This window comes from Mustelus asterias, chromosome 11, assembly GCF_964213995.1.
Source record: "Mustelus asterias chromosome 11, sMusAst1.hap1.1, whole genome shotgun sequence".
In the NCBI taxonomy this organism is placed as follows: domain Eukaryota; kingdom Metazoa; phylum Chordata; class Chondrichthyes; order Carcharhiniformes; family Triakidae; genus Mustelus; species Mustelus asterias.
In genome coordinates, this window is record NC_135811.1 from 21,756,973 (window position 1) to 21,901,151 (window position 144,179).

Here is a 144,179-nt window from a genome sequence, read left to right on the forward strand (position 1 = left end):
GAACTCCCACCTAATCCCATCTGCCCATAGCCCTGAGTGTTCTGATGTGCCAAGTGCTCATCCAGATACTTTTTAAAGGATGTGAGCAACCCTCCTCCACTACCCTCCCAGGCAGCGCATTCCAGACTGTCAACACCCTCTGGATGTTTTTTCTCACATCCCCCCTTAAAACCCCAGCCCCTCACCTTGAACCATGTCCCCTCATGTCTAACCCTTCAAGTGAGGGGAACAGCTGCTCCTTATCCACTCTGTCCGTGTCTCTCATAATCTTGTACACCTCGATCAGGTCGTCCCTCAGTCTTCTCTGCTCCAAAGTAAACAACCCAAGCCTGTCCAACCTCTCTTCATAACTTAAATGTTCCATCCCAGGTAGCATCCTGCATGAATCTCCTTTGCAGTCCCTCCAGTGCAATCACATCTTTCCGATACTGTGGTGAACAGAACTGTACACAGTACTCTAGCTGTGGCCTCGCCAAAGTTCTGTACAACTCAAACATGACTTCCCTGCTTTTGTAATCTATGCCTTGATTGATAAAGGCAAGTGGCCCATATGCCTTTTTCAGCACCCTCCTAACATGCCCTTCCGCTTTCAGAGATCTTTGGACAAACATGCCAAGGTCCCTGTGGTGAACCATCGTTGGTTCCCACTGGATAGTACTGAGCCAGGGTCTGGCCAGTACTACAAGGATGTACATATGTTGCTGTTGGGGTTAGGGTGGGGTTGTTACACCTTTGTACTGTAGTGTTGTGGTACATCCCAGTCGGGCTCCGCCTCCTGGGAGAGGTATAAAAGTCCCTGCTCGGGCCGGGACCCCTTCAGTCTGGGATAGTGTATATAATTACTGGCTGCTTCATTACAGTAAATAAAAGCCTTTCATTTACCGAGCTCCTCGCCTCGTGTTTGAGAAGCGCATCAGTCCCTTTGTTCCACAGAACTTCCTAGCGTCCTACCATTCATTGAGTACTTCCTTGTCAAATTACTCCTTTCAAAGTGTATCACCTCACACTTTTCAGGGTTAAATTCCATCAGCCATTTATCTGCCCACTTGACCATTCCATCTATATATTCTTGTAGCCCAAGACACTCCGCCTCATTGTTAACCACCCATCCAATCTTTGTATCATCCGCAAACTTACTAATCCTACCCCACATAGGCATCAATGTCATTTATATAAATGATGAATAATAGGGGTCCCAACACAGATCCCTGTGGTACCCCACTGGACACTGGCTTCTTGTCACTAAAGCGGCTTTCTGTCATCACCCTCTGTCTCCTACAACTGAGCCAATTTTGAAACCACTTTATCAAATTATCCTGTGCCCCATGTGAATTTACCTTCTTTACCAGTTTCCCATGTGGGACCTTACCAAAGGCTTTGCTGAAATCCATATAAACTACATCAACGGCACTACCCTCATCTACACACCTGGTCACCTCCTCAAAAAATTCAACCAAATTTGTTAGGCATGACCTCCTTCTGACAAAGCCATGCTGACTATCCCTGATCGAGCTTTGCCTCTCCAAATGGAGATAGATGTTCTCCTTCAGAGGTTTCTCTAATAGTTTCCCTACCACTGACATGAGACTCACAGGTCTGTATTTCCCTGGTTTATCATTACAATCCTTCTTAAATAGCGGAACCACATTAACTGTTCTACAGTCATCTGGGACCTCCCCCATGGCCAGGGAGGGATTGAAAATTTGGGTAATTTCCTTCCCCTCTTCCCCTGACTCCCTCGCTCACTCAACTCTCAGCACTCTTGTTGAATGTTGCACGCCTGTCAGTGATCTCACTGAAAGGCTGGAAGGGCTAAATGGCCTAATCCTGTTCTCATCTTCCTTTGTTGAACTTCATTGTCCAATATATATGTAGCAGTGTCCATCTGAGGATACAGAAAGTTACAGTGACTTGAGTATGGATCAGCTTAGAACACTAACCAAGCGAAACGATCAGTTAACATACTCAAGTATTTTATTTATTTTACTTTTCTGGCAATCTGTGGTATAAGAAATCTAGTGAGTACAATAAAGATTGATTGCAATTGAAGGGACTTGTCTTGTTGAATTAATCCCTTGCTGAAGTATCATACAAGATCTGAGCATTTTGTGATAATGCCTTCTCTGCTACTCTCTCAGTTGGGGAGGTAGAAATAAAGTGACTTTAATAGTGGCTGCATCATTGCATGCACTAGTCTTAAGTGTAATATGCAACAATACGACCATAGAACATAGAATCCCTACAGTGCAGAAGGAGGCCATTCGGCTCATTGAGCCTGCACCAGCAACAATCCCACTCAGGCCCTATCCCCGTAACCCCACACATTTATCCTGCTAATCCCCCTGACACTAAGGGGCAATTTAGCATGGCCAATCAACTTAACCCGCACATCTTTGGAGTGTGGGAGAAAACCAGAGCACCCAGAGGAAACCCACGCAGCAGACACGGGGAGAACGTGCAAATTCCACACAGACAGTGACTCAAGGCCAGAAGGTCCCTGGTGCTGTGGGGCAGCAGTACTAACCACTGTGCCACCGTGATACTAAAACTATCATTTTCATGTTAGCATTACCAATTACAAACATATCTGAAATTTTGATATATCAATGCATCATCTCCAAACATCTATGCAAATTAAAATAATTTAAATCAGGTTAGATCACTACTGAACTATAGAATCCCTACAGTGCAGGAAGAGGCCATTTGGCCCATCGAGCTTCACCGACTCTCCGAAAGAGTATTCCACCCAGGCCCTCCCCTCCGTACTGTTTGAATGCCCGCCTATTGTGTGGCAATTATTCTGTGGTATTATAGTTCCAGAGATATATAAGACAAACTACAATTTAAAATGTGCAATCAGTTTTATTTATTTTCATATTGCCAAGTTACAAGATCATGAAATAATGTTCAAGCATTTGAACAAGGCAAAACAGTTTGCAGAACATCTTCGCCAACACGCCCAGTTCCACAAAACTTAAAGCTGCAAAACAAAATATTAGCTTGACATAAATCAATGATTTTTGCATGTATGAAACATCTATTCAACATTCCTATATTTCAGCAATTTGACTCCATATGTACCACAAAATAATGTAAATCTGCATGCACATATTTTTATGATAGTTTCATACTCATAAGAGTGATTCAATTCTATTGCAAATGATAATTAAATATGTATATTTGTACAATGAGGCATTAATTAAATCACTGAAATAAAAGTTGATTTTTTAAATTTAAACGCCTGATAATTCGAAGAATGTTCAATTCAACAACTATGGAATTTGAAATAAATAAACTCATAACTTATAATGTATATGGAACCTTGTTTCGTGTCACTGCTTCTATGATCCAGCAGACAGAATGATTAAAGCACATTGTCTAAAACCCATTTGTATTAATTCTTTGCCTTTTCCAGCATTTGTTTTACGTTGAATTTCCTATATACTTGTAACACCGGGTGGCACGGTGGCACAGTGGTTAGCACTGCTGCCTCGCAGCACCAGGTTCAATTCCATCCTCGGGTAATTGTTTATGTGGAGTTTGCATGCTCTCTCCATGTATAAATGGGTTTGCTCCGGGTGCTCTGGTTTCCTCCCACACTCCAAAGATTTGTGGGTTATGTTAAATGGCCATGCTAAATTGACCCTTAGTGTTAGGGGGACTAGCAGGGTAAATGCATGGGGTTACGAGGATGGGGCCTGGGTGGGTTTGTTGTCGGTGCAGGCTCGATGGGCTGAATGGCCTCCTTCTGCACTGTAGGGATTCTACGATTTGATGATTTTAACCAAGAATGCTATTGGGTGGGTGGTGATGGGGTGGTGAGTCTGAGGCAAGCATTAAATAGCTCCTCGGGTGGATGGAGCTATTACAAGGGGGCATAACTATAGGGTTCGTGGTGGGAGATACAGGACGGATATCAGAGGTAGGTTCTTTACGCAGAGAGTGGTTGGGGTGTGGAATGGACTGCCTGCAGTGATAGTGGAGTCAGACACTTTAGAAACATTTAAGCGGTTATTGGATAGGCACATGGAGCACACCAGGATGATAGGGAGTGGGATAGCTTGATCTTGGTTTCAGATAAAGCTCGGCACAACATCGTGGGCTGAAGGGCCTGTTCTGTGCTGTACTGTTCTATGTTCTAAAAGGCCATCCCGGTTTGAGGCCCAGATAAGTTTAGCAGCCTGAAACATGCAGAAAACATCAATTTTTGGAGCAGAATTTCAAGAGAGAGAAGGCTATCAGCTATCACCAAAGGAGTGGTTGTCAACGAAAGGGTAAGATGTGGTTTTTGGAACAGTCTTTCATTCAGGAAAGGAGGGGATTTGAGGATAGACAAGGACTTAAGTGTGGGCCCTGTAGGAGATCTTGATTTTCTGTCTGGTGTGACAAGAAACTGTGTAATGAAAAGTAAGTTCATGACGGAGGTCAGCAGTCTTCACACAAAGGCTGATCAATGTCTAGAATGGTCACCTGTGTAAGGTAGTGGAGTCAAACAGTCTGGAAGCGTTCACTGCAATTGTAATGGGGAGGTTCATAGGAGGGATGTTGTTTCCTGTAATCTGTAATCATTTTTTAAAATGTTTAAGAATCTCTTCTTTTTTTTAATTCATTCGTGGGACATGGGCATCGCTGGCTGGCCAGCATTTATTGCCCATCCCTAGTTGCCCTTGACAAGGTGGGTGGTGAGCTGTCTTCTTGAATCACTGCAGTCCATATTCTGTGGGTTGACCCACAATGCTGTTAAGGAGGGAATTCCAGGATTTTGACCCAGCGACTGCCAAGGAACAGCGATATATTTCCAAGTCAGGATGGTGAATGGCTTGGAGGGGAACTTGCAAGTGGTGGTGTTCCCATGTATCTGCTGCCCTTGTCCTTCAAGATGGAAGTGGTTGTGGGTTTGGAAGGTGCTGTCTAAGGATCTTTGGTGAATTGCTGATACGTTGCTCAATCGCTAACATCACTATGCTCCATCAATCTTTTCATCCAAAAACTGGCACTCTGAACAAAGGGCTCATGAAGTGCTGATGAATTTTAAGCTTCTCTCCATTTAGAGAATAGGCTTTAGCAATACTTTTTTTTAGATCTTCTGAGATGGCTCAAAAGCCTTACTTTTAGCTTCAGTAAATGAACATTTAGTTTATTTTCAAGAAAGATATAAATGGAAGTTTGACTTTCATGTCATAGGGAATGGGCAGTGCAGCAGGACTTTACCAACATGTTAAACCAGAATAGCAGAACATAATGGAATTGCCATCTTCTGATATAATGGTCATTGACTTACAGTGGTCATTTGGGAATCTGCCCAAATGTATTACTTTAACCAGGGTTCACACTAGACATAGAAAGGATATTACAGTCAGTAATATTGGTCAATAATTTAATAAATGCGCACTTACGTTTGCTGGTCATATACTCTTAATAGGGTTACAGTTTCTGCTCCAACTTTTGGCCTGAGAAGATTTGGCACAACATTATCCCAGAGAAATTTGACTTTAGTAACCTCTGCTAAATCTTTTTCCACGTCGATCTCAGCCGTGAATGTTTTTCCAGACGCCAACAATGCTCTGCAAAGCAAAATACAGAGGTTAGTACCTAAATCATCTGTGGCATGTTAATATTAACTTATACAGTCTCAAGATATGCAGTGGAGTAAAAAAATAAATGATCAATTCAGAATTTTTATTGCAATCTATTAATTAATAAATATACTTCAACTTCAATTTGAAAACATTAATATGTATATCCATGGGGCAAAAAACGAAGCAGCATCCGTGTTCAGGAAAAAAACTGGGTTCAGTAGTAACATTTCCAAGAAGTTAGGTATCAGCAAAGTGATCCACTGGCGGACAGCCTTGTGGTGGACAGCTGAAATATTAGTGGCTAATTTTTAATGGTTTTTGACAACAATTCAAGATTCAACAGTCCAAAGATGTGCAGGTTACATTGATTGGCTATGCTAAATGATCCCTGAGTGTCAGGAGGGCTAGCAGGGTAAATACCTGGGGTTGCAGGGATAGGGCCTGGGTAGGATTGTTGTCAATGCAGGCTTGATGGGCAGAATTCATAGAATCTTACAGTACAGAAGGAGGCCATTCAGCGCATTGAGTATGCACCGACCACAACCCACCCAGGCCCTACTCCCATAGCCCCATGCATTTACCCTAGCTAGCCCCCCTGACACTAAGGGAATTTAGCATGGCCAATGCACCTGACCTGCACATCTTCAGACTGTGGGAGGAAACCGGAGCACCTGGAGGAAACCCATGCAGACACAGGGATAATGTGCAAACTCCACACAGACAGTGACTCAAGCTGGGAATCGAACCCATGTCCCTGGTGCTGTGAGGCAGCAGTGCTAACCACTGTGCTAGGGATTCTATGATTCTATGAAATCCCACTAAATATATACTGCAGGACTTATTAAATTCAGTGGGGTAAATTTATCTGGCTTCATCAATCTGTTTAAGCTGTTCCTGCACAGTTTCTGTCGAACTGCTGTTGAAAATACAGCAGAGGATTAGAAAAACTACCACAGAAATTCCAGGTAAATAAATTTGGTCACTTGTGAGCTGGAGCCAGAAAACAACCATAACCTTGAGAGCTGTTGGGTTGTGGTAAAATTCAGCTGCTTTACGAACGCCCTTCAGGGAAGGAAACGTCTGCACCAGGCATAACTCACAACTTTGTAGTGGACTTATTGCCCCTCAAGTGGTCCAGCAAGTTGCACAGTTGCAAAATATCATGTAAGGGGGTACACAAACACCTTCTCAGGACATTTAGGAATGCGCAATAAATGTGGCCTTGTCAGTGCAGCTCACATTGCAAGGCAAGATTTTAAAACATCAGTAAATAAAAGATAAAATAGGGATATCAGTTTTAATCAGATTGTGTGACAACTACTCATATCCAAAGGTTTTTTAAAGACTTAGGATAGAATCTTACAGCAGTGGGAAGCTTGGTGGGCAGGGAAGTTAATTTGGCGTGAGGCCAAACATCAATTTCCTGATGGCAGAATTAACTTTAGCAATTAGGTTCTAAGGACTTCAAAGGCGGGTTATAAGTGGATCGAATTTCCCTGCAAACAATGTCGGGAATCCCTTTGCATGTATTAATCAATGCATGTGCATTAAAAGATCCCCACCTGTGGGAAATCAGAATGTTCAGTTTTAAGGCTGTACAGAAGTGGCGCATACCTGGTGAGGTAGAGCTCTTCTATGATTAACAATGAGTTGCCACTCCAGATTGTCCTCTTTGGGGAGCCAGACTATGTTTCAGACCAGATGGTAAGAGTGCAAGTTGCGTGGATTATGACCAAGGAAGGGAGCAAGGGTTAGCAAGAAAAGGTGGAAGGGATGTGTAGACTGTCCAGTTGTCCTTTAAATATGGCACCTGGATCTTTGACCCCTTGAGGTAATGGCAGGGATGGTGATTTCCTGCCTACCTCTGCTGCAAGAATCAACAAGATCCTCATGGATGTATATTCAATGGACTGAACAGTGCAAGAACACGCGTGGTCAGCTGTCCTGCCCCAGCAGAAATCACTCCCACTTCATGGCCTACCATTGAAATTAGATTCCAGAATGGAAGATTCCAGCCTTGGAGCAACTATCTTCTGGTCAGCTGTTATAAACTTACTTTGCAACTTGATGTTGTCGGGTGTTGACATTGGAACCATACAGGGCAATATTGAAGAATCCTCTGATACTCCGTGTACAGGTAATTTTAACAGTAACCCTGTATCGCCAGCCTGTTACAAATGAACAAATTCAGAGTTTTTATTGCAATCTCTTACTTAATAAATGTATTTCAACTGCAATTTGAAATTAAAAAACATTGCAGTTTGCAATGTGTACATTAATACATACGTGCAAAAGACGGAGCAGCACCCGTGTTCAAATAAAAACTGGGTTCAGTGGTAACAGACCCAAGAGGGTAGGTGTTAGCAAAGTGACCCATTGTGGGGCAGCCTTCTGGAGGGCAGCTGAAACAATTCCCCTTCAAAAAGCAAACATATTGTGATGGTCTTCATTGGCAGCAGTTTTATTTTATTAAATATTTATAAGCAACTCATAAGGTGGCAAGAGAGTTTGGTTGAGAATTAACAAAGCAATCTAAAGCCAATAATCCGTCTAACCTTGGCCAATGAGCCAATCCAACAGTTCTATTATCTCAGCGAATGCCATAAATATGGGCCCACAAATCTCAGGGGTGTGTAGGATATAATCAGACATTAAAGTGGTAAAATGTTCCCTTCAAAGCACTACAAAGGGCAAATCGGTGCAAACAGCCAGAGAACAACAATGATTGTTGTAAATTCTTTAAGCCAAAACTTCAGGACGAATAATAAGATTGCGGCTAGATTGTCACTAATTGTCCTATGTTTCACTCGAGCAATAGTAAAGAACTGGCAAGCTATGGTGCATTATTAAACAAAATAAGTTAGTAGAATTCACTTGTATCACTAATAGATGACTGCCAGTAACAGATATTATCCAGCGTTTCATCTATTTGCCAACTCATTGATCTTTGGAAATGTTAGTTAATGTTAAACCTTATGAAAGATTAAGGAAAACATGCCCTGGAATGTTTCACCTGAATGCTAACATACTGCAGCACTTTCATCTCATCATATCTTGCTTGCGAAATATTTTTTAAAAAGTACTTTAGTAGCTTAATATAGGTGTTGAAATGAGGAAGACAACGGCCCTGAAATTCCATAAGACCATTTACATTGGTTTATGGCCCTCAGCTGATACTGTCCAGTGCTTGCTGTGCTGTACTTTGTGGGTTCAGCTCATGTGTGTGTCTTTTTTTTAATGCAAATTCTGTGCAACATGGAAGCATTGAGAAACTAACCTTGCAGCATTTAAAATAACCATACCTTAATATTTATATAGCACATTTAACATACTAAAACACCCAAGGCACTTCACAAGAAAGTTACAAAGCAAAATTGGACAGCAAGTCACACAAGGCCAAATTAGATAGATGGCCAAAAGCTTGAGCAAAGTGGTCAGTTTTAGCAGTGTCTTAGAAGAATAAAGAGAGGGAGAGATTCAGAGTGTGTTAGCGAGGGTATTCTAGAGCTTGTGGGGCCTATAGGCAGTTCCAGGCACGGTCAGCAAGGTAGAGCAATGCACATGAGGCCAAAATTGCAGTTCCCATCCAGAAAGGTTGGGAACCTCATTTGATTTCATTAGAATATCATCAGCGGGCAATCTGGCTGTAACCTCCCCTCACACCCGATAATCTATCCCCGGCATTGTGTTGTTATGCCGGTGGGTTTTATAACAGTTTTTCAAAAACAAGAACCTGGCAACCTCACTTCCGATGGGGAGTTTGGAGGTGAGCATGCAGGTTGCCACTGGCTGCCAGGGTTTCTTCGGGTCAAGAGGGCACCCGGCAAGATGGTAAGAACCAGCGACAGGGATCCTGATTACGGTGTGGTGGTCATAATGGAGGAAGGCTTGCAGGGCTCGTGGAGATTTTATACATGAATGGGTGAGCAGAGATTGATGAAAAGAGTGACTTACCCTGGCTGAGCAGAGGAGGTCATTCATTCTCTTCTTCTGCTGCTCCCCTGTCCTTTTGTACAGGGAGCTGGCACTTACCACCTTTCATGTAGGGTTAGTGACCTTACTGGAACGTCTCCTCCCTGCCTGGGGGTAAAGGATGCGGCATTTCTCCTCCACAGTGTCCAGCATTCTGGTCGGGCTCACTCTGCAAATCTTGGCGCTAACATTCTAGCAGGCATTCTTTGCTTTGCACTTGGGGAGATGTTAAAATGGAGCTCCCTAGTAATGGAAGGACTCAGCTGATGGCGAGACGGGTGAATCAAATTCTGACCACCTCAGAGGTGGCGTGAAAATCGTGCAAATTCTTTTCTCTAAGTGGCTAAAAATACGGTGGGGAAACCCGCCGACTGGCTAGACTCCAGTTTTCCCACCTGAGTTGACAGCCAAAAAAAGGAAGAATTTGCCCTTTTTCTTCGGTCAAAGTTATTAATTCAAATTGGCTGATAATTCAAATTGGCTGATAATTCGATTATGGTCCCAATTTGCTGCATTGTTTACATTATTTAATTCAAAATATAATTCAAATCAGTAGATTATTGAATTTTTTTGGATGATAAGTAAGAGCAGCACAGTGGCACAGTGGTTAGCACTGCTGCCTCACAGCGCCAGGGACCTGGGTTTGATTCCTGGGCTTGGCTCACTGTCTGTGTGGAGTTTGCACATTCTCCCTGTGTCTGTGTGGGTTTCCTCTTGGTGCTCTGGTTTGCTCCCACAGTGTGGAGATGCTGGCGTTGGACTGGGGTAAACACAGTAAGAAGTTTAACAAGACCAGGTTAAAGTTCAACAGGTTTATTTGGTAGCAAAAGCCACACAAGTTTTCGGAGCTCTTAGCCCCTTCTTCAGGTGAGTCCACAGTCCAAAGATGTGTGGGTTAGGTTGATTGGCCATGCTAAATTGCCCCTTAGTGTCAGGGGGACTAGCTAGGGTAAATGCATGGGGTTATGGGGATAGGGCCTGGGTGGGATTGTGGTCGGTGCAGACCCGATGGGCCGAATGGCCTCCTTCTGCACTGTAGGATACTATGCAAAGATCCTCTTTACAAAGGAGTTTGTGGTGTTCTTTGGAACCAGCAACTATATTTAAAGTTTATTAGGATTTCATTATAAGGAAGGACTTGATGTGCAACTCATAGAAATCATAGAAACCCTACAGTGCAGAAGGAAGCCATCGAGTCTGCACCGACCACAATCCCACCCAGGCCCTACCCCCATATCCCTACATATTTACCCACTAATCCCTCTAACCTACACATCTCAGGACACTAAGGGGCAATTTTTAGCATGGCCAATCAACCTAACCCGCACATCTTTGGACTGTGGAAAGAAACCAGAGCACCCGGAGGAAACCCACGCAGACACGAGGAGAATGTGCAAACTCCACACAGACAGTCACTGACTTAGAACAGTTAACTGACTTAGAAACTCAAGTTACTGAACAACTTGAAATGGTGGAAGAGATTGCAAGAAGAAACTTACTGCTTCAAAGTCATCATAGCTCTTACATGGAATACCCATGAATCCAGTTTTGGTTGTGATGCTCGCCGTGTAATATTTATATGATCGTAAGTGGCTGCATGCTGCAAAATTGCGAGTACCTTCAAAAAGAATCAGCAAGTACTTGTACAGTTCATTGCAGTGAATACCAAACCATACTTTAACAAAGCACAAGCTCTCAATATCTAACTGTTAGATAATTACAGATGCTGAGTTGAGTAAAATCATAGAATTCTACGGTGCAGAAGGAGGCCATTCGGCCCATTGAGTCTGCACCGAACACAATCCCACGCAGGCCCTATCCCCTTAACCCCATGCATTTACCCCTAACTGGTCCCCCTGACACTAAGGGGCAATTTAGCATGGCCAATCCACCTAACCTACACATGTGTGGACTATGGGAGGAAACCAGAGCACCCGGAGGAAACCCACGCAGACACGGGCAGAACGTGCAAATTCCGCAAAGGCAGTGACCCAAGCTGGGGATCGAACCCGGGTCCCTGGCACTGTGAGGTAACAGTGCTAACCACTGTGCTACCATGCCGAAAGTGAAATGCTCGTGTTCTGAAGCAGGCATTGAATATAAAAGTTTTTGTACCTTCCCAAATGCCATTAATATCAATTATGGTTGAAACAATATTTTTGTCACATCCAGGCATTAATTCTCCACCATTTGGATAGAAGTCAAGATGTCCAATGGGTTCGAGTAATCCAAAACCTGTTAGGTTAATTCAATTATTAAAAAAACGCAGTAAGAATCAATTGTAGCTTTCTGCAGCTCAATAATCTTTTGTAGAAAGCCTTACCAAGGTGAGGAATCAATGGAGCAGCATTAGTGTGGATAATGTCAACAAACACTGCATCTGAAGTATCTAGTTGAACTTCAATGGGAGTGTTCTTAAAAAAGGGTTTGGCTGGATCGAGACCTATAGTAAATAATAAAGTGAGTGAATGCAAACTTTTCACAGTAAATTTTCATTATACACTATTGTTGTTTCCATATTGAAATATATTGTATGCAAAGTTGATGCGCGTTATCACACACGAGGCTTGAGATGCTCAAGGAAATAAAGGCTTTTATTTACTGTTACAACGAAGCTACTAAGTATAGTACACGATCCCAGACTGAGGGGTCCCAGACAGAGCAGTGACCTTTATACCTCTCCCAGGAGGCGGAGCCTGACTGGGATGTACCATAATAACTATAATACAGGTGTAACAGCCCAACCCTAACCCCAACAGCAACAAGTAGAACAACCCATCCCTAACCCCAACAGCAACATATATACATACTCGTAGTACTGGCCAGACCCTGGCTCAGTTCTATCTAGTGGGAACCAACGATGGTTCACCACATTCACCCCTCCTTTGAAGACAAAGGCCGGCGGGGTACAAAGAAAACCAGAATAATTTGTCATCAGTCTATAAGTTCAGACGGTCAGGGGGACCGCACCGTCGTTGTGACCTCCTCAACACCGGTGATGACACCGGAGTAGGCACTCGCGGTGGCGTTCTCCCCAAGGCGATGTCCAACGGTTCCTCCACAGTCTCACAGGCCGGTTGACCCCGAGGTGATGATAATCCGTTGAGTTCCGACACGCCCTGAAGTGGTGACGATCTCCTGGACTCAGGCAAGCTGTACACGGGAGTAAAAGGGTTAAGTAATGGTCCCGATGCTGCCCGCGCCGTGTCAGGAGGGGAAACAATAGTTGGGGGGTTTCTAACAGGAGGTATGGGAGCGACAGGGGTTTCTACGTCCCCTGCTGGCGCCAGGTCTCGGATCGAGACCGTGTCCTCTCGCCCGTCAGGGTATGCCACATAGGCATACTGAGGGTTGGCGTGGAGGAGATGGATCTGTTCGACCAACGGGTCGGACTTGCGGGCCCTTACATGTCGCCGCAGGAGGACAGGTCCTGAGTATGTCAACCAAGATGGTAATGAGGTCCCAGAGGAAGACTTCCGAGGGAATGAAAACAGCCTCTCATGGGGAGTAGCTTTGGTTGCCGTACACAGGAGTGAGCGTATAGAATGGAGCGCATCAGGGAGCACCTCTTGCCAACGGGAGACTGGAAGGCCTTTTGACTTCAACGCCAGTAAGACAGCCTTCCAGACTGTAGCATTCTCACGTTCCACCTGTCCGTTACCCCTAGGGTTGTAGCTCGTGGTTCTACTAGAGGCAATCCCGTATGAGAGCAGGTATTGCCTCAAGTCATCGCTCATGAACGACGAGCCCCTATCGCTGTGAATGAAGCAGGGGTACCCGAACAGGGTGAAAAGATCACGGAATGCCTTGATAACCGTGGCAGCGGATGTATCAGAGCAGGGAATAACAAAAGGGAATCTCGAGTACTCATCAATGATGTTGAGGAAGTACACATTCCGATCTGTCGAGGGAAGGGGGCCCTTAAAGTCGACACTCAGTCTTTCGAAGGGACGAGTGGCCTTGACTAGTTGTGCCCGGTCAGGTCGGTAAAAGTGCGGTTTGCATTCCGCGCATACCCGACAGCTTCTCGTTATGGACCTGACATCCTCCACCGAGTAGGGCAGATTGTGGGCTTTTACAAAGTGGTAGAGCCGAGTGACCCCAGGATGGCAGAGGTCATTATGGAGAGCCTGCAAACGGTCCTCCTGTATACTGGCGCATGTTCCACACGACAGGGCGTCCGAGGGCTCATTGAGTTTCCCTGGACGATACATGATGTCATAATTATAGGTGGAGAGTTCGATTCTCCACCTCAAGATCTTGTCGTTCTTGATCTTGCCCCGCAGCGTGTTATTGAACATGAACGCCACGGACCGCTGGTCCGTGATCAGGGTGAACCGTTTTCCCGCCAAGTAATGGCGCCAATGCCTGACGGCCTCCACAATGGCCTGGGCCTCCTTTTCCACTGCTGAATGTCGAATTTCGGGGCCTTGGTGGGTGCGGGAAAAAAAGGCGACGGGCCTGCCCGCCTGGTTAAGTGTGGCGGCCAGGGCGAAATCAGATGCATCGCTCTCCACCTGAAAGGGGATGGACTCATTAACAGCGTGCATCGTGGCTTTCGCGATGTCGGCTTTTAGTTTATCAAAGGCCAATCGAGCCTCTGGTGTTAGGGGAAAAGAGGTGGACTTGATGAGGCGGACGGGCTTTGTCCGCGTAATTGGGAACCCACTGTGCATAGTAAGAGAAGAAGCCTAAGCATCTTCTCAGTGTTTTTGCGCTAGTGGGCAGGGGAAGTTCAAGGAGGGGACGCATACGGTCTGGATCAGGGCCAATGATCCTGTTTTCCACCACGTATCCGAGGATGGCTCAACGGCGCGTACGAAATACACACTTCTCCCTGTTGTAGGTCAGATTCAGGCGAGATGCAGTGCGTAGGAACTTAAGGAGATTTGTGTCGTGGTCCTGCTGGTCATGGCCACAGATGGTGACGTTATCCAGGTACGGGAAGGTAGCCCGCAGCCCGTTCTGGTCCACCATTCGGTCCATAGTACGCTGGAAGACCGAGACCCCATTGGTGACACCAAAAGGAACCCTGAGAAAGTGATACAAGCGACCATCCGCCTCAAAAGCCGTGTATTGTCGGTCCTCTGGGCGAATGGGAAGTTGGTGGTAGGCAGACTTGAGGTCTATGGTGGAGAACACCCGGTACTGCGCAATCTGATTGACCATGTCAGAGGGGATACGCATCCAGCTGCGTGTATCGATTAATGGTCTGACTATAGTCAATGACCATCCGGGGTTTGTTCCCACTCTTGACCACCACGACCTGCGCTCTCCATGGACTAGCGCTAGATTGTATGATCCCTTCCTTGAGGAGCCACTGAACTTCAGATCGAATGAAGATCCGATCCTCAGCGCTGTAACGTCTACTCTTAGTCGCGATGGGCTTGCGGTCTGGCACAAGATTCTGGAACAGGGAGGGTGTGGTAATCTTCAGCGTCGAGAGGCTACAGGCAATTTGGGCAATTTGGAAGCTGCAGTTCTCCCACTGAAAGTGGAGGGAGTGGCCCACCGTACTGTAGGGTTACACTCTTCAAGTGGACCATGAAATTTAGTCCGAGGAGTATTGGCGCGCAAAGGTGCGGCAACACCAGGAGCTTGAAGCGCTCGTAAACCGTGCCCTGCACCGTTAAATTTACCACACAACTCCCTAGCACGGTGACAGACCGGGACCTTGATGCCATCGAAATTGTCTGTTTGACAGGTTGGATCTGGAGGCCACACCGCTTCACAGCGTCTGGGTGAATAAAACTCTCAGTGCTCCCGCTGTCAAACAGACAATAAATCAAGTGTTTGTTTACCTGAATGTCCATCATAGACTTGTCGAGTCTGTGAGGCTTGGCCTGGTCCAGGATGATCGACACCACCGTTGGTTCGTGAGCGCCACTGCAGGCAGCTGAGATAGACGAAGATGACCCCTGCTGGTCATTCGCGGTCGGTGCCGACCAACATGGCCGCTCCCATAGGTCGCACGTGGGTGATGGCGCCAAAATCAGCGACCCCTGGTGGTCACGCATCTCCGACTCCGTCGACTGTAATGGCGTCGTCCTGGCCTCGCACGTGGACGAAACCCTTGACGATGCCGACGACGAAGAACCGGGCTCCGGGGAGTCGCAGGCCGCATTGCTGTTCCTGGAAGTAAGTTTGGATCGGCATATCTTCGAATAGTGCCCCTTCTTACCGCAGGCGGAGCACAACACAGCTTTAGCGGGACACCGCTGCCGAGTATGCTTCGCTCCCCCACAGAAGTAACACCGCGGGCCGCCCGGAGCTGCTGCCGTCGTCAGGCCCGAGTGTGGGCGTGCCATCACGCAGCTTTTCGAACCCGAGGGACGAGGAGGGATCAGCGACTGCTCCTGCCACGTTGTCTCCACGTGGTCTTCGGGATACAATACTAGGCTTTTGGAGGCCGTCTCCAACGTATCCGCTAGTTCTATCGACTTAGTGAGATCAAGGTTACCTTGCTCCAACAGTCTGAGTCGGATATAAGATGATCCGATTCCCGCCACAAACGCATCTCGAGCATGGTCGTTCATGTTCTGGTCTGCCGACACTGCTTTGCAGTTACAGCCCCTGGCTAGCTGTAGGAGCTCGTTCGCGTATTCTTCCGTCGTTTCGCCGGGCTGCCGTCGTCGAGTGGCTAAGAGGTATCGAGCATGCATCTCGTTTGGCGGTTTAAAGTAACGCTTCTTAAGAAGCTCGAGGACCCTTGTGTAGTCGGTGGCCGCACGGATCGCGAGATATACGGTGTCGCTTACCCTCGCGTGGAGGACCCAGAGTCTGTCGTCGTCTGTGGAAACCGCTGCGGAGGCTGCAAGGTAGTCCTCAAAACATTTCAACCAGTGGTCGAAGGTGTTAGAGGCGCCCACCGCACGTGGATCCAGTGTAAGACGTTCAGGTTTTAACATCTGCTCCATACTCTCTGCATCATTTTCTTTTTTTTTAACGACGAGAGTTTAATTAACAGTAAATAAAATTGATGCGCGTTACCACACACGAGGCTTGAGATGCTCAAGGAAATAAAGGCTTTTATTTACTGTTACAACGAAGCTACCATGTATAGTACATGATCCCAGACTGAGGGGTCCCAGACAGAGCAGTGACCTTTATACCTCTCCCAGGAGGCGGAGCCCGACTGGGATGTACCATAATAACTATAATACAGGTGTAACAGCCCAACCCTAACCCCAACAGCAACAAGTAGAAGAACCCATCCCTAACCCCAACAGCAACATATATACATACTCGTAGTACTCGCCAGACCCTGGCTCAGTACTATCTAGTGGGAACCAACGATGGTTCACCACAAAAGTGCATTTGCTTTTACATTTGAGTCCAATTGATTACTGTACACATGATGACCTCAACCATTTCCAATGGTTAGCTCAATTTAGCCCCAAATGGCTATATCCGCAGATGCAAACTACTCAGGTGTAGCTGTCAGTGTTTGGGAATATGCAACATTTCCACATTTATGCGCCCCACTACAGATATGTACGCACTCCTATCGTGAGTAATACATCAGCGAGATGCCTTATCTAATCCCTGTGGCAATTGTCTTTACGGCCTTCATCTTTGACGCAGACTGCCAATTAGTGTAAAATTATGTGTAATTTTATGCTGTGTATTACACATCATCGGAACCCAGATTGACATTTTCCAAATCTACTTCGCTCAGAACTCTGACGATTTGGCAGGTACAAGAGACCTTCCTCTCACTGGTGTAGACCGAATCCCAATTCAGAGAGCAGAATGACTACATTCTAATGCAGTGTACCATTGAGTCTTTGGGCTTTTAAAGATGTTTTACATTCTTGCTGTCTTTCGCACACGCAGCCTTGGGTAATTACCTGTCTGTTCGTAGACATACATCAACAAATCGAGTGAGTGTGACAATCTTCAGCGACTGCATGAACAACAGAAGACTCGCTCATGACATGCATGCAATATTTTATTTTGTCATTGTCAGGGAAGCTCCTTGGGGGGGGAATATTTTAGCTCCAGTGAAGGGAACAGGAGATTAAAACACATTTGTAGAAAAACATGTTTCTTTTCAGTTAGTAGTTCTTGAATACTGAAGTGTTTACCTGTGATTCTTCCGATCCCTGGAAGGCGTCTTCCAGTTTCACCTGCAGCGTGACTGCCCAAACTGTGCCCAATAATGTGGGTCTCGGAACGTGAGTAGTTAAAATTTTTCTATTTATAACAAACAAGTAGATTTTAATGTGGCTGAACTCTTCTTCTTAGAAGTGTAATATGCTGTAGCTCTTCAAATAAGTTTGGCTTTACCTCTAACACATCAATAAGATATGCCATCTCTGCACCAACCACCCGGATGTTGTTAGCAGCCTGATCGTATAGGGTTCTTGAACCACGTACCCAATCAACACAAATACAATTCACATCTTCCACTTGAAACATTGCCTTAAAAATAGGTTCACAACAATAAATACAACTTGCATTTATATTTCATTTTCAACACAGTAAAATTTCCCGAGATGCTTTACAGAGAGATTTGTCAGAAGTTTAAAAAAAACATTGATAAGAGGCGTGAACAAAAGCTTGGTAAAAAGGACAGGTTTAATGAGTTCCTTGAAGGAAGAGAGTGGCGTAGACATGGAATACTAAACATGATGGGGTCTGAGTGGCTGAAGATGAGCTGCTGATGGAGCGGTGCGAGGCAGAGTAGGAGGAACAGAGAGCTGGGGGCAGGAGATTGCAAGGCTGAAGGAGGTTACAAGAGATAGGCAAGGACGCCTCCAATTTAAAGGCCTCATCTTTAAGTGATTTAAACACAAGGGTGAGAAGTTAAAATCAGAGGTGTCAGGAATGTAGGTCAATTTAAGTCCGAAAGGTCATAAGCGAAGAAGTCATAGTATGAAACAATAATAGTAGAGTTTTTAAAGAACTGACGTTTACAGAGGGTGAAGGGTGGGGCAGACAAACATTAGAATGGTCAAGATTAAAGATGACAAAAGTACGGATGAGGACTTTAGCAGCAAATGGGCTGGCGATGCTTCTGTGGTCAAAGTGGGCAATCTTTGCGATGGAGAGATTTTTCTGTGCCTCACACAGCAGGAAGTGAAGCTGGATGAGGCCAGACTGATGTGGGAGGCCTGTGATTAAGCCATAGAGGGCATAGGAGATGGGAATGTCAAGGAGTGTCCAAATATGGATTGGAATGTTTAAATGGAGGACAAGATTTAGTGAGGATAAGAAAGCAATGAATTAACAGGAGAGAACAAGGGGAACTGAAATTACCAAGGATAACAATATGCAGTTGGAAGTTAGATGAGAAAGAGACAATGAGGCTGTGAATAGTCTGGTTCAGTCGGAAACAATGGCCATGGGGTCTTGGAATCAGTGTTTGTGGCAGAGCTAAGGATGAAGTATTGGTCTTCTCACCAATAAACTGGAAGAATTTATGATTCATGCCAGAAATAATCACCTGATAACCACCTGACACAACTGCAGCAGTGGAAGGGATGAATGAAATAGTTATGAGGTAGAGCTGGGTGTCTTGTCTATCAATGAATGTCACCAAGTGGAAGCATGAGGAAAAGGAGGGAATCAAGAATCTACCTTTGGAGGATTCTGCAGGTAAAGGTGTCAAGGATGGAAGAGCTACCATTGCTGAAGGTTCTCTCACTACAATCAGTTAGGTAAGAAAGTGGGAGTGGATCCAAATGGCTGCAGTCCTATTGAGCTACACAAAGGGAGAGCCTTTGGAGAAGGATGCTGTAGTTGACCATGCCAGACAGTGCAAGGGAAACTAAGAGGGATGATGCACGATAGTCACAGAAGATGCAATTTGTAACTTTATTCAGGGCCATCTCAGTTATGTTGTTAAGTTGGAATCTTGATTACAACAATTCGAAGGTTGAGCTGTGTGAAAGATGGGCATGGACCTGGAAGATGACAACAATTGCAAGGGCTTTGGAAAGCAAAGGGAGATTGGAAATAATGGGCTGGATTTTGCCGGGCATCAGAGTCCATGTTACCTCACCTCCCCCCTGCAACTGCTCCCCACCCCCCCACCACTTCCTTCTGACTAAAAGGTTGGGGCAGCCCATTCACCTTCCTGATGGCTACCCCACAGCAACTTACCCCTGGAAGCAGTGTTAATTGTTTCAGAGTGAGACTTCCACCCCTTTGTCAGCAGGAGGTCCCGCCTTAGGGAGCTGCCAGCCAATCCGATTGGCCATCAGGTCTGTGGTCCCAAGTGCAGCAGTTGTGATTGGTGGGCACTGCTTGGATTACAGACACATTCCAGGGTCAAATAGTCCAGATAAGTCTGGGGTAAGGGGTCTTGGTTAAGGGCTGAGCGGATGGCGGTTTGGGTTCAAGAGGCGAAGAGGGAAGGTGTAAGAGGGGATGATGATGTGGGATTTGAAAGATAGAAGGGAATGGGACAGTATCACCTGACACGGAGGTCAGAAACCAAAATTAGATGGTAAGCAGTTAAGTGAGAATGGGGTCAGGAAACACAAGTGGATCTCATGGGCAGGAAGAACCTGGGAAGGCTTGAATGGAGAAGAACGAGAGTCAAAACTAGCTTCAACACTGGCAGGGAAAACCTATGGGGGGCTTTGTTTAATGGGCAACAGCAGAAAGTACAGCTGACACAACTGGACTGATCATTTTAATCTTGGTGACAAGAAAAGCCCATGAGTTTCTGAAACTTGTTGTTTGGAGGATGGGGAGGGGAGAGTTGCAGAGAGGGATTTAAGGAGACAGATATTCATGGAGAGCAGAACCAGTTTCATCTTTGCTTTTCATCATAATCTTAGAGACAGGATGGTTTTATCAGAGGACGATGAAGCCTGGTAATGCTTGATGCGGTTCAGTCAAATTCAGTCAAATCTGGTAGCAGAGTTAAACTGGTTTGTACCAGAAACTCTCAAGTCTCTTGAACCTGAAGCAGCAAAATTAGAAGTCCTTTCATGGACAAAGCAAGATGGCTGGGAGCTTGGCTGGGGAAAGGTGCATTAAAGGTGGGGCATTAAATAACTGGGTGGATTGAGATCTACAGAGCTATTGTGGAGAATAAGCCACAGGCTAAGCAGTTTGAAAGTGCAATTATAAGTGATCTGAGACAAGAAGTGGTTGGAAAATAGGAGTGATCTGTGGGTCATCAGTGGCCAAATTCATAGGAGTAAAGAGGCCTCCTGTGGTCTAGTGGTATAGGTCACTGAACAGACAAACATGAAGCAATTCTCTGGGATTTCAGGTTTGAATCCCACCACGGCCAAATTCGAATTATGTGACATTGGGAACGTCACTCAATGAAGCATCAGTCTTTTAATCTGATGGTCAAAAGTTCAAGTCCCTTCTCCGATGTTGCTGTCAGCTCTGCATGTTCAGCTGCCATGAAGCAAGTTGCACTGAGCTATCTTCTTAGCACTTCTCGGCCTTTTGGTTAAGGTCAAGTGTCAGATCAAGTCCAGGATGGGGTACTCCACCTTATCTTGCCAGCTTGGATCTGGTTTGTCTCTCTTGTGGGGACCATGAATTGGATTCAATTGGATTTTGAATTTGGTTTTTGGAGAAAGCAAGGAATGGCCGGTACACTCTGCGCTTTGTCTTGGTAACTTTAAGGATAGAATAAAAGCGAAAAAAAAGAGAGGCCATGGAAACTGGAAAGGTGAGATTCCCAGCATGAGTACGAATATGATTGTTATATAAAGGGAATGATTTAGAGATGATAGGAGAGCAGTACATGATTCTAATAAGTAAAGGAGGAAAAGCCAAAGGGGAGCTGAAATGGAGATTGAAGGACTGGAAATGAATAGTTATTCAGGGCAAAGGCTGAAGAAGGGGAAGGGTGGGGCTGTAAGTGTGGTTGATAACAAGAACTTTAAAGGAGTGAGAAGCAGTTATTTAATGGGGAGATGGTAGCATAGTGGTATTGTCATTGGACTACTAATCCAGAAACCCAGGGTAATGCTCTGGGGACCCGGGTTTGAATCCTACCATGGCAGATGTTGAAATTTGAATTCAATAAAAAAAAATTTGGATTAAAAGTCTAATGATAACCATGAAACCATTGTCGTAAAAACCCATCTGGTTCACTAATGTCCTTTAGGGAAGGAGATCTGTCGTCCTTACCTGATCTGGTCTACATGTGACTCTAGACCCACAGCAATGTGGTCGACTCTTATCTGCCCTCTTAAATAGAGCGCAATTAGGGATGGGCAATAAATGCTGGCCCAGCCAGTGACACCCACATCCCACGAAGAAATAAAAAAGAGTGTTGACCAAGAGAAGATGCCCAAAGGAAGAGAAAGTACTGGGAAAGTAAGGGTTACAATTAAGTATTTGACTAAGAAGTGGATTATATTACATCCTGTGATGATATTATTTTGTATTTTATCTTTGTTCCAGCAAGTACCTTGCACATATCAGAGAGCCACGATTCTTCCCCCTTGTCTACATATCCATGAACTATGAAGCGGGTTTTTTTGGTCAGGTCAAAATTAGAGTTTTGTATTGTTGAAGGAGTCATGGCGGTAATTTCCTGTGGAGAAAGTATATTTGTAATTGTGCTCTCAAACAATATTAAAGCAGTTACATTATCTTGGTAGAAAACCTAACAATACCGCTCTCATAATCTGTATGTATTAATGATGCATGATATTATCACCATGTCCCTGCTCACATTGTTTCATGTTATTATGTATTTAAGTACTATATAATTAGAATAACCTTCACTGCCAGCAGAAAGAACTGTTCCGTATGAGATTCACACGCTACAATACAAGTTTATCCCTTAATATTCCTTCTAGAATTCACTGTCATTTTAACTACTGATTAAATATATTACTTAATATGATTTATTTCTGAATGACAATTTAATTTCCGTTATCATTGCTAGCTTAGTTTTTCTATTAATCCAATTTACATCCAGATACTGAATGGTATCACTCTCGCTTCTGATTCAGATCTTCAAGCATTTAAGGATTTAAACATTCAATATAAGATGATTTGTGAGTGCAGGACTGAGAGGGTGTTGCAGTATCAGAAATACTAGCTCTGATATCTGTTCAGAGGTGGAGGGGGTGGGGTGGGATAAGGGAGGGCTGCTGAGGAAGATTGGGTTTCCTTCAGGTCCTCCCAAGTTTCATGACATGATCTGAGTTATCTCCCTTTCGTGGCTCAATCAAGAAGCTGACTGTCTGTCAGGCACGTTGACCTTTGGACAACCGTCGGGGAAGGGAGAGGAGGGACAGAATGATTAGAGGTCTTGGGGGGAATTACCTTCTGGCTCCACAGTCCTTCCCTCCCTTTAGCCAACAGGTTTCCTGGTACCTGGGAAACATGGTCAGCCAGGGTTAAATTTTAAATGGTGGTGAATCCTGAGGCATGCAACCTCAATAGGGCAGTGCTGTAGTCAGGGGCGTAGCCAGGTTCTAAAGTTAGGGGGAGCGAGCACATAAAAAAGGCGCCACGACGTATACCAAATAATTTTAAATTCATTATACATTTTTATTTTGTATTTAAAATCAAAACATAATAAAAGCACGTTTCTCACTTTGCTCCCGCTGAGCACGCGTGGCAGGGCGTGTGCACTTGTACCCTCCAGAAACTGGCAATCATGGCAATAATGGCAATCATGTCGCTTCCGTAAACTCATTAATTCATTGGCTATGCTCGAGATACAGCTAGCTCAAAATAACCAGTGCTTAAAATGGACAAAGCAATCAAATGTTCATGCAAACAGAGAGATACAAGGTGCCAGATTCTAGTTCAGCTTTGGAGTAGTTAATTCTAATGATACACAGTATTGAATGAATGGTGACTAAAACTATAAATTACGCGCCGAATATTTTCACTAAACCATTCCTGCGATGTCATACTCTTGTTCTTGATCTTTGCTATGTACTTAAATGAGCCGGTTTATTTAAATTAAAGCTGCCAATGTTGAACTCTGTAGTGGTTTAAATTCTTCAAGTGATAATCACCAAATCTATTTACTCATCCAATCTTGGCTGGTGATGTCCGCCGGTGAGGGATGCTCAGACTCGACTGCCCGTTCGTCGCGGTGGCTGCATATTTATGTCCTTCGCGGCCTCTGCAATTATCCTCATGATTGCATGCCCTCTCGGGAGATTGCATGCTTCCCTCGCTGCCTGAAGTCCCCGCATCCGTATCGCATCCTGCGACTGCAGTACACGGATCGAGGACTTCAGATCTCGGGAAGAGATCTGAGGGGCCCGTGAGGAACACCCCGTTGAAAAGGCGCCACTTTTGAAGAATGTGCTCAGGGGGAGCGGTCACTCCCCCTGCTCCCCCTCTAGCTGCACCGCTGGCTGCAGTGGTAATGTCACTGGACACTAATTCAGAGGCTCAGGCAATGCTCTGGGGACATGGGTTCAAATCCTATCACGGCAGCTGCTGGAATTTAAATATCCCACTCTAGTGATTGATCCCATTTAGTTTTTGGATGTGCCTATGACCTAGTTGGTTCCTGCCCTCCCCACCTTGAGACCTCTGGCACAGTGAGATTTATAAATCCTCACACCAACCCAACCCTGCCTCCTGCCATGAGACGTTTGAAAGCTGCCACACTAGCTTTCCCACATCTGTGGGTTGCAGATGCCTCTCCAGACTGAGTGTGCCGTCAGCAGCCCCTTATCATGCTTGAGGCCCCCTGGACCAATATGCATGACTCTGCGGACAACAGTTTGGGCATGACTAAGACTAGACTGCCATGTCCTTCCCTGATTGGGACAAGGAGCGTGTTGGAAAGGTAAGCAACGTAAAGTGAGAAATCTTTCAGGTCACTAGCCTCCCATTCTGGCCCCAAATCACAGGTGCCACTCTGATATAGATTCTTTTCCCACCAGGCGTAGAGTACGTTTCCCCTACTGTCCCAGTCGTGTGTGTGAATCCTACATTCCCCACTGCACCCCTCGTCTTGCAGGCACTTCCCAGGTCTCTGGCCATGTCCCCATTCCTGAGTGCAAGCCTCCCCTTTATCCACAGTGCACATTACCCCTCTATTAAACTCCAATAAATTGGTTGAACATGGCTTCCCTTTCATGGCGGAATCTTCCCGATTGCATCGAGTATTTCTAAGTGCCCAGCTATAACTTCCTTAATAATTGATTCTAACACCTTCCCCGTGACAGACATCAGGCTAACTTGCCTGCAATTTCCTGGGGCACCCCCTGCACTGTGTTATATTTTGTAGTGGTGGTCCACCATTGGCCAGCAGTGGTATCTTCCAGTCCCACCACTGTCAACAGGATTTCCAGTTGTTTGCCCCTCCTCCACCAGGGAATCTACAGCAAGTTTGCTGTTGGCAGGAGCAGAAGATCCCAAAGAACGGGAACAGTTGCAATATCATGCCCCTATTTTCTGCCTCCCTCCCTTCTTGCATAGTGGGTTACCTTTGCTACTTTCGAGTCAGATGGATTCTTTCCGGAATCTAGTGAATTGGAAAATGAACACCAACGCACCTGCTACTTCATTAGCCACATCTCCTTCAGGACTCTAGGATGAAGTCAACTAGGATCCAGAGACTCCTCAACCACAGCCCCATCATGTTTCTCAGTGTCACTTCCCTGTGGTTGTAATTTCGCCAACTTCCTCTCTCCCTTCCACTTCCTGATTTAGAATACCTTTTGTATCTTTTATAGTGAAAACAGAAGCAAAATATTTGTTCCTTTCATTTGCGATTTCATATTATCTACTATTAACTTCTCGTTGTCATTCTCTGGAGGACCAACACTCATTTTACTTACTCTTTTCCTTGTTAAAAACATGGAGAAACTCTTGCTAGCCATTTTTACATTTCTAGCTAGCTTCCTCATATTGTAATTTCTTTCTTCTGACTAATGTTCTTGTCATTCTCTGTCATTTTTAATATTCTGAACAATCATCTGGCCTGCCACTCATCTTTGCACATTTTATACTCTTTCCTTAAGTTTGTTGCTTTCCTCAACTTATTTAGTTAACCATGGATGATGAGTCCTTCCCTTGGAATGTTTCTTTATAGTAGGAATACACTGTTTCTGAGTATTCTGAAATATCCCCTTAAATATCTGCCATTGCTTCTCTATTCGCATATCCTCTAGCCTAGTATCCCAGTTCATTTCAGCTATTTCAGCTTTCATGCCCACATAATTGCCTTTTTTAAAGTTTAAAATGCTAATGTTAAACTCACTCTTCTCCCTTCCAAACTGCATGTAAAATTCAATCATATTGTGGTTGCTGCTACGCAGGGGGATCTTTACTCAGATCATTAATTAATCACGTCATATCACACAACATCAAGTCTAATATAACCTGCTCTCTAGTTGGTTCCAGAACATGCTTCCCACTGCTCGAAGAAACTATTACAAAGGCTTTTTACGGTTTCCTCATCTAGGCTACTACTGCCAACCTGATCTTTCCAGTTTATGTGTAGATTAAGATTGCCCATTATTATTGCCATCCCTTTTATACCTCACACCCAAGATTTCTTCTTGTCTACCTTGTCCTCCATTGTGGTTACTGGTAGGAGGGCCTGAAGACCACTCCCACTGGTGACTTATTTTCCCCACTATTCCTCATCTCCATACAAACTGATTCTACATCCTGACCTTCTGAGCTAAGGGCACCTCTTTATTTTACCCCAATGCCACCCTTGACTAACAGTGCCACCCCTCCACCTTTACTTTGTTTCCTATTGTTATTGAATGTATCCCCTTAATATTCAGGACCCAATCTTTATCATCCTGCAGCCACATCTCCATAATGGCTATCAAATCAAATTTATTTACTTCACTGTATACCATCAATTCATTTCCTATGCTATGAATGTGATGCACTTTCAGATATAGAGTCTTTAGGTTTATTTTTTATTATCTTTGTAACATCTAGTCTTGACTGTTGGTGTATTCTTAGGTTTTTTCTCTCAGTCCCTTTCTGCCAATCTCTGACCCTCATTTTCTATATTACTATTTTGTTCTCCAGCCTGGACCATTCCCCTGATTTGCTACCCAAGCTTGTTTAAAGCCCCCTACTTCCCTGGTGATGCAACTTGCCAGAACACTGATCCCAGAAGAGTTCAGGTGTCGACTGCCCCAACAGTACAGTCCCTACTTTCCCAAATACTGATGCCAGTGCCCCATGAACCAGAACCCACTTCTTCCAGTCATGCGTTCATTTCCCTAATGTTAATTTCCCTATGCCAAAACCAATTTGCCTACGGCTTAGTCCTGCTTCTTAATTTAGTACCTAGTGCTTCATACTAACTATGCAGAAACTCCTCCCTTGCCTATGTAGTTGTCACCAACCTCTACCCTGACAATTGGATCCTCCCACTCCCCCTCTACCTCCTCTCCAGCCCTGAGCAAATGTGCATAAACTACACCATTATTGGTGTACACCAAATACACCATTATTCCTACAAAACTCATCTCCAAACTCCGTGGCCTAGGGCTCGGTTCCTCCCTCTGTGACTGGATGCTAGACTTCCTAACCCATAGACCACAGTCAGTAAGAATAGGCAACAGCACCTCCTCCACAATCATCCTCAACACCGATGCCCCACAAGGCTGTGTCCTCAGCCCCTTATTCTACTCCTTATACACCTATGACTGTGTGGCTAAATTCCCCTCCAACTCAATTTTCAAGTTTGCTGATGACACCACGTGGTAGGTTGGATCTCAAACAAAGACAAGACGGAGTGCAGGAAAGAGATAGAGAATCTGGTGAATTGGTGCGACGACAATAATTTCTCCCTTAATGTCAACAAAATGAAGGAGATAGTCATTGACTTCAGGAAGTGTAGTGGAAGACATGCCCCTGTCTACATCAATGGGGATGAAGTGGAAGTGGTCGAGAGTTTCAAGTTTCTAAGCGTCCAGATCACCAAAAACTTATTCTGGTCTCTCCATGCTGATGCTATAGTTAAGAAAGCCCACCAATGCCTCTACTTTTTCAGGGGGCTAAGGAACTTTGGCACGTCCGCTATGACGCTCACCAACTTTTACAGATGAACCATTGAAAGCATTCTTTCTGGTTGTATCACTGCTTGGTATGGCTCCTGCTCTGCCCAAGACCGCAAAAATCTACAAAGGGTCGTGAACGAAGCTCAGTCCATCTCGCAAACCAACCTCCCATCCATTGACTCTGAGTACACTTCCCGCTGCCTCGGAAAAGCAGCCAGCATAATCAAGGACCCACACAGCCCAGGCATACTCTCTTCCACCTTCTTCCGTCAGGAAAAAAATACAAATGTCTGAGGTCACGTACCAACCAGCTCAAGGACAGCTTCTTCCCTGTTGCCTTCAGGCTTTTGAACGGACCTACCGCATATTAAGTTGATCTTTCTGTATACCCTAGCTACGACTGTAACATTACATTCTGCACTCTCTCCTTTCCTTCTCTAACCACGCTATGCTTTGTCTGTGTAGCATGCAGGAAACAATAATTTTCACTGTATACTAATACATATAACAGTAATAAATCAAATCAAATCAGTGTCCTGAACACTGGCACTGGGCAGACAACACTGCCGTCCAGGTATTTTTTCCCCTTCCTCATGTTGTGCAGTGTCTTCAGTTCAGCTTCTAGATCAATAATCCTGATCAGAATTCCCCTAACTGCTTACACTTTCTGCACACGTGTTTGTCCTGGATCACCTTGGCATTCAAAAGTTCCTACATTTCACATCTGACCTGCCATTGTTATTTATGTTATTTTGTTAATTTAACTTAATTACTTTCTTAATTAACTTAGAGTAATTACTATGTCTGCTACAATTTACTGTGCTTATTAAATGCCAGTACCACCCGTCTGTGGCAGGTGGTGAAGGATCCAACAAGGGTAAACCTACTTGACCTTGCCCTCACTAATCTACTTGTCGCAGATGCATCTGTCCATGACAGTATCAGTAGGAGCGACAAAGTCCTGTCTTCACATTGAAGATGCCCTCCATCGTGTTGTGTGACACTACCTCCTGCTAAATGGAATAGATTTCAAACGGATCTAGCAACTCAAAACTGGGCATCCATAATATACTGTGGGTCATCATCAGCAGCAGAATTGTGTACAACCACAGTCTGTAACCTCATGGCCTGGCATATCCCTTACTCAACCAAACCATCCAGCCAGAGGATCAACCCTGACTCAATGAAGAGTATAGGATGGCATGTCAGGAATAGCACCAGGGAAATATAAAAATCAGATGTCAACGTGGTGATGCTACAACACAAGGCTGTATGTCAATCAATGAGAGCAGCATGCGACAGATAGAGATTCCACAACTCTAAACGTTTGCAATCCTGCCAATTCCAATGATGAATGGTGTTGGATAATTAAACAACTAACTGGAGCAGGAGGCACCACATGTATCCCCAATTATGGGGGAGCCCAGCACATCGGGGGAGGCAGTTGTGTAGTGGTATTGTCATGAGACTAAAATCCAGAGGACCCGGTTTCGAATCCCACCACAGCAGATGGTTAAATTTGAATTCAGTACAAAATCTGGAATTAAAAGTCGACTGATGACCACGAAACTATTGTGGATTGTCGTAAAAACCCATTTGGTACACTAATAACCTTTAGGGAAGGAAATCTGTCATCCTTACCCGGTCTGGCCTATATCTGATTCCAGACCCACAGCAATGTAAGATAATTATGAATGACAAAGGCCATCTAGCCCAGCTCATCTTACTGATCCAGAATGACATATGAGCATCCATTAAAGGAGCAGGAGTATGCTATTCGGCCCCTTGAGCCTGCTCCACTATTTCATCACATAGCCTGCACTATACCTTGGTTTCTATATCTTGGTTTCAGATAAAGCTCGGCACAACATCGTGGGCCGAAGGGCCTGTTCTGTGCTGTACTGTTCTATGTTCTATGTTCATACCTGTGGCTACAACTCAAAAATACTTAATTGGTTGCAAAAGGATGTGGAATATCATTAAAGCTGCTGTATAAATATAGGTTTTAACTTTCTTGCATTCCCCCCTACACGCTGTTTGCAGAGCGACAGCAGCAATGGTGAAATTGGAGGCTCAACGCTGATTCTCCCAGGATAATTAATCATAGAGCAATCAACTAATGTTAGGAAAGTGGCTACTGAGAAATCACAAAATTTACAAAACAATTCAACACTGGAGCTAATACAACCTCCCCATTCTGACTTCACTGGCACCAACCCACTGTATACCACAAAAATGGCAACTGCCCCTTTTAGGCTATTTTTTTTCTCTTTGTTCATTGTTGGGATGTGGGCATTACTGACAAAGCCAGCATTTGTTGCCCATTCCAATTGAGTCATGGTATTAAATTGCTGTTGGTCTGGAGTCACACATAGACCAGATCAGGTAGGAATGGAAGATTTCCTTCCCCAAAAGGCATTGGTAAACCACATTGATTTTCACAACAATCAACAGCAGTTTCATGATTACCATTACTGAGAGTAGCTTTCAATTCCAGATTTATAAATTCCACCAGCTGCCCTAGTAAGATTTTGTTTTATTCATTCATGGGACATGGGCATCACTGGCTGGCCAGTATTTTTTGCCCATCCTCAGCTGTCCTTGTTTAGAGGGCAGTTGAGAGTCAACCACATTGCTCTGGAGTCACATGAAGGCCAGACCGGGTAAGGATGGCAGAATTCCTTCTCTGAAGGACATTAGTGAACCAGATGGGTTTTTCCGACAATCAACAATGATTTTATAGTCATCAGTAGATTCTGAATTCCAGATATTTTTTGTTGAATACAAATTCCACCATCTGCCGTGGCGGGATTTGAACCCAGGTCTCCAGAACATTAGCTGAGTTTATGGATTAATAGTCAAATCGTGATAATACCATTTGGCCATCACCTCCCCTGTTCCCAGTGTGTAGCCTGAGTCTCTGGGTTACTTGATCAATAACAATACAATGACATCACATCTCCCCGAATGACATTATCCCTCGGATTTGTCAATCAGACAAATCTAACAGCAGCTCAGCAAAAATGTAGATTGAGTTGTCGTCCTGAATTTTACAATTGAATTGTTGCTCCTTCCCCCAGAAACTGTTGTACGAATTGTGTTGTACACTGTGAATTTACAGACTATATGGAGTGAACCTTGGCAGGAGTAGAGATTTGTAAGACCTTTCATTAAGCAAGCTCCCAGTGACAAATACTCCCAGACCTTGAAAGAGCAATAAAATGGGCGAAAGTGACTCAACACCCTGTTTTGCATTGCACACAGCTTTTATTTTCTTACATTTATTTTTGATGATTCCCAAGCCTCTGGTACATCAACACAGCACATCATCAGTATTGTGTTGACTTAAGGGCAGAATAAAAATTTAGATTACTACTTATATGTTGCTTAAATTCAAAAGAGACTTTTGAGAAGTCTATACCTTTTCAATTTGTGGTGCTAAACCTTGGAAGTGACCCTCCCAATACCCGAACCCCACCCACCATCCGCTACCAACTCACCCTAACCCCCCAACAAATCCCACACCCCATACTCTCACCCCATGCTGCTGCCCTCACCCCGCCCACCAATTCCCCACCCCCATCACCCACCACTTCACCTCACCCCCTCACCCCACCCAACCTCTCCCACTCCCCCCACACCCACCTTCACCACTCGTCCCACCTGTCGTCCCAGCCCACCACTCCCCTGCATTCAAACATCCCCCACCCTGGCACGTTGGAGTCTTTTCACCTAAATGTACTTTACAATGGCATTTATTTTACAACTGTGAGGTTCTGCTTCGAGTAGTATTTATCATCGAGCACCACAGCGTTTCATGGCTCCCTGCAGTGTTATTTCATTTCAGTGTTTAAGGTTGAATGTTATTCCTTTATTCGTTCCTACTCTCCTCATGCATGATGCTGAGCAATGGAAGTTGGCTCCATTCAGTGACGTTTGAACTATCTGCTAGGTGGGTATAAGTGTGAGCTCTTCCTGAGAAACCCATCCACTTCCCTGTGAGGACCATAGTTTGTCCCTGAACAGTTGTCTAGTGGTGCTTTATGGAGTGCCTTTGCAAAGTCACAGAACACAAACCAATATGTAATTCATGTTGTCACTGTGCACAGCATTGACTTAGGGTTCATGAAAATGATTGGCTTTGGTGGGATGGACAATGTCGAGGAATATAGTGGTATGAAAGTGATGCACTGGCACATCACTAAAGTGTTCAGAGTATGTATGAAGGGAATACGTTATCATTTGACTGCTGTGTCAAACCTGGCTGGGTCACATCGCTCCCAAATGCCAAGGCAACGCAGGATGTAATCTTGGCAAGCTTCTGTAAAATGCAGGGTTATGTGTGTTTGTCAATAATCACGTGATGATTCTGCTGAACCACTCTCTGTGAGGACAATGCTATCATTACTCATAGCTTTGAGTGCATGCTGTCATATAACAGATCATTGCATCCTGATGTCCGATGGCACCTCGGGGCTCAGTATCAAGATGCAGTCTCTGCATTAATCACATGTGGGAGCTTTAATCATACGTGAGAGCTGGTGTTTGGAGAGATGTTGCTGTTTGGATGTAGCTCCTTTGAGATAGTCCAGTGCTCATCATTGACAAATATTTCTCATCTGAGAGCCACTTTGTTAAGTTGCTGTCATACTGGCACAAGAGCATCTGTGTTTGCAATAGCATTCCAGCCTCTTGATGGATATCATGGCCACAGACTTGCAGCTGTCACGGTCAAAAAGACTACACGATGTGCGATTGTTTAAGGATGTGCTCCGATGGCGTGCTAAGCACAATCCACAGTGGCCACATGATCCCGAGGCTAACTTCCAAGGATGACCCCATCATTAGGTTGACGGTGACTTACGCTTCCTCCATGATCACTGTGAGATTGATGACCTTTTGTTACATGTTGAAGTTGACAATTAGGTATTATTGTGTCTGCTGCTTTGAAGCATGAAGAGAACTGAAATCTTAAAAAATTATCCCTATTGGAATCTTGTAACTATGAGGTTGTCACAGGCATGTCTGCCGCTTCATGCCCATGCAATAGCATCTACATAAGGCTCGTCTGAATCTTCGCCCTCTTCAGCATCCCTTCAACATCCTCAATGTCTGAGGAGACATCCAGTTCCTCCATGTCTCCCTGTAGCCACACATTCCAGCAAACAACAATGATGAGGCTCACTCTCTGCAGTAAGTATTGGAGAACCAATTCTCCATATACTTTGGGATGGCATGGTGGCGCAATGGTTAGCACTGCTGCCTCACAGCTCCAGGGACCTGAGTTCGATTCCCGGCTTGGGTCACTATCTGTGTGGAGTTTGCCCATTCTCCCCGTGTCTGCGTGGGTTTGCTCCCGGGGCTCCGGTTTCCTCCCACACTCCAAAGATGTGCAGGTTAGTTGGATTGACCATGCTAAATTGCCCCTTAGGGCCCCGTATGTGTAGGTTGGAGGGATTAGCGGGGTAAATGTGTGGGGTTGTGGGGATAGGGCCTGGGGTGGGATTATTGCCGGTGCAGACTCGATGGGCCAAATGGCCTCCTTCTGCACAGTAAGAAGTTTAACAACACCAGGTTAAAGTCCAACAGGTTTATTTGGTAGCAAAAGCCACACAAGCTTTCGAGGCTCTGAGCCCCTTCTTCAGGTGAGTGGGAATTCTGTTCACAAACAGAACTTATAAGACACAGACTCAATTTACATGAATAATGGTTGGAATGCGAATACTTACAACTAATCCAGTCTTTAAGAAACAAAACAATGGGAGTGGAGAGAGCATCAAGACAGGCTAAAAAGATGTGTATTGTCTCCAGACAAGACAGCCAGTGAAACTCTGCAGGTCCACGCAACTGTGGGAGTTACAAATAGTGTGACATAAATTCTGATTCTAGGATCGCATGATAAAGACTCAGGAGGAAAAAAGCAGAAATATTTATGTGAAATAGTGTGACATAAACCCAATATCCCGGTTGAGGCCGTCCTTGTGTGTGCGGAGCTGGCTATCAGTTTCTGCTCCGCGACTCTGCGCTGTCGTGTGTCGCGAAGGCCGCCTTGGAGAACGCTTACCCGAATATCAGAGGCCGAATGCCCGTGACCGCTGAAGTGCTCCCCAACAGGAAGAGAACAGTCTTGCCTGGTGATTGTCGAGCACGCACGACACACGACAGCGCAGAGTCGCGGAGCAGAAACTGATAGCCAGGTTCCGCACACACAAGGACGGCCTCAACCGGGATATTGGGTTTATGTCACACTATTTCACATAAATATTTCTGCTTTTTTCCTCCTGAGTCTTTATCATGCGATCCTAGAATCAGAATTTATGTCGCACTATTTGTAACTCCCACAGTTGCGTGGACCTGCAGAGTTTCACTGGCTGTCTTGTCTGGAGACAATACACATCTTTTTAGCCTGTCTTGATGCTCTCTCCACTCCCATTGTTTTGTTTCTTAAAGACTGGATTAGTTGTAAGTATTCGCATTCCAACCATTATTCATGTAAATTGAGTCTGTGTCTTATAAGTTCTGTTTGTGAACAGAATTCCCACTCACCTGAAGAAGGGGCTCAGAGCCTCGAAAGCTTGTGTGGCTTTTGCTACCAAATAAACCTGTTGGACTTTAACCTGGTGTTGTTAAACTTCTTACTGTGTTTACCCCAGTCCAACGCCGGCATCTCCACATCCTTCTGCACTGTCAGGATTCTATGATTCTATGAATCCCACCTGACCAGTCCAAGCATCAAAAACACATCTTTAAAAGATCAATTTTAAGGACATTGTGGTTGAGTGTGCAGCATTGTATCTCTTCTCAGATGCACTCAGCCAACAATGAACAGACATCATTAGCCATGTCTTCCGGATAGCCCTTATCACTGAGGTGCCAACCCTCCAAATGCCAAATCCCCACAAGTATCTCGAGCTCCTGGAAGTGACTCAAAACGTAAGCGCATAAACATGCTGAATCTGCTTTCCGTGATCAGAAATCATCTGGGTGTTCAGAGTGAAATCCTTTTCTATTAATGAATCTCAGAGGCTGCAGCTAGCAAACTCTCAAGGCCACAGAATGCAGTCAGTGGAACCTGAATTTGAGGGAAGACTGAGATTCCAACAGATTCCACAGCTCTGGCAGCCTGGCTTGCTTCATCCATGCAGAACTGCATGTAATGATGAGTGCTACTGAAAAGGGCACCTCCCTCATAGAGTCGCGTATCACCGATTGCAAGATTCTGCAAAGGTCCCCAGTGGAGCCCTGGAAAAGTCTGCAGGCAAAAACCTTCAGTGTGGCAGTGACCTTCAGAGCTACTGGGATTGGATGTCTTCCAAGTTAGTGTGACCTGAGATCCTCAAGGAGAATGTCACAAATATGAGTTACCATATCCCTAATCAAATGAAGGCACCTTCAGCGCAGTCTTGATCATCTGAATGTATGAATTGAGTCATCTGTAGACCACTTGTTGTGCCAAATGTTCATGGATTTGACCCCTCTCCATCAGCATCAGGTTCTCCCTGGGGTACCACTGGCTCTTGTTTCTCAAGGTGATGGTCTTCTCTGAGCTTATACTCAATTATATCTGTTCACAGATACAAAGAGGAATGGAAGCATGCAGGCTGCAGGCAATGCTGCCTTCTTGATAGCTTTGATTAGAATGAAGAAAAGGAGAGCCTGTCACCAACTGGCACAGTTCAGGGAAGACTATTATCCTGAGGAAGATCAGAGACAGGTCCTGGCATTGCCTGCAGCCTGCATTCTTCATTCCTCTTTGTATCTGTGAACAGATGTAATTGAGCATTCATTGGTATTTCCTGTGGAATGGTCTCTCTCTATATACAAGGCAGGAATGCAGTCTGCAGCCCTTTACTTTCCCTCAGTCTGCACATCACATATCAAGATTACACTTTGCAAGCTGATATCCCCTTGGAGGACATGTGGCTGAACTCTCCCCTCACAATGAGAGTCTCTCCCTCACAATGAGAGTCTTAGAGTCAAGGGACCCAAGTTCCAGGAACTACAGTCAGCCTTGTGTTGGTTGTCCTCCAGTGGCCTTGATGATAACTATTGATTACCAATCCTTGCACTTTTGTCCTGATTACAAGGCTCCCTTGATTATCATGATCAGAACACTGGAAACATGGGGAATTGTATGGTCCATGCTGTCCCTGCGCAGCAGACATGGCCATTGACTTTTGTCACCCCACATCCATTCTGATGTGGCTCTGTGAGGATCAGATGCCAATTAAGACCATATGCACTGCAGCTCTAAAACCTTAGTGGATTTTCACCTGAATGTGCATTATTGGTAAAGGAGCCAATCTCACCCATTATGCATGAGACCTCGAGTTCAGCATTCAGCTGAGCCATGTTCCCCATGGTTTGCGCAGGACATTTATAGGGTGGCCCTTCAATTGGCCAAGAATCGCTGTGGTAAACATCTTGCCCATGCCCTGGGATGCTTCCCAGACCGATATTTTTCAAGCTTGTTTTTTTAATCTACATCAATGTAAGGTGAGCTCCAAAATTATGCTGCTGACTTTCATATGTGAGACCAGCTTCTATCCCTCCCTATCACTCACAATGTTCCTCCCATCCTCTTCTACACTCACCACCTCCTAATTCTCCTTCATCCTATCACTATGCAGTCTCCCCCTGTAGCCTTGAACCCACGATTATCCATGTGGATATTCCTGTTCTCGCCACTGACCCTGTTAATATTGATGCCCCCATACACTTTGTCGCCGCACCAGTTCACCAGATTCTCTATCTCATTCCTGTACTCTGTCTCATCATTGTTTGAGATCCGACCCACTACGGTGGTGTCGTCAGCAAACTTGAAAATCGAATTGGCGGGGAATTTGGCCACACGGTTATAGTGTATAAGGAGTATAGTAGGGGGCTGAGAACACAGCCTTGTGGGGCACCGGTGTTGAGGATGATCGTGGAGAAGGTGTTGTTGCCTATCCTTACTGGTTCTGGTCTGTGAGTTAGGAAGTTCAGGATTCAGTCGGAGAGGGAGGTGTCGAGGCCCAGGCCACAGAGTTTGGAGATGAATTTTGTGGGAATAATGGTGTTGAAGGCTGAGCTGTAGTCAATAAATAGGAGTCTGACATAGGTGTCCTTGTTATCTAGATGTTCCAGGGTTGAGTGTAGGGCCAGGGAGATGGCACCTGCTGTGGACCTGTTGCGGCGATAGACAAACTGCAGTGGATCCAGGTAGTCCGGGAGAGTGGAATTGATTCGTGCCATGACTAGCCTTTCGAAGCACTTCATAATGATGGATATCAGAGCCACCGGACGATAGTCATTAAGGCACGCTGCTTGGTTTTTCTTAGATACCAGGATGATAGTTGTCTTCTTGAAGCAGGGGAATGCAGCGCTCAGGGTTGAGAGGGTCATGACCAGACACTGCCCAGGTAATACTCTGGCAACACCTTGCAGTACCTGATAACTATCCACTGGCACTACCCAGACAGTGCCCCCTAGCACTACCTGAGCAATGTCTCCTGGCAATGCCGGGATGGAGTCTGGGCAGTGCTGGGAGCAATAGCAGGGTACTGCCCTGGAGGTGTAATAGGGCAGTGCCTGGGCAGGTTCCAGGATGAACTGGTTTGCTCCCTCTGTGCAGGGCCGGCCTTTAATAATCTGATCTTCGGCGAGCAGGACGGGTAAATCTGCCAGCGATACATCAAGGAACCCATGACTTCAAGTTTTTTTCTAAGTGCTGCACTATACGGCAGAGAAATTTGCTGATTTCTGGGAAAATCTTGCCCAGAGTATTTCACTTGCATTTTGTGTTTTGCTTTCAAATTGAATGCATTTGTGACATTTTTTCTTCTCCTTTTCTGTTTTTCTTATTCTGCTTCCCCGGTTTTTCATCCCATCCCAATTATTTCACATTCTTTTGTTCCGTTCATATCTCTGCATTATTTCACTGATGAGTTTTCCTATCATCTAACAATTTTCTATTCAGCTGTTTGAATTAGTTTGCAGGTCAGTTAATCAATGAACTCCCCATATTTGCTGTATTGTTTGATTCTCTCCCCTTCGCCTTTCACCGGCTTGAAGTTTTACTTGCCTGACCCTAGGGTTAGGGTTAGGGTTAGGATTAGGGTCAGTCAGACCCCCCCCCACCCCCCATGCTTTGCAGTGTTAACTCCACAGTGATGCCACCAACCAGCTCCCCGCTCATTAGCTTTCCATCAGGCCTGAAGCCATTAGTGAAGGCTGCAGATGCAGGTAGGTCTACGCTGGGGAGGTGCAGAGAGAAGGAGGGTTGATCAGATCGCTTGCTGATGCTGGAAGGGATTTGGGGAGGATGTTGGGGAAGGGGGAGATCAGGGGCCAGGGGAGGGATCACGGGTACATGGTAAGGGGAATTTGGAGGCTAGAAACAGGGAAATCAGAAGGTGGAAGTTGGGGGATTTGGGCGAGGAGCAAGGGTCGGCTGCGGAAGGAGGAGTGTTTAATCATGGAAGTTCCTCAGGCAACCACACCAGATCCAGGGAATAGATCTAAAAACACTTAATCTCCTGAAATCAAGTCCACAGGTCAGTGAAGCTGCTGAGGAGTTGAGAAACCTGGTCGACAGTAGTTAAAGTTGAATAATATATTGACAAGAGGCTCACATTCTCATTGTTATATTTAATGTTCCAACCCACCTTTGAGGATTTGATGATTGTAAGTGTTTAAAAAATGTAAATTTTAGCTACCTGAAAAGTTGCTGTATTTCGTCTTGTCCAAAGCAACAAACGTGTGTTAATATCCTCTGGGGACCAGGGTAATTTTTTAACTGGTCTTTGTGGTGTCCCACCCCATGGAACATCATCCGTAAAACAGCCTAATCTGCTGTAGCAGATTTGAGAAGCTGTAAAGAGAAGTCTTTTTTTTAAGCAAGTCACACAAAATAAGATTAATATAAAATATATGTTTATCCCCTTATTTAAATCACTCAGTGCCAAACATGATGTCAATGAGTAGAAAGTATAATTGAATAGATAAAGGAAGCCTACCCATTCACCTCGTGCACTACTCAATGTACCACTGCATCACTTATTTACTAATAGCCTCTATGGGATCCTAGATTTACTTAAGGGGGAATCTGCAAAAAGTCATGATTTAACATAGTGCTCTATAAGGTAAGAACTATACGTAGAAATTATCCAATCGCACCAACACTTAACATACTTCAGCCTACTATGGGTAGAATCTTTTCACTTTCGTTTTTAAATGTGGGATGGGACCATTTCTGGCTCCCAACCCTGAAAGCTAATGAGGTTTGCCCATCTGCACAATCTTACCAGTGGTGGACAATTAACAGGCAGGCACTTGGAGCCCTGTTTGATTAACAATGGTGAGTGGGTGATGCAGGCAGAAAGGCCAATGTGAGCACCCAAGGTTCTGGGCAGCCAGCTGCGCCACAGGGAAAGGTGGGTGCTAACACTGAAGGAGGGCGACCACAAGGGCATTTCACGATGGAGATACCCTCCAAAACTTAAAAGCAAACGGTGGCTACAGCTGCCAGGTCATGACTGTGGCGTGGGAACCCCTCTACAGAAAGGTCAGCAGTCAGAGAAATGGCTCTTTGGCACCGGCAGTTCCAGGGATGTCCTGCTGCTGGGGGGACCCTCCAGCACTGACTGGCTTTGGACTCAGCAAGGGCCCATCTGCTATCAGTAAGGGCCTTGGGGTGTCACCAATTTGCTAAGTGGCCACTTGCTTGTTGATCATTAGTTGATCACTCCTAAGCAGATAGCCGGTGCCATTCAAACCCCCTTCGGGCAAGATCACTGGGAAGCGGGAATGGATTGGGATGGAGATGGGAATGTGTCAGGAAGCCGTCCTGAAATGAGACTTTCAGAAATTCTAACTCCACCCCACCCAACTTCCAGGATCAGCTCAGCACAGCTGATTCCACTTTTGATCTACCCAGTCAATGAATATATAAATTTGCCTAACCTGCATCAAGTACAGGTCAAAAAGAAAATATATAAAACTGTTGTGCACACATACTGTTAGAGAGAGAAGCAGAGGAAAGAAAATAATCCAGAATCGCAATACTTTTGGTGTTGCAATAAGTGTTAGTTATGTTGCTACATACAGCTAACAGCAACTTAACTGGGCACAGAAATGCCAAGCTGTATTGTTTTGTTCTTACCTTCCACTGTGTTCCCCAAAGTCAATGCCGCAAATATGAGCCACAGCATCTAAGATGGAATTTATAAGAAATCATTTTAAAAATTGAATGAAGGTAATATATTCAGGAATCATAGTCATGAAATGTGACTTACTTTAGCGAACACCTGGCGTGTGAGCAAGTGGTGACTGTTAGTGTAATGAGTGGACGAAAATATATATATACACATATCCATGTGCTGACGGTGCTATTTTTATTCATGTGAAACAAGCAGATGACAAATTTATTCTTGGAAGAACTTCAAACGATGCCAAGTAGTTTTATGAGCGTAAGGCTTCCGTGATCTTACCAGACTATTGCAAACAGATATTTTGAAATTAAAACCATGTTTTGCTTATTTGCATAATCCTTATCAATGAATTAATAAAGTGATTTACATGGGTGCAACACTATAAGGCACTTTTAATTCTGTCAGATGCTGTTTTAAATGTCATAAACATTTAGAAAGTTCAATAACACATGAAGCGGAATGCTTTATTACAGAGTGATATCCATTTTAATTTCAGAAAAACATTGCTTCATAGTCCAAAGTTGTATGGCCTCACCCTTGTCCTCCAGGGCACTACGGTGGCACAGTGGTTAGCATTGCTGCCTCACAGCGACAGTGACCAAGGTTCAATTCCTGGCTTGGTCACTGTCTGCATGGAGTCTGCATGTTCTCCCCATGTCTGCGTGGGTTTCCTCCGGGTGCTCCAGTTTCCTCTCACAGTCTGAAAGACATGCTGGTTAGATGCATTGGCCATGCTAAATTCTCCCTCAGTGTACCCGAACAGGCACCAGAGTGTGGCAACTAGGGGATTTTCACTGCAATGTTAATGTAAGCCTACGAGTGACACTAATAAATAAACTTCAAACAATATTAACATTTTAACATTAACTATATTGACCTGAAAATGGAGTTGAAGCCCATGATCGTATTGGATGGTGGGCTGGAGAAGGCTTGAAGGGCTGTGTAGTCTACTCCTGCTCCTATTTCTTGTGTTCTTCTTTTCTTCATTGATGCCATTGAGCACTGAAATATAATTATCTAAATGTAACAATGACAATAATTTACATTAACGTGGGAACTTTCATGTTAAAAAAAGTCTGAATGTACTTCACTGTTTGGCACGAGGGAAATGGGCATTGAGTCAGGAAGGGAGAGATTAGGAAGGTTGATTGAAGTTTTGGTTGATGAAATTGGGTCTACCACTAATGATAGTTGAAGTGAGGGATAAACTGGAGTCAGAAGAACAGAGTATTCAGAAGGGGAGAGAACATTTGAGTACTGAAGCAAGATTAGGCCATTTTGACCAGCGAGTCTGTTCTGCCATTCTATGGGTCCGTTGCTGTTCTGTGTACTAATTCCAGATACCTGCCTTTGCCATATATCCTGTATTATCTTTGGTTTACAAAAGTCTTTAGAACTCCATATTTCTGGTAATAACAAGAAGGAAAACAAATTAACATTCGTCAGTTGTGGTAATCATTTGAAATGGGGATTCACATTAAATGGTAACGGTGAGATCCCATATATTACCCAACAAAAGGATGAAGCAACACAGTGTCAGTGACAAGGAAAAGCACTAAGCAATTACAGTTAGAAAATTATCCTACTCTATTACATTTTTCTTTCGCAATTTTGCCTTTTGATTTATAGAACCATAAATCAAATTATTTTTATAAATGTATGTAAAATTTCAATATGCACTTCTATGAAAAATAATGCACAGCTTCACTGAATATAATTCAGGACAAAAGTCTGAGGAACTGACATAAAAAAGAAACTGCAACGTTCAAGTGTTTAAAGAGGCTAAAGGAATGAAAAGGCAGACAGAACGGTTGATTTCAGTAAGTCTGGAGGTTTTCTATTTAAAATTAATCCAAGAAGAGGCTAACTGAGTTAGGAAATAACACGGTGGTCGGGATTCTCTGATCTCATTTGCCCCACTACCAATGAGAACAGAGAATTTGGTGCTCAGCCAAAACTCCATTCACAGCAGCGGGACTGGAGAATCCCAGCCGCAGGTGAGGTCGGAGAAATCCGGCCCAAATGTTATATTAGGCAAACAAATGAAACTCTGAAAATAAAACAGGAATATGGAGAAAGTTTGCAAGCTACCCAATGGAAGTCTGAAAGCCTTAGATACACATTGTAATTCTGGGAAATCTAATACCTGCTGAACAATTGTAATGCGTTGCACAGCTTATCTTTAGCATGTGGATTCACCCTAGGTGAAGAACCCTCTAATGGCACTACAGTGGTTGAACAATTGGAACTCTAAGCCAACTAAAGTACGGAGACTGGAAGATATTACATTGAACGCCATATTAATGGGTTGGCGAAGAGCCAGAACCAGCTAAAATAACCAAATTTCAGTTAAAATTGCCTGTTAAAGTCTGCAATGTTAGAGAAATTCAAAATGAGTACTGCTAAATATTGGCGATTTAACCTTGCCTTTTCTGAAGTTTTAAATCTATAATAACAATGCACCAATGTTTCTTAAGAACTGTACCAACATTATACGACAGCAAAATGATGATACAGAACTGTCTATTGCTACCTGGCGTAACCATGGTGGGAGGTAGTACATAGCATCTCTGGGTATGACAGGAATCTTCATATCTGCTGGTAGCACAGCTATTCCTGATGATTGTCTTTACCGTAATGGTTGACTTGTCCTAACCCTGAAAGAAGTTAAGACATGAGAAAATATGATAAAAAGTATTCATTCTGATGGGAAAGTAAGTTTGCAAGGCTGTAGAAATGGTTTCCTTTAGCCACAAAATCTGGAACTTAAGAGTATCAAAAATATTTTTACATCACTTCTGTTTCTAAGGAAGACCGAACAATAATGGAATCAGATTTTTTTACATTGCATGATTATAGAGAACAAAGAACAAAGAAAATTACAGCACAGGAACAGGCCCTTCAGCCCTCCAAGCCTGCACCGACCATGCTGCCCAACTGAACTAAAACCCCCTACCCTTCCGGGGACCATATCCATCTTTTCCCATCTATTCATGTATTTGTCCAGACGCCCCTTAAAACTCACTATCGTATCTGCTTCATAGAGCTTGTGTTTTCTCCTTGAAGATATTGATAACATCAGAGAAGGAAACTGTTGCAATATAATAGGCAGCATGTTTCCCGAGAGCATGCATTGATAATTGTTTACAATGAAGCTATGGCAATGTGTTAGAAACACATTGATAATAAGTAACAGCATGGTATGAAAAGGCATGGGTCTCTCCTGTCTGGCAATCTGTTTGAACAACTGGATGGTCCTAAAGTATTAAATAATAGTGTTTCCAGCAGCAAAAGGATAATAAAGAAAATGATATAAAAAGAGATGCCATGTTTTATTTAGTTACAAAGAGACTGCTTGAGATCTGGTGGCATGAAAATGCTTGCTGAATCTATCTTCCCAACTGTGTCATTGTGCCACTGTGGGGCGGCACGGTGGCACAGTGGTTAGCACTGCTGCCTCACAGTGCCAGGGAACCGAGTTCAATTCCGGCCTCGGGTCACCGTCTGTGTGGAGTTTGCACGTTCTCCCCGTGTCTGTGTGAGTTTCCTTCAGGTGCTCCGGTTCTCTCCCACAGTCCAAAGAAATGCAGGTTAGGTTGATTGGCCATGGTAAATTGACCCTAGTGTCAGGGGATTTGCAGGGTAAATATGTGGGGTTACAGGAATATGGCCTGGATGGGATTGTGGTTGGTGCAGACTCACTGGGCCGAACTGTCTCCTTCTGCACTGTAGGGATTTTATGACCCCTCATTAAATTTCTTGCGGATAAGAATCAGACTTATAGCTAATGTGCACCAATCTTTATGGGTGTTTATTATGTTTAAGATTAATGCTGTGTCAATCGTAAGTGAAGTGGATTATCAGACATGTTACTATCTGTAGCATTATGAATATGCTTAATAGGTAAAGGACTTATCCAAAAGAAGCTAACACTAAGAGCAATGATTCTGGGCAATGACAGGTAAGCATCGGGGAGATGATGGCCCAGTGGTATTATTGCTAGACTATTAATCCTGAAACTCAACTAATGTTCTGGGGACCTGAGTTCGAATCCTGCCATGGCAGATGGTGGAATTTAAATTCAATTTTAAAAATCTGGAATTAAGAATCTATTGATGACCAATTGTCAACTGTCAGAAAAACCCATCTGGTTCACGAATGTCCTTTAGGGAAGGAAATCTGCTATCCTTACCTGGTCTGGCCTACATGTGACTCCAGACTCACAGCAATGTGGTTGATTCTCAACTGCCCTTCAAAGGCAACTAGGGATAATAAATGCTGGCTCACCACCGATGCACGTGCGCCATGAATAAATTTTTTAAAAAGATTTCTAGTTGTAAGGAGAAATGTGCCTATAATGACATTTGTGGTCATTAGCCCGGGTAAGTTAGGTGTCTTCGCACTAATTCCATGAAATGCAAGAATCCTAGTCCATGAACCTTCCTGTTGGATCAGAGGAGGGAGAGCTTCACTCTGAGTCTAACTATATCCATCCTGAGAATATTTATTATAGAATCATAGAAACCCTACAATGTAGAAAGAGGCCATTCAGCCCATCGAGTCTACATCGACCACAATCCCACCCAGGCCCTACCCCCACATATTTACCCGCTAATCCCTCTAAACTACCCATCTCAAGACACTAAGGGGCAATTTTAGCACGGCCAATCAACCTAACCCGCACATCTTTGGACTGTGGGAGGAAACCAGAGCACCCGGAGGAAACCCACGCAGACACGAGGAGAATGTGCAAACTCCACACAGACAGTGACCCAAGCCAGCAATCGAACCCATGTCCTTGGAGCTGCGAAGCAGCAATGCTAATCACTGTGCTACCGTGCTGCCCTACATTGACTTTGAATGCTTGACAAGAAAAATGATGCAATCCATTCTTTGATTTGATTTGTTATTGTCACATGTATTAACATACAGTGAAAGGTATTGTTTCTTGTGTGCAATACAGACAAAGCATACTGTTCATAACAAAGGAAATGAGAGAGTGCCGAATGTAGTGTTACAGTCATAGCTCGGGTGTAGAGAAAGATCAACTTAATGCAAGGTAAGCCCATTCAAAAGTCTGACAGCAGCAGGGAAGAAGCTGTCCTTGAGTTGGTTGGTACGTGGCCTCAGACTTTTGTATCTTTTTCCCGACGGAAGAAGGTGGAAGAGAGAATGTCCAGGGCGCGTGGGGTTCTTAATTATGCTGGCTGCCTTGCTGAGCCAGCGGGAAGTTTGGACAGAGTCAATGGATGGGAGGCTGGTTTGCGTGATGGATTGGGCTACTTTTGTAGTTCCTTGCGGTCTTGGGCAGAACATGAGCCATACCAAGCTGTGATATAACCAGAAAGAATGCTTTCTATGGTGCATCCGTAAAAGTTGGTGAAAGTCATAGCTGACATGCCAAATTTCCTTAGTCTTCTGAGAAAGTAGAGACATTGGTGGGCTTTCTTAACTATAGTGTTGGCATGGGGAGACCAGGACAGGTTGTTGGTGATCTGGACACCTAAAAACTTGAAACTCTCGACCCTTTCTATTTCGTCCCCATTGATGTAAGCAGGGGCATGTTCTCCTTTACGCTTCCTGAAGTCGATGACAATCTCCTTAGTCTTGTTGACATTGAGGGAGAGATTATTGTTGCCATACCAGTTTACCAGATTCTCTATCTCATTCCTGTACTCTGTCTTCGACACCAATAGACATCATTTTGATGAGCATAGAAAGTCAATAAAAGATATGCAACGTTAAACAAAACTTTACTACAAGAGAATCTGATGCTGGTTTTGGAATGGTGGCCCAAAATGTTAAGTTATGCTTCAAGTAGTGCTGGAACTCCAGTATATTTACAATACTGTTTGCTTTTATGATTATTTCTATTTGTTCTTTAAGAAGATGAGCTGCCAAAGATCTATTTTGAGATTATGTTTAACTGCAGGGTTGTATCATTTGTTTTCTTTCGATAATTTGAACGGTGTATACCATCTGCAATGCTAATAAAATCTCCCATGTTATTCTTAAAATAAAACAGGATCAAAAAATTTAATCAGAATAAAGAGAATTAAATGTCATTGAACTAGAATAATTTTAAAAATATTTGATCTGAAGGGCTGTTGTATATTGCAGCTCAAGTCTTCATTGCTGACTAAGTTTTGTATTTAAGATGAATTTACATTTGTAGTGGTTTCACATCATTAAAGTTGGGTATATACCTGGATTATGTGCTCAGGTATCTAGAGTGGGTCTTCAGGCAAGTATTGACTCCAAAGCAAGGCAAAACAAGACTCCCGGATGAAGAGTTTTCACTCCTATCTGAAGCTAGATCAGACTCTACATTTACAGTACAATGCTTTCGCATTGATATGAAGGAAAGTCACTTTGTAGCAACACTAAAAGATTATATTTATATACAGGTTTTCTCAACCAAGATGTCCCAAAGGGCTTTCTAACCAATTAAATGCAGGAAACACAACAGTCAAATTGCACTCAGTAAGGTCCCACTAACAGCAATGTGATAATGATTGGATCATCTGTTTTAGCGATGTTGGTTGAGGGATAAATAAGGTAAGATAACCCTCCCCTTCTTCAAAATACCACCAGAAATTTCACATGCACCTGAAAGTGTAGGGAGGGCTTTAGCTTAATGTCTCATCTGAAAGACTGGGAATCTGTGAGTACAGCACTCCATGCATTGGATTGCCAACCTGGATTATGTGCTCAGGTATCTAGAGTGGGTCTTCAGGCAAGTATTCTACCTTGAGCCACAGCTGACGCTTTCCTACCCAACTTGGGTGCTGTGCTAACATGGATAAGTCAAACCAAAGAAGTATTTGAACTATTAGTCTCATGCCAATATTGTTTTGTGGGCACTACTTCCTTAGGTACCAAAAGATGATCTTAGTGAGTGAAGTGTCTGGGTTTGGCTCAAAAGAAAATCAGTTAAGAGGTCATTTAACTGATTCAGTCTGTAAGGGCCAAAAATGCATTTAACTAAGAACGTATGAAATAGGAGCAGGAGTAGGCCATTCAGTGTTTCAAGCCACTTTCACTATTCAATGAGACTATGGCTGATCCATTCAGCAGCATTATCCTGCACTGTTCCTTTCAGTCTATCAGTGTCATTCTTGCACATACTCAACAACTGAGCCTCCACAGTGCTCACAGGAAGGGAATTCCAAAGAGTCACCACTCTTTTTAATGAAGAAATTCCTCCTCATCTCAGTCCTAAATGGCATGAGATATGTCCCTTGATGCTAGACCCCCAACTCAAGGGAAACATCAGCCCCGATTCTCCCATTGTGACCCGCAACTTTGCTGTCGGGTCGGGGTGGGAGATGCACGTCTCCAGCTTTGAACAGGGATTTGCGGATGCGCTGGGAACGCATGCATATCTCCCAGAGCTGGTGAACAGTCACCGGTCAGACCACGCTGGAAATGATAGGAAGGCAGGTAAGTAATTTAAATCATTTTTTAATATGTTTTAAATATGTATATTCATTAATCGGGACCATTCAGGGGCGGGGTGGTGGTGCCCCCTGGGCATGGGCACCCTGGCAGTGTCAGCCTGTGCCCCCTGGCACTGCCCAAGGGACAAAGTGTCCCTGCCCAGGGGGCATCTTGGCATTGCCCATCGGGCAGTGCCAAGAGGGCGGGGCCTATTGTGGGTGGAGCCTAGGGGCGATCGGTGGGGATGGGGGGTCCAACTGCCACTCTGCAGACAGGATCGGACTAGGAAGGAGGGCAGCGATTGGGGCGGGCTGGGGGGGGGCATGGTCTGCCAGGGGGAGCTGCCTCTGCGAGGGTCTGACTAAGGGGCTGGGCTATGCATCGGGGCGCGGGAGGTCAGGGCTGGCCCGGGAATTGCTGTTGGGGTCCGCGATCGGGCCGTGGGGGAGGGGGGAACCGGAGGAGCTGCAGGGACAGCACTGCGGGGGTCCCAGGCTGGCCAGCAATGGAGCTGGCCAGGAAACGGGGAGACTGACAGATCGGGACCCTGCGCATGCACAGAGTTCCAGAACTGTCAAACTCTGGTGCAAATAGGCCCCGCCCCCCGGGTTTTTAATGAGATTCACGACTGGGACCTCTTCTATGCACAGAATGCAGAGATTCAGGTGAGAAGCTGAACTGAGAAAACAGCCGGGATTTAGAACAGTTTTCCTGCCAATTCAGCACTTTTGAGAGAATCGCCCCCATTCTTCCTGCATCCATGCTGTCAAACCTTCTACGAATGTTTTATGTTTGAATGAGATTATCTCTCATTCTTCTAAATGTCAGAGAATAAAGGACCAGTCTATTTAATCTTTCGTCATAGGACAATCCTTCCATCTCAGGAATTAATTTAGTGACCCTTCATTGCAAGTATATCTTTCCATATTTACCCTACATCAATTTGCATGTGGCTCAGGAATGATCCAGAGATTATTACCTTTGAGGTTCTGCTTTTAAATTTAGTGCCTAGCTTCTAATATCCCAAATACTGACACTGAATAGGCAACTCAGACATCTGGACTCATGCTCTTGACTGCAGAGAATAGTATCTATCCCCCTGATTATACTCTCTCCTATCATTACCACAATCCGCTTCTCTCTTTCCACTTGAATGGCATCCTTCACCATGGTGCCATAGTCAGTCCACTCACCCACCTTGCACTCCTTCTCCTCAAACACACATGTAGCAAGCACTTTGTACCTGTTGGACAAAGTCAGGGGCTACATGCTGGTTCCCTTTATCTGCCTGATACACAGTCACATCCTCCTGTTCCTGACCACTGACCAACTGTATGATTCTGCCTATCCCATGGGGAGTGACCACCTCCTGGAATAAAGTGTCTACAGAACTCTCCACCTCCCTGATGTCCTGCATTATCTACAACTCAGACTCTAGCTCAGCAACTCAGAGCCAAAGTTCTCTAAGCTGCAGACACTTACTGCCGATATGGTTGTTTGGGATTGTAGTGCATTTCACAGATTTCCACATACTGCGGTCACAGCACCATCAGTCCTGTCAATTCTGTCCAAACTTATTTATTGAATATGAATGAGTTAATAATTTACACAGGAAGAATGGGAAGTCACACTGACCTAACTTAGAGACAAAAAGGAAACTTATCAACCGCTGGAAGTTGAAAGAAAGTAGAAAATGGAACACCTCTTTCCCTCTCTGTTCCTAATTCCCACCTGAACCAAATTCTCAACTCTTCACTCAAGGGGAGGTGATGGCTGAGTGGTATTATCACTGGACTATTAATTCAGAAACTCAGGTAATGTTCTGGGGACCGGGTTCGAATCCCACCATGGCAGATGATAGAATTTGAATTAAATAAAACTATCTGGAATTAAGAGTCTACTGATGACCTTGAGACCATTGTCGATTGTTGGAAAAACCCATCTCATTCATTAATGTCCTTTAGGGTAGGAAATCTGCAGTCCTTACCTGGTCTGGCCTCCGTGTGACTCCAGAGCCACAGCAATGTGGTTGACTCTCAACTGCCCTTAGGCAACTAGGGATGGGCAATAAGTGTTGTAAGAAGTCTCACAACACCAGGTTAAAGTCCAACAGGTTTATTTGTTAGCAAAATCCACTAGCTTTCGGAGCGCTGCCCCTTCGTCAGGTAAGTGGGAGTTCTGTTCACAAACAGGGCATATAAAGACACAAACTCAATTTACAAAATAATGGTTGGAATGCGAGTCTTTACAGGTAATCAAGTCTTAAAGGTACAGACAATGTGAGTGGAGAGAGCGTTAAGCACAGGTTAAAGAGATGTGTATTGTCTCCAGACAGGACAGTTAGTGAGATTTTGCAAGCCCAGGTAAGTCGTGGGGGTTACAGATAGTGTGACATGAATCCAAGATCCCGGTTGAGGCCATCCTCATGTGTGCGGAGCTTGGCTATCAGTCTCTGCTCAGCGACTCTGCGTTTTTGTGTGTCGTGAAGGCCACCTTGGAGAACGCTTACCCGAAGATCAGAGGCCAAATTCCTGTGACCACTGAAGTGTTCCCCAACAGGAAGAGAACACTCTTGCCTGGTGATTGTTGAGCGATGTTCATTCATCCATTGTCGTAGCGTCTGCATGGTTCCCCCATTGTACCATGCCTCGGGACATCCTTTCCTACAGCGTATCAGGTAAACAATGTTGGCCGAGTTGCAAGAGTATGCACTGTGTACCTGGTGGATGGTGTTCTCATGTGAGATGATGGCATCCGTGTCGATGATCTGGCATGTCTTGCAGAGGTTGCTGTGGCAGGGTTGTGTGATGTCGTGGTCACTGTTCTCCTGAAGGCTGGGTAGTTTGCTGCGGACAATGGTCTGTTTGAGGTTGTGCGGTTGTTTGAAGGCAAGAAGTGGGGGTCTGGGGATGGCCTTGGCGAGATGATCGTCTTCATCGATGACATGTTGAATGTTCCGGAGAAGATGTTGTAGCTTCTCCGCTCCGGGGAAGTACTGGACGACGAAGGGTACTCTTTCCGCCGTGTCCCGTGTTTGTCTTCTGAGGAAGTCAGTGCGGCTTTTCACTGTGGCACGTCAGAACTGTCGATCGATGAGTCGAGCACCATATCCTGTTCTTATGAGGGCATCTTTCAGCATCTGGAGGTGTCTGTTGCGATCCTCCTCACCTGAGCAGATCCTGTGTATACGGAGGGCTTGTCTGTAGGGGATGGCTTCTTGAACGTGTTTAGGGTGGAAGCTGGAGAAGTGGAGCATCGTGAGGTTATCCGTGGGCTTGCGGTACAGTGAAGTGCTGAGGTGACCGTCCTTGATGGAGATGCGTGTGTCCAAGAATGCAACCGATTCCGGAGAGTAGTCCATGGTGAGTCTGATGGTGGAATGGAACTTGTTGATGTCATCATATAGTTGTTTCAGTGATTGTTTGCCATGAGTCCAAAGGAAGAAAATGTCATCAATGTATCTAGTGTATAGCATCGGTTGAAGGTCCTGTGCGGTGAAGAGATCTTGTTCGAACCTGTGCATGAAGATGTTGGCATTTTGAGGTGCGAATTTGGTCCCCATGGCTGTTCCGTGTGTCTGGATGAAGAACTGGTTGTTGAAGGTGAAGACATTGTGGTCCAGGATGAAGCAGATGAGTTGTAAAATTGCATCTGGAAACTGGCATTTGTCGGCGTCGAGTACTAAGGCAGTTGCAGCAATGCCATCATCGTGGGGGATGCTGGTGTAGAGTGCCGAGACATCCATTGTGACGAGGAGTGCTTCTGGTTCAACTGCTCCATGTGTGCTGAGTTTCTGTAGGAAGTCCGTAGTGTCGCGACAAAAGCTGGGGGTTCTTTGTACAATGGGTTTCAGGATGCCCTCGATGTAGCCGGAGGGGTTCTCGCACAGGGTCCCATTGCCCGATACGATGGGACAGCCGAGTGTGTTTGCCTTGTGTATCTTCGGGAGGCAGTAGAGATCTCCAATGCGGGGAGTACGTGGGATGAGAGCACGGAGGGTGCTCTGAAGGTCCGGATCAAAAGTCTTGATCAGTCTGTCGAGTTGGCAGGTGTGTTCTTTGATCGGATCTGCGGGTAACTGTCTGTAGTGTTCCTCATTGTTCAGTTGTCGGTACACTTCTTTACAGTAATCTGTTCTGTTCAGTATGATGATGGGTCCTCCTTTGTCTGCTGGTTTGATGACAATGTTGCGGTTGGTCTTGAGAGCGCGGATGGCGTTGCATTGTGCTTGGGTGATGTTCAGGGCTGTCTTGTGAGTGCGGCTGATGAATCTGGTGTTGACGCACCTCCTGACGGCTTGGGCATACATGTCAAGTCAAGGGCAGCAGCCTTCCGGAGGAGTCCAATTCGACTCTTTCCTCTTCGGTTGCACTGTGGATCTCTCTGTTGGCTGTTCTGGTTCATTGGCTGTCTCATTGTGTTCGCTGTTGGCCTCTTGGGGTTTGTGGAAGAACTCCCGCAGCCTCATTCGCCTGATGAATTCCTCTGCTGATGGGGTCCATTTTGGTGGTGGGGCAGAAATTGAGCCCTCGGCTGAGAACTTCAATTTCATCTGGTTGAAGTGTGTAGTCCGACAAGTTGACAATGGACTTCCCTGCAGTGGTACTGTATTCTACTGTGGTACCGGGGGAGGCTTGATTGCTGCTGGTGGTGATGCCGAGTTTCTCAAGTTTCCTGTTCAATAAATGCTGGCCAGCCAGCAACACCCATGTCTTATGAATGAATTTTTAAAAAATCTACGTCTTACTTGGCATTCTCTGGGTCCATGCAGCCCTTTCTGCATGCAGGTTTGAAGCTTCTCCGTAGATGAAAAGAGGCTCTGATAGCTCACTAGCTGGCTCAATTTCCTAGGCCCTGATTTTCTGGGCTCATTCACTGTGGGTGCAAATCCTGTTAAGGCTGCTAACTCCCGTGAGAAGGCCATGATGGGATTTGTGGCGGCGAGACCTTAGTTTGAGATTTTTCCCAACCCCGTCGGTGACATAATCATCTAATTACTATCAACTTGAAGATATTACAATATTCTCAAATGGCATGGCAACAGGAATCAATGCTGGTTTCCAAGAACGGAAACCAGTTGTGATGGCCATGCTAGGGGCTCGGAGATGAGTATAGCCCCTAGGCGGTGAGGGACACAGATCTTGGCACTGCCAGGCTGGCATGGGCAGGACCATGAGGGGGAGTGGTGCAGGGGACAGGCACTGATGCCCCGATGCCAGCAATGATGAGAGGGTGTGTCGAGTAATCCGGTTCCTGGGCGGGGAAGGGGGGGTGGGGGGGGGGGTGGTGGCGCTGTTGACCAAAACACTGGAGGAAGATTGACCCTCTGTGATCGAGGGTTGGGAGCATTTCCCTTATCTGTAGGGGGTCTCAATATCTGTGTGGCGTGGAGGGGGCCTTTAACTTTACTTTGAGATCGGGGCACCTTTTCAAAACAGTGCCCCAATCTCTGTGGAGCCGGCATTGCCTGTGTGTTAAGGCCCTGCCCTTCAAGAATGATGGCGCAAAACACGTCCCCCAGCTTTTTTTTCACAAAGTGTCAGAATATCTGGAGTGAAAACCTGGCTGTGATTCTGGGGAGAAACATGTTGGCTTTCAATGAGAATCTGACACTTCGGCCACGATGCATCCAAATTGGGACTAAGTGCCAACACCAGCAGGAAAACTGGAGGGTTCCCCACTGGCGTTATCAGCGTCTGTCAGGTAGGATTCTCCCATTCGATACATGCTAATTTATGCATTGTTGACAATCCGCCGCCCAGCCCTGCCGTTCCGAGACAGGGCTGTCATTTTTGAAGGGCAAACCAAACTCCACGATTGTTTATCGAACCCCCAAAAAATGAAATGGTGCCCTCCACTGACCAGGGGAGCACCACCAACCCCTCATCAAAAGGGGGGCATCCTCCGCCTCACTCCCACAAATAACAGGTAACCCCCCCCACCCCAAAACACAGCATTGAGGTGTTAGGGTGACAGGACCCAAACCCTCAGACTCCCCTTCCCCCTCAGACCCTCCTCAGACTCCCTTCCCCCCTCAGACCTCAGACCCCACACCCCACTCCCCTCTTCCAGGCCACAGTGAAGGCTTTGATTGGCCAATCTCAAAAAAGGCTTCACTGACAGCCTCAGCTGTGAATGTATCTGAAATGGTTTTATTGATCCTAACCTCAAGCTAAGCCTGATTGACAGTCTGTGGTTCCTGCTTTGTAAAAAAGGAAATGAGACCTGTTTGGGAGTCTGAGGGGAAAGGGGAGTGTGTGTGAGGGTCTGTGAGGGGGCGGGGGGGGGGGGGGGGAAAGGGGGCTAAGTGCGGGTCTGAGGGGAAAGGGGAGTGCGTGGAGGGGGGTCTGAGAGGAAAGGGGAGTGCGTGGGGGGGGGGTCTGAGGGGAAAGGGGAGTGCGTGGGGGGGTCTGAGGAGGAAGGGGAGTCTGAGTGGGGGTGTGAGGGGAAAGGGAGTCTGAGTGAGGGTGTGAGGGGAAAGGGAGTCTGAGTGGGGGTCTAAGGGGAAAGGGAGTCAGAGTGGGGGTCTAAGGGGAAAGGGAATCTGAGTGGGGGTCTGAGGGGGATGGGAATCTGAGTGAGGGTCTAAGGGGGATGGGAATCTGAGTGGGGGTCTGAGGCAAAAGGGAGTCTGAGTGGGGGGTCTAAGGGGGATGGGAGTCTGAGTGGGGGGTCTAAGGGGGATGGGAGTCTGAGTGGGGGGTCTAAGGGGGATGGGAGTCTGAGTGGGGGGTCTAAGGTGAAAGGGAGTCTGAGTGGGGTCTAAGGGGAGAGGAGGGCTTAATGAGGGGTCACGTTTTGCCTGCTTGGTGTGGAGGGCTGAGAATACCCCTCTTTATTGAAGGGTTGGTTGGTTGGTCCCTGGATATTTGGGATCCAACGTGCCAGATCTACGACTGTGAAGACATGTAGTGGAACCCGCCCAGTGCTGATTCAGCTGGAGGGGAGGTTGTATAGCGGGAGGCCATTGAATCTGTCTCCAAGCCCACTAACCACACGCTAAAGAGAATATTTATCAGGTTCCCGCCCTTTCAGGACCAGCGTAATTCACAATCAGAGGTAGCAGGCCCGGAGAATACCCCCTTTGCCATTTTTTAGGAAAATTCTGCCTACGTTGAGGGCAAGTACTTTCAGCTGATTGATGGACAACTGCCACTTCAAGCAACTCTATGTTTAATTGGCTATTCGACTAACAATGTTTGAAAGAAAGAATCTAATTCTTCTTCGAAATTTAAAGTTAAGAAAAGCTTACCAGAACAAAGAACAAAAAAAACAAAGAAATTCTCACCTGAACCAAATTTCCAACTCCTCGCTCAATCTACATCTCACTCAGGCATAGTCTGGTGTCTACCTGCCCTTTTCTGCATTAAATGGTTTATCGGATGTTTCTTTGAGCTTCTCCCAATTTGCCACCATAATTTTGACAGATTGTGGTAGAGATCCTTTTATGCCAGCTCATGTGTTTCCTGCTGCACTTCTTCCAAAGGTTCTGAAGGTGAAATGGGAGACGACATTCATCTGCAAAGTTGATTTTCAATTCACCATGTATCAAGTTTCAGCAGTTAAATTTCAGTTTAAGAATAGCAGCCAGATCCATGAAAGATGTTAGATGGAAAGAAAGATTAGGCTTGTAAATAAAAAGAAACAAGAATTAAGGAAAAGTAAATATTAAAGAATTAGAATATGTAAACTTAAGAATAACTTCTCCATTCCTTCACATCATTTACTCAGAAGTAATTAGGTGAGGCATTGATAGATACAAACAATGGCATTATTTAGGGGAGGCAATGGCCTTGTGGTATTATCGCTAGATTATTGATCCAGACACTTAGCTAATGTTCTGGAGACACTGATTCAAATCCCACCATGGCAGATGGTGGAATTTGAAATCAATAAAAAATATCTGAAATTAAGAATCTACTGATGACCATGAAACCATTGTCGATTGTCAGAAAAACCCATCTGGTTCACTAATGTCCTTTAGGGAAGGAAATCTGCCATCCTTACCTGGTCTAGCCTACATGTGGTTCCAGATCCACAGCAATGGGGTAACTCTCAACTGCCCTTGGGCAACTAGGGATGGGCAATAAATGATGGCCAGCCAGCGATGCCCATGTCCCAGGAATTAATTTAAAAAAAACAAGGTAAATGGCAACTCGTGAAGATCTGATATTCCAGCTATGTGATGATTACAGGGCTAGTAGCAAGTTTACAATGATCTGTGAGAGTTTAAAATATAGTTTAAAATCAAGATAAAGCACTGGCAAAGCCCCTGGAAAAATACAAAACTATAACAAATGATGGTGCTCAATTGAATATATGAACTGATTCATAAATCCCAGCAGTAAAATCAATCAGGCTGGTAACTGCAATCAAATGATAAATGGCAACAATGCAACAAATGTTTTAACAACATGTCAAAATGCTCAACCAACTGAAAACTTAACCTGGTTACAATCAGCAAGCTAATGAAAAAGTACGCTTGGTTGACAGGCTTATATGGGTGTGAAACATTGGGGTCAACTGTGAAGCAACCACTTCCATCAGAGTGAAAGGCAGATTGTTTGAGTACACCGCCAGCCAGATTGAATCAATTTGGCAGCCCAAACTATATTCATGGTGGGACCTGACAGAAATTCCATCGTTGACTTGCTCAGATGTTTAGTACAGCTCATTGAAGGGGAGAATGGAAAACCTGATTGTTCTTCCACAGTGCTCAGCCAGTCCAGATAAATTTAAGAGCTGAGGGGAAAACCAATGGGTAGAGCTTGTCTATCACATGATCTGCCCATTGGCACTTCAAAATTTCACAAGGGTCCTAATTATAACGCCTTTACCATCTCAGAAGACGAGGGAAATTTGGCATGTCAGCTACAACTCTCACTAACTTTTACAGATACACCATAGAAAGCATTCTTTCTGGTTGAATCACAGCTTGGTATGGCTCCTGCTCTACCCAAGACTGCAAGAAACTACAAAAGGTCGTGAATGTATCCCAATCCATCACGCAAACCAGCCTCCCATCCATTGACTCTGTCTACACTTCCCGCTGCCTCGGCAAAGCAGCCAGCATAATTAAGGACCCCATGCACCCTGGACACTCTCTCTTCCACCTTTTTCCATCGGGAAAAAGATACAAAAGTCTGAGGTCACGTACCAACCGACTCAAGAACAGCTTCTTCCCTCCTGGTGTGAGATTTTTGAATGGACTTACCTTGCATTAAGTTGATCTTTCTCTACACCCTAGCTATGACTGTAACACTATATTCTGCACTCTCTCGTTTCCTTCCCTATGAACGGTATGCTTTCTCTGCATGGTGCGCAAGAAACAATACTTTTCACTGTATGTTAATACATGTGACAATAATAAATCAAATCAAATTAAATACATCATCGTACTCTGGTTTGCAGGAGCTAATGATGCTGCTTCGAGAGTCTGGCAAGAACATAAAACCACATTTTTCACAGCCCCATAGTGCTGAGAACTACATCAGATGCACAGTTGGCTGCAGAATAGAATTTCCAATGAAACATCAATTTTAAAAGTGTGTTTATTTATGCTGATAATTTTTTTACTGGACATTTAATATGAAGGCAAAGGGTGATTTGGGGAGAACTGCTCCTTTAAAAAAAAGAACTAAAAGGGCTTGTGCAAAGTCAGGTGGTGTAGCTTAGATTGGAAGATCACCTATTAATGAAAGCAAGATGGATGGAGTTAGGGCAGAAGCTAAATAAATAATCCCAGGTCTATATGAAATATGCAGAAATGATGATCTGCGTGTCAAAATAACTCTAACCTCAGCGATGAACAGTGACATTTATGTAGGTACAATAATGTAGGTACAATTCTAACCTCATTGTGGGCAAGGACCACAAAGACAATGGTTGTGAGTGCAACAATGGGCTTTTATGCATCTGGCGCTTTCTAGGCTGTTCATGGGATATTACAACACCAGTTTAAAGTAGCACTCACCTGATGAAGGAGCGGCGCTCCGAAAGCTCGCGCTACCACATAAACCTGTTGGATTTTAACCTGGTGTTGTAAGACTACTTACTGTGCCTACCCCAGTCCAATGCCGGCAACTCCACATCATGGGATATTAGCAACATTTCTCAGTTTGCAATTACTGTCACATAAGGAAGATAACTGAAGATCTCTATTTGAAGAGAGATGGCTTTGTTGCATTCCCTCTTATCAATGATAAAGATGCAGAACAAACACGGGAGTTTGCGAGGGTTGCAGTCTTTCTCATCACAAGGATGCCATTGACTGCACACATGTTGCTTTGTCTGTTTTACATGTCAACTTTGCCATGCATTGGAACTGAAAAGGATTCCATTCTCTCAAAGTCTAAATGGTAGTGCCAACAGGCAGATCAATGTCCCAGTGTCCTGGTAGTAGTCATGCTGCATTAATTCTGTGGCATTCTTTTGTTCTATCTGCACTTCAGGCACCACAGCAAGCCAAAGGCTGACTACTGGATGACAAATTTATCCACAGACTTCTGTTTGTAACCTACATACGTATGTAAAGCATACGTACAGTGAGCATCATGCTGCTACAAGACATGTGATCCAGGAGACCACTGATGTGCTGAAGCAACAACTCCTCTGCCTGGTCTACTTGAGCAGTCCTGCATTACTCAACTGAATAGCTCTCAAAATCTTTAGTGGTATCCCGCATAACCTTGTCATCATGGGAGACCAGTCTTAATCGCCATCTATTAGGTGAGAACTTGAGGAGCAGGAGCAAGAGAAGAAGGAGGATGTGAATGTAGACGAGGAGGAAGAGTGGAGAGGTGGCAACCTAGCTAGCTCCTTTCCTCCCAGTCTGTATATGCGGAAGTAATTCAGGTGTGATACCAGTAACCTCATCCCCAATTTCCTGCTCAAAAACAATTCCATCTTCCTTACCTTCCCCCGTAACTGACCATCACATTATCCAAAATGCAAAATACTGTGAAAACTGGAAATCTGAAATAAAAACAGAAAATACTGGATAAACCCAAGCAGGTCTGGCAACATCTGTGGAGAGAGAAGCAGAGTTAATGTTTTGAGTCCATATGACTCTTCTTCAGAGTTGAAGAGGGGCAGAAATGTAATGGATTATATATTTGCAGGGGGATGGAGAAAGTGGAGCAGAATAGAAGGTCAGGGATAGGTCGGAGCTCAGGAGAGATTGACAAAGATCTCATGGACATAAGACAAAAGGGAGCCATTGACGGTAACGTTAAAGACTAAAGAAGATGCTGATAGTGGCATAAAGGTAAGATTGCAGAATGTGTGAATAAAACGAAGCAAAACTAAAGAACAAGTGACAGATGGTCCTATGGGGGAGGGGCTTCATTGGGACATACAAAAAAAAGGGTCAAAATGGAGGAGATAGTTTACAGTCTAAAGTTGTTAAGTTCAATGTTCAGTCCAGAAGGCTGAAATGTGTCTAATTGAAAATGAGTTGTTCTAGTTTACGTTGGATTTCACTGGAACATTGTAGCAGGCCAAGGACAGACATGGAGGCATGAGATCAAGATGATGAGTTCAAATGGCAAGCAACAGGAAGGTTGGGGGTCATGCTTGCTGACAGAGTGAAGGTTTCTGCAAAATGGTTACTCAGTCTACTTTTAGTCTCCTCAATGTCGACAAAACCACAGTGGGAGCAGCGAATACAGTAGACCAAATTAAAGTGAAATGCTCCTTCACCTGAAAGGAGTGTTAAGAGCTTTGAACAGTGAGGAGGTAAAAGGGGCAGGTGTTACACATTCTGTGATTGCATGGGAAGGTGCTGTGGGAAGGGGATGAAGGGTTGGGATGATGGAGGAATGGACCAGGGTGCCACAGAGACATGATTCTTTTGACCAACAAATAAAAACCAACAAAAACTAAACATTCCAAATCAAATTTATCAATGAAATAACAACAATTTACATCTATATAGTCCTTTAATATTTTTAATAATTGGGGAAAATTAAGATTAAAAAAAAGCAAAGTCAAGCTGGGGAGTTGATTAGAGGCAGATGGGGAAAAAATGATGAGATGCAAGTTAACTATCAGTGGGAAATAAGTATTTTACTTATGTGACCTGAAAGAACAGTGGGGCTATAGGAATGGTAACTTCAAAGTGGAGAGATAAGGAAATTGTGACATAACTGCCAAAAGCTGACTCCACAGGGTGATAAAATCAAAGGGGAAGAAACGTATAAATGCAGGACACTAAGAAGAAAAGGGGAAAGAGACAGCTAATACCAGAATTGCAGCAAGTTGCAGCTATAGTCTCCTGAGAGAAGTCGCCATTTTGCGCCTTTACTGAACCAGAGGACTACTTCTCAGACGTAATCACCTTAACCTGGCTGTGGTAATTATTGCGCTGGATTCAGTTCATAGAATCACTGAATATTGGATGTCGTTTGGGGAAAGGGGTATGTCAGAATTTAGGTAAACTTAGAGAGCTTTGGGAACTAAGGGACAGTTTAATGTATAATTATGTGTGCATAACCATCAGTATTCTTAAGTGACGTTGAGCATTATAGTCCTCCTGTTGTGTGTGTTTTTGTTTTTCTATTAAGCTAATACATATTTTTTATGAATTGTTCACACAACAACTGGTCTGTTTCGTCACTGGGTTGTACATCATTCTTCACACAATACCAAAAAAATACATACACCACTATGAACCGGTGTTCCAGGTTACCCTCCTGGATTTTGGGATATCCTCACATTTAACATCAGTGTCGTTTGTAACAATGTGGTGAAAAGTCCCAACGCTCTTAACAAGAAGTTGATAAATGGAAAACATTTTTGACATCTTTGTCAATGAATCATAGAAAGAAAATCAGGAAAGGCAACCAAAAGTTTGATAAAAGAGCGAGTCTTTTAGGGCCATTTTAAAAGAGGAAAGAAGACAGAAACATATAGGGATGTTTAGAAAAGGAAATCAGAACTTAGAGCCAACTCAACTGAAACCAAGATTGCCCCCAGTGGTGGGGCAGTGGGTTAAAATCAGGAATGTTGTAAGAGGCCAGAATTGGAGGAGTGCAGGTATCTAACAGGCTTATGTTGGTTGAAAGATTGGGGCCTAGCCAGGCAAGCACTGGAATAATCAAGTTGAGAGATAACAAAGGTTTGGATGAGGTTTCAGTCGCAATGAGCTGAGGAAAGGTCAGAGTCCAGTGGTGATATGGAAGTGGAACTATGCAGTCATGGTGCTGGATGCATGTGCTTGAAAACTCACATTGCAGCCATGCATAATGTGAAGATTGGGAATGGCCTTACTCAGCTTATGACAGTTCCATGGATGGAAACCATGGACAGAGACAGACGTTTGTGCTTGGGGACATAAAAAATGGCTTCAGCCTTCTAGATATTTAGTTGACGGAAATTTCTGCTAATCAATATTAAATGTCGGATAAGCATTGCGACAAATCAGAGAGTTGAGGGATCCAAAGGGGTGCGAGTGAGATAGAACTCTGTATTGTTGGTATACAATGTGGAACCTGATGTTGTATTTTCTGATGATATAGTCGAGAGAAGCATATTGGCATGTTTCTTAACCTCCTGTTAGTTCCTGCTGCCATTGGTTGTGTACCAGCTTCTGCAAGGGAGAAGAAAATGAGTCAGAATGTTGTGCAATTGGCTGAATAGCTGGCACTGTGCGCAAACTGTGAAGTATAGGTGTGAGGCTTTTAGCAGTGCTAAGCGTGTGAAGGTGAAGTGAAGCATATGTAAGCTTAGCCAGGTAATAGGTGAAAAATTATCCCATTCGAAACCCAATTGCCTTTTTAAGTTGTTTTGCTTTGCCAGTTGTATTAATGAAGCTGTTTCCTGGAATCCTAGAATCCGAGAATCCCTACAGTGCAGAAGGAGGCAGTTCGGCCCATCGAGTCTGCATCGACCACAATCCCACCCAGGCCCTATTCCCGTAACCCCACATATTTACTCTGCTAATCCCCTGACACTAGGGTCAATTTAGCATGGCCAATCCACCTAACCCGCACAGCTTTGGACTGTGGGAGCACCCGGAGGAAACATGCATTCCTCAAAAGTAAAGCTGCCTTTTCGCTATTGTGGGTGATGGCAGCTGTTAGCCTCCTCCCCAAGGCTGCTCAAAAGTGAATGTGCGTATAAAATTGTCTTTCTTGGATGGTCTGAATTAGGGACAAAGGTTTAGTTTCACTGCTGATGGGGTATTTACCAACTACTCACAACTTAAACTAGCGATGGAACTGAACAGGTTTGGGACATTCAAGACATATCGGCCCTGGTAATAACTGGGAGGCGTGTAGAGAACAGGGGTGGGTAGCCTTGGTGCTGGGGGAAATAGAATCTGTGGCTTGTAAATCCAGAAGTACAGGTTTTCTTGAAGTTCTGATGAATTTGATAGCATAGAACATAGAGCAGTACAGCACAGGAACAGGCCCTTCAGCCCACGAGGTTGTGCCAAACATGATGCCAAATTAAACTAATCCCTTCTGCCTGCCCTTGGTCCATATCCCTCTATTCCTTGCATATTCACATGCTTATCTAAAAGTCCCTTAAACACCCCTATCATTTCTGCTGCATTACCGCCCCAGGCAGCGCAGTCCAAACACCTACCACTAGGTGGACTTGCGGATAGCGAAGAGCATTGTCGGGCAATACAGCAGGATATAGATAGGCTGGAAAATTGGGCGGAGAGGTGGCAGATGGAGTTTAATCCGGATAAATGCGAAGTGATGCATTTTGGAAGAAATAATGTAGGGAGGAGTTATACAATAAATGGCAGAGACATCAGGAGTATAGAAACACAGAGGGACCTCGGTGTGCAAGTCCACAAATCCTTGAAGGTGGCAACACAGGTGGAGAAGGTGGTGAAGAAGGCATATGGTATGCTTGCCTTTATAGGACGGGGTATAGAGTATAAAAGCTGGAGTCTGATGATGCAGCTGTATAGAACGCTGGTTAGGCCACATTTGGAGTACTGCATCCAGTTCTGGTCGCCGCACTACCAGAAGGACGTGGAGGCATTAGAGAGAGTGCAGAGAAGGTTTACCAGGATGTTGCCTGGTATGGAGGGTCTTAGCTATGAGGAGAGATTGGGTAAACTGGGGTTGTTCTCCCTGGAAAGACGGAGAATGAGGGGAGATCTAATTGAGGTGTACAAGATTATGAAGGGTATAGATAGGGTGAACGGTGGGAAGCTTTTTCCCAGATCAGAAGTGACGTTCACGAGGGGTCATGGGCTCAAGGTGAGTGGGGCGAAGTATAACTCAGATATTAGAGGGATGTTTTTTACACAGAGGGTGGTGGGGGCCTGGAATGCGCTGCCAAGTAGGGTGGTGGAGGCAGGCACGCTGACATCGTTTAAGACTTACCTGGATAGTCACATGAGCAGCCTGGGAATGGAGGGATACAAACGATTGGTCTCGTTGGACCAAGGAGCGGCACAGGCTTGGAGGGCCGAAGGGCCTGTTTCCTGTGCTGTACTGTTCTTTGTTCTTAAGCAGGATCAAGCTTATTATATTTTTCAGCAGGTTTAACATCTGCAACCAGATAGCTGCTGGACAAGAAAACAGTTGGGGAGCAAAACAGAGGTAAGACTGACATGAGAGTCAGACATAGAGGCCACCTGAAGGATTGACTGGTCAAAGAGTCCAGACACCAGTCAGTGAGGGTGGGGGTTAGCTGATCAAGGGGGTCCAATCACATGGTGGAAAGCATGGTGTGATTTTGCTTCTCCAAGCTTAAAACAGTGTTGTTAGGTCACTTATCTGAGAATTTGGCCCTTTCATCTGCTAGGTTTCTGGAGGTCCAGCAAACCCAAAATGGTGCCGTGAATACTAAAAGTGAAGAATTGTTGCAAAAAGACATGTTGTCAAAACTTTTCATCTTGGAGTCATCAGTGAACGACAAGAAGCTTCGACAGCATGTCTCCGTTTTCAGCAATATGGGACGGCACGGTGGCACAGTGGTTAGCACTGCTGCCTCACAGTGCCAGAGACCCGGGTTCAATTCCCGGCTTGGGTCACTGTCTGTGCGGAGTTTGCACATTCTCCCCATGTCTGCGTGGGTTTCCTCTGGGTGCTCCGGTTTCTTCCCACAGTCTGAAAGATGTGCAGGTTAGGTGAATTGGCCATGCTAAATTCTCCCTCAGTGTACCCAAACAGGCGCCGAAGGGTGGCGATTAGGGGATTTTCTCAGTAACTTCATTGCGGAGTGAATGTCAGCCTACTTGCGACGAATAAATAAACGTCACTTTTTACTCAGGTGTTGTACTAGCAAACAACCACCACATTTTAATTAAACTGGAAGCAGGCAGACTCCTTCAAATATTTTAATGACCAATCCTGAGACACAACTTGTCACTCAATCCCTATCTGCCTCTGTTAAAATCAGAAGTGTGCGGCTTCAGATCAGGTTGCTCATTTTTGAATTTTTAACCCCCACATGCGCTGCACAGTATAGCTGTAGTGTTGGCTAACAAGTATGTTTCAAATCAATGGGATGAAAACCAGGTGAATTCTGTCATGGCGTCCTACCACTCAGACAGGAGGTAGAAAATGTACCCATATAACTGTATCTTCAATGCAAACCATCATTTCCATATTAGTGCAGCCATAGATTGGAGTTACGCTGCTCTTTCCCTGAGTGAACCTGGAAGAAATCCTGAGTGAACCTCGAAGCAATTTTACAGAGGGGTGGGCAGGGCCTCAGATTGGAAGTCTGCCCTTACCCCATCTAAGGCCACTTAAGGGCATTTTCCTATCCAGCCTCCATTTTTAGGTTGGCAGCTTCCAGAAGTAATGACAACATTTAAAATCCTTGCTCCTGGGTGGGAAGATGGGAGGCACCCCCATCAGAAGCCCCCTTGTTTGGGGGCACTCTCCCATCAAGAACCGGGCAGCTCCAGACCCTCGACCTACACATCGATATCCCAATCACCCCCCTCACAATTCCCCCAGATGTCCCTAACCTTCTCCTCCCTAAGACCCCTGACATTTTTCCTGCCTTCTCGTCCCGACACTTAGTCCCAGTCATGTTGCTGCAGTTCCTCTCCCGGTCGCTGTGCCTGGATGGGCCGGAGAGCTGACAGCTAATCTAAATGGCTGGCAGCTCGACAAGGTGAAAGCCCCACCTGTTGCCAGTCAAGCGCGTCAGGCATAAAATGTCAGTGGGAATGTCGGAGTTGGCGGAATTGTGTTCCCCGCAGACTCTCCCGGTGACAGGGGTCAAGAGACTATGGATCCTGCAGTGAGTAATTCACTTCCTGACTCACCAAAGCCTGACAACTATCTACAAGGAAGAAGTCAGGAGTGTGATGGAATACTCTTCACTTGCCTGGATGAGCACAGCTCCAATAACATTCAAGAAGCTCAACACCATCCAGGATCAATCAACGCCCCTTCCACAAAATTGGCACGTTCCTCCACCAATGAACAGTGGCATCAGTGTGCACCATCTACAAGGTGCACTGCAGCAACTCATCAACGTTCCTTAGGCAGCACCTTCCAAATCCACGGCCACTCCATCTAGATGGACAAGGGCAGCAGATACATGGGAGCACAACCACCTGGAAATTTCCCTCCAAGTCACTCACCATCCTGACTTGGAAATATATCACTGTTCCTTCACTGTCGCTGCATCAAAATCCTGGAATTCCCTCCCTAACAGCACTGTGGGTGTACCTACACCTCAGGAATTGTAGCATTTCAAGAAGGCAGCTCACCACCACCTTCTCAAGGGCAACTAGGGATGGGCAATAAATGTTGGCCTAGTCCGTGATGCCACATCCCTTAAATGATTTTTTTTAAATCCCAAAAGTTCAGGCCCAGGAGGTTTATAACAGGTGGTTGTTCTGATATCATCTGTTCAACAAAATTATAGCCTCATAAAGGGTCGAACACTCAATTGTTTTAAGGAGTTGTGCTACCACTTTCACAGCAAATCCAAAACAACTTCATGATGATCTTTATATATCTTGCTGACAGCGAAACACACTTTGTACACTCAGAGTAGTGACGAGTTTATACAGTGCTTGTTTCAGCTTCTCCAAGGCGACAGTTACTGGGATGTGACTTTCACCAAACATTTTAGGCATTAAAGAGGTGGCCAAGATTGGGTGTGAAGCTGATGCCAAGTTGTCCTGCATTTAGCACAAGACATCATCTTGATAAGAGTTTAACGTTTATTAGTTTCACGAGTAGGCTTACATTAACATTGCAATTAAGTTACTGTGAAAATCCCCTAGTCGCCACACTCCGGCGCATGTTCAGTACACTGAGGGAGAATTTAGCATGGCCAATGCATCTAACCAGCATGTCTTTCAGACTGTGGGAGGAAACCGGAGCACCCGGAGGAAACCCATGCAGACACAGGTAGAACGTGCAGGCTCCGCACAGACAGCGACCCAAGCTGGGAATCAAACCCGGGTCTCTGGCGCTGTGAGGTAGCAGTGCTAACCACTGTGCCACCATGCTCCCCTAGACGGCAGTGCTGGGAATGACCAGCCAAAGGCTTATGAAGCGGCTGATTGCCACTGTAAATGCCCGCTGGTGTTCATTAAAGAGACTGTGTGGCAGTTTGGGGGACAGTTACTTCAACTAACTTCTACAAATAGCAACAAGCTGTTTGTGAACAAACATGGCATTGATGCCCATTTCCAGCACAACTGAAAGGATACTCGTCACTTTAAAAAGGAGGCTCACCATTTTCGGGCCATTGGTGCGGGAGCTGTGTGCCAACCAGAGCAACCCACACCTTGTGGAAGTGGATACAAGAGCCCCCATGGATCTAATCAGTACTTTGAGTGCTGTACCTAAACTAATCTGTTGAGAAAGGCAAGTTGAAATTATGATCATCAGAAATTAGTTGTACGCTACAATCAGGCATTTCGTGACTGTTCCATCCTTTGCCCATAATAAGCCGCAGCCAGTTTTAGTACTCATTCAGCAGGTCGCCACTGCTAAACACCCCCATTTAAATGTTTAAAATAAAATATCTTCCCCCGCCCCCACCCCCAGGACCTCTGGTGTATTTTTTTTGCATTTGGAAACTAACGGAAACTCAAAGCGGAAACGAAGCATATCCGCCACAACCGAATTGAAGACTGGCCCCAAAGGGACAATATACAGAGATGGGAGACGCGGTGAAAGAAGGGCTGCTCTACATGCAACAGCAGAAGTTCAGGAAGGTATTTAATTCCACTCACAACGTGTTTCTTGCGCTAGGTGCATCCCGCAGAGACAAACTTGATCCACCTCGACCTGACCTCACATGCCAGGATAACTTATAACCGTAGATATATCTCCTAACAAAAGGGACATTTCTAGCAATGCACATTGATATTAGAGATATTTATTGTATTTTTATTTGTACTTTGACTTGTTTGTTTATTACTGACGATATGCACTGTAAATATTTACACGGTTCTGCAACAACAGCGATGCCCAGTAAGCGAGACAATACATCTATCTGTGTGCTACATAACTGAAAAAACAGCGTGATTTGTGAGGGAGATGAACTACACCTTTATATTTTGCGTAAAAGCCTTGCGAATCAGTGACTCATATAGACAAGGTTCGTGCTCCATCTCAGTGTTTGACCAGCACATTAAACAAAAGTTGGTCAGCTCTTCTGGACGAAGTTACTGCACAGAATCAAAGAATCCCTACAGTGCTGAAGGGGGCCATTCGGCCCATCGAGTCTGCACCGACCCACCTTTTTTTTCATCTTACCCAGGCCCTATCCCAAGTATAATTACTCAGGTACAATTTTACAAGTGGATCCCACTCATTTCTTTACTGAATGCCAGTGTGTTTGTGAATGGTTCACAGCACTGTCAACGTTGTGTACATATTTTCATTGAGATTTGTACTTCATGACTTTAGCATTCTCAAGCAAACGGTGTAAGTTAATTGTATATGTGCATCCTGGTTCTATATTCTATACTAGCGTTCAAATTTTTCCTCCCACAGAAATGGAAGAGAGTGTGGCTTATTCTCTACTCCCAGACCATTCAGTCTGTTGCTCGACTTGAGTACTTTGAGTTCAAAGAGGGTTCCACTTTATCAGAGAAGCACGGTACAAGAAAGATGGACAGAAAGTTAATTCGAATGAGTGACTGTGTCAGAATATCTGAGATTGTTGCAGAAAACTGCTCCAACGATTCAAGCGCTTTTACAGTGGAGACAACCAGAAAACTGTACACGTTTTTAACAGAGAAAACCGACTGCGATGATTGGGTACAGAAACTCACTGAAACTGCTTTTCAGGTAAGTACTGTGTATGAAATATGTAACAATGTGCATGTCATATAATCATGATATAAATGTGGTGCACATTAAAAAAAGTTTATCTATTAGTCACAAGCAGGCTTACGTTAACACTGCAATGAAGTTACTGTGAAATTCCCCAAGTTGCCACATTCCAGCGCCCGTTTGGGTACACTGAGGGACAATTTAGCATGATGTGGAGGTGCCAGTCATTTTCTGCTTTTGATTAGGATTTAGACTCACCTGAGGAAAGAGCAGTGCTCCAAAAACTCATGATTCCAAATAAACCTGTTGGACTTTAACCTCGTGTTGTGAGACTTCTTACTGTGCCCACAATTTAGCATGGCCAATGCACCTAACCATCACGTCTTTCAGACTGTGGGAGGAAACCAGAGCACCCGGAGGAAGCCCACGCAGACACGGGGAGAACGTGCAGACTCCACACAGACAGTGACCCAAGCTGGGAATCAAACCCAGGTCCCTGGTGCTGTGAGGCAGCAGTGCTAACCACCATGCCACCCCGATTTAGCTGTGATGAAGGGACATCCTGACTCGAAACGTTGGCTCTGTTTTCTTTCCACAGATGCTGTCAGAGCCTCTGAGATTTTTCAGCATTTTCTACTTTTGATTCGGATTTAGAATGTCTAAATTCACTTCTTCATACAGCATATAAATACGTCTCAGGCTGTCTAGGGGGGAAAAGCATTCTAGTCTTGGACTCACTGAACCAGATGCAAACTCATCATTGGGCCTCCAAGGATTAAGAATTCATTCCACCCATAAAGCTACGTGAGTGAATGTTACGGAACTGACTATCCACATTTCAGTCATTTATTTCCCATCCACTGGCTCACTGGAGATAAAATATCGATTTGTTTAAGAAAATGTTCAGGTTATCATTTACAACTAGATTGTTATGGATCTGCCAATCTATCTGTTTACTGCACCATTAGATTTAAGTGTAAATTTTCAGCTTAAAATTTATGTCCAATAAAGAATGGATGACGGGCACTACAGGCCATAGGACAGGAATAAGTAGATGTGCTGAAATCTAGGTGAAAGATCAAGTTCTATGATGCAGGACTTCAGGCTTCACCGGGAAATCAAGATATGTCCAAAAACAGTGGTTGTTGCAATTTGAAATCGATTGCAGCTATCTCAGTTAACCTCAAAATGCATCCTCCCCATGAGGAAAGACAATCCACTCCAGAACAAACATGCACATAGCACTTGGTGGACATGGGCCAACTGTAAAATGGAATTAATGGATTCTGCTTGAAGCTCAGAAATATACAGGCAGTCAGAACTACTTAGTTACATAGTCTACCAGATATCCCTCACTTGGCTGTGTGCTGCGAAAGACTCAGATAGCCAGAACTATGAGATCTTTCTGATTCAAGATGGGGAATTTTAATTGGGATTGGGATTTGGTTGGGCAAGGAATGCCAAATGGATCAAACTTTGGGAATGATTTTTGGGCAATTTTAATTTCCTGCTATAATTACCTACATGTTGCCAGTGCCCAAAAAGCGTTGCTAGCTGGTGGAAGGAAAGGGCGTGTAGTTCAGAGTGAAGATTTCATTCAAAGCCCACATACATCAAAGAAGGGTCCTGCAAGCCATATCCTGTTTAGATTACAAGAAGAAGTTTAACAACACCAGGTTAAAGTCCAACAGGTTTATTTGGTAGCAAAAGCCACACAAGCTTTCGAGGCTCTGAGCCCCTTCTTCAGGTGAGTGGGAATTCTGTTCACAAACAGAACTTATAAGACACAGACTCAATTTACATGAATAATGGTTGGAATGCGAATACTTACAACTAATCCAGTCTTTAAGAAACAAAACAATGGGAGTGGAGAGAGCATCAAGACAGGCTAAAAAGATGTGTATTGTCTCCAGACAAGACAGCCAGTGAAACTCTGCAGGTCCACGCAACTGTGGGAGTTACAAATAGTGTGACATAAATTCTGATTCTAGGATCGCATGATAAAGACTCAGGAGGAAAAAAGCAGAAATATTTATGTGAAATAGTGTGACATAAACCCAATATCCCGGTTGAGGCCGTCCTTGTGTGTGCGGAACCTGGCTATCAGTTTCTGCTCCGCGACTCTGCGCTGTCGTGTGTCGCGAAGGCCGCCTTGGAGAACGCTTACCCGAATATCAGAGGCCGAATGCCCGTGACCGCTGAAGTGCTCCCCAACAGGAAGAGAACAGTCTTGCCTGGTGATTGTCGAGCGGTGTTCATTCATCCGTTGTCGCAGCGTCTGCATAGTTTCCCCAATGTACCATGCCTCGGGACATCCTTTCTGTTCTCTTCCTGTTGGGGAGCACTTCAGCGGTCACGGGCATTCGGCCTCTGATATTCGGGTAAGCGTTCTCCAAGGCGGCCTTCGCGACACACGACAGCGCAGAGTCGCGGAGCAGAAACTGATAGCCAGGTTCCGCACACACAAGGACGGCCTCAACCGGGATATTGGGTTTATGTCACACTATTTCACATAAATATTTCTGCTTTTTTCCTCCTGAGTCTTTATCATGCGATCCTAGAATCAGAATTTATGTCACACTATTTGTAACTCCCACAGTTGCGTGGACCTGCAGAGTTTCACTGGCTGTCTTGTCTGGAGACAATACACATCTTTTTAGCCTGTCTTGATGCTCTCTCCACTCCCATTGTTTTGTTTCTTAAAGACTGGATTAGTTGTAAGTATTCGCATTCCAACCATTATTCATGTAAATTGAGTCTGTGTCTTATAAGTTCTGTTTGTGAACAGAATTCCCACTCACCTGAAGAAGGGGCTCAGAGCCTCGAAAGCTTGTGTGGCTTTTGCTACCAAATAAACCTGTTGGACTTTAACCTGGTGTTGTTAAACTTCTTACTGTGTTTACCCCAGTCCAACGCCGGCATCTCCACATCTAGATTACAAGAAGCATGCGATCACATTAGAGGGTATAAAGGAAATTTACCAGGATATCGCTAGAAATGGATAATTTTAACTCTGAAAAAAGATTGGATTGGATAGGATTGTTTACTTTGGAGCAGAGGAGGCTGAGGAGAGACTTCATTGAGATGTATAAAATTTTGAGGGGCTTAGATGGAGAGTGTAGGAAGAACCTATTTCTGTGAGCAGTAAGGTCAATAACCAGAGAGCATAGATTTAAGTACAGGATTAGAGAGGAATTTATTTTACATAATGCTGTTTGTCATTTTCATAAATGACCTGGATGAGGAAGTGGAGGGATGGGTTGGTAAGTTTGCCGATGACACGAAGGTTGGTGGGGTTGTGGATAGTCTGGAGGGATGTCAGAAGTTACAGAGGGACATAGATAGGATGCAAGACTGGGTGGAGAAGTGGCAGATGGACTTCAACCCAGATAAATGTGTAGTGGTCCATTTTGGCAGGTCAAATGGGATGAAGGAGTACAATATAAAGGGAAAAACTCTTAGTACTGTAGAGGATCAGAAGGACCTTGGGGTCTGGATCCATAGGACTCTAAAATCGGCCCCGCAGGTGGAGGAGGTGGTTAAGAAGGAGTATGGTGTGCTGGCCTTTATCAATCGAGGGATTGAGTTTAGGAGTCCGGGGATAATGATGCAGCTATATAAGACCCTCGTCAGACCCCACTTGGAGTACTGTGCTCAGTTCTGGTCGCCTCATTACAGGAAGGATGTGGAAAAGATTGAAAGGGTGCAGAGGCGATTTACAAGGATGTTGCCTGGATTGAGTGGCATGCCTTATGAGGATAGGCTGAGGGAGCTTGGTCTTTTCTCCTCGGAGAGACGTAGGATGAGAGGAGACCTAATAGAGGTATATAAGATGTTGAGAGGCATAGATCGGATGGACTCTCAGAGGCTTTTTCCCAGGGTGGAAATGGCTGCTACGAGAGGACACAGGTTTAAGGTGCTGGGGTGTAGGTACGGGGGAAATGTTAGGGGGAAGTTTTTCACACAGAGGGTGGTGGATGAGTGGAATCGGCTGCTGTCAGTGGTGGTGGAGGCAAACTCAATAGGGTATTTTAAGAGACTCCTGGATGAGTACATGGGACTTAATAGGATGGAGTGTTATAGGTAGGCCTAAAAGGTAGGGATATGTTTGGCACAACTTGTGGGGCCGAAGGGCCTGTTTTGTACTGTAGTTTTCTATGTTTCTATGTTTCTACCTAGAAGCTGGTGGGGATCTGGAATTCACTTCCTCAAAGGCTGGTGATGGTTGAAATCCTCATTTTGGTGCCATAACCTACAGACCAAAAGCTTGAGTATGGAATTAAGTGGAGAACTCTTTATCAGCTTATATGGCCACACGAAGCTGAATGATCTTCTAGGCTGTTTTAATGTTTCTTATATATGATTCCAGACCCACAGCAATATGGGTGACCTTTTCCCCCCTGAAAAGACTCAGCAAGCTACTCAGTTGTATAGAGATGGTCAGTGATGCCCACGTCCTGTGATTTAATAAAAAGAGCAATTTGTTTAAATTTCCACAGATCACCATGATTTTGTAAGCTGTACAAAACAAAGCCCCTTATTTTAAATCAGATCACCAGCACAGTTGCAATCATTGCCTGTGTTCAAAGCAATAAACTAAAGCCAAAGGCCACCTTATTGGGATCTCCGGTATGGCTGTCCACATACCATATGTATATACATATATATATATAAATATTAAATATATATAGTTGCAATTGCATTCAACTGGAGATTCCATTCTTTTGCGCAGTCTTCCTGATATATCTTCAGCATGTAGTCACACACTGAGTTAGGTTTGAAGTCAATCTGTTCACACAATTCTCTGCGCTATTATAGATACTTTGATGTACTGAGGGAAATAGCTTAATTCAATGAGTTAAGTAAATAGTTGCTGGGACTATTTATATTGTATAAAAATAAAACCATTTTTATGGCTTGCAAATTCTTAGGCAATTATAATAAAAATAAAGTATTGTCTGCACAGTCACTATATTATTTTTAAACTATATTAAGAAATGCCTAATTAAAATTAGGGAAACCTTATCATGGAATCATAGAATCCCTACAGTGCAGAAGGAGGCCATTTGCCCCATCGAGTCTGCACCAAACACAATCCCACCCAGGCCCTATTCCCACAATCCTTCATAGTTACCCTGCTAATCGCCCTGACACTAGGATTAATTTAACATGGCCAATCAACCGAACACACACATTTTTGGAATGTGGGAGGAAACTGCAGCACCCGGAGGAAACGTACGCAGACACGGGGAGAATGTGCAAACTCCACACAGACAGTGACCCAAGCCGGGAATCGAGCCCTGCCACTGTGAAGCAGCAGTGCTAACCACTGTGCCAACCTTTCAGACACATTTACATTATAATTTTCATATAGTGGACTCAAGTACATGGATAAAACATAATATATTTCCATTTGAAACCTTTTGCAGAAAAATTGCAATGGAAGTAAAAATCATGCTTGAGCAACTTTCAACTAATTTCCCTATGATTTAAAATAATAAAAATGTTATTTTTCTCAGGTAGACTCTTGCAGCGAGTGTTAGATATCTCAGAAGCAATAATAGGATACAATAAATATTTCAATATTTAAAATTGACTGTATATTACTTTCCTATTTCTGAGGCCAACTTTGACAATCATGCATTCTGTTTAGTTTTACTTATGAAAATGTCTCAGGTACACATCTGACACTAATGTCATATGAAATATAAATCAAATAGCAACAGAAGTGAATGCGACATCAGACTTGTTGCGGCACAGAAGGAGACCATTTGGTCCAACATGTCTGCACTGGCTCTTCAAACGAGCATTTAGGCATAGTGCCATTCAATACCCCTGCACATTGTTTCTATACAAGTACTCTCTAATGCCCGCTTGGATGGCTTGATTGAACCTGCCTCCACCACACGTACAGGCATTGCATTCCAAACACAAACCACCCATGTGAAAAAGATTTTTGTCACATCACATTTGCAAATGAGTCATGTGATCTGCAACATACGTGCCATTAGTTTAGTGCCTGACCCGCTTCGGCATATTCTTACTTTTCCTTTGCCGTGACTATTACTCCACACTGAGCTATCTGTAATTCATTCTTGCTGGTAACTATCAAGTTCTGGATTCTACTTCCATGCTGCTCAGAATCACTGCTTTGCTACTGTCTGCTTGCTTCCTGTAGCTGCTGATTCTATATTGCTTTGTTCCACTCATTCTTCTGAACACTTCTAACATCATTTTACTCGACTAAGTTGGACCTACTCATTATGCTGATGCAGCTACTTCCAATCTTGTGCGTGCCTTAACTCCTTGCAGATGTTCCTTGAGGTAGGTTCCTAATTTGTGGTGGGGTAGTGGTATTGTCACTGGACTGGTAATCCATTCTGGGAACCTGGGTTCGAATCCCACCAAGACAGATGGTGGTATTTGAATTCAGTAAAAATCTGGAATTAATAATCTTAATTATGACCATGAAACCATCGTCAATTGTTATAAGGAAAACCTACCTAGTTCACTAATGCCCTTTTGGGAACAAAATCTCCTGTCCTCACTTGGTCTGGCCCAGAATCTCAGCAATGTGGTTGACTCTTAAAAGCCACTGAATTGTATCAAACCACTACAAATGTAGTAAAAAGGACAGAAGCTGGATGGTTGTAATGTTAGAGTGGTTGGGCTTGCCGGGCCATGAGTTACAGGTTGTAGTTGAGTACAATTCTGCTGTGGCTGATAGCTCACAGTACCTGATCGATGCCCAGTATTGAGTTACTTGATCTGTTCAAAGTCTATCCCATTTACCATGGTGGGAATGCCAAACAACACAATGGAGCATATCCCCAATGTGAAGATGGGACTTCGTGTCCACAAGGATGGTGTGATGGTCACTGCTACTGATGTTGTCTTGGACAGATGCATCTGCAGTAAGTAGGTTGGTGATGGTTCTCTCAGTCTAGCAGCTATGACATTTAGGACTCAGCATCAACCCAGGCACCAAAAATGACAATTGCAAACACAGCCCTGTCAACAATGCATCCTCCTTACTAAAATCTGGGGCTCGTACCAAAATTGGGAGAACTATCTCACAGACTGTCAAGCAACAGCCTGATGAGGTTATACTCATGAAACCATACCTCACAGTTAATGTCCCGGGCACCACTATCACCATCCCCAAGTATATCCTTTCCTACTGGCAGGACAGACCCAGCAGAGCTGGCCATACAGTGTACATAGTTGGAGGGAGTTGCCCTGGGAGTCCTCAACAGCGAATCTGGGCCCCATAAAGTCTCATGTAAAAAAACATGGTCAAGGAAACTGGGTATTGGGTACTGTCCCCCCTCAGCAGATGAATCAGTGCTCTTCCATGTTGAATTCCACAAGGAAGAAGTACCAAGAGTGGTAAGGGCACAGAATGTACTCTGGGTGGGGCACTTCAACATCCGTGACTCGGTAGCACCACCGCAGACCGAGTCCTAAAGGACATAACTGCTAGACTGGGTCTGCAGCAAGTGATGAGAGAACCAACAAGAGGGGAAAACATACTTGACCTCGTGCTCACTAACCTGCCTGCCGCAGATGCATCTGTCTATGACCATATCAGTAAGACTGACTACCGCACTGTCCTTGTGGAAACAAAGTCCCATCTTTTTGCCCATCTAAGGGCAAAAAGAGGTCACGAGATGTTCTTGGCAGGCAGGATTAAGGAGAATCCTAAGGCATTCTATTCATACGTTAGGAACAAAAGAGTTGTCAGGGAGAAAATCGGACCTCTCAGGGACAAAGGAGGGGAATTATGCTTAGAACCCAAGGGAATAGGGGAGATCCTAAATGAATACTTTGCATCGGTATTCACGAAGGAGAGGGGCATGTTAACCTGGAGTGTCTCGGAGGGAGGTGTTGACCCGTTAGAGAAAATCTCCATTACAAGAGAGGAAGTGTTAGGTTTTTTAGGGAACATTAAAACTGACAAAGCCCCAGGGCCTGATGGCATCTATCCTCGACTGCTCAGGGAGACGAGAGATGAAATTGCTGGGCCTCTGACGGAAATCTTTGTCGCTTCTTTGGACACGGGTGAGGTCCCTGAGGATTGGAGGATAGCGAATGTGGTCCCGTTGTTTAAGAAGGGTAGCAGGGATAACCCAGGAAATTATAGGCCGGTGAGCTTGACGTCCGTGGTAGGGAAGTTGTTGGAGAGGATTCTTAGAGACAGGATGTATGTGCATTTAGAACGGAACAATCTCATTAGTGACAGACAGCATGGTTTTGTAAGAGGGAGGTCGTGCCTTACAAATTTGGTGGAGTTTTTTGAGGAAGTGACAAAAACGGTTGATGAAGGAAGGGCCGTGGATGTCGTCTATATGGATTTCAGTAAGGCATTTGACAAAGTCCCACATGGCAGGTTGGTTAAGAAGGTTAAGGCTCATGGGATACAAGGAGAAGTGGCTAGATGGGTGGAGAACTGGCTTGGCCATAGGAGACAGAGGGTAGTGGTCGAAGGGTCTTTTTCCGGCTGGAGGTCTGTGACCAGTGGTGTTCCGCAGGGCTCTGTACTGGGACCTCTGCTATTTGTGACATATATAAATGATTTGGAAGAAGGTGTAACTGGTGTAATCAGCAAGTTTGCGGATGACACGAAGATGGCTGGACTTGCGGATAGCGAAGAGCATTGTCGGGCAATACAGCAGGATATAGATAGGCTGGAAAATTGGGCGGAGAAGTGGCAGATGGAGTTTAATCCGGATAAATGCGAAGTGATGCATTTTGGAAGAAATAATGTAGGGAGGAGTTATACAATAAATGGCAGAGTCATCAGGAGTATAGAAACACAGAGGGACCTAGGTGTGCAAGTCCACAAATCCTTGAAGGTGGCAACACAGGTGGAGAAGGTGGTGAAGAAGGCATATGGTATGCTTGCCTTTATAGGACGGGGTATAGAGTATAAAAGCTGGAGTCTGATGATGCAGCTGTATAGAACGCTGGTTAGGCCACATTTGGAGTACTGCGTCCAGTTCTGGTCGCCGCACTACCAGAAGGACGTGGAGGCGTTAGAGAGAGTGCAGAGAAGGATGTTGCCTGGTATGGAGGGTCTTAGCTATGAGGAGAGATTGAGTAGACTGGGGTTGTTCTCCTTGGAAAGACGGAGAATGAGGGGAGATCTAATAGAGGTGTACAAGATTATGAAGGGTATAGATAGGATGAACAGTGGGAAGCTTTTTCCCAGGTCGGAGGTGACGATCACGAGAGGTCACGGGCTCAAGGTGAGAGGGGCGAAGTATAACTCAGATATCAGAGGGACGTTTTTTACACAGAGGGTGGTGGGGGCCTGGAATGCGCTGCCAAGTAGGGTGGTGGAGGCAGGCACGCTGACATCGTTTAAGACTTACCTGGATAGTCACATGAGCAGCCTGGGAATGGAGGGATACAAACGATTGGTCTAGTTGGACCAAGGAGCGGCACAGGCTTGGAGGGCCGAAGGGCCTGTTTCCTGTGCTGTACTGTTCTTTGTTCTTTGTTCTTTACATGGACGACACATTCCATCGTGTTGTCTGGAACTGTCACTGTGCTAAATGGGATAGATTTTAAACAGATCTAGCAACTCAAGAATGGGCATCCTTGAGGCGCTGTGGGCCATCAGCAGCAGCAGAATGGTACTCAACTACAATCTGTAACCTCATGGCCCGGCATGTCCCCACTCTACCATTACCACCAAGCCAGCGGATCAGCCCTAGCTCAATGAAGAGTACAGAAAAGCATGCCAGGAGCAACAGCAAGCATATCTTAAATAGATGTGTGAACTTGGTGATGCTACTACTCAGGACTACTTGCATGCCAAATAACATAGAGCTAAGTCATCCCACAAACAACAGATCAAATCTAAGCTCTCCAATCCCGTCACATCCTGCCATGAATGGTGATGAACAATTAAACAACTCACAAGAAAAAGAGGCTGCACAAATATCCCCATCCTCAATGATGGAGGAGCCCAGCACATCAGTGTAAAAATGAGCGCAGGATCATTTGCAACAATCTTCAGCCTCAAGTGGCAAGTGGATTGTCCATCCCAGCCTCTCTGGAGGTCCCCAGCATCACAGATGTCAGTCTTCAGCCAATTTAATTCACTCCACATGATATCAAGAAATAGCTGAAAGCACTGGATACTGCAAAGGCCTTGACAATATTCAAGCAGTATAGCTACAATACTGGCATCTATCCAGTAATGTTGAAAATTGCCCAGGTATGTCCTGTATACAAAAAGCAGGACAAATCCAAGCCAGCCAATTACCACACCATCAGTCTACTTTTGATCATCAGTAAAGTGATGGAAGGAGTTATCATCAGTGCTATGAAGCAATACTTGCTTAGCAATAAGCTGCTCAGTGACTCTCAGTTTGGGTTCCACCAGAGTCATTCAGCTCCTGACCTCATTGCAGGATTCCAGAGGTAAGATGAGAATGAAGCCCTTGACATCATGGCAGCATTGCACAAGTAGCCCGAGCAAAACTGGAGTCAATAGGAATCAGGGGGAAAACCCGCTGCTGGTTTGAGTCATACCAGCACAAAGGAAGATGGTTGTGGTGTTTTGAGGGCAAACATCTCATTTCAAGGACATCACTGCAGGAGTTCCTCAGGGTAGTATCCTAGTCCCAACGATCTTCAACCACGTCAATGCCCTTTCTTCCATCACAAGGTCTGAAGTGAGGATGCTTGCTGATAATTGCATAATGTTCAGTACCGCTCATGGCTTCTTAGCTACTGAAGCAGTTCTTGGCCAAATGCAGCAAAGTCGTGGATGATATCCAGCGTTGGGCTGAAGTAAAATTCCCGTCTCAGAAGTGCCACACAACAAACTAGTCAAATAGATCTTTGGCTATAAGGTCAGATGCTAGGACCTTGCAGCAATTAACCCACCTCCTGATTTCCCAGAGCCTGTCCATCATCTACAAGGTACAAATCAGGAGGGTGATGGAATACTTTCCATTTTCCTGGATGAGTGCACTTGGCACCATCCAGGACAAAGCAGCCTGTTTGATTTGCACTCATTCGACAAACATTCCCTCCTTCCAGCATTGTGAACAGTGGCAGCTATGGGTACCATCTACAAGGTGTACTGCAGCAATTCACATGGTGAGGCAACACTATGACTGCTATCATTTAGAAGGACAAGAGTGCTAGACACACGGGAACACCATCACTTGGAGGTTTCTCTCCCAGCCACTCACCATCCTGACTTGGGGATATGTATTGCCGGTCCTTCACTATTGCTGGATCAGAATCCTGTGATTCCCTCCCTAATACCACTGTGGGTGTACCTACACCACATGGACTGCAATAGTTCAAGAAGGCAGCCCGCCACTACCTTTTCAAGGCAATTAAAATGGGCAATAAATACTGGCCCAACCAGCAATGGCCACATCCTGTAATTGAGCTTTTAAAAAATAAAAAATTCTGCTGGTTGCATAAATTTACCTTGTGTTCCTCTGGCTCCTTGGACTTCACTATTGTTGTTCCTCAGAAATTAACACCACTGCTTTTTGTTCCTCTGCTGACAAGCTGGATCCATAATCGAGGCCATGACTCATCTCCACTGCACTCTAGGTCAACCTCTGCTGGTTTTGTATCAACTCTCCACTTCTCCTTCAACTTCTGAGGGTGTGCATTCAGTTTGGTCAGTTGCATAAATCAGACAACAGCAAATTGGCAGCCTGATTTGCATTCTGCTTTAGTTTCTTTATATTGGCTTAAATGGAATGAAAATTGGGCATTGACAAGCTGTCAATTCATCATTTCCCATTTCATGCTGCTAATCAAGACACATTTACATCCTTCCCCAGCAGCATGCTACCTCTGGATCTGCTACCTCTCCACAAGTGCTAGTGAACCCAGTCAGTCATTTGTGGATGTTCTAAGCTGACCTCACATTGGTTACAAATCAACTTTATCAAAATCAAGTTCAGCATTTCCCCAGATATGATACAACTCCTCTAAGATGGCCCAGTGGCATGGTGGCACAGTGGTTAGCACTGCTGCCTTACAGCGCCATGGACCTGAGTTCAATTCTGGGCCCAGGTGACTGTCTGTGTGGAACTTGCACATTCTTCCTGTTCTGCGTGGGTTTCCTCCGGGTGCTCTGGTTTCCTCCCACAGTCCAAAGATGTGCGGGTTAGGTTGACCGGCCATGTTAAATTGCCTCTTAGTGTCAGGGAGATTAGCAGGGTAAATTAATGGGGTTACGGGGATAGGGCCTGGGTGGGATTGTTGTCAGTGCAGGCTCAATGGGCTGAATGGCCTCCTTCCGCACTGTAGGGAGTCTATGATTGGTACCGAGAATCAAAAGAAGAGAAGAAAGATAAAATAAAATGTTGGAACATGCAATGCCAACAGTTCATGAAAAAAGCACTTGGAACACTTCTGTTACATTTAAAAAAGTAACATTTGTTTTTATGAAGGTGTTCAAAATGCACATGGGAAAACCAAAGTAATAATTTTGACATATAATTTGATTATTAGAGAATGGACTTTTCATATTGCTTCCATTGCCAACATATTGAAGATATCCACTTACAGAAGTGCAACATTTTCATTTCACAACATAAGATTTTCACTTTGGCTTAGAGGAAGTTTTGGTTTCATTTTTTCATTATGTTGCTGAAATAACAGGCTCAGCTTACAGGAATTCTTATCAATGCACAAGCGTTTTGGAATCTTAGTGGATTCTCCTGAAATAAAATGAGAGGACCATTCAAACTGCACAATGGTTTAATGCTGAAACAAGCTGGTACATCCTGGAGCAGTTGGTAACCCTGTGTTTTCATTCAATATGGCTTCGCTGAATGAGCTGTATCCAAGTAGCCCAGTGAAAACAGTAATTCAAAGTAGCCACTGATGATAGCTCAGTCAATTAATGCCCAACACTTCCAGCAAGGGAGAGATGAAGTAGGCAGTTTTTCCCTTCTCCATCTAGAGGAGCGGTTAGTTTGAGTCAGACGCACATTGGAAAATCTTGCTCCTGATCGTTGGAAACCGGGCACATGAGCAAAGATGTGCATTGGAGACCTTTTTGAATCTTGGCACATGGACCTATATTGGAACTGCCCAAGAAGTTTGAACTTCTGATGGGCAATCCCTTGCTCCCTGAGACCCTCACAAGTGTCTTCAACTCTGAGTTAGAACCAGAGACTTTGGACTGTTCTGCGATTCTTTCCTGGGTAGTTAACTGGGAAATGTTAGCCAGATTAAATTTGAATCGAACACCTGGATAGCTACTCAACTGACCCTGACCCCTCCCATCTGACTACATCTCCAAACACTGGACTACCCACCTGACTATCCTTCCGAACTGACTATTTCCCTGACCACCAAACACTCTGGATTGACTACTCGTTTACTCACTCACCCACTTACCAATTCACCATCAACCATCTAACATCCCTAAAGGTCCCTAAACTGGACCTTTAAAACCTACCGTACAGCTGTTAGTGCCATAAAAATGGGGCATATCCTGTCTTCCTCCGACTCTCCCACTCCAACAGGGTTCCCTGAAGGATGTTGCACGATGCATTTCTGTGAAAGCTGGGATCAGGAGATCATGGTACAAATGCGCAGGTTTGGGAGAATTTGTGAGCACCGGGGTAATCCAGTGGTTATTTCTGTTCAGATGATCTGGGACATGAAGTGTTACTTCTGAGAGAGGTTAGTTCCAGTCAGTTTGGAATGATAACATTCCTGTATGTTTAGCCCATACAAGCAGCAAGATCATGAATCTTGCTATGTTAGTGTATAGTAAGTGATAAATATTTATTTTTAATTGTCTTCTGTTCATCAACAGAAAGAACCAGTTTATTACTTTATAATCAGTCTATCCTCACTAGTGAGATTTACAATCTCCGTTCTGACAAGACAGGGGAATGCATGTGTTGGCATACATGAGATCATAGTACCATGTGCAAAGAGTGAAGGGACATTAGCCTATCATTATTTAACCAAATATTGGATAGTAAAGATATACTCCTGATCATAAAGGATGCAAAGTTTACTTACAAGAATAACTGGTGACAATGCATCTGAGAAATATCTATCATAGATCTATAGAGTGGCACAGCGCCAGGGACCCAGGTTCGATTCTGGCCTTGGGTGACTGTGCTGAGTTTGCTTGTTATCCCTGTGTCTGCGTGGGTTTCCTCCAGCTGCTCTGGTTGCATCCTGCAGTCCACAAATGTGCAGATTAGGTGGATTTGCCATGCTAAAATTGCCCCTTAGGGTCCCACGATGGGTAGGTTAGGGGAATTAGCCATGATAAATGTGCAGAGTTATGGAGATGGGATGAAGGGAAGGACCTTCTCTTTTGGAGAGTTGGTGCATACTCGATAGGCCGGCTGGCCTCTTTCTGCACTGTAGGGATTCTATTTTATGAGTATGAGGACTTGAATTTACAGTAAAGAACTGTTTCTTTATAATATTATTAACCTATATTTATTTTCTCCTGAAGACACTAGGGCCTATTCACAGCCCCCACACTTCATGTTTCTGGTAGGGACAATTTCTCACAGATAATTGCAGGCAGTATCTCTCTGTCTATTCATCTAACAGAAAACAAAACGGGTGGAAAATAATAAGCTATGCACCTTAAACTTCCCATAATGTGCTTGTCGTAACCATTTTACACTTATTGTGTTGATGTAAAATCAGTCCAAGTGACTTACTAGGCTATTACTGCTCGGTAGTGTCCGAGGGAGATTATATGAGCAATACTTTCTGATTTGTGACCACTTCTGCAAAGTTTGTTTTACTTTTGCAGAAGTGTTTCAAAGATTAAGAATATAAAGATTTATAGAGATAAAGATTTATCTAAATGCCCTGTCTTCCCCTGACTCTTCCACGCCAATGGAATTCCCCGAAGGATATTGAACTGTGCATTTCTGTGAAAGCCGGGATCTGCAGACCATGGTACAAATACACAGCAGCATCGGGTCAGGGGAATTTGTGAGTGTAGAGGTAATCTAACGATTGTGTCTGCTGCTTAGGAGATCTGGGACATTAAGTGCCACTTGTGAGAGAGGTTAGTTGCATTTAGTTTGGAATGGTAACTTTCCAGTAAGTTTCGGTCATACTAGCAGCAAGATCATGAATCTTACTTTGTTAGTGTACAATAAGTGATCAGTAAATTCTTTTGAAAATGGTCTTCTTTTCATCCACAGCATATGGATTGCAGCGTTTCAAGAAAGCAACTCACCACCACTTTCTCAAGGGCAACTAGGAATGGGTAATAAATGCTGGCCAGCCAGCGGTGCCCATGTCCCATGATTGAATATAAAAAAAAGAACCAGTTTATTACTTTACAACCAATCTATTGTCACTAGTGAGATTTACAATCCCCTTTCTGACAAGACAAGGGAATGCATGCGTTGGCATACATAAGATCATAGTACCATGTGCAAACAGTGAAGGTTTAACCTATCATTATTTAACCAAATATTGGATAGTAGAGATATACTCCTGATCATAAAGGGTGCAAAGTTTATTCACAAGGTTAATTGATGACAATGAATCTGATAAATATTTATTATAGATCAATGGGTATGAGGACTTGAATTTATATTATGTTTAATTTGGCAGCTATGATCTATCTCATAAATGGCAGTAAAGAACTGTTTCTTTATAATTTTATTGATCTGTATTTATTTCCTATTTTCTTCCCTTTTCTCCTGAAGACACTAGGGCCAATTCACAGCCCGACGCTTCATGTTTCTGGTAGAGGCTATTTCTCACAGTTAATTGCAGGCAGTGTCTCTCTCTGTCAGTTCTTCACAACAGAAAACAAAATGGGTGGAAAATAATGAGCTATGCACCTTAAACCTCCCATAATGTGCTTGTCATAACCATTTTATATTTATTGTGTATATGTAAGATCAGTCCAAGTGACTTATGTAGGCTGTTGCTGCTCCCTCACAGCATCAAGGACCCGGGTTTGATTCCTGGCTTGGGTCACTGTCTGTGCGGAGCCTGCACATTCTCCTTGTGTCTGCATGGGTTTCTTCCGGATGCTCTGGTTTCCTCCCACAGTCCAAAAGACATGCTGGTTAGCATTGGTCATGCTAAATTCTTCTTCAGTGTACCTGAACAGGTGCCGGAGTGTGGCAACGAGGGATTTTCAGAGTAACTTTGTTGCAGTGTTAATGTAAGTCTACTTTTGACAATAATAAAATAAACTTTGCTTTAATAGTGTCCAAGGGAGACTAGATAAGTGGAAAAGTGAATCGTGTGGAGGGCGTAGAAGGTCTGCAGAGAGATTTGGACAGGCTGAGTGAGCGGGCGAGGATCTGGCAGATGGAGTATAACGTTGACAAATGCGAGGTTATTCACTTTGGAGCAAATAATAGCAAATTGGATTATTATCTAAATGGAAAAAAATTACAACATGCTACTGTGCAAAGGGACCTGGGGGTCCTTGTGCATGAGACGCAAAAACCCAGTCTGCAGGTACAACAGGTGATCAAGAAGGCAAATGGGATGTTGGCCTATATCGCAAGGGGCATAGAATATAAAAGCAGAGATGTCTTGCTGTATCTGTACAGGGCATTGGTGAGGCCACAGCTGGAATACTATGTGCAGTATTGGTCCCCTTATTTGCGGAAGGATATATTGGCCTTGGAGGGAGTGCAGAGAAGGTTCACCAGGTTGATACCAGAGATGAGGGGTGTTGATTATGAGGAGAGACTGAGCAGATTGGGTTTGTACTCGTTGGAATTTAGAAGGCTGAGGGGGGGATCTTATAGAGACCTATAAGATAATGAAGGGGCTGGATAGGGTAGAGGTGGAGAGATTCTTTCCACTTAGAAAGGAAGCTAGAACTAGAGGGCACAGCCTCAAAATAAAGGGGGGTCAGTTTAGGACAGAGTTGAGGAGGAACTTCTTCTCTCAGAGGGTGGTGAATCTCTGGAATTCTCTGCCCACTGAAGTGGTGGAGGCTACCTCGTTGAATATGTTTAAATCACGGATAGATGGATTCCTGATCGGTAAGGGAATTAGGGGTTATGGGGATCAGGCGGGCAAGTGGAACTGATCCACTTCAGATCAGCCATGATCTTATTGAATGGTGGGGCTGGCTCGAGGGGCTAGATGGCCTACTCCTGCTCATATTTCTTATGTCCTTATATGAGCAATACTTTCTGATTTGTGCTCCTTTGTGTAAAGATTGTTTACTTACGCAAATGTGGTAGCATGGTGGCACAATGGTTAGCACTGCTGTCTCACAGGGACCCGGGTTCAATTCAAGCCTCGGGTCACTGTTTGTGTGGAGTTTGCACATTCTACCCGTGTCTGCGTGGATTTCCTCTGGATGCTCCAGTTTCCTCCCACACTCCAAAGATGTGCGGGTTAGGTTGATTGGCCATGCTAAATTGCCCCTTCGTGTCCTGAGGTGAATACGTGGGGATAGGGGTTGGGTGGGATTTTTGTCATTGGAGGCTTGATGGACTGAATGGCCTTCTTCTGCACTGTAGTGATTCTATGATTAAGAATATAACTTTTTCTAGAGATTAAGATTTATCTAAATGGTGGAAATATTTTCTGAGCAAAAGCTTCAATTCAAAATACAAAAAAGAATTGGACATTTTGCTTGTGGGGCAACAGAGAAACAGTTTAACACTTTGCTGCACTTGATAAAAACAGACGTGTAACATCCTTTGAATTAAATTTTTCATATAGATTTTGTGTTTGTTGGACAATAATTTCCTGATAATAATTTGTGAAATTTTGATTATTTTAGCATCTTCAAGGGGATTCAGATACAACGGCAATGAAAATGAAAGAAAATGAACTCTATTGTTCACATGAAGGAGGTAAAACATTGAGTTCTTACTTTTCATAATCATAAGTTTGTTTCATAATGTTCCACAAGTTTAAAGTGCATTTTGATTCAATCAAAATATAGCAATACTTAAATTTTGCAAATAGCTCATCTTGTGGTCTATATCGTGGTCTATACTTTCATATTATCCAGTACTGAATGTTGCTCAGTCATTTTGTAGGAGTTAGTCCATTTCAAGTTTGGCCTGACAAAAATCAAATCTGATCTGCTTTCAATGACAGACTGAATTAAGGCCAAGAAAATAACCTAATTATATGAGGTGCTTATAAATTCTCAGACTCAAGTAGATGGCCAGAACAATACTCATTGCTCTGTAGGGCAAAACAAATAGCTTATTGGGTGGCACGGTGGCACAGTGGTTAGCACTGCTGCCTCATAGTGCCAGGCACCCAGATTCGATTCCCGGCTTGGGTCATTGTCTGTGCTGAGTCTGCATGTTCTCTCTGTGTTTGCGTGGGTTTCCTCCAGGCGTTCCAGTTTCCTCCCACAGTCCGAAAGATGTGCTGGTTAGATGCATTGGCCATGCTAAATTCCCCCTCAGTACACCTGAACAGGCTCCGGAGTGTGGCGATTAGGGGATATTCACAGTAACTTCATTGCAGTGTTAATGTAAGCCTGCTTGTGACAATAATAAATAAACTTAAACTTTAAATAATAAATAAATAATAACATTAACCAAGTTCTGTTGAAGAAAATCTAGAAAAAACTAATAAGATTGGGCTAAAGTGGACTCATCGGTGATGGTTATGGTGAGGTATCACAACTAAACAGTGTTAGCTACAATTTCTGTGTGGTGGAGGTATCGGTTTCTCAGACAGCAATGCGGAACAATAATGTCTCTAACCTTTGAGAACAGGGTGATGTGAATGATAAACAGCTACTAATTTGCATATTTGACTGGGGGAATTGGAAAGGAAATTATCAGTGCCCTTCTGGTCCAATTGTTTGATCTCAATGTAAATGTGTTCTCATTGTTGTAGCTATGAGATTCGGTTGAAGAAAGGTATGTTTTATGCTGCAAAGTCAAACTTAAAAATTAGTACAGTCGCCTAGCAAATTTGTTTACAAGTGTGTATGTACATATTGCAGCAGCTTTTGTGCCTGATGGGTTAAATGTAGATCAGTAAACTCATTCCCATTCCAAGAATTCAATAAAATATGTATAATTATCGCTTAAATGCACAAAAATAATTGCTTTAGTTTTCTGACAATGTTATGCTGTTTTTTTCAGTGTTAATTATAATTGGTTTTGGAAATTTGCTTAGGTCTGTTGCAAGCAAAATTGAACTGTATTATAATCATAGAAATCATAGAAACCCTGCAGTGCAGAAGGAGGCCATTCGGCCCATCGAGTCTGCACCGACCACAATCCCACCCAGGCCCTACCCCCACATATTTACCCGCTAATCCCTCTAACCTACACATCTCAGGACTCTAAGGGGCAATTTTTAACCTGGCCAATCAACCTAACCCGCACATCTTTGGACTGTGGGAGGAAACCGGAGCACCCGGAGGAAACCCACGCAGACACGAGGAGAATGTGCAAACTCCACACAGACAGTGACCCAAGCCGGGAATCGAACCCGGGTCCCTGGAGCTGTGAAGCAACAGTGCTAACCACTGTGCTACCGTGCCGCCCGCTAACCACTGTAATAGATTATATATTAAATATATATTGTTGAATGGATCAGAAATGAGGGCACCTTAAGTGATTCTCGGGATACTAAAGTTTATTTTAAATAGGTCAACACTCCAGTAAAATAATGGAGAGAGGAACCTTGGGTGCATATGCCAAGTGTGGTAGCTCATCAAGTGCTTTTTGGAAATCCAAGTATATTATGGTTTACCAGGATGTTGCCTGGTCTGGAGAATTTTAGGTATGAGGAGAGGTTGAATAAACTAGGATTATTTTCACTGGAAAGATGGAGGTTGAGGGGTGACCTGATAGAAGTCTACAAAATTATGAGAGGCATTGACAGGGTGGAGAGTCAGAGGCTTTTCTCCAGGGTGGAAGGGTAGACTACAAGAGGGCACAGGTTTAAGGTGAGAGGTGATAAGTTTAGGGGACAATGCGGGGAAAGTTTTTCACACAGAGGGTGGTGGGTGCCTGGAACACACTGCCAGTGGACGTTAGCAATGTTCAGGGTGTATCTTGATAGACATATGAACGGGAAGCGAGCAGAGGTATAGAAACTACCTATTGGCGCAGGCTTGGTGGGCCAAATGGCCTGTTCCTGTGCTGTATTGTTCTTTGTTTTGTTCTTTGTTTGGACAATAACATTCCACGGTATATTTTCAGGGTCATGTTTTTTGGAAATTTTAGTAAAACAAAAGAAGCAATTCAAACCCTGACTACATTTTGATGAGTACAATAAAATGCTGACAAGTTGAAGTCATAAGATGACTGACAACATTAATTTCCATGCTGTAAACCTCGATGACTCTATGACTCTAATTGCCCATCACTGGAGGGGCACATTGGTGTTTCTAATATCAGTATTTCCGTTGTATTTTCAGCCTCAATGGGTTGAGACAAGAATAGTTGCTATATACTGGGTTGGTATCAAGTGGGTGTCACATCTAGAAAGAGTGACCACAGCTTCAGTATTGGACTCAATGTCTTGAGTTACAAGTATCAGATTTGGAGCCCACTCCAGTCCACCTGAGCTAACAACAAATCAGAGCTCTGGCTCTGATTAGTAGACTCGACTATTTTTAAGGTAGGTGGGGGGTTTCCAGTTCTGGCTGCAAACCAGTTAAAAGGTATTCCAAACATAAAATCTGAGTGAGGCAACTGCAAACTCCCTTGACTACTTCTCCTCGGTAAGTGGTTCAAGAATTTCGTGTGGGAGAATTGAGTATTCCTACGCCAGGACAGAATATGTTGTGTGTCTACTGATAGTGTTCAGTATGATAACCTGAATAATGTGCATTCGCAAGCTAAAATGCATTTATGAACAATAAATAAACATGGAAATGGATAATCATTAAAATGTTCAATTTTGATTGCCTTACTGCCCCAAAATCGCTGGATGTGTTGGAATAGTTACTATCACCTTGTAGTCTCGAGACTGAGGGCTAACTTTCATGGTCTCCGCACATAACCTCAACATCCCCTAATTGTGCCGTTAACCATGATAATGGGTCTGTCTGTACAAACTTCAAAGCTAAAAGATATTGTTGAAATGCTGTTACTTCTCGGTTTTACTATGTCCAAAGTTTATTGGAAATGTAATGCATGACACTGAGGGGCTATTGAGCAAAGCAAAACTAAATTCCCCATTCAAATTGATTCTATTTTCCTACGTTACAACTGTGCATATACTTCAAATATACCACGATGGCCCCACCTCAGACCCTGGAGGAAGCATCAAGTCACATCCTATCAATTCGAATACCTGTCTCTTATATCTACTCTTTCTATTGCCGCTCAGCCAATTTCCTAATCAGTCCATAATTTGTATTCAATTCCATGAGAAATTTCCAGACAGGTGGTCAGCTGTCACTTCATTTAAGAGAAATATTAGAAACATGTGAAATTTCTTACAAAAGAAAATTGATAATATTTTTCAAGAATGGTTTGTTTTGAATCGAGTAGAAATAAAATATGATCAATTTCTCAGTCTTTGGGCAGACTTCCCACCGGTGTAAATTTACATTGCAATTCTCTTAATGGTGTGTCAGTCCTCCCGCTGGCAGGTGGCGCTAACACCATTTGCATCTCACAAATGCTCATCAAAGCAGCTGCCGCCAGCATCCCATCAGGCCTTCCAACCTTGCATCATGCCAACTGAAAATCATGTCGGCGTCAAACTCGATTGCTGAAGAGTGGCATGCGCAAGGCTGTCCTCAGTTCACCAGAGTCTTTGAAGTAAGTGTAACAAAGGGTTGTTGCCATTGTGCTGCACTGCTCCTGAATGACTGCTCGCTGCTCTGTGCCAGGGCAGGCAGCAATGCCAAGCTGCTCTTCATGGGCGGCACTCTGCTGCTGGACACATGGACCCTCCTGTTACCATCTCGGTTGAGTAGTGCGCCTGGCGTTGGAGAATACAGGGATCTCCTTCCCTGCTGATGCCACACATCAGTGTCTTATCTGGCTGCGCTGTGGGAATCTTGCAGCCACTGCAACAAAGGTCCGAAGTTCGACTGGGGGTGAAGTGTGAGGTAATCTGGGGGAGCGGGGGGGGGAGGTGGCTGCCTGACCAGCACAATGGAGGCAATGTGGAAGGAAGGCTGTGCGAGGAGGGATGGGAGTAGGGCAAGGACTCACGATGGCAGGCAGAGGGACGAGGAGGTGGATGAAGAAGATGAACAATGGAAAGCTGGGAGAAGAGCGAGAGGAGGGAAGCTGGACCCCGACAAGCCTGCATCAAAAGCTCACAAAGGTGTCAAAGGAATTCCACATCATATCCTGGAAAGGGATGGATGAAGACTCCAGAGGTGGTGGGTAGAGGTCCAAATAGGGCATGGCTTGGTGAGGGGGAGGTGGATGAATGCTAACCTTTTCCCTATGGGTTGCTGACATCCAGGTGAAGACAAGTGGGCTGGAGAGAGTGATATGAATGCGCCGGACTGATACTTAAATATGATGCCAGGGTCTTCCATTATAGTGTCATATAGGGCAGAATTTTACAAGATCTTTTTCGAAGTGTCCAGCTAGCGTGAAAACGGGAGAGTTCCTGATCTGTTTTTTGGGCGAATTTTCACACCTAATCTTATGCGCTCAGTCTTTGAAAATATGGGCGAGACCATTTCTAGCTGCTAGAGGCAGTAGGCGGAGCTTAATTCACCGGACAACCAGCAGCTCAGAGCCACAAACTGCACATGCACAGGAAAAGCGAAGAAAGAAACAGCTCTCCCGGCAGAAACCCCCCGGGCCAGATACAGCCTCCCCTCCCCCCACGGACATCAGAGATCCCCTCCAACATTACTGACCCCCTTACCCCTCCACCCCACCCCCCGATCCTCTTGCACATGGCCCTCTCATCACCTCCCTGACCCCGATGGCTGGCTGACATGACCCTTTCTCTCCCCTGCCCCTGATCATCACAGAGGCACAGATCCACCCCACCACTCCAGCAGTGCACCTGCAAGTGCTGACTTGGCTTCCCTTCCCTGGTAACAAGGCAAACTGCATTAAAATCGCTGGAATGTTCAAATGGGCACGTGCCTCACCCAAACTGCCTGAAGCTGATCTGCCTTAACAAGGGATAGCTCCATAAAAACCCCAAGGATGGACAGACAGGCAGGCAATGCAGGAAGAAATGGCCTCCAGGAAGATAGCTCCCCGATTTTCTAATGCTGATCTGGCCAGGTTGCTGGAGGCAGTGGAGGCGGTAAAATTTCGGCCATTGAATCCAACCCAGAACGCATGCAATAGTGACCGCAGGCAGTGCTACTTGACAAGTCCTGATCACTGCCAATTCAGAGAGTTTCCAGCCACTCGCCACCAGCAACATTGCTTGCTGCTGCCAGCACTAGGACCCAGAGTCAGCGCTAAGACCTGAGGTCAGCGCTCTGATCCGGGTCTGTGTTGAGAGACCGAAGTCAGACCCCGTGAGTAACAGCATCCCCTCACCCTGCCCCACTCGTAGGCATCTGACCCAAAATGCAATATGGCTGCCATGAAACAATGCCCCCTGAGCATCACGGGGCAGTTTGAAAGCAGAGACTTACCACTCACTCCCCCTCTCTGCTCAAGTGCCTGAATCCGACTTTTATATTTGAGGTGTTTTGACTGATCCAGCTGCAGCAAACGAGGTGGTTAAGGCAGGTGAGCTGGGACGATTGGGAGTGACGCTCACTAATTACATTGTGATGAGTGGAAAAAAATACAAATTGATGTTTCCCCCATTTTAGGCAGGCTCCCGATTGCGCTAATATTTTGTCTTGGTAAAATGGGAATGGGCGCGAAAACAGGCACCATGCCCGCTGGTCGCATCACACCCGATTTTACAACTTTTTCCCGCTGCAAATCAGGCGCAATGAGGTTGTAAAATTCCGCCCATAAAGTGACAACCCTAAGTGAAAATTTTTCTCTTCATTTCTCCTCTAGATGTGATGCCAATGATTTATATCTATGACCTCCAGTTATTGACCCTATTCTAGAGGGAATAGTTTTTCTTTATGAAAACCTCATGTACTTGGAAAATTTCAATCAGATCGCCTCCCAACCTCCTCAGCTCCAAGGAAAATGGTCCTAACTTTTTCAACCTTGTCTCATAACGGAAGTCCCTCATCCCTAGTAACATTCTGGTAAACCTTCTGTGTAACCTTTCTAATTGTCCACAATACTTCAGTTGAGGTCTAATCAGTGATCTCTAAAGCTTTATGTATAATGTATTTGCTTTTATATTCTATGCCTCTATTTATAAACCCAAGTAGCACACACACATTTTTAAATCCCATATTAACTTGCCCTGACAACTTTATAAATTTATGCTTATGGATAGCGAGGTATCTTTGTTCATCTACATTTTCAATACTGGGTAATTTACAATTTATCGACATTAGTCCTCTCAAGTCATCCCTGCAATGAACTACATTAACCATCATTTGCCTATTTCAGTATCCTGCCCATGCCTCCCTATAGACTACAACTTGTCCTCATCACTATCTATTGCATTGCCAAGTTTTGTGTAATCTCCAAACTTCATAATGCTGCTCCCTACATTTGAATCTAGGTCACTTATAAAAGTTGAAGGAAGTACAATGGTTATGTTACTGGATTGTAATCAAAAGGCCTGACTATTTATCCAGAAACAGTAGTGTAAATCCACCATAGCAATTAAATGAATGAATGTGAAATTTTTAAAAAACTAGTATTAATCATGATGATTAATAGGGTGGCACAGTGGCACAGTGGTTAGCACTGCTGCCTCACAGCGGCGGGGACCCAGGTTTGATTCCCGGTTTGGGTCACTATCTGTGTGGAGTTTGCACGTTCTCCCGTGTTTGTGGGGTTTCCTCCCGCACTCCAAAGATGTGCAGGTTAGATGGATTGGCCATGCTAAATTGCCCCTTAGTGTCAGAGGGACTAGCTAGGGTAAATTCATGGGGTTATGGGGATAGGGCCTGGGTGGGACTGTGGACGGTGCAGACTCAATGTGCCAAATGGCCTCCTTCTGCACTGTAGGATTCGATGAAATGTCTATGAAATGACCATGAAAGTTAAACAGATTGCTGTAAAAACCCATCTGGTCCACTCATGTCCTTCAGTTTCTTTCAATACCCCGGGTCCGGATGGAATGCATCCCAGGGTATTGAAAGAAATGTCAGAGGTAATAGTGGATGCGTTAGTGATTATTTATCAAAACTCGTTGCATTCTGGGGTAGTGCCGGTTGATTGGAAAACGGCTAATGTTACGCCGCTGTTTAAAAAAGGAAGGAGACAAAAGGCGGGTAACTATAGGCCGGTCAGCTTAACGTCTGTAATAGGGAAAATGCTGGAATCCATTATTAAAGAGGAGATAGCAGGGCATCTGGATAGAAATGGTTCGATCAATCAGACGCAGCATGGATTCATGAGGGGAAAGTCGTGCTTGACGAACATGTTGGATTTTTATGAAGATGTGACGAGGGCGGTTGATGGAGGAGAACCGGTGGATGCGGTGTTTTTGGATTTCCAAAAGGCGTTTGATAAGGTGCCCCATAAAAGGCTGCTGAAGAAGATTAGGGCACACGGAGTTGGGGGTAGTGTGTTAAAGTGGATTGGGGACTGGCTATCCGACAGGAAGCAAAGAGTCGGAATAAATGGGTGTTTTTCCGGTTGGAGGAAGGTAACTAGTGGCGTGCCGCAGGGATCGGTACTCGGGCCGCAACTGTTTACCATTTATATAGATGATCTGGAGGAGGGGACGGAGTGTAGGGTAACGAAGTTTGCAGACGACACAAAGATAAGTGGAAAAGTGAATCGTGTGGAGGACGGAGAAGATCTGCAGAGAGATTTGGACAGGCTGAGTGAGTGGGCGAGGATATGGCAAATGGAGTATAACGTTGATAAATGCGAGGTTATACACTTTGGAGGAAATAATAACAAATGGGATTACTATCTCAATGGAAACAAATGAAAACATGCTACCGTGCAAAGGGACCTGGGGGTCCTTGTGCATGAGACGCAAAAGCCCAGTCTGCAGGTACAACAGGTGATCAAGAAGGCAAATGGGATGTTGGCCTATATTGCGAGGGGGATAGAATATAAAAGCAGGGATGTCTTGATGCACCTGTACAGGGCATAGGTGAGGCCGCAGCTGGAATACCATGTGCAGTATTGGTCCCCTTATATGAGGAAGGATATATTGGCATTGGAGGGAGTGCAGAGAAGGTTCACCAGGTTGATACCGGAGATGAGGGGTTTGGATGATGAGGAGAGGCTGAGGAGATTGGGTTTGTACTCGTTGGAGTTTAGAAGGATGAGGGGGGATCTTGTGGAGACTTATAAGATAATGCGGGGGCTGGATAGGGTGGAGGCGGAGAGATTCTTTCCACTTAGTAAGGAAGTTAAAACTAGAGGACACAGCCTCAAAAAATAAAGGGGGGTCGGTTTAAGACAGAGTTGAGGAGGAACTTCTTCTCCCAGAGGGTGGTGAATCTCTGGAATTCTCTGCCCACTGAGGTGGTGGAGGCTACCTCGCTGAATATGTTTAAAGCGCGGATGGATGGATTCCTGATCGGTAAGGGAATTAAGGGTTATGGGGATCAGGCGGGTAAGTGGTACTGATCCACGTCAGATCAGCCATGATCTTATTGAATGGCGGGGCAGGCTCGAGGGGCTAGATGGCCTACTCCTGCTCCTATTTCTTATGTTCTTATGTTCTTAGTGGAGAACATTTGCCATCCTTACCGGGTCTGGCCTTGATGTGATTCCAGATCCACAGTAATGTGGTTGCTTCTTAATGTGGTTGACCATCTGAAATGGTCTTGCAAGCCACTCCATTGCATTCAGGAAGGTCACTCACTGCCATCTCTCTCAAGGGCAATTGGGGATGGACAATAAATATTGTCCTAGCCAGTGCCACTGTCATTCCATTAATGAATAATGACCCAAAACTGACTACTGGGGGGCATATCACTAAAGAATACCTCCCAGTCTGAAAAACATTCAACCACTGCCACCCTCTACTCTCTGTTTCCTGTCACTGAGTCATATTCCTTATACCTACTGCCACTTCCCTTTACTTCCATGGAGCTTCCATCTTCTTATCAAGCCAGTGTTAATGAGCCTCAGCTTTGTTGGATGCCTTCTGAACGTCCATCTATACAACAGGAAGCCAAAGAAGAGGTGCAACTAGTTGGAGTTTATTTACAGAGGTGAACGTTACGTACATGTGCTTAGCACCTATTCCCAGGCTGTGCAACTAGAGCTACTTAACCTTTCTAACCCTGTCACTACGTCTTGGTGCATCCTCAACATCCACAGTGGAGGTAGAGGCGACCTGCTGTCTGTCATTCCTTTTTTTATGTAATGACCTTAGTGGACATAATTTGGAGGGCCATGACCTGGGGGGAACCCAGCCTGCTTTCGAGGTCCTGCTGTGTTGCAGTGACACCCTCCTGCTACACCTTCTGTGGCAGTGGGATGGCATAGTCAGCACGTGGGTTCACCGTTTTAAATATATTACATCTTTATCTGTGTGAGTTTTTAACTCAATAAAAACAACTCCTTTGTGTTCGAAACTCAAGACAGCTGCCAGCTGGGTTTCTTTGCAATCAGTATTTAAATAAATACCTTCATCCTGATAGATTCACAAAAACCTCTGTTACAGTCAGACCTGGACTGGTAGCACAGGGAAGTCATTCTTACCTCTTGTCCTGTGGTCGGAACAGAAATTTGGGGACTAACATTGGGGATTGAATCTGCATACAAGAGGAATTGGAAGTGGGAACTAAATTAATCTCTAGACACAAGTCCAGGCTTTATTGTGCACAGTATTACAGCACTAACGTGTCCACATTTGACGCCAGTTTCTTCGTAGACCAGCTCAAAAGTATTTTGGATGATTTAAAGGTTCTGTCCCTTGAGGAGTTGAAAAGTGTTGCTAAAAATTTGGAGTTAGAATTTTTCTCAAAAGCCAGGAAATTTGAAATATTAAAATGGGCGGCCAGAGAATTAGATGGCAAACCTGAGGAAACTTAAAAAGAAAAAATAACTTTAGTGAAAACACAGCTAGAACAGAGATATCAGAGATTTCCAGCAAGGGAAAGAGATAGTGAGGAAAGAGTAGAAAGAGCAAGAGAAGGAAGAGAAAAGAGAGAGGAAGCTTTCCAAAGAGGGCAGCAGGGTAGGGAGATAGGACTATGTGAACTGTGTAGGGAGGAAGAGGCAGCTGAGGCAGGCTGGAGGATAATACTCCCAAAATGTCAAGGACAGTCCAGAGAGGCTGAAAAGGCTAGAGAAAGCTAGCTGGAATCTGCTGGAGTGCAGGGAACTGAGAGGGGTTTGGAAGCTCTACAGGGAGAGTTGGCGTGGCTAGGGAAGGGCCACTTGAGTTTCAAAAGGTCAAAGCTTTAAAAAGCCAGTAGAACTAAAACAGGTCAGCATAAAACCAGGGAAGCTAAAAAAGAACGAAGCTTGCAGGCCCAAAGAAGTAAGAAATCAAGTTCAAATTTGCCAGGCCAGCAGAAGTAGCAAAAGAATCAAAATAGGAACAGAGGAAGTTGAAAGGGTCAAATTTAGACTAGGAGAAGTGAAAGAGGTCCATGAAGGCTCTGTAATACTTAAAAAGGAGGAAGGAAGAGAGCCAGTGATCTGGTTAGCAGACATCCACGTGGAAGATTTAAATGGGGACCAGAGAAGTTCCCAAATGGACCAGGGAGAGCAGGAGTGATGCCCCATTCAGTTGAAAATCCACAGGAGAGTATAGCAAAAACTGACCAAGCACTTGGGTCAGTAGTATTCCAGGGGAACTAGAACCGGTCAGGGGAAAGCTCATTTCCAAAACAAAGGAGGAAGGAGGAAGAAAACATACCCAAAAGCAAACAACACTTGTGGCGACCACAGCAGTGAAACCCGTACAGGGTTAGCCAAATGAAACACACCAAGTTCAGCAGTGTTGATGGAAAATTCACCAAAAGTGAATTGCTGGAAGCCAGTCCAGAACTCCTAAGGAGGACAAAAATCAAATTACAACCTCCTCACCTCCTAGCAATCAAATATCTAAAAGTGCCTGGGTTTGAGTGAATAAATTCACAGATTATCATAGATCATAGAATCATACAGTGCAGAAGGAGGCCATTTGGCCCATCGAGTCTGCACCGACCACAATCCCACCCAGGCCCTATAACCCCATGCATTTACCCTGGCTAGTCCCCTTGACACTAAGGGGCAATTTAGCATGGCCAATCCACCTAACCCGCATATCTTTGGACTGTGGAGGAAACCGGATCACCCGGAGGAAACCCATGCAGACATGGGGAGAATGTGCAAACTACGCACAGACAGTGACCCAAGCCTGGAATCAAACCCAGGTCCCTGGCCCTGTGAGGCAGCAGCGCTAACCACTGCGCCACCGTGCCGCCCCTCAAATTTTGTTATAGAGGTGAACAACGAGAAATTATTAGGCCAGCTGAGTGACCAGGGAAGCATGCATACTAAGAACCTCCATACTCAGCAGCATGAAGACTGGGTGGGGTTTTAAATCAATAAAAACTAACCCCTTCGTGTTTTAAACTCAAGACAGCCTGTCAGGATAGTTCTTGAAATCAACATGGACAATTGAGTAATTGTACTCATCCTTGTACATTCACCAAAAAAAAACCATGTTCTGGAGAGACCTGGGATAGTAGAATAGAGGAATAATTTTAACACCTCCTCATGTGGTTGTAATGAAGTATATTTGTTCAATTGGTTGTTATTCCAACAGGTGTGAAGGCAGGGCAGTGGGAAATAGATGACATTGACTGCTTGGTACACCGTTCAACAGTGACAAGAAATCCAGCCTAAATTTGCCTTTTGTGGAATTTCTAGTAATGTTCTGGAAATGTCAAATTCCACAGGAAAAAATCCCCGGATTAAATGCTACCGTACTGGTGAAAACAGTATTGCCTATCTCAACATCAGTTCCTGATTGTACTTTGCTGCATCTGTTCTCACTGAAAAAAGAACGATAGTGGTTCTTTGTGCAAAATATCAACCACAAGTACTAAGTAGAAAATGATTTGTGCAAGCTGATTTTCCAAGTGATTTAGAATGGTGAATCTATGCATTCAGGTTTAAACTCAACAACTTCTGAAGGCTTTAATACAGAAAAGTAGTTCATTGGGATATAATCAGAAAAAAATCTCCCTACCTTCTTAATATATTTTATATTTCCTATTGTTAAAATATTTTCAAGTCACCCCTTATTAGCTTTATTGCAATATTTATTAGTCAAGTTGGAAAACAATCAAATTGTCCAAATATGGTATTTTGTGATGTTCAGTTTACGTAAATAAGACCACTTCCTGCCATTTCTCTCAACAGTGCCTTTGTAATATTTTGGAGTAAATGCATATGGCATCAGTAAATCAGATCTAAAGTTACCATTTTTCCACAGTGTATAGAAAATAGTTGATCAAAAAGGCAATATTAATTTAGTGAGATACTCTGATTCTCCTTGCTGCCAGCATTGCAGCAGAGTGGGACTTCCACCTGTTCCCCTAAACTTGCTTTAACACCAACCATTATTTCCACTTTGGAGGTCGTTAAGAATGCACAGCAAGTTCCCTGTAGGATCCTTTCACTGAAAGGAAATTTTGCACTACACAGCTATAAAATTCTGGTGACACTCAACATCATCCAAGACAAAGCAGCTTGCTTGATTGGCACAACATCCATCTCCTTGATTAATCATTCCCTCTACCACCAGTGCTTGGTGCTGTAGTGTGTAGAAAATGCACTCCAGCCAAGTCTTCATCAACAGCACCTTCCAATTTTTGATTTGATTTGATTTGATTTATTATTGTCACATGTATTAGTATACAGTGAAAAGTATTTCTTGTGTGCTCTCCAGACAAAGCATACCACTTATAGGGAAGGAAAGCAGAGTGTGCAGAATGCAGTGTTACAGTCATAACTAGGGTATCGAGAAAGATCAACTTAACATATGGTAGGTCCATTCAAAAGTCTGATGGCAGTAGGGAAGAAACTGTACTTGAGTCAGTTGCATGTGACCTCAGACTTTTGTATTTTTCCCCCGACGGAAGAAGGTGGAAGAGAGTATGTCCGGGATGCGTTGGTCTGCAATCTCTACTATCCAGAAGGACAAGGGAAGCAGACACATGGGATCACCACCAGTTGTAAATTCGCGTCATCTTGACCTTGAAATAAGATTGCCATTCCTCCATCATCGCTGTGACAAAATGTTGGACCTCTCTATCTAGCAGCACAGTGGAATTGCCTTCACCATACGAAGAGCAGATTAAGAAGGCAATTCACCCACACCCTCTCAAAGGCAATTAATGTTGTACAATTGATGCTGGCCTTGAAAGTGACACTTTGATCCAATGAACAATTATATTTTTAAAAATGCTGTAGCAAGTCTGTCCTGCAATGCTCAGATTCAGAACGCTGGAAATGAATAATGTAATTAGTTTCCAAGCCAAGAACTTGCCGCATAATGATTGAGATGCGTAGAGGAGGAGAAGAGGCTACTGCTAAGCCGTGTCCCTCCATGCAGCAATAGGAGGGCATCAGGGTCTGGCTTTGGTGAATACAATGGCAGTAGGGAGGGAAACTGGGGGACTTGTCAGACCCCAGCTCCCTGTAGGCATTGACACATATACAGGTGGTGGGTGGATAGAGGGCAGCCAACAGTTGTGGGAGGTGGAAATTTAAGGGCAGGACAAAGATATGAAGTTAGGCCACATTGGACAATTTTCTGTCATGTGTTGCAGTATCTGGCACAATCTGGCAGGATCATGGGGCAGTTGTTCTTAGTGTTATTTTGCAAGTTTGTTTGCTATCAAAGACCAAATAAATTCAATGTGAAAAACATCACGATCAATCTGTTGGAGAGGGTTTAAACTAATGTGGCAGGAGGGTGGGAACTGATGCAGGCAGTCAGAGGGAAGTAAAGTGGAGACAGAAACAAAAGGCAGTAAGGGGAAAATTGCAAGGCAGAGAAACCAAAGACAAGAAACAAAAAGGGCCACAGTACAGGGTACAGAGACCGTGGAGAGCTCAGTGAATGGGCCCAGTAAGGCTAAGAGAAATAAAACACAGGGAGAGTGCACAAAACATGACTGGACAGATGGTCTGTGGAAGCAAAGCAGAGAGTGAGGAAAGTCTAGATTAAACTGCATTTATTTCAATGCAAGAGGCCTGACGGGAAAAGCAGATGAACTCAGGGCATGGACGGGTACATGGGACTGGGATATTATAGCTATTACTAAAACATGGATAAGGAAGGGGCAGGACTGGCTGCTCAATGTTCCAGGGTACAGATGCTTTAGGAAAGATAGAACAGGAGATAAGAGAGGAGGGGGAGTTGTGTTTTTGATTAGGGAGAGCATCACGCCAGTGCTGAGGGGGGATATATCCAAGGGTTTGTCCACTGAGTCTATATGGATAGAACTGAAAAATAAAAAGGGAGAGATCAGTTTGATAGGATTGTACAAGCCCCCAAATAGTCAATGGAAAATTGAGGAGCAAATATATATGGAGATTACAGATAGCTGCAAGAAAAATAGGGTGGTAATAGTAGGGGATTTTAACTTTCCCAACATTGACTGGGACAGCCATAGTATTAGGGACTTGAATGGAGAGAAGTTTGTTGAGTATATTGAGGAAGAATTTCTCATTCAGTATGTGGATGGCACAACTAAAGAGGCGGCAAAACCTGACCTCCTCTTGGGAAATAAGGAAGGGCAGGTGATAGAAGTGTTAGTGAGGGATCACTTTGGGACCAGTAACCATAATTCCATTAGTTTTAAGAATGATAGGTCTGACCCAAAGTTAAAATTCTAAATTGGGGCAAGGCCAATTTTGATGGTATCAGGCACGAACTTTCAAAAGTTAATTTGGGGAGTCTGTGAGAAGGCAAAGGGACGTCTGGTAAGTGGGAGGCTTTCAAGTGTGTTAACCAGGGTTCAGGTTAAGCACATTCCTCTTAGAGTGAAGGGCACGACTGGTAAAAGTAAGGAACCCTGGATGACTCAGGATATTGAGGCCTTAGCTAAAAAGAAGAAGGAGGCAAATGACATGTATAGGCAGCTGGGATCAAGTGGATCCCTTGAAGAGTATAGAGGTTTTCGGAATAGAGTTAAAACAGAAATCAGGAGGGCAAACAAGGGACATGAGATTGCTTTGGCAGATAAGGCAAAGGAGAATCCAAAGAGCTTCTACAAGGTGCCGGATGATTGGAGGATAGCTCATGTTGTTCCGTTGTTTAAAAATGGCTCAAAAAGTAATGCGGTAAATTATAGGTCAGTAAGTTTGACGTCAGTAGTCGGTAAATTATTGGAAGGAGTACTAAGAGATAGGATCTACAAATATTTGGATAGACAGGGACTTATTAGGGAGAGCCAACATGGCTTTGTGCGTGGTAGGTCATGTTTAACCAATCTATTAGAGTTTTCGAGGAGGTTACCAGGAAAGTGGATGAAGGGAAGGCAGTGGATGTCGTCTACATGGACTTCAGTAAGGCCTTTGACAAGGTCCCGCATGGGAGGTTAGTTAGGAAGGTTCAGTCACTAGGTATACATGGAGAGATAGTAAATTGGATTAGACATTGGCTCAATGGAAGAAGGCAGTTTGCTCAATGGAAGAAGCCAGAGAGTGGTCGTGGAGGATTGCTTCTCTGAGTGGAGGCCTGTGACTAGTGATGTGCCACAGGGACCAGTGCTGGGTCCATTGTTCTTTGTCATCTATATCAATGATCTGGATGATAATGTGGTAAATTGGATCAGCAAATTTGCTGATGATACAAAGATTGGAGGTGGAGTGGACAGTGAGGAAGGTTTTCAAAGCTTGCAGAGGGATTTGGACCAGCTAGAAAAATGGCAGATGGAGTTTAATGCAGACAAGTGTGAGATATTGCACTTTGGAAGGACAAACCAAGGTAGAACATACAAGGTAAATGGTAGGACACTGAAGAGTGTAGCAGACAGAGGGATCTGGGAATACAGATACATAATTCCCGAAAAGTGGCGTCACAGGTAGTTAGGGTCGTAAAGAGTGCTTTTGGTACATTGGCCTTTATAAATCAAAGTATTGAGTATAAGAGTTGGAATGTTATGGTGAGGTTGTATAAGACATTGGTGAGGCCGAATTTAGAGTATTGTGTGCAGTTTTGGTCACCTAATTACAGGAAGGATATTAATAAGGTTGAAAGAGTGCAGAGAAAGTTTACAAGGATGTTGCCAGGACTTGAGAAACTGAGTTACAGAGAAAGGTTGAATAGGTTAGGACTTTATTCCCTGGAGCGTAGAAGAATGAGGAGAGATTTGATGGAGGTGTATAAAATTATGATGGGTATAGATAGAGTGAATGCAAGCAGGCTTTTTCCACTGAAGCTAGGGGAGAAAAAAACTAGAGGACATAGGTTAAGAGTGAAGGGGGAAAAGTTTAAAGGGAATATTAGGGGGGGCTTCTTCACGCAGAGAGGGTGGGAGTGTGGAATGAGCTGCCAGATGAAGTGGTGAATGCGGCCTCACTTTTAACATTTAAGAAAAACTTGGACAGGTACATGGATGAGAGGGGTGTGGAGGGATATGGTCCAGGTGCAGGTCAGTGGGACTAGGCAGAAAAATGGTTCGGCACTGCCAAGAAGGGCCAAAAGGCCTGTTTCTGTGCTGTAATGTTCTATGGTTCTATGGTTCTAAACACATAAAGGGCAAAAGAGTAACTAAGTAGAGATTGGGCCTCTTAAGGATCAATAATGTCATCTATGTGCAGATCCACAAGAGATGGGTGAGATCATGAATGAATATTTCTCATTGGTATTTGCTGTTGAGAAAGGCATGGATGTTAGGAAACTTGGGGAAATAAATAGCCATGTCTTGAGGAATGTACATATTACAGAGAAGGAGGTGCTGGAAGTCTTAAAGTACATCAAGGTAAATAAATCCTCGGGACCTGATGACATGGGAGGCTAGGGAGAAAATTGTGGGTCCCCGAGCAGAGATATTTGAATCACTGACAGCCACAGGAGCCTGAAGATTGGAGGATAGCAAATGTTGTGCCTTTGTTTAAGAAGCGCTGCAGGGAAAAGCCTGAGAATTACAGACCGGTGAGCATAATGCCTGTCGTGGTAAGTTGTTAGAAGGTATTCTGAGAGACAAGGTCTACAGGTATTTAGAGAGGCAAGGACTGATTAGGGACAGTCAGCATGGCTTTGTGAGTGGAAAATCATGTCTCATGAATTTGGTTGAGCTTTTGAAGGGGTAACCAAGAAGGTAGATGAGGGCAATGCAGTCAACATTGTCTACATGGACTTTAGCAAGGCCTTTGACAAGATACCGCATGGTAGCTTGTCACATACGGTTAAATCTCACAGGATCCAGGGTGAGGTAGCCAATTGGATACAAAATTGGATTGACAACAGAAGAGAAAGGGTGGTTGTAGAGGGTTGTTTTTCAAACTGGAGGCCTGTGACCAGCGGTGTGCCTCAGGGATCGGTGCTAGGTCCACTGTTATTTGTTACTTATATTAATGATTTGGATGAGAATTTAGGAGGTATGGTTAGTAAGTTTGCAGATGACACCAAGATTGGTGGCATAGTGGCTACTGAAGAAGGTTATCTAGGATTGTAATGGGATCTTGATCAATTGGGCCAGTGGGCCAATGAATGGCAGATGGAGTTTAATTTAGATAAATGTGAGATTATGCATTTTGGTAGATTGAAAGGGAGCAGGACCTACTCAGTTAATGGTAGGACATTGGGGAGAACTATAGAACAAAGAGATCTAGGAGTACAGGTTCATAGCTTCTTGAAAGTGGAGTCACATGTGGACAGGGTGGTGAAGAAGGCATTTGGCATGCTTGGTTTAATTGGCCCAGAACATTAAATACAGGAGTTGGGATATCTTGTTGAAGTTGTACAAGACATTAATAAGGCCACACTATTATAGAAAGGATATTATTAAAATAGAAAGAGTGCAGAAACGATTTACTAGGATGCTACCGGGACTTGATAGTTTAAGTTGTAAGGAGAGGCTGGATAGACTGGGACATTTTTCCCTGGAGTGTAGGAAGCTGAGGGGTGATCTTATAGAGGTCTATAAAATAATGAGGGGCTATAGATAAGGTAGATAGTCAACATCTTTTCCCAAAGGTAGAGGAGTCTAAAACTAGAGGGCATAGGTTTAAGGTGAAAAGGGAGAGATACAAAAGGGCCCAGAGGGGCAATGCTTTCACTCAGAGGGTGGTGAGTGTCTGGAACAAGCTGCCAGCGGCAGTAGTAGAGGCGGGTCCAAATTTGTCTTTTAAAAAGCATTTTAACAGTTTATTGATAAGATGGGTATAGAGAGATATGAGCCAAATGCGGGCAAATGGGACTAACGTAATGGTAAAAACTGGGCGGGGTGGACAAGTTGGGCTGAAGGGCCTGTTTCCATACTGGAAACCTCTTTGATTCTAATCTGCCAAATGGCAGTTTTTCTTAAATACTTTAATTGTCACAGTTGTAGCTCAGTGATAGTAATTTTGCCTCTTAATCAGAGGTTGTGAGCTCAAGTTCCACTCTAGAAACCTGAGCATAAAATGTAAGCTGACAACCCAGGACTGTATTGAGGGGTCCTGGTGGTGATGTCTTTTAGGTGACCCATTAAATCAATGCATCATCTGCGCTGTCAAGTGATGTAAAAGATCCTATGACACTATTTGGAAGAAGAGGAAGAGAGTTTTCCCTCGTGTCCAGGCCAATATTTCTTCCTCAACCAATGCCATGAAAAAATATCATGGCTGGAATTTTACCATCACGCCCGCCACGGGAATTGGAGCGGGCGAGGGGCGGACAATGGAATGGTTCATTGACCTCAGGCAGGACTTTACGGTTTCGGGATGAGAGAGGTTGTAAAGTCCCACCCCACGTTATTATCTGTGGGACCTTACTGTGCACAGTTTGGCCTTTGGCTGCTGTGTTTCCTACATTACAACATTGACCATGCTTTAAAAGTGATTTATTTGGCTATAAAGTGCTTAGAACATTATAATGATTATAATAATGTGTGGAAAAACCTTTTCACACAGCGAGTGGTTAGGGCCTGGACTGCATTGCCTGAGAGTGTGGTCGAGGCAGGGTCACATTGAGGCTTTCAAAAGAGAACTGGATCATTATTTGAAAAGGAAAAATTTGCAAGGCTACAGGGAAAGGGCAGGGAGTGGCACAAGGTGAATTGTTCCTTCATTGAGTCAGCACAGTCACAAAGAGGCCGAATGACCTCCTTTTGTGCTGTGACCATGCTATGATTTTATACATTCTGAAAAGCATTATATAAATGCAGTTTACTCCTTTAGTTGAGAGTAAGAGCTCTTGAAATATAAACTCAGTTTCAGTCTGATATTTTAAATGCATGTGATGTGGCTATATCTCTTTTGTATTCACAATTTATAAATCTATAGCAGAAATAGAAAAGATAAAAATAACCGATTAAGTTAATTATAAGATTTTGTAAATACGATGGTATATCGTATGAGGTAATTTAATAGCAACACTTTTGTACATATATTTGTCACTGATGCATCGACCTCAATGGAAAATAACGTCAAGTGTCCAAAAGCAGAGGAAGGAAGAGGTATTGAAAGAAACAGTCAACAGATATAACAATAAATGCTACTTTAAAATAGAACAGAATCGTGCTAGTTGCTAATTTCCATCAAAGATTGCAAAAGCTTTGTGCTTGAGGCATTTTTAGATTACAGTCAGAAGTGGAAGGTTTTGAGGCTTTTTTTTTCCATCGTTGATTTGGACATTGATGAGTGATATTTTTTCAACTTGGTTATAACGTGATATTATCAGATGTACATTTGAGAATAGAAAATAAGTGTCAGATCATATCAATCTGTCAGCACTAAATACACTCATTATTTAAAGGTTTTTTAAAAAAAAGTCAGTTTTTACTGACTTCATTTTTCGTAAGAATCTGACTACACCAGTTCCTAATATTTCAGTGGGGGTGGCAGAGAGGGGTCAGGGTTGGGGAGGTGGGGGGAATAACTGTGGAAGTACAGCTATCTGAAGAGAAAGCACTGTCATTAATGGTTTCTTCCAATTAACCCCTTCTTAATCGTCTCCATGCAGACTGCCCATAGGTGTGATGGTTGTCTCAACCCACAACATGTTTAGCATTGGGTCGGACAACCACCAGAGATACCCTTTTGAGGTACCTTTCTCTAAGCATATCCCTATGAAGATGGCATACTCCAGCCACCTGTGCATTAAACAATCATAATGTTCAGCACCTTTAGTGTAGTGAACATTTCATAGAAGCATTACCAATCAAATTTGAAATCAAGCCACACTAGGTGATAACTTGCTCCAAGAGCTAGGCTTATAGAATCCTACAGTGCAGAAAGGTATCAGCTGTGAGGGATTATATGGATGATGGACCTGGAGCTGACGTTCATACAAGGACATCAACATCTTAAATGTGTTGACTCAGGGTATACATTCAGCTGAATTTATACTTAACAGTCCAATTTTTAGCAGGTGTATCCCCTGTCTGGTATCGGACACCTCTATATCCGACATTTTTACTTTTTGTGGCAACCTTTTTAGTGCATTGCAGTTGTGACAACAAAGAATGTCAATATTTCCTTGGTATAAATAAGTTAGTTAGAACATGAGCAATAGAGAGAGAACCTGAGGGTGGGATTTGCTGCCCCCCCACCGCAGTGTATTATCTGTCAGATGAGGCAGCCCACCATTGGCTGCCAGTGGGATCTGTCTACAGGGTTTTGCCTGCCCAGCACTCTCTGCCAACAGGAAATGCACAGCAGGGGGGTTGACATTGGCAGAACTGGAAGATCCTGCCAGTGGAAAGGGCTGGAAAATTTCAGCCTTGAGCAGCTTTGAGAGAAGACAATTCCATCCTCTTTTGAGGATCTCCCAATTGTCCTCAAAGCCTATTACTCCTGTTCCTACATGAAGCACTGCTTTCAAGATAGCAGGGGAGAAAAGAGGATTCCAGAAGGGAGTAGCATTACTATGCACTGACAATGACCAATAATACGTCTTTTTCACTCTTAATTTTACCTCCTTGTTTTCAGTAAATGAGTATAAAGTCTTGATAAGAAGAACAGATGCTTCAGAGAGATGTGAACTCAGTGGAATGTATCTTCTGAAAGCAGGCAAAGATGCACTAATTTTGAAAAATATCATCGCTGAGCAAGTAGTTTATGAATGGCCTTATATGTTTCTACGAAGATTTGGCGGTGATAAGGTATCCTTCATTTATTTTTAAATTTTAAGTTCCTATTTAAACAGAGGATTTAGTGTGTGTCCATCATGCTTCTTTCTTATGCACAACTTGCACCAAATTAATGTAATGATTGTTACTCATATGCTATTGTTGAGTAGTACTCATTGAAAATAATGCCATCTCAGCTTAGTATGTTAAGAATGTCACTCAGAATTGGTAAATTTCCTATCAGTTTCCACTAGCTGGAAGAACTTAGGAATATGGATTTTCATAGAATCCCTACAGTGCAGAAAGAGACCATTTGGCCCATTGAGCCTGCACTGACAACAATCCCACCCAGACCCCCTATCCCTGTTACCCATGTATTTACCCCACTAATCTCCCAACACTAAGGGTCAATTTAGCATGGCCAATCAACTTAACCTGCACATCTTTGGATTGTGGGAGGAAACCGAAGCACCTGAAGGAAACCCACGCGGACATGGGGAGAATGTGCAAACTCCACGCAGTCACCCAAAGGCGGAATTGAACCTGGGTCCCTGGGACGGTGAGGCAGCAATGCTAACCACTGTGCCACAGTGCTACCCAGTTAAATTTGGTCAAATTTCCACAAATCCAACTCATTTATCCCATTAAATGGAGCAGAAAAGTTTTTCCTGGTTCAGACCTTATTCCATATCTACTTTTGGGAACACATTGGGGAACTTTTGCCATCAAGAGGGAGCCTGTCAGTGTGAAGAAGGTGATGCAGGGGGTAATTGATCCAAGTAGTACCAATTCAGTAGAAGGACACAGACACACATATCATTCAGAAGAACATCATCCATTATATTGGATAAAAACAAAAATATGCATCTTTTACCAATACTCAAAGCAGACATTAAGCTCTTATTTACATCTGCAAAATGTCCACCTCAATTGGAATTTGCTCCAAGGTTGATTTGCCCAGAAGCAACCAGTTCCACCACACTCTGTAAGTAAATGAAGCCTATGAATTGTCTGAAGGGGAAACAGAAAATATTGGGAATGCTCAGCGGGTCACACAGCATCTGTGGAAAGCAAAACAGGTGGATGACCTTTATCAGAGCTGGGAATAGTTAAAGATGTAATAGATATTGAACAAGGCGTGAGTAGGACAAGGACAAAAGGAAGGTCTGTGTTGGACTGGAAGACATGAGAGTTTGGATGTCAGGAGAGTTAGCCTTGCAGGACCAAAGGGAATGGTGAAGAGGCAAGAAAAGAAGCAAAAAAAAACAAAAGTTGTGTCTAGAACAGGTGTGTACTAACTATAAGCGAAAATGAGAGAGAAACAGTACCATGCAAAGAAAAGGAAACAAAATAGCGGGGGGGGGGGGTTCACATTTAACAGTGTAAAATTGTTGAACTCAATGTTGGGGGCGGCGCGGTAGCACAGTGGTTAGCACTGCTGCCTCACAGCACCAGGGACCCGGGTTCAATTCCCGGCTTGGGTCACTGTCTGTGTGGAGTTTGCACATTCTCCACGTGTCTGCGTGGGTTTCCTCCAGGTGCTTCGGTTTCCTCACACACTCCAAAGATGTGTGGGTTAGGTTGATTGGCCATGTTGAATTGCCCCTTAGTGTCAGGGCTACTAGCTGGGTTAAATGCATGGGGATAGGGCCTGGGTGGGATTGTGGTCGGTGCAGACTCGATGGGCCGAATGGCCTCCTTCTCCACTGTAGGGTTTCTATGATATGATCCTATGAGTCCAGTAGGCTGCAAAAAGCCTAATCAAAAGAAGGGGTGTTGTTCCTCAAACTTACTGAGCTTTAGTGGAACAGTGTAGCAGGCCAGAGACGCAGATGTCAGCATGAGTGCAAGATGAAGAATTAAAACAATGGGTCACTAGAAGCTTGGGGTCATGCTTGTAGACTGAATGCAAAATGGTCACCCCACCTTGATTTTGGTCTTCCCATTGTAGAGGGGACCACATTGTGAGCAGCAAATAGAATAGACTAAATAGAAAAAGGTACATGTAAATCACTGCTTTATCTGGAGAGAATGTTTGGTGCTTTGGATGGTGAAGCGAAAGGAAGTAAAAGACTATGTGTTACATTGCCTGCGTTTGCATGATAAGGTGTCTTTGAAGGGGATGGGGTATTGGGGTGGATGAAGGAGCTGCCACTTAGGCCCAGCCAAGAAGGTAAGGAACTTATTCGGATGTTGAATTAGATCCCACGTTAAAAAACAAATGGGGCTCAATCCCTGTGCTCCCTACCCAGATCCCTGGAACCCGGAGGGCTGTAACGACTCGCGCAGCAGCCAGAATTTTCGCTCCTCTTCACCAGTTAGCTTTGATGAGCTTTTTCCCATTACTGAGGGTCAAGGTTTAGTTTGTGAGCCAATGACCTCGCCATTCCCGCACAGAAAAGGCACCCTGAGCCCCTGAAAGGCAGAATTGATGAAAAGTGAAAGGTGTATTTTGTTGATATTGAAGGCAGGATGTAAGGTATAATTCCACAATTGCAAACTCACAGTGGGGAGCCATGCTGGCAGAGATCAGAAAATCGGGACTGCGCAATTTAATATGAACCTGTTGGCAGAATAGTACTGCCGAGTGAATGCTATAATGTTTACACAATCATTTTTTTAAGCGCATTATTATTTTCATTTTTCAGAGAATGTTTTCAATTGAATCAGGAAGAAGGTGCAAATCTGGCCCGGGCAAGTTTGAATTCGAAACGAAGCAGGGAGAGCAGATTTTTATGTCTGTGAATGCTGCTGTAAAGATGCAAAAGGGCGAAAGCGAAGAGGAACGCTGCAACTCTGATCCTTTAGAAAGTTACAGTTTATTCCCTGCTGACTCTGTTACTTGTAAGTCCCATTCAGGGAGCACGCGATCTCACAAGGAGCATGTTGCTGAACGTAAATCTCAACTAGCCAAAAAAGTGTCGTCTGTAATATCAGACGTCTCCGAAGGCATGCATCACTTGTGTTATGACTCTTCTCCAGACAATCAGGCGTGTACTCCGCTAAGTAAATCGCCAGTCAGGTTTCAGTACAGTTTCCCAGCATCTCCTCTATTTGCATCACATGGTAAAGTGAATTCTAAATTATCAGCAGACACAGTGGAGAATCGCACTGCGCTATATTCGGACACAAGTCCAGAAGGGGGTCATCTGACACTCCCTCTGGAACCACCAAACATTACAAAATCCATACCGAGGCAAATAGGAAGACAGAAAAGCAACATTACATCTCGCAGAGAGGATACCCTACCACACAAAATCAATGAGTCCTTTTTTAGGTTTCCCAGCAAGATTAACAATGAACATAACTCTGAAAAGAGTATCCCTTCTATCGTAATGACTCAGCATCCGGAATCTCTTTATGACACTGTGTACAGTGGATCCAATAGATCAGAATGTACAAACGTCTTTCATCAAACCACAAATCACAAGAAGGGTGAGCACATATATGAAGTGGATGATGATAATTTGCTTTATGATGAGGCAAAAGAACTAAGTGAAGCGTGGAAAGTGCAAGGCAGACTGAATGACTCCTTCGGTTATGAATATCCATACAACCCTTCTGCAGATGACTATGCTGTACCAAAACAGACAATTAAAGGAGCCCCTCCCAGGCCACCTAAAAAAGTGCCATCTCCAAGAGGGAGCATGCAAAAAAGTGATTATGTCAATGTGGAATCAATCACCTACAATAAACATTCATGCAATTATTCATAATTTGTAAAAAAACAAATAGAAGCAGTTTCTACATTTTAATTATACTCTTGGGAGGTTATACAAAAACCAAAAAAAAAACTTATTTGTAAATATGAGTTAATCTATCCTCTGGCAAATATTCTAAATTTTCAAAAGTTCTATTTATGTATTTGTAACATATATATCTGCACATTATACTGTTTCATTCTGATACCTTGCATTTAAAAAAAAAGCCATTTGGAAGGGATCATTTGTGATTATCCATGATTAACTAATAAAATGGTTTTTAAAAACTTATTGCCTTACTGGAGTATTTTACAGTGATGAAATAATGGTTGTATTTTTCAGTGGTGAAATAAAAACAAACCCAAGATTATCAGATCTGAATGAATGTGAATGAAAATTAGAAGATCCATTTTACCCTTTGTAAATGTAAACCTCGCAAGAAATTACCCTTTCCCATTACTAATGACATTAATAACATTTTTGGGACAATGTTATTGTGGAAGCTGTAGATCAAAATTAACAGGAGACTATTTTATGATCACCATGACAATTATTGTTAAATGGGTAATGTTATATATTTAAGTAGCTGCATGATTGCTTTAAGAGAAAGTCACATGATTTGATGGATAAACCTGATGTGTGTTACTTTGAATTCACGTGTGCAAAATTCACAGCCCCTAACATAGTTAGGACACTAAAAAAAGAAAATTAGTGACAAAGATGGGATTTTGTTGCATTGAGAACGTCCAAAAAAGATCCTAAGTAGAAGAAACAAACATTGTGGTGGTAATCTTACCAGCTCGTCATGCCGGTTGATTGGCGTGGCGAGCCAGTAGATCATGAGAGAGACGAAAAACCAGGTTCGCGCCCGATTTCTTGCCTCTGTCAAACTCACTGGCCCTGGATTGCCAGCATGATTTATTTCAATATTATTAGTGAGCCTGGGATGCAAGGAGCGTGGGTGAGTGACAGATCTTCAGTGTTCTATGTACATTCTACACAGAACGCTGAGAGATCTGTGCATGCACAATAGTGCTCTCTAGCTATCAGCAGCCAGCTTTCCAGCGAGCGTTGATTCCATCCACTCCCTCTACTGGCATGAATCACACTTTGCCTCTTTTTTTGCACTATGTGGCAGAAGATCATGTCTGAAAGCTCGCTGAAAGAATGGGTGCGATTCTCTCCCATTTTCATGCTCGTTCGAACTTGAGGTTTTTTGCTAATATCGCCCCCGTGGCTCCTCACATTCCAAATGTTAAAAGGCTGGGGAAAATTGACAACAGGATTAAGGATTAAAGTGCTAGTGAAGGAAGACCAAGTAAAAGAAAAGCTCTGTGTCGTTTTAAAAGAAGGGGGTTTCCAATCAGAGAGGGGTGAGATTTTAGGCAGTATCTCTGGCACATTTAAAAAGAACGGTTGCTTTGCGGCATAGCTGGGGTTAGGTGAAAAAGAGACATCGAGCCAACGGTCTCCAGAGTAAAATGTGAAGTATTGGGAAGACAGTAAATAAGTAAAACTATATTGAGCAGTCTCGAGTCTCTAGTGCCTGCAAGAGAAATAAATAGCTGGTGAATTAGGGTCCATGAGTCCTTTCAACAAAGAAAATGAAACAAGGAGTTCCTATACAGAGTGGTTTCAGTAATTTTTACAAGCGAATAAAATTGCAAATGAGTTGCCCATATCAGCTTTTCTCAGTACAATAGGAAGTAAAACCTTCAATTTGCTCTGGAGCTTTATTCATCCAGCAAAGCCAGGAACCAGAAATTACGATGGCTTGACAAAGACCTTGAAGAGCATTACTCTCCAAAGCTACCGATTATCATGGAACAGTTCAGGTTCCACTGAAGGAATCAATTGGAAGGCGAAAGCATTGCTCAGTTTGTGGCAACCTTAAAAAGGGCTGGCACAACATTGTGAGTTTGGTGAGTCATTAGAAGGTACCCTTTGAGATCATCTAGTTTGCGGGTCTTTAAAATGAGGTATCCAAATAACCTTGCTCACTGAACATGCTTTGACTTTAATGACAGCAAAAGAAATCACAGTGTTGATGGAACTGGCTGCTAAAGAGGCTTCACAATTTGGTGTAGGAATAAAGGTCCACAAGTTGGGAACTGCCCATAAGAAGTCAAAACAGCAACAAACATGTCATAGATATGCCAAATTAGGCCACTCAGCGAGTGAGGATAGTCAATGCAAAAAATGTGGTAAAATTGGTCACATTGCAAAATATTTGTTAGGCTAGAGCAGCTTCCTCTGAGGAGAATATTCAGAAGAAGAATCTGGGCACCTTTTATAATCCCACCCAGTGAAACTTGCTGAATATACTTGCTGAAAACCTCATGAGTCCATTGGGATAAAATACACAATACGTGCACACATGAATAAATAAGTATAAATAATTGTGTGCCTGTTTGAAGTAAGAGATTCTGTGGACATTGAATCACACTAATTAAAATATTTTTCAGATTAGCTTTGTAGCCCAACAGTCAATGAATGAAAGAACCACCCACATGGCAGAGTCAACTGTTAAGCAGCACTTTCAAGATTTAATTAGGGCTCACACATTTGATATATTATTCATTCGCCACAAGATGGCACTATCACATTACCTTTCTCACACCTCATCAACAATATCTTCATCAAACCATTTCTGTATTAATTGATATAGCAATATGTTGCCTCTATATTACCTATACCTTGTGATACATAAAGCTCACACTGACCAAAATAGTGACACTTGATGAATTTACAAGGAATCAATCTTATATGTGCGACACATGCAACATTTTTAGAAAATTATTTAATTCAGTGAATTTCACAAAAAATGTTCATAAAACATAAAAAATAAATAAAAGCAGGAGTAGGCCCCTCAAACCTGTGGCACTATTCAATAAGATCACTGCTGATCTGATTGCGGCCTCAACTCCACCTTCCTGCCTGTTCCCCATAACGCCTGATTCCCTTATAACTCAAAACACTGCTGAACTCAGTGTTGAATATATTTAATGAGCCAGCCTCCACAGCTCTCTGGAGCAGAGAGCTTTAAAGATTCATGACCTCTTCAGAGAATAAATTCCTCCTCATATCTGTCTCTATCCATCTCGGAGACATGGATAGAGCAGGAATGGGTGTTGCAGGTTCCAGGGTTTAGATGTTTCAGTAAGTGCAGGGAAGGTGGTAAAAGAGGGGGAGATGTGGCATTGTTAGTCAAGGACAGTATTACGGTGGCAGAAAGGACATTTGATGAGGACTCGTCTACTGAGGTAGTTTGGGCTGAGGTTAGAAACAGGAAAGGAGAGGTCACCCTGTTGGGAGTTTTTTATAGACCTCCGAAAAGTTCCAGAGATGTAGAGGAAAAGATTGAAAAGATGATTCTGGATAGGAGCGAAAGTAACAGGGTAGTTGTACTGGGGGACTTTAACTTTACAAATATTGACTGGAAAAGCTATAGTTCGAGTACTTTAGAGGGGTCGGTTTTTGGCCAGTGTGTGCAGGAAGGCTTCCTGACACAGTATGTAGATAGACCAACAAGAGGCAAGGCCACATTGGATTTGGTACTGGGTAATGAACCAGGCAAGGTGTTAGATTTGGAGGTAGCTGAGCACTTTGGTGACAGTGACCACAATTCGATTACGTTTACCTTAGCAATGGAAAAGGATAGGTATATACCAAAGGGCAAGAGTTATAGCTGGGGGAAAGGAAATTATGATGCGATTAGACGAGATTTAGCTGGCATAGGTTGGGGAAGGAAACTGCAGGAGATGGGCACAATTGTAATGTGGAGCTTGTTCAAGGAACAGTTACTACGCGTCCTTGATAAATATGTACCTGTCAGGCAGGGAGGAAGCAGACGTGTGAGGGAACCGTGGTTTACTAAGGAGGTTGAATCTCTTGTGAAGAGGAAGAAGGAGACTTATGTTAGGATGAGACGTGAAGGCTCAGTTAGGGCACTTGAGAGTTACAAGTTAGCCAGGAAGGACCTAAAGAAAGAGTTAGGAAGAGCCAGGAGTGGACATGAGAAGTCTTTGGCAGGTAGAATCAAGGAAAACCCTAAAGCTTTCTATAGGTATGTCAGGAGTAAAAGAATGACTAGGGTAAGATTAGGGCCAGTTAAGGACAGGAGTGGGAAGTTGTGCGTGGAGTCTGAAAAGATAGGAGAGGCACTAAATGAATATTTTTCGTTGGTATTCACACTGGAGAGGGACAGTTTTGTCAAGAGGAGAACTGAGATGCAGGCTGTTGGACTGGATGGGATTGATGTTCATAAGGAGGAGGTGTTAGCAATTCTGGAAAGGGTAAAAATAGATAAGTCCCCTGGGCTGGATGGGAATTATCCTAGGATTCTCTGGGAGGCTAGAGAGGAGATTGCAGAGCCTTTGGCTTTGATCTTTGTGTCGTCATTGTCTACAGGAACAGTGCCAGAAGACTGGAGGATAGCAAATGTTGTCCCCTTGTTCAAGAAGGGGAGTAGGGACAACCCTGGTAATTATAGACCGGTGAGCCTTACTCCTGTTGTGGGCAAAGTATTGGAAAGGATTATAAGAGATAGGATTTATAATCACCTGGAAAGGAATAATTTGATTAGGGATAGTCAGCACGGTTTTGTGAAGGGTAGGTCGTGCCTCACAAACCTTATTGAGTTCTTTGAGAAGGTGACCAAAGAGGCGGATGAGGGTAAAGCGGTTGATGTGGTGTATATGGATTTCAGCAAAGCGTTTGAGAAGGTTCCCCATGGTAAGCTTTTGCAGAAAATACAGACACATGGGATTGAGGGTGATTTAGTGGTTTGGATCAGGAATTGGCTAGCTGTAAGAAAACAAAGGGTGGTGGTTGATGGGAAATATTCATCCTGGAGTTCAGTTACTAGTGGTGTACCGCAAGGATCTGTTTTGGGGCCACTGCTGTTTGTCATTTTTATTAATGACCTGGATGAGGGCATGGAAGGATGGATTAGTAAATTTGCGGATGACACTAAAGCCGGTGGAGTTGTAGACAGTGCGGAGGGAAGTGGCAGGTTACAGAGGGACATAGATAAGCTGCAGAGCTGGGCTGAGAGGTGGCAAATGGAGTTTAATGCGGAAAAGTGTGAGGTGATTCACTTTGGAAGGAGTAACAGGAATACAGAGTACTGGGCTAATGGTAAGATACTTGGTAGTGTGGATGAACAGAGGGATCTGGGTGTCCATGTGCATAGATCCCTGAAAGTTGGCACCCAGGTTGATAGGGTTGTTAAGAAGGTGTGTTAGCTTTTATTGGTAGAGGGATTGAGTTTCGGAGCCAGGAGGTCATGCTGCAACTGTACAAAACTCTGGTGCGGCCGCATTTGGAGTATTGCGTACAGTTCTGGTCGCCGTATTATAGGAAAGATGTGGAAATGTTGGAAAGGGTGCAGAGGAGATTTACCAGGATGTTGCCTGGTATGGTGGGAAAATCGTATGAGGAAAGGCTGAGGGGCTTGAGGTTGTTTTCGTTAGAGAGAAGAAGGTTAAGAGGTGACTTAATAGAGGCATACAGGATGATCAGAGGATTAGATAGGGTGGATAGTGAGAGCCTTTTTCCTCGGATGGTGATGGCTAGCACGAGGGGACATAGCTTTAAATTGGGGGTGAGAGATATAGGACAGATGTTAGAGGTAGGTTCTTTACTCAGAGAGTAGTAAGGGCGTGGAATGCCCTGCCTGCAGCAGTAGTGGACTCGTCAACATTAAGAGCATTCAAATGGTTATTGGATAAACATTTGGATGATATTGGAATAGTGTAGATTAGAGGGGCTTTAGATTGGTTCCACTGGTCTGCGCAACATCGAGGGCCGAAGGGCCTGTACTGCGCTGTAATGTTCTATGTTCTAAATGGGCATCCCCTTATTTGATTTGATTTGATTTATTATTGTCACATATATTAGTAAACAGTGAAAAGTATTGTTTCTTACACACTATACATACAAAGCATACCGTTCATCGAGAAGGAAAGGAGAGAGAGCAGAATGTAGTGTTACAGTCATAGCTAGGGTGTAGAGAAAGATCAACTTAATGCGAGGTATGTCCATTCAAAAGTCCGTAAGAGTTTTAACAACACCAGGTTAAAGTCCAACAGGTTTATTTGGTAGCAAATTCCATCAGCTTTCGGAGCGCTGCTCCTGCATTTCCACTCCATCTGACGAAGGAGCAGCGTTCCGAAAGCTAATGGTATTTGCTACCAAATAAACCTGTTGGACTTTAACCTAGTGTTGTTATAACTCTTACTGTGTTCACCCCAGTTCAACGCCGGCATCTCCACATCATTCAAAAGTCAGCAGGGAAGAAGCTGTTCTTGAAACGGTCGGTACGTGACCTCAAACGTTTGTATCTTTTTCCCGACGGAAGAAGGTAGAAGAGAGAATGTCCGGGGTGCGTGGGGCAGTGGGAAGTATGGACAGAGTCAATGGATGGGAGGCTGGATTGCGTGATGGATAGAGCTCCAATCTTCTTGCGGTCTTGGACAGAGCAGGAGCCATATCAAGCTTTGATTCAACTCGAAAGAATGCTTTCTATGGTGAGAGTCATAGCTGACATGCCAAATTTCCTTAGTCTTCTGAAAAAGTAGAGGCGTTGGTGGGCTTTCTTAACTATAGTGTCGGCATGGGGGGACCAGGACAGGTTGTTGGTGATCTGAACACTTAAAAACTTGAAGTTTTGGATCATTCTTATTCTGAAACTGTCCAGATTCGAAAATCCTGGATCTCTCTCCATGACTGCCTGTGGGTCCGACACCACAGGGACTGCAAAGGTTCAAGAAGGCAGCTCACCATCACCTTCTCAAGGGCAATTAGGAATGGTCAATAAATGTTTGCTTTGTAAGTCCCAAAATAATCCCAAAATATTAAAATTTTGAAAAAGACAATCATCTTACCATCATTTCCAATAGCCTCGGCGATGCTAAATGCCATGGATTCTGGTGTTGCCGGTTTGACTTTCAAGAGATTGAGAAGACTTGGAATGGAGTCGTGCCAGCCCACTGATGTTTCTCTGGGTCCCCCTAGTCATAGAGGTCACCTTCCCTGTCAGAGAAGGAGAAGACTGTCAGTAATTATCGAGCACTATGCTTGAGGGCTGTGCTTGCCGTGCTGGAAGTAACGTGAGGTTTAAGGGTAACAATATTGTTCGGTGTGTGTTGGTGAGTGAAGTATCTGACCATTAGTTGTGAGTCCTCTGTATCAGTTGCTGGTTGAGTGATGGGTTTGTGGTGCATTGAACAGTATGAGAAGTTAATGGTGTGATGCCATCGAATCATAGAATCCCTGCAGTGCAGGAGGAGGCCATTCAGCCCATCAAATGTGTACCGACTCTCCAAAAGAGCATTTTACTCAGGCCCAATCCTGCCCCATTCCTGTAACCCCACACATTTACCAAGGCTAATCCACCTAACCTACACATTTCTGGATGCTGAGAGGCAATTCGGCATGGCCAATCCACATAACCTGTACATCTTTGGACTGTTGGGGGAAACCAGAGCACCCAGAGGAAACCCACAAAGACACAGGGGAACCTACAATTCCACTTAGACAATAACCTGAGGCTGGAATTGAACCCGGGTCGCTGGCAGTGTGTGGCAGCAATACTGTGCCACCGTACTATCCATTGCCACCGTACGTATTAGATATGTTGTAAAGATGCATTCATTCACCTTGTCCAGTTCTGTGAGGTCTGTAACCCTTTCATGGCACTGTTGGCAATGCAAGACTCTCAGCATTCACCTTGGCTCCCGCTCCCTTCAGAAGACTTTTATTCAGAGCTACCTGCCTCCACTCCACCCCCCCATCCAGTGGAAACAAGGCTTGCCTCCTGACTCCACAAGTGTAACTAGTGCCTCTGAGGCAGTAGCAGTAAATCTGAGAATCCTCTCTGCCTTCTGCACAATTTCCTTGCAGCTTCAGTCTTCCAACATGGTTCACCAGCAGTTTTCAGTTGAAGGGTGCAACTTTCCTTTTGTCCCTTGAAAAACAGACAGGCTCCATGCACCACGTGGTCTCTACACAACCCTACTCAGCCATCTGCAAAAAGAAAGTGCAAAAGTGATGTGGAGATGCCGGCGTTGGATTGGGGTGGGCACGGTAAGAAGTCTCACAACACCAGGTTACAGTCCAACAGGTTTATTTGGAATCACGAGTTTTTGGAGTGCCACTCCTTCATTAGGTGAGTCTAACTCCTAATCAAAAGCAGAAAATGACTCACCTGAGGAAGGAGCAGTGCTCCAAAAGCTCGTGATTCCAAATAAACCTGTTGGACTTTAACCTGGTGTTGTGAGACTTCTTACAAGTGCAAAAATAATTGACAGCATGAAGGAAGCCATCTGGGATCCATTCAACCACATGTTACAGTCATATGGTCACACGGCAAGGCGGCGCAGTGGTTGGCACTGCTGCCTCACAGTGCCAGCGACCTGGGTTTGATTCCCGGCTTGGGTCGCTGTCTGTGCAGAATCTGCACATTCTCCCTGTGTCTGCGTGGGTTTCCTCCGGGTGCTCCGGTTTCCTCCCACAGTTTGAAAGATGTGCTGGTTGAGTGCATTGGCCATGCCAAATTCTCCCTCAGTGTTCCTGAACAGGCGCCAGAATGTGGCAACTAGGGGATTTTCACAGTAACTTCATTGCAGTGTGAATGTAAGCCTACTTGTGACTAATAAATAAAACTTTAACTTTAACTTTAACTTTGTAAATGAGGTGGGTGCACCAAATTTATCTGCTACCCTTTTTTGATCAGAAGTTATTTTCCCCTGCATTCACTGTTAAATATTTCAACTTAAAATACCATTCACAGTGCTTTATTGGCATTATTGTCAATGATCTGGTCTTTTCTTTTGAAACATGACAATTCTCAATGCTAGACTTGAAAAACTGTATTTTTATTAATTTAAAAATCATGCAATTTTTATATGTTCTTTTGAGGGATGTGTATAAAATTAAATTTTCAGTGCCAGAGAGGTTGTTCAGCAATTAGATTCAGTAAGCCATTAAAAACTCAACTATTTCTGACTGAACAAGGTTTAACATTTTCACAAATTTTTAATGAGACAGTACATAAAAAATGGAAGTTCACATCAAAGACTGTGACAGCATAGCTGATACAAAATTACGATAAAACTGACAGCAGCTTCTGAATTTCCATGTCTAACTGCATGTGTGCAGATGCCAGAAGTTGCTGTCAGTTTTATGCATTGATGAAAAAAAAATTTAAAAATTGAAAAAAATGAGTGGCACAGTGGCACTGCTGCCTCACAGCACCAGGGACCCGGGTTCAACTCCTGGCTTGGGTCACTGTCTGTGTGGAGTTTGCACATTCTCCACGTGTCTGCGTGGGTTTCCTCCGGGTGCTTTGGTTTCTTCACACACTCCAAAGATGTGTGGGTTAGGTTGATTGGCCATGTTGAATTGCTCCTGAGTGTCAGGGGTACTAGCTGGGTTAAATGCATGGGGATAGGGCCTGGGTGGGATTGTGGTCGGTGCAGACTCGATGGGCCGAATGGCCTCCTTCTGCACTGTAGGATTCTATGGTATGATCCTATGAGTCCAGTAGGCTGCAAAAAGCCTAATCAAAAGAAGGGATGTTGTTCCTCAGCACCAGGGACCCGGGTTCAACTCCTGGCTTGGGTCACTGTCTGTGTGGAGTTTGCACATTCTCCCCGAGTCTGCGTGGGTTTCCTCCGGGCGCTCCGGTTTCCTCCCACAGTCCAAAGATGTGTGGGTTAGGTGGGTTGGCCATGCTAAATTGCCCCTTACTGTCCCAGGATGCATAGGTTGGAGGGATTACTGGGTTGAATATGTGGGATTACAGGGATAGGGCCTGGGTGGGATTGTTGTTGGTGTAAACTCGATGGACCGAATGGCCTCTTTTGGTACTGTAGGGATTCTATGATGGTGAATACTGACAGTTTCTCGATTTTCCCAAAAGGGGAAACATCGGACGGAATTTTATGGCCGCTTTACACCCGTTTTGCAACGGGAAAATGTCGTAAAATCAGGCGTAAAGCGGCTAGTGTGATTGGCACCAGTTTTCGTAACCGGCCACACCCAGAATTTCGGAGCGGTAATTTGCATGCATTTAAATTGACTTAATGGGCTGCACGCCCAACCTTACTGGCACTTCCCCCTTTACCACTGCGTTCACCCATCCAGAATCAGCGCGGAACAGACATGCTCCACAAAAGTCTCATTCGGGCGTTCCAGTTGGTGAGGAGGTAAGTGCCGAGCGTCTGACGGCTCTCTGCTTGAGATCGGAGGGGGGAAGGTGGGGGTCTGCTGCCAATCAGCCTGAGATCAATGAGGGGGAAGGGGGGTCCGTGCCGATTCTGGATGGGTGAACGTGGTGGTAAAGGGGGAAGTGCGGTAATATTGGGCATGCAGCCTATTAAGTCAATTTAAATACATGCAAATGCATTTAAAGGCCATCGCACCCGTTTCGGGTGCAGTCCCGATCGCAGCCATTTTCAGGCCTTGATACAGGCGGAACCGGCGGATCACGCTACTCGCCTCATGTCCGACTTCACCAAGTTTTCGCGTCCAAAAACGGGTGCAACTTGATGGTAAAATCGGGCCCTTAGAAAAAAATCTCGTAAAATAATGTCCATCTTCACAGTATGTATCCTGCAGAATCCTATTCCCCTGCAGAATCTGATATGCTTCAATAAGTCACCTCTCATTTTTTAAACTCCAATGAGAATGGGAGCAGCCTGCTCAACCTTTCCTCGTAAGGCAACATATTCATCCCATGAATGAAGTTAATTCATGTTCTGTGAACTCCAATGCAAGTGCAACACTCGCACTTATCAGGGTTAAATACCATTTGCCACTGCTCTGCCCATCTGACCAACCCATCTTTATCTTTCTGTAACATACAACCACCCTCTTCACTATTAACCATCTTACCAATCTTGGTGTCATCTGCAAACTTGCTTAACTTTCCCCCCACATTTTCATCTATATCATTTATATATATAACAAACAATAAGGGTCTCAGTACTGATCCTTGTGGTACACCGTTTGACACCAGCCTCCAGTCACTGGAACAGCCTTCTACTACTACCCTTTGTGTCCTATTACTAAGCCAGTTTCTGATTCCATCTTTCCAAGTTTCCCTGAATTCCATGTGCTTTAACCTTTCCAATCAGTCTCCCTTGTGGACAACATGGAGGAAAAGAATTATGAATATGAAGAAGAAAATGTCCAGAAATATGATGAAGAGCTCCAACTCAACGTCTTATCCACACACGGTGAATCGCATATGTTCTGGGTGATTTGGAAGTTAAGTGGACAACCCATTAGGGTGCAGGTTGATACTAGTGCTACTGAATTTTTAATTCTTGAAACTAGATATCAACAAAAGCTGAAGCATTTTCCTTTAAAACCAGCTGATGTGATTTTAAGGACATACATGGAAGAGATCATGCTGTTAAAAGGTTACAGCATGGTTAACATAGGGTTGAATGGACAACAGCAGAGTTGCCTCCCCAAGTAGTCCGTGGTAATTTTCCAGCACTAACTGGGAGATTGTTGTTGGAGAAAATAAAGCTTAACTGGAGTGCTGTCAATAGATTGGTCAATGCTAAAACAGATCCACGCCACCTGCTGGGTAAAAAAAAGAGCATATTCAAAGCAACACTTGGCTTAATAAAGGGAATTCAAGTGAAACTCAGTATAAAGCCTAAAAGTCAACCAAAAGATCTCAAAGCAGGAGCCGTGCCATATGCAATTCATCCCAAAGTTGAAGAAGAATTAACGTCGGCTCTGACAAAGGGTCATCCAGACTCAAAACGTTGGCTCTATTCTCTCTCCACAGATGCTGTCAGACCTGCTGAGATTTTCCAGCATTTTCTGTTTTTGTTGTTGTTGACGAAGAATTAATATGACTTGTTAACACTGGTATGTTACAGCTGGTTATAATGAGTGACTGGGCTATCCCCATCGTACCTGCCGTGAAGCTACAAGTTTCAGTTCATATTTGTGGTGATCTTAAAACAACCATAAATGCAGTTTTGTGCTTCCTTTATTTGAAGATTTGTTTGCTGGGTTATCAGATGGGCAGAAATTCAGCAAGATTGATCTTTCGCAAGCATATTTACAGATGAACGTAACCGCTGAATCTCAACCATTGCTTACCATTGTTACCCATAAAGGTCGTTATTGTTATAAAAGACTACCTTTTGAAATAACATCCCCACCAGCCCTATTTCAAAGTTCTTTGGATCAGACTTTTAAGTGGTCTCTGGTATAATATCATTACCTGAATTATATTATAATTACAGGGTCAGTGAACAGGAGCACTTGAATTATTTAAAAGCAGTATTTGAATGTCTCCAAGCACATGACCTGCATATCAAGAAAGAAAAGTGTGGCTTTTTCTGGACACCAATCCAGTATTTGGTTCACGTTATTGGTAATAAAGGCCTACATAAAGCTCATAAAAAGATGTTTACTATTTATAAGCCCCAAATCTGATGAATGTGACTCAATTGAGGTCCTTTTGAGGATTAGTAAATTATTATGGCAAATATGTTTCTAACTTATCTATATTATTGAAGACATTACACAATTTACGATGTGTGAAACAGTCATGGGAATGGACAACAGAATGTGAAAAAGCATACAAGGATGTCAAACATACTTTGCTGAAGTCTGAAATATTGATTCATTTTAATATGAAGCTACCATTACTACTTGCTTGTGATACTTCACCATCTGGAATGAGAGCAGTAGTTTCAGGTATTATGCCTTCGGGAGAAGAACAACCAATAGGTTTTGCTTCACATACTCTGACTAATGATGAATCTAACTATGCTCAGCTAATAAAAAGATGCATTGAGTGTGACTTTTGACATACAAAGATTCCATTATTATTTATATAGTTGTCATTTCACATTAGTTACTGATCATCCACACTTAACTATTATTTTTGGAATGTATAAAGGCATATCTTTGTTAACTGTGAGCTGATTGCAAAGATGGTCATTGATCTTATCTGCACATTCCTATGAAATAAAGCATCATCAACCAGAGTTGGTGCTAATGCTGATGCATTATCATGCTTATCTCTACCTACTGAGCAGATGCCACCAACTAGTATTGCTATTCTTTATTTTTCTCTAGTAGATGCTTCGCCTGTTGTCGCTTCTAAGTTCAGAGATTTACCAGAAATGATTCCGTGATGGGGAAGGTGATGAAAATGTTAATGAAAGGAATGACAGCTGGAATGCATCATCTGCATCCTTATTTGAAATCATAATTGTCAAAAAACATTGAGCAGAGTGGGTGTCTATTGTGGGGAATCCGAGTGATGCTTCTTCCTAGTGTGCGTGGTAAAGATCTTGAACAATGACATGAAGAATATCCAGGTATAGTCCGGATGAAGGAATTAGCACATAGTTAATGATGTCCTCCTGATCAACTTTCCTATTGACTGTGTATAATGATTAATGATGTATAGTACTGTCTCTAGAGTATTATTGATCCTATATATAACTTCATAGTAATTTGTTGTCATGACCACAGAAGTAAATGGGGAGGGATGCTATATATTTAAATGGTTGCAAGGTTGCTTTAAAAGCTGATCACATGATTTGATGGTGATGTCATTGGGGTGTTGCACAGGGTGATGTTTTAATTTCAGTTTGTCCTCTGTTAAGGCAAGAACTCCTTCAATAAATCTGTTGTTGTTGGTTTGAATCTGCTTGTGCAACCATACCTCTCCTTTTGTTTAAAATCCACAACCACTACATAGTCAGGACATTACTGACACCATCTTTCTCAGCTCATGGCCTGTATGACACGAGAAGACACAATTTCCAAAGGTACAGCAGTTGGTAGATTTGATGAGCATCTCAATACTTTCTGCTGTCACCAGATTGATGACAGACATTGCAGACTGAAGTTCTGTTTCAAAATGAGGGATGAAACACTAACTGTTCAAAAAGACAAGATCACAGTGCAGCTTGGGGTAGACATATCCCCTCAATGTTGGACACAGGATGCATATTGCCAAGACTGGAACGTAGGTGCTTAATTGGAGTCGGGTACTTTTGTTTTTGGAAACACTGAGGTTCAGTTAACTTGATTGCCGCTCTTTTTGTCAAAACCATCAGGTTAGGACTGCTAATGCTTTGTCCATTAGCACGATTATGGGAGATCATGATTTGCGATGGCTATCCTTTGTTTGGAGTTAGCTGGACCAGACTCCCCGTCCCTGTGGCCATTGTTATCTTGAAACTGCTGCAAGCCATCAGGTAACTGGCTAAACCATTTTTTGGCTCAGTAATTTTCCATTTTTAGCAGCACAGGTGAGGTGCCTGAAGATTGATGGGTGGCAAATTTTGTGCCTCTTTTTAAGAAGGTCTGCAGGGAAAAGCCTGGCAACTACAGATCAGTAAGCCTCACATCTGTGGTGGGTAAGTTGTTGGAAGGTATTTTGAGAGACAAGATCTACAGGCATTTAGAGATGCAAGGACTGATTAGGGACAGTCAGCATGGCTTTGTGAATGGAAAATCACATCTCACAAATTTGATTGAATTTTTTGAAGGGGTAACCAAGAAGGTAGATGAGGGCAGTGCAGTTGATGTTTGTCTATATGGACTTTAGCAAGACCTTTGACAAGGTACTGTATGGTAGGTTGTTGCATAAGGTTAAATCTCACGGGATCCAGGGTGAGGTAGCTAAATGGATACAAAATTGGCTTGATGACAGAAGCCAGATGGTGGCTGTCGAGGATTAAAACAAATTATGCAGATGCTGGAATCTGAAACCAAAAGAGAAAATGCTGGAAAATTTCAGCAGGTCTGGCAGCATCTGTAAGGAGAGATGTTGCCAGACCTGCTGAGATTTTCCAGCATTTTCTTTTTTGGGTGGTTGTAAAGGGATGCTTTTCAAACTGGAGGTCTGTGACCAGCGGTGTGCCTCAGGGATCGGTGCTGGTTCCACTGTCATTTGTCATTTATATTAATGATTTGGATGAGAATATAGGAGGCATGGTTAGGAAGTTTGCAGATGACATCAAAATTGGTGGCACAGTGGACAGTGAAGAAGATTATCTCAGATTGCAATGGGATCTTGATCAATTGGGCTAGTGGGCTGACAAATGGCAGATGGAGTTTAATTTACATAAATGCGAGGTGATGCTTTTTGGTAGATTGAACCAGGGCAGGACTTACTCAGTTAATGGTAGGACATTGGGGAGGGTCACAGAGCAAAGAGATCTAGTGGTACAGGTTCATAGCTCCTTGAAAGTGGAGCCACAGGCGGACAGAGTGGTGAAGAAGGCATTCGGCATGCTTGGTATCATTGGTCAGAACATTGAATACAGGAGTTGGGACGTCTTGTTGAAGTTGTACAAGACATTGGTAAGGCCACTCTTGGAATACTGTGTACAGTTCTGGTCACCCTATTATAGAAAGGATATTATTAAATTAGAAAGAGTGCAGAAAAAATTTACTAGGATACTACCAGGACTTGATGGTTTGAGTTATGAGAGGCTGGATAGACTGGGACTTTTCTCTCTGGAGCGTAGGAGGCTGAGGGGTGATCTTATAGAGGTCTATAAAATAATGAGGGGTATAGATCAGCTAGATAGTTGATGTCTATTCCCAAAGGTAGGAGAGTCTAAATCTAGAGGTTTAAGGTGAGACGGGAAAGATACAAAAGGGTCCAGAAGGGCAATTATTTCACACAGAGGGTGCTGAGCAGAACTAAACTCCTCCATCGGGATACCTTTGCCCAATGGCCCAGAACACCAACCTTCTGCTGCCTCCTACATCGCCAGGGCTTTTCCTGAGCCCTCCTGCATTGCCATTGTTTCTCTTGAGCCCTTTCCACTTCAGATCTGCCAAATGCAGTCCTTTACATGCTTGGAGTCTCCTTCTCAGCTCCTCTTTCTTCTTAATCAGGATTCCCCTTCGATATCCCACTACTGTCCTCAGTCACATGATCTGGTTTTTGCAGTATCTTCTTGACACACAGATGCACTGGGCTTTTGTCCACTGGGCCTTTGTCCTCCATCTAAAGAACTCTACGATGCTGGATTGTGCATGCAACGATTGCACCCAGCCCATGCAAACTTGGGGTATGCTGGATCTGTAGTTCCTAGACCCCACACAGTGATAAGGTAAATGTGGATCTCTTTACACAGGACCACTTTTCTTGCTATATATTAATGACCTAGTCTTACGTGTACAGGCACAATTTAAAATTTGTGGATGACACAAAACTTTGAACTGAGAAAGATAATGATAAACCTCAAGGCGACGTTGGAATGAGCAGAAATACAGCAGATGAAATTTAATGCAGGAAATTGTGCAGTGATTCATTTTGGGCGGAAAATGAGAAGCGGCATTATGAAATGATGGACAGAATTTTAAAGTGAGAGCAGAAGCAGAAGGATTTGTGGTTATATGTGCACAAATCATTGAAGGTGCTAGGTCAAATTGAGAGCAGTTAATAAAACATACAGGAGCCCGGCATTGTAGATAGGGCATAAATAAGGAATGCATGATAAACCTGTTTAAAACTCTGGTTCAGCCTTAACTCCAGCTCTGGGCAACACATTGTAGGAAGAATGCATTAGACAGTGTGCTAAAAGATTCATCAGAATGGTCCCCGAGATGAGAAATGTCAAGTACATGGATAGATTAGAGAAGCTGGGGCTATTCTCCTTGGAGAAAACTAAGAGGAGACTTTCGAAAACTGTTGAAAATCACAAGGATTCTGAACAGAGTAGATAGGGAGAAACTGTTCCCTTTGGAAGAAGAGTCAAGAATCAGACAACACTGATTTAAAGTGAATGCTTCAAAAAGCCATGACGACCTGATGAATGAAGCGAGTGGTTAGAATGCACTGCCTGAGAGCGTGGTGAAGGGAGATTCAATCAAGACCTTCAAAGGAAAATTGGATACTATATGAAAAGAAAATAATTCACAAGGATGTGGGGAAAAGTGGGATCAGACGAATTGCTCTTGCAAAGAGCTGGCACAGACACAAGGGTCCAAATGGCAATGTAACAATTCTATGATTCTGTGATGAGATCATGCACCATCTGCACAGTTATGGAGGCTTGTTCATTTTCTGTACCTCTCCCAGTTGACATACGGAGCGCACTGTGCCAAATCAGTGCAGTCAATAATGTTCCGCATCATCAGGAATCTTGCTATCCTGGCAAAGAATTCAGTTTGAACATGAAAAGGGATCCCCTCACTTGGTGTAAATTGCCTCTATGCCTGTCAGGTGATATGATATCCAGCATATGAGAGATGTTTGCAATGAGTCCCACCTGGAAGGATCCAAAGTCATGAAAGAAGAAGGCGATACCAATGATAATTTCCAAAGCCACTGACAGATCCTCGTACTGCTGAGTCTTGAGGTCAAGATGTAGGAGCTGACACAGTTTCATAACCACCTCCTTGGTGAATCTCAGTTACATCAGGGATTACAGACAGCTCATGTGAAGAATGGAAAGTTGCTTCCAGAAATCTTGAGGGAGATTGAAGAAGGGAAAGGGTTAATGTTTTTTGTACTCAATGTATTTTGTACCTAAAGGGTTAATGTATTTTGTACCTAAAAGGTTGAACTTTGTACTTAGAATGTATCACAAGCATAACCCTTCATTGTGGCTAATCTCCTCAAGTTTATACTACTTTCCCTCAGGTTTATACTGTTTTTGACATGAATACAGTTATTCTTGTTTGTACTGCTTCTGACATTAATACCAGTTAACTGTTATTCTTAGTCAAATGTAAATGTGAATGTGTTTGTGAAGTCTTCCCTTTCCTACAAGTTTGTGTGTGGTTTCCGGAAGACAGGCGATTCCATGGTGTGGATTGCGATATCAGCCGTTTGAAGAGGAACTCCCGCTGAGGCAGCTGTGAGAGCGTCGGAACTTCAACGGGGTACCGCGGGAAGAACAGGGAACAGAAGACCTACGCTTCATGTGCTGAGGATGCCAGATACACTGATTTATGGTCAAGAAGCTATCAATGTATTTTTTGTGATTGGTCTGGAAGCTTGCTTCATGACCAGCAGTTGTAAATTGTATTTCTGAGTCGTGACTGGTCTGGGGTTGATTCGTGACCAGTATTAGAAGCCATGCTATATATATATCCCCACTTTTCTGTGTTCAGGAGAACTTTGGCTTCTGCTTTCAAGTGGTCAAGTTCTCCCGCAAGCTTGTGAGAATAAAGCCTGACTGTATTTTGACTCAGACTTCAGAGGTATTTTTACCGACTTCAGCGATTCTCCAACAGGGCTGGATTAGCGCGATCCACACTGGGTGTCTGGCCTGGAGCATCTCTTCCAGTGCCAGATTTCTGGCACCGTCAGCTCTGAGGCAGAAACAGATGCGGAGCTACATTATGATCCAGGGGCTCATTTAAATATATTTAAATGTGATTAGCGGGCCTGGGACTGAAATCTCCGGGTCCACAAGCATCTTCCAACCCACTAGGAGGTTTACAGTAGCTCCCCACTTTTGGGGAACTAGCGGCCTGACCCTGCTGGAGTGAAGGGGGGGCCATTTGGGGCTCACCACAGGATCGGGCAGTGGGGTGGAGGTGCCCCCTGGGCATTGGCACATTGGCGGTGTCAGCCTGGGTGCCTGGCACTGCCCAAGGGGCAAAGTGCCAATGCCCATGGGACATCTTGGCACTGCCCACTGGGCATGTGGCAGGGCATATGGGGACGGGACCGAGGGTGGCAGGGCTTCATGGGGACGGAGCCTAGGCAGTGACTGGTGGGGGTAGGGTGTACAGCCGCCACTCTGCAGACGGCTTCGGTGGGGGAAGCAGGGAGGCCAATGATCGGGGCGGGCTGCGATGGTGCGGTAAGGCTGGGGTGTGGGGGGGTGTGGTCAGCCTGTTTGGGGGGGTCGGCGCTGCGGGGGGCGGGTAACTGTCAGGGGAGATCGGTGGGGGCAGTTGGAGATCGGGGTGGGCTGGGAGTGGGGGGTGGGGGGGGGGGGGGGGGGGTCGGAGCTGGGCCCAGGAATGGTCCGGGGGCCAGCAATCGGGCCATGTGGGGGTGCGGAGAGCCGGTATTGCAGGGGTCACGGGGGTCCCACAATGCCAGCTCTCTGCCCCCCACCCTCCCACATTGAGGGGGGGGGGGCTGGCCAGCAATCGGGAGGCTGGCAGTGCCAGGCCACTGCACATGTGCCGATCTCAGCACTGACAGATTGTCACATGCACAGTGGCCCACTCAGCGCGCTGATTTCAGCCTCTCCAGCGGGAGTAGACCCTGCCTCCTGAAATTTAATGATATCCACAGCCTCTGGTGTTCTCTGCATTGCACAGAGTGTGGGAAATTCTTCTCTCAACTCCCACTGAAGAAAAACAATGTGAATTAATCCAGTTTTCACGTGAATTCAGCACTTAGAATTTTTTTGGGAGACTTCAGGCCCTTGTGTGTGGTAGAACTTTTGATGGAGATGGAGAACCCCCCTCCTTCTTTGCAGAACTTCTCCTCACTGCCTCCTTTGCTCCATTTCCTGACCAAGAGGCACAGCAGAATGCCCACATATCCAATTCACATCCTTAAATATGAGCAAATTATTGCAGATGCTGGAATCTGAAGCAAAACAGAAAATGCTGAAAATCTCAGCAGCTCTGGACAAACTCTGTTCTCTCTCTACAGATGCTGTCAGACCTGCTGAGCTTTTCCAGCATTTTCTGTTTCACTTCAGATACTTCTCTTGCTGTCCTGAATATATTCACATCTGGTAAAATTTGCTTCCAAGAACCAAGCTAGGTTGTTCCACTCTGCTAAAGCAATGTTAGGTCAAAAGCAGCCCACCTGCAACTGTTGAATAGCCCATTAATTAGCCTTGGTTCAGAGCCCATCTTGCAGCAGAATGTCTGACTTTAGCCGAATTATGTACAAATTTGTGGCCTGGACCTGATGGTCCAAATTAGTTATCCTGGCATCGCATCATTTGGTTGGACTGTGTGACATCTGGATAGCATCAATTCACAGATTGGCAGCACATGCTGTGGATGCCTAATGAAATGCTATGCAGGAAGCAGCTTACAAATGTATTGAACCCCAGTAAACTAACACTAAGCTTCCATGACACCACTTCTAGCAGTGCTGGAGCAATGCATTTTATGCCCTATGTATGCTTAGCTGTCCACAGGCAAAAATCTACATTCACGGAAATCGCAGAGTGATGTAAAAGAATGAGACCCCAAGCACGTTGAAACTGAGAATTCTCCAAGCATGAAAGAGAGGAATATTGAGGCTGGGAGTGTTACCTGAACATATTCTGAGATAGACTGACTTCAATATATTGTTTGAAAGTACCTCAGTTTGTTTCATGTCTCAGATAAATTATTTGAAGGGAATAGGAGCATTTTTCCCAGTATCCTGGACACTATTTATCTCTCAACCAACAATAATAAAATAAAAGATTATTCAGATGTTGGGCACAATTTTCCCGGCCCGCTGTGCTGCTCAAGCAGCACAGTGAGCTGGGAAGTGTCAGCTGGGGGCTGTCACGGATGCCAGTCATGACTTTCCCGGGTCATTCTTTATGGCATAATCAGCCTCGTGCCAGAAGTCAGCGCGAGGCTGATAACCATATTTAAATCTCAATTTCAATATCATTAGTGAGTCCGGAACAGTATCGTCCGGGCTCGCTAATTCTCCCTTCCCACCAACGGGGATTAGAGTTGGTCCACATCAATGGGGTCTAGACGTGACGATCTCGCTGGTGGGGACAGAGGCCACTGAGGCACCCCTGAGATTTCAGGGGTGGGCGTTGTCTCTTGGGCAGTGCCAGCTTGGCACTACCAGCCTGGCACCCTGGCACTGTCCACCAGGCACCAGGCAGTGCTAAGGGGGGGGGGGGGGGCTGAGGGGGGCAGGGCCTACTTGGGGGGGGGGGCAATCAGTGGTGAGGGGGACCGCGGTGCACTCTGCATTAGGGATCAGTGGGGGAGGGAAGGGGCGATCAGGGCTGGCCATGGGGAGGAGGGGATTTGGGGCTGGCCATGAAGGGATTGGGGCTAGCTATGGAGGGTTGGGGGTCAGAGGGGGGTCAGAGAGGCTGGCGATTGCGGGGATGAGGTCGGGGAAATTGGTGATCGGGAGGGGTTGGGGAAGACATGGAAGGTCGGCAATCGGGGGTTGGCGCTGGGGGGCCAGTGTGCATGCGCTGATCTCCTTACTGACAGATTGGCACATGCACAGTGGCCTGCACAGCACTAAGCTGCCAGCCTCTCAGGCAGAATTAGGCCCCACCCTCCCTTACCAGCATGAATCCACTGGTGGACTCTGCGAAGCACAAAGTGCCAGACATTCAGCAGACTAGGTATGCCCAGGAAACAGACAGGAAAATCTCCCATTTTCCTGCCCATTGGGCACTTATTTTCTTTTTAGGAAAATCACCCCCGTTATCTACTTACTGTATATGAAACCCTGCTGCTCAAATTGCGTGTATCCTATATTACAGTAGTAACTGTACTTCAAAAGTCTTGGCTGCAAAGTTCTTTGGGATATCTTGAAAGGCACATAATTACAGAGTTCTTTCTTTTTATTACATTGTTCAATAAATTGTTATGATGAGTAAATTACAAGAATGACAATTTTAACACAGAACATTTGGTACATTACGTTGAAAGTACTGAAGAAAAACAGGTCTAAGATGGCACTTTCACAAATGATACATCCTGACATATAAATTTGCATATTGGAGAGATGATCCTTTTTAAAGACTTCAAGCAGATAAAATATATTGTGCACACATTATAATTTTTTGAATTAGGAATGAAAGCTTCTATCATTTGTTGATGGGTACAAGTATATTTGTGTTTCATTTTACTTTTGTTGTAGAACTACTTTAAGCTATGGACTATATAGGAGTGGAATAAAGCTCTCATCAAGTAGATTCTCACTAAGACATTATGTAATAAAATACTTGTCATTCTCTACAACAGAGTAGACTTTTAACATGTCAAATAATTCAACAGTCAATCAAATGACAAAATCACTGAGTATTACCCATACATTTGCCTTCAAACCACGGCATTTGACAACTGAAATAATTACACATTGATATGACCTACTAAATGCTTTGAATGAATTAAATGCACCAGTCAGGACAGTGAATGTTACATTTCAAGTTTCATTACATTTAATAAAATTTACAGATTACAACCATAAATAGGTTAACCTCTTGAGAATGTGTAAAGTCTGTATTTGTTTTGACTGGATAAGAATTGTAAAGAATAACCTGAATGGGAAAATTAAGATATTGAAAAACAAAATTTGTACCTCAATTAACTAGTAGATAGTAATGTAAATAAAAAATATCAATGAGCAATAAAGTTGAATCTGTTATTCTAGTTTAAAGAGGAGACCTCTCAAATATGAATACATCCAAGCTAGTGTGGTGTCAGGGGGAGGGGTTTTGTTACAGGTCAAGGAGGATAGTTTGCTATTTTGTGACAACATTCAAACTGCAAGCATCACAGTAAGGGATATTTGTAATTTCTTTAAAATGCCTATGGAATCTGTACATGCTTTGAAGAATGTTTGAAACTAACTTTTAAGAATTTGAATCAATAGGATAGAGATTAATCGTAACCTTCTCGGACAATTAAAAATACTGGACCATGTGACCCTTGACCTGGAAGCTGTATCAACAGGAAGGAAGATACAAAAAGCCAGGCAGACAGAGAAGTCACTCCTGTAAATGGCAAACAAGAGGTACAAGCAGGAGAGTTGGAGGGTGAAGGTGGTCAGCACACAGATGTGGACACAAAGAGAAAGTATACACAGACTGAAAAAGGGGAACACAGAATTTATTGAGGAGAATGGCCAGCAAAAATCTAGGAAAAGGTAGGTTTTCTGCTTGGCAGTAAGAAAAAAAATTAAATTCCAGAAACGCTAGGAAAGTGATGTATGAGTGAACTAAAAAGGGCTGAATTCTAAAAGGTGATGCTCAGGCATTCAAAAGAGCTGAGCATTTGCATCTAGAGACCAGTTTCGGAACCGGGTGTCCTTGGCTGGTTGGTTGAAAAAGAATTCAGGAGAGCTACACTATCAAGACTGTCATGACCCAAGGAAGAGAGGGTTTGAAAAAGTAAACCTTGTCGATGATAATTGTACCAATGAAACAATGAAAGCTGTCGTCGTATATGATTCTGGAACTACTCTTTGTGAATAAAGAACAACATATTTTGGAACTGTGTAGCTACCTATTGTCATACATGCTGAAGGGGAATGTTGCTTATTGTGTATGATGCATCTTTGTTGTATTGACTATTTAAAGTAAAATTTCCCTCTTTCTTTAAAGTATCATTTGCCTATTAATTAATGTTTATTTTGCATCAGTAATTCATGTTAAAGTAAAAGTTACAAGAAGTGAAATCTCGTTGGTAAATTTTATATTTGGGTGGTACTTGGGTTAATTTGGTTATTTTTATGGTTCCCCTATGTAGATCATAATTATTTGAAGAGATAATAAAGATGAGAGAATAGGAAGGTTATTAAATGGGAGACATTAATCAATTTGATATCAATTATGAATACTATGCATAAAGGCTTTATGACTCGATGAGAAATCATGACAGACAATACTCAGTTTTGCTTAGTATTTGTACATAACCAGATAAAATAGAAGAAATGGACAACAACCACAGTTATCAAGTTCAACAATATCTGGGACATAGATCTTTAACTTAAAAAAATGCTAAATTCAAGGGCATGAGGGAAGAATTGAGGTAAACAGATGGAAGGACAATGTTTGCAAACATTTCAGTACTGAAAACAAAATGAAAAAAGATCTTAAAAAGAATAATGTTGTACATGCAAGGCAAGTACCTATCTAAGATCATTAAGCATTGACTGAACAAGTGCAAATGAATGAATTAACAACAAACCAGACGCGTGATAAAGAGGAATAATGGCACCTGTAAATCCTGCAAGGAGAAAGGAGATGTGCTCATTGGAATTACTATAGGATCAGGTAAAACAAGTTGAAATGTTGGCCAGTGGACAAAATGATCAGAACTACAGAGGCAAAATGTAACAATAAAAAAAAAATCACAGTACTGCAAGAAGATGACCACGGAATAGGTCAAAGATGCAAATAAGCTTGAAACTGATACTAAGCGTGAGATAGTGAGGCGAGGATTCTCCCAAAAAAAACTAAGTGCCCAAAGGGCGGGTAAACGTGAGAATTACCAGAACAAATCTCCGACACTCTGAGCAATGCCGAGTGCCTCAGCGTGATGGGCGGGGCCTATTCCCACCCAAGAGGCCAGCAGCAAAGCGTTGAGCGGGCCACTGCGCATGCACTGATTTGTCAGTGTGGAGATTGGTACATGCGCAGTGGCCCCACATTGCTGGCCTCCAATCATTGGCCAGTCCCGCAAATCCCCTAACTCTTGCAGACCCCCCACCCCTGATTGCTGGCCCACTGGAACCCCCCAGGCCAGCCCCGATCTTTCCCCCCTCCCATGGCCAGCCTTGACCACCCACCCCGACAACCAGGCCCCCCTACCAGATAACCCCAACCTCCCCCACCCTGATGGCCAGCCCCAATAACCCTCCCTCCCTCCCTCACTGATCCTGATTGCAGAGTGGCAACAGGTCACCCTCCCCCACCACTGATTGCTCTCCCCCCCCAAATAGGCTCCACCCCTCAGTACGCTCTGCCCCATCTGGCCCTGCCCACTTGGCACTGCTTGGTGCCTGGTGAGTAGTGCAAAGGTATCCAGTGGACAGCGCCAGTTTGCTCCTTGGGCAATTTCAGGGTGTCAGGCTGGCACTGTCCAAGGGGCACCTTTCCCCTTATCCCAGGGGGCCTCAGTGGCTTCTTTCCCTCCAGTCAGGATGCCTGCTCCCTGTTTGTGGGGAGCAGTCATAAATGCCGCTGGAGGGAACAATTCCCAGCAGTGGGGGGCAATGCTAGCGGACCCAGAGAATACCATCTTGGACCCACAAATCATATTGAAATTCAAATTTCAATATGATCATCAGCTCCGTGCCCAAATATTTGAAATGAGTAATTTGCTTTGATCAAATTATCCTTCTCATCATCTAAATTCCAGGGAATGTAAACCTAGTTTACAAAATTCCTCATTATAATTTAACTTGTAAGTCTAAGTATAATTCTGCATTCCCTCCCAAAGCCAAAATATCTTCTCTAAGGTGTGTGCCCAGAGCTGAACACAGTCCTCCAAATGTAACAGGGTTTTGTTGAGCTGTAACATAACTTTTACTCCTTTTAAGTTAGTCCTCTAGATCTAAAGATCAGTATTCCAAAAGCGTTTTGATTCTCCTCTGTACCTGTTCATGATACTTTAATGATCCATATACATGGAGCTCCAAGAGTTTTTGGACCTCCACTGTTTCACCAAGTAGCTGATCTTGCATTTTTTGCACTGAAATACATTTGCCAGTGCTTTGCCCAGCCACTGAATCTATTGATTTTTTGAAATTTTAATGCTTCAATCAATACTGCTTACAGTAGCACCTTTATTTGTGTCATCAGCAAAGCTCAAAATGTGGCTTTCTATCCCATCAAAGTCATTAATAAAGACGGCAAAGATTTGAAGCCCCAACACAGATCCTTAGAGGGACATCACGAGTCACAACTTGTTATGGAAGAGCCTTACCAATCTCCTAAATAGGTCAATGATTTGCCCTCAGTTCCATGAGCTTCCATTTAAGCTAAAATTAAAGATAGGGCATCTGCCATGTTTTCACTTATTTACTTACTTGGAGCAAAGCAAATGGTGGACCACCGCCATACACATGTGGCCCCAAAATTGTTAACCTCCAGGCCACATTTGCATACCCCAACACTGACATCTTCTCAAAACCGATGGGAAATACATCACCGCCAACAGGTAGGAGTCAAAATTGATGAAGTTGTCAGGCTCCTGCCAGATACCCAAGAAAATTGTCCACAGTAAGTAAGCAACCATTTGAGGTGGAAGTGTTGGCCATTTCCAACCAGTGTTGTAGCCTGGGGCATGGAATGGCCTAATATTTTTGTGGGGTAGGAGAAAGTTAAAGTTAGCCTTACAAACTAAATTAATTCTGTACAGAGTTATGATCTTGTAATGTAAGCATGAATGCATCCCACTGATGGAGTCAAATTTAACATTGTGGATTTTGTCTGTCACCAATATTGCTATGATGTTCCAGTCGGGAAAAATGACTGAATACATTCTAAAATACCTCATTTCTCACAACAGTGCTTCTTTATTAATCAACCAGAAGGAAACATGTCAAATTCTTATTCTGGCTGTGAACCACAAGTGTGTTTGTCACAGTGACACAGTCCATGCTTTGGGTAACAAAAGAGAAAATAGTTATTTTGTTTAATTTCCAACCTGAAACTACAATGTGAGAGGAAAGAACTTTAGCACATTTCAAATTCAGTTTTGCGCACTCTTTTTCACCTCCTTCTTACTTCTTTCTTTTTCTGATTTTGGTTATCTTTTTCCAAAATGTTCTTGCTCATTTGACAAGTCAGAGCCACGCCATTGTGAAATTTGTGACTTGTCATTTTGAGGATGGTTGCCCTGTGATAGTTTCTGAAAAGACAAAATGGGATTGTTAAAATTTTGCAGGTCTCAAATTTAATATTCTCTTGAGTTCAGTATCATTTATCATTCTCATAAGTGGGCCTCACATACCAATGATGAGTACACCATTACCATCCAATATATTATTAAACGATAGTTTGACCCAGGAGTCATAACAAAGAACACCAGATGGCCACTGAAACAACAATCGCTTTATTTTACGTAAAATATATGTTGAGTAATAAACTGGAATAGAGAGATTTAATCAGGACATACACAGAATTTGATGGGGTGTGTGGATGTAATATGGCCAATGCTTTGTTTTTGTATAAAATGTCACTGAGAAAAGTGTCGCTGTGTGAAAATTTTAAAGGGACGAGATAATTTTAAGCCACAACATTTTAAAATACCGAGCGAATAGTAAGTAAATGGCTTTGTGGTAGATGCTGAGATTGGATGTATAAAAATGCATTAACAAACTCACATGGTTGAATAATTATGATGGGGAGAGTATGTCTGAGATCAAAAATAGTTGATACTGTAGACAATTACAAGGCCTTCTGAGTATTAGTTCAGGGAAAGATGCCATCTGCTCAGAAAAATATAATAAAGTTATGTAAAGGCTGGGAACAAGTGGAGTTGCAGCCAGGGCAGTTATATGGCAGTGATAATTGTCATAGAGAGGATCTACACTGAGGTGGAGAGCTTTGGAGAGTCCTCCACAGAATATGTTGGTCCAAAACCAGAACAGGAAATGCTGGAAAGTCTCAGCGGATCTGAGGGCAACTGTGGAGACAGCACAGAGCTAACATTTCGAGTCTGGATGACTCTTCATCAAAGCTAAAGAGAACTATTATGTTGTACTATGGTCTATGAGCTAGATTTGACAGGGGGGTGGGTTACTGAGTGGAGGTACAGTTGGGGGTGTTAATTAAATGTAACAAAACATTCAGAGATTACAACCATAAATAGTCTCTTGAGAATGTATAAAGTTAGGATTTGTTTGGACTGTATAAGAATTATAAAGGACATAAGAATGTTTCTTCTTATTTACCCTGCTGAATTAATTCATTGTTAAATGCCCAGTTATAGAGTCATAGAGGTTTACAGCATGGAAACAGGCCCTTCGGCCCAACTTGTCCATGCTGCCCTTTCATTTTTAAAACCCCTAAGCTCATCTCAATTGCCCGCATTTGGCCCATATCCCTCTATACCCATCATACCCATGTAACTATCTAAATGCTTTTTAAAAGACAAAATTGTATCCGCCTCTACTACTACCTCTGGCAGCTTGTTCCAGATAATCACCACCCTCTGTGTGAAAATGCCCTATAAGAATTGCCAATATATGTAAAAAATCAGTTCTGTGCAATATAATCTGAATGGAGAATATTATTATATTAGAAGACAAAATTTGTATTTCCATTAATTAGTAGGTAGTAATGCAATAAAAAATAACAATGAACAATAAAGTTGAATCTGTTATTCGATGTTAAAGAGGAGACCTCTCTAACATGAATAAATCCAAGCTAATGCAAGGGGCATTGGGGGAGGGAGGAGGATTGAGGGGGGGGGGGAGGCGGGGGGGGGGGGAGATTGGGGGGCAGCTGGGGGAGGGGGTTTGTTACAGGTCAAGGAGTACAGTTTGCTAATTTGTGGCAACCTTCAACCTACAAGCATTATAGTAAGGAAAAATTATAACCTATTTAAAATGTACTTGTTTCGAAGAATTTTTGAAACTAACTTTTAAGAATTTGAATCAATAAGAAAGAGATTAATTGTAATTTTCTTGGACAATAAGTAGTACTGGACCATATGACCTGGAAGCTGTATCAACAGGAAGGAAGCTAAGATACAAAAAGTTAAAAGGCCAGACACAGAAGAAACAGACAAAGAAGCTCGTGCTGTAAATGACAAAGGAGAGCTACAAGCAGAAGAGTTGGAGGGTGAAGGTTGGTGTTGTGCCCGGTACAAAGATAATTAGTGCTCTCTTTAGTTTGCAGAATATACTGTGAAACTTCTTATTGCAATTAAACAGTAATTGTGTTTTTTGCTTGTTCTGTCTCCCACAAATTGAAACGCTTTTCAGGTCAATATCAACCCCGATTTTCACTATTCTTTTGCCAAAGTTACCACTTGCTGCTGATTGGGAGAATTTCCAAAGAAATTCCTGGCATGAGTTTCTTCTGTATGGAGGCATTTTGATGGCTTTAAAGGTATTTAGCTGTTGTGCAGTCACATCTTCTGATTCACAAGTTAGAGCGAAACCTCCTAAAATAAATATCCTTTGTGTGTTCTAAATAAGCACATACTGATAGAATAATCTGATAAGCAATCTATCACCTCCTGTAGAAACTTTCCTCCACCTAATTAAAATATTCCCTTTTGTTACAGACCCCAGAAGAAAAAATACTTATCTATTAAAATGGAGATCAAACGTTAGAGACAAGATAACCACAAGTTCCAGTAGGCCTCAGCAGTCTCTGCACATTTACCAGCCCTCAAAAGGTCACACATACACAGATTGCTCCTTTCTGTGATCTTTGGGTTCTGGACATGTGCCAGCTGGAGAATAGCTGCACATGCACAGTTGGTCAGGACCCAATTGAAAAGCCAGTAAACAGCCTTGCACAGTTTGTTCTTTTCTGTTTTTATTCAGATTTAAAGTTAGCCCTGCATCTTCACAAGTGGACAAACAAAAACAACAGTGAAACAGTGCTAAAAGATCAGGTGGTCAAGAAGTAAATGCCATTCTGCAGAAGAACAGAAGAAGCTGAGCACAAGAGTGGGAGCTGCAAGAAACAGGTCCCAAACCAAATAAAAAATTCCAAAAACAAGGACTGAAGGTCCCAGGAAGTTAGTTCAGTCAAAGATTAAGGACAGTAACCTGGAACAGATCCTGTTAAGTGAAGTTAAAGGAGAAGAGGAAAAGGCTTTGAATTAAAAGGAGGAAGCTGAAGGAAGCAGATGTAAACTAAAATTAGCTTGCGAGAGGCCAGAAAATTCATGGAGACAGCCTGTTACTCTTTAATATGGCCTGTGAAGCAATGCTGTTCTGCTGGCATGGCTGGATATCTGAAACATTGCCTGGAAGGTGAAACTTGAATGCACATGGCAATCTGGAGGATGGAAGATCAAAAGGAGAGATTGAGGCCTGGAGGTGGATCCTTGGTGAAGATATTCAAAAGAAAGTGTCATGTGGAAGAAGATTCCAAGATGTGTTCTTTGACTGTGGTGTTTGGAAACCCTTGTGTGAAAGATAGAGTTCCAATGAGACCAGCTGGTTCAGTGTGATAAGAACTGGAGAATTGATGAGAAATTTGGAGAAGTTGCTTTGGATGACATCTGTCACTTGGTTTCAAAGTGTGGTGTGTCTGACCACAGTTCACCTATTGGTTTGCTTGGACTGTATACTTACTGTGAACATCAGAGTATAAGGTAGATTTTGTAACTTGTTGTTACCCTTACAAATCTGTATATATCTGTAAAGGTAAAGTTAATGTTTTCTTGTTTAATAATTTTGTTGTTCAAAGTACATCAGCGGTCTCTGTGATTTTGTTCTGTGGCCACCCTCCACGTTCCGAAACAAAAAAATAAAAGTTAGGATCTATCAAGCTAATTTCCATCCTGGGATCTGACTTGTCCAGTAGTAACATCATCATCAACATTATGAAACTTTACTAAGCTTTGTGAGTCATCCAGTTACATCCTCTTTACATTACTGATGCCCTTGCCCCAGAACACAAAACAAATTTGGGACTCAGGTACAACTGAAACAAAGGTATGTTAATATATAAATATGATGTGGAGATGCCAGCGTCTTACAATGTATAAATATCACAGAGCACCAGCAGCTAAAAGGAACAGAGAGGGTATTGAGATAATAATATGTTTTGTTTTTGAAGTTAAAGCTAAATTTGTTTAGTGAGCCCTGAAAGTCTACATTGTCATTGAGATGAATGGAGCTTAACCAGGTTCTCTGGTTTCAATTTATTTGTGAGTTTCGTGGGAGAGGTAATTGTTTGCAGTTTCCACCTCATGCGGCTTCAGCTCAAAGTGAAGCCCTGGGAGCTATTTGGTGCTGTTAAGGCTCAGGAGAAGTCCAAGGGAGCTGAGAAGGTGATGGAAGCTCAACAGTTCTGTGCTGGAGAGGGTAAGGGCTCTGAAGTCTTAGAAGCCATTTGCAGATCAGTGTAATCAAGCTCAAGTTCAGACAAATCTTGGAGCAGTGGCAGGTTAGTGAAGCTCGTCGTTTGCAAAAGAGTTGGACTTGAGCTGATAATTAGAAACAGGAGGTGCAGTCCTTTGAAACATGTTGAATACAGTCCGAAGAGAAAAAATTGAACCATCATAGGGATGTGCAATCGTTGAGGCAGTCCAAGTTGGAGCAGCATCTGAGGGCATTCAGAGGCAAGGGGTGGGATTTTCTGGCCCTTCAGGATCCTCTGGTCCTGCCAAAATCGATACCCCTCAAGGGTTCCCTGGCAGCAAGGTAGGTAAGCCATGCAGAAGCCAATAGACTTTGGGAGGACTGTAAGATCCTGCCAGTGGACCTTCAAAAGTGAAAAGTTGCAATCCCTGGATCTGCCTTGGTCGCATCTGCCATTTAATCTACAGTGTTTGACCACAGTTTGCCTGTTATTTTGTCTTTAACTCTTGTTAATTCTGAATGTTAGAGCATGAAATGGACATTGTAAATTGTTTTACTTTTGTTTCTTTAAAACCATGAGATCTCGTGTCTTTATTCTCCTTGTTGGTAACTGGGATTCAAACTTTGCCTACTTTAAACAAAACTGGATTGTAACATAAATTGGGGGTGCATCCAGGATCATACCAAAATTTGTGAGTCTGGCTTCGATTATAGCACAAGGCACTGAACACCGATGGAGCTACACACTGCTTGGTTTTGGATGCACGTATTTAGGAGTGCAAAATCCTTGTGTAAGGGACTGAGGAAAATTTGTGGGGAAGACAGTTACCAGTGTTCTTTGTCCCTGGTGGGCTTCAGTGTCCTGTTTGCCGGGTGGGTGCTGTGAACAGGATGCTGTTGGTTGAGTGATGTGGGCTGGGCCAATGGGATTGCTCTGGGGGCAGGAGGAAAAAAAAAGGGCGCCAGGAAGTGAAGAGTGCAGAGAGAGGCAGAGCTGGAGAGGCAGGGAGAGAGCTTTTTCCAGGCAGGGAGAATTCGGTTTGGAGGGAGAGGCAGCCAGGCGTTCCCCTGCCTGTTCTTTTCATTACTGCTGAGGAGGACAGCATTCAGCGCACTCGACCTATGTTGCTGCACGGATAGCTCGCGGCTCCTCTGCCTCCTGCGGCATCATCTTCCACACGTGTGTCTCTCCTGGACTGTGAGTGGGTGTCGTGAGTAACTGGTGGGGACTATACAGTCCAACCGGATCAGTATCTACAAATGTGTTACAGAGGATGAGTTTCCCCATATGTGCACCAATGGTTGAAGATCAGAGCTCACTGTTTTATGTCTGTTAATGATATGTGTTATTAAATTTATTTTTGATATTCCGACTTACAGTACTGACATTTATGGGTAAACAGGGAATTAGCCAAATCAACATCAACCGCTAGGAATTCGGGATCCTGTTGATTGAATATTTAAATAGTAGCCCCCATATAGTGGTCAGCAGGGGGTTACATTTTTGGAGGCACCGCTGAGATCATTCCTGTTTACCCATAAGGTCAAATATAATTTTTTTTCTGTCAGTCAGTAACAGTTAACCCAGTAATTACAACAGGAAAAGTTTTACAGTGTTAGTAGCTCACTTAAGGCAATGGATTTTTCTCAGGCTGCTGACTGGAGCCGCCAAAAGAATATCAGTCTTTCTCGTGGCATATTACTGAGCAATGTGCCAATAGATACTAGTGAGGAGACCATTGCTAGGGTCTTAAACACAGTGAAAGTCTTTGGTCGCACCAAGATTTGTGGTTGCCGTGGGGATTCTACTGGCACACAGTTGTTCATACTAGTAGAGACTAGCATTGATTTAACCCCTGACACTGTACCTCCAGATGTAGGTATTGAAGGAGAAGCTGGGCCATGGGCTGTGCATACGCTAGAAAGCCTTGTCACACAGGATGCTGTTCCTGAAGACGCTTTCCATACAAAGCTGTTGTTACTACTACAACAGGAAGGCAAGTCGATGGAGGATTTTCAGGCCATAGTATCAGAAAATCAAGCTCCCAAAGTGGATGTGAACATGGAGTTAGTGACTGCTATTGGCAAACTGGTGGACAAGTGCAACCAAGTGTCTACAGATGGGCCTAGTTACAGAAAGCTGGGACTGTTTTCAGGACTGAAAGCTGTACCCCCAGGTGAGGAAGAATACGATGCCTGGATGGAGCAGGCTACCCAGATGATCAATGAGTGGCAATGCACTGACGCCGCCAAGAGACAGCGTATAGTGGAGAGTTTAAAAGGGCCTGCTGCTGACATCGTTCGATTTTTGAAAGTTAGCACTCCCACTGCTACGGCCACCAATTATTTATCTGCTCTGGACACAGCTTATGGCACCACAGAGAGTGGAGCCGACATCTTGGCCAAGTTCAGACACACATACCAGGATGAAGGAGAAAACCTCTCTGCTTTTCTATATCGCCTTGACAAACTTCTCCATCATGCTCTTCTTAAGGGAGGAATTACGGCTGCAGACATGAATCGAGCTCGGATGGAACAGCTTGTCAAGGGTGCACTCACTCGAGACATGGTTGCTCTGCGTATAAGGATGAGCCACACCCTGGACAAACCCCCTTCCTTCTTCCAGCTGATGCGGGAGGTAAGAGAGGAAGAAAATTGGATTAGCGCCAGAGAAGGGGTGAAAGCTACTGCCACCGCAGCCACCGCCAGTGTACCGCAGTCCTCAGTTACGTCTGAGTTGAACAGCCTACGAAATGAGGTAAGGGAACTGACTTCTCAGATGGCCAGACTGTTGAGCGCCGTTCCAGTTACCCCTACATCTGAAAGTACGACAGCAAGGACTGGGTCCATACAGCAGGCGCCAGAAGCTGCTGTTCGGGACGCATCGCCCCGAGTGAAAATGTCCAAACCACTGCCAGCAGGAATCTTTTGCTACAGGTGTGGGCAAGATGGGCATACAAGGAGAGAGTGCAAAGAACTCGAGGATCTGAGGAGAGTGAATCAGAAGCTGATCAAAGCAAGCAGACAGCAGGGAAACTTCAGGAGCCATGTGAAGGAACGGTGCTTGGTTCCGTGTGAAATACGTTCCACCCACTGTCCACCCCCAGCGAAGCAAGGCTCAAAACAGTTACCTGCAGGATTAGTGGGGCCCATCTCTGGTGTACCTGTGCAAATAGAAGGAGTTTATGCAAGGGCTTTGCTTGACAGTGGCTCCCAAGTAACCATTTTGTATCGCAACTTCTACGACACCTACC

At 44.0% G+C, this 144,179-nt stretch overlaps 2 protein-coding genes across 3 annotated transcripts; one reads left to right on the plus strand and one right to left on the minus strand.

The window, feature by feature from the left end:
- Positions 1 to 2,845: 2,845 nt before the first annotated feature.
- LOC144500881 (pancreatic lipase-related protein 2-like) lies at positions 2,846 to 39,681 on the minus strand. The gene is made up of 12 exons (XM_078224356.1): positions 39,633 to 39,681; positions 38,188 to 38,342; positions 21,943 to 22,068; positions 17,841 to 17,975; positions 17,639 to 17,747; positions 11,875 to 11,994; positions 11,667 to 11,786; positions 11,051 to 11,169; positions 7,866 to 7,995; positions 7,636 to 7,747; positions 5,397 to 5,564; positions 2,846 to 2,980 (listed from the first exon to the last, which is right to left on the minus strand). The coding sequence occupies exons 1-12, from the start codon at positions 39,679 to 39,681 to the stop codon at positions 2,908 to 2,910; spliced, it is 1,416 nt and encodes a 471-aa protein (XP_078080482.1). The 3' UTR covers positions 2,846 to 2,907.
- Positions 39,682 to 66,161: 26,480 nt separating this feature from the next.
- Positions 66,162 to 110,516, plus strand: LOC144500405 (docking protein 1-like). 2 transcript variants are annotated; one of them, XM_078223249.1, is made up of 5 exons: positions 66,162 to 66,283; positions 67,068 to 67,364; positions 85,105 to 85,177; positions 106,394 to 106,566; positions 109,182 to 110,516. In XM_078223249.1, the coding sequence occupies exons 1-5, from the start codon at positions 66,227 to 66,229 to the stop codon at positions 110,247 to 110,249; spliced, it is 1,668 nt and encodes a 555-aa protein (XP_078079375.1). In that variant the 5' UTR covers positions 66,162 to 66,226; the 3' UTR covers positions 110,250 to 110,516. The 2 variants fall into 2 exon arrangements, with proteins under 2 accessions (XP_078079375.1, XP_078079374.1); XM_078223248.1 differs by having other exon boundaries at positions 66,219 to 66,857.
- The last annotated feature ends 33,663 nt before the right edge of the window (positions 110,517 to 144,179 follow it).

What these genes read in the sequence shown, in the direction of transcription:
- LOC144500881 (XM_078224356.1), bottom strand. Translation starts at nt 39,681, where the DNA reads ATGCTGTGGCTCATATTTGCGGCATTGACTTTGGGGAACACAGTGGAA. An exon ending in GAAATACAGCAACTTTTCAG is followed by an intron (nt 22,069 to 38,187) that starts GTAGCTAAAATT and finishes CTTTCTCCACAG; the next exon opens with GAAATTACCGCCATGACTCC. An exon ending in CGACAACATCAAGTTGCAAA is followed by an intron (nt 5,565 to 7,635) that starts GTAAGTTTATAA and finishes TTTGCTTTGCAG; the next exon opens with AGCATTGTTGGCGTCTGGAA.
- LOC144500405 (XM_078223248.1), top strand. Translation starts at nt 66,609, where the DNA reads ATGAACTACACCTTTATATTTTGCGTAAAAGCCTTGCGAATCAGTGAC. An exon ending in CTATTGTTCACATGAAGGAG is followed by an intron (nt 85,178 to 106,393) that starts GTAAAACATTGA and finishes CCTTGTTTTCAG; the next exon opens with TAAATGAGTATAAAGTCTTG. An exon ending in GAAGATTTGGCGGTGATAAG is followed by an intron (nt 106,567 to 109,181) that starts GTATCCTTCATT and finishes TTCATTTTTCAG; the next exon opens with AGAATGTTTTCAATTGAATC.